General features: G+C 36.6%; 8 protein-coding genes and 1 long non-coding RNA gene across 16 annotated transcripts; 4 read left to right on the top strand and 5 right to left on the bottom strand.

The window, feature by feature from the left end:
* Nucleotides 1–3478: 3478 nt before the first annotated feature.
* slc25a51b (solute carrier family 25 member 51b) lies at nt 3479–10993 on the bottom strand. Its single transcript, XM_051127392.1, has 2 exons — nt 10866–10993; nt 3479–7783 (listed from the first exon to the last, which is right to left on the bottom strand). Exon 2 carries the CDS (start codon nt 7714–7716, stop codon nt 6799–6801), a length of 918 nt encoding a protein of 305 aa, XP_050983349.1. The 5' UTR covers nt 7717–7783; nt 10866–10993; the 3' UTR covers nt 3479–6798.
* A 716-nt stretch (nt 10994–11709) lies between these two features.
* cenpu (centromere protein U) lies at nt 11710–25254 on the top strand. Its single transcript, XM_051127384.1, has 12 exons — nt 11710–11889; nt 20253–20358; nt 20482–20728; nt 20819–20912; nt 21861–21977; nt 22739–22835; nt 23746–23842; nt 23952–24030; nt 24117–24164; nt 24544–24605; nt 24775–24931; nt 25084–25254. The coding sequence occupies exons 1-12, from the start codon at nt 11842–11844 to the stop codon at nt 25204–25206; spliced, it is 1275 nt and encodes a 424-aa protein (XP_050983341.1). The 5' UTR covers nt 11710–11841; the 3' UTR covers nt 25207–25254.
* Nucleotides 25255–29061: 3807 nt separating this feature from the next.
* LOC127175993 (dehydrogenase/reductase SDR family member 13-like) lies at nt 29062–45225 on the bottom strand. 5 transcript variants are annotated; one of them, XM_051127389.1, is made up of 5 exons: nt 42972–45225; nt 31865–31983; nt 31561–31684; nt 30881–31207; nt 29062–29765 (listed from the first exon to the last, which is right to left on the bottom strand). In XM_051127389.1, exons 1-5 carry the CDS (start codon nt 43093–43095, stop codon nt 29503–29505), a joined length of 957 nt encoding a protein of 318 aa, XP_050983346.1. In that variant the 5' UTR covers nt 43096–45225; the 3' UTR covers nt 29062–29502. The 5 variants fall into 5 exon arrangements, with proteins under 5 accessions (XP_050983346.1, XP_050983344.1, XP_050983345.1 ...); XM_051127387.1 differs by lacking the exon at nt 42972–45225 and adding an exon at nt 33185–33354 and having other exon boundaries at nt 29066–29765; XM_051127388.1 differs by lacking the exons at nt 30881–31207; nt 31561–31684; nt 31865–31983 and adding exons at nt 40606–40932; nt 41320–41443; nt 41624–41742 and having other exon boundaries at nt 29075–29765; nt 42972–45214.
* Nucleotides 45226–45809: 584 nt separating this feature from the next.
* On the bottom strand, nt 45810–59191 carry LOC127176374 (retinol dehydrogenase 12-like). The gene is made up of 5 exons (XM_051128018.1): nt 58969–59191; nt 52853–52971; nt 52620–52743; nt 49497–49823; nt 45810–48956 (listed from the first exon to the last, which is right to left on the bottom strand). Exons 1-5 carry the CDS (start codon nt 59177–59179, stop codon nt 48694–48696), a joined length of 1044 nt encoding a protein of 347 aa, XP_050983975.1. The 5' UTR covers nt 59180–59191; the 3' UTR covers nt 45810–48693.
* Nucleotides 59192–61498: 2307 nt separating this feature from the next.
* LOC127176664 (dehydrogenase/reductase SDR family member 13-like) lies at nt 61499–64933 on the bottom strand. The gene is made up of 5 exons (XM_051128455.1): nt 64746–64933; nt 63668–63786; nt 63312–63435; nt 62644–62970; nt 61499–62018 (listed from the first exon to the last, which is right to left on the bottom strand). Exons 1-5 carry the CDS (start codon nt 64867–64869, stop codon nt 61756–61758), a joined length of 957 nt encoding a protein of 318 aa, XP_050984412.1. The 5' UTR covers nt 64870–64933; the 3' UTR covers nt 61499–61755.
* Nucleotides 64934–77043: 12110 nt separating this feature from the next.
* LOC127176488 (caspase-3-like) lies at nt 77044–80162 on the top strand. Of its 2 annotated transcripts, XM_051128191.1 has the most exons (7): nt 77044–77059; nt 77655–78329; nt 78417–78545; nt 78629–78804; nt 79134–79242; nt 79341–79462; nt 79760–80162. In XM_051128191.1, exons 3-7 carry the CDS (start codon nt 78524–78526, stop codon nt 79769–79771), a joined length of 441 nt encoding a protein of 146 aa, XP_050984148.1. In that variant the 5' UTR covers nt 77044–77059; nt 77655–78329; nt 78417–78523; the 3' UTR covers nt 79772–80162. The 2 variants fall into 2 exon arrangements, with proteins under 2 accessions (XP_050984148.1, XP_050984147.1); XM_051128190.1 differs by having other exon boundaries at nt 79341–80162.
* Nucleotides 80163–85373: 5211 nt separating this feature from the next.
* Nucleotides 85374–91243, top strand: casp3b (caspase 3, apoptosis-related cysteine peptidase b). The gene is made up of 7 exons (XM_051128189.1): nt 85374–85662; nt 86552–86597; nt 88336–88472; nt 88565–88693; nt 88777–88952; nt 90454–90568; nt 90657–91243. The coding sequence occupies exons 2-7, from the start codon at nt 86557–86559 to the stop codon at nt 90884–90886; spliced, it is 828 nt and encodes a 275-aa protein (XP_050984146.1). The 5' UTR covers nt 85374–85662; nt 86552–86556; the 3' UTR covers nt 90887–91243.
* A 2916-nt stretch (nt 91244–94159) lies between these two features.
* Nucleotides 94160–117875, top strand: irf2b (interferon regulatory factor 2b). 3 transcript variants are annotated; one of them, XM_051127705.1, is made up of 9 exons: nt 94160–94356; nt 96681–96773; nt 96941–97040; nt 99611–99784; nt 100284–100321; nt 100436–100541; nt 103442–103597; nt 109299–109342; nt 116791–117875. In XM_051127705.1, the coding sequence occupies exons 2-9, from the start codon at nt 96687–96689 to the stop codon at nt 117088–117090; spliced, it is 1005 nt and encodes a 334-aa protein (XP_050983662.1). In that variant the 5' UTR covers nt 94160–94356; nt 96681–96686; the 3' UTR covers nt 117091–117875. The 3 variants fall into 3 exon arrangements, with proteins under 3 accessions (XP_050983662.1, XP_050983660.1, XP_050983659.1); XM_051127703.1 differs by lacking the exon at nt 94160–94356 and adding an exon at nt 94399–94614 and having other exon boundaries at nt 109302–109342; XM_051127702.1 differs by lacking the exon at nt 94160–94356 and adding an exon at nt 94403–94614.
* Nucleotides 117876–139273: 21398 nt separating this feature from the next.
* On the bottom strand, nt 139274–140440 carry LOC127176491 (uncharacterized). The gene is made up of 3 exons (XR_007829106.1): nt 140385–140440; nt 139815–139967; nt 139274–139681 (listed from the first exon to the last, which is right to left on the bottom strand). It is a non-coding gene; the product is annotated as an uncharacterized LOC127176491 (long non-coding RNA).
* Between the last annotated feature and the right edge of the window lie 3739 nt (nt 140441–144179).

Genomic DNA, 144179 nt, shown 5'->3' on the forward strand with positions numbered 1-144179 from the left:
AGTGCTTAACACTCAGTGAAAGTGTGTCATTATTTACTTATTTACTCACCCTCATGCCGTTTGTTAGTAACCAAACAGTTACAGTTCCCATTCACTGCCACTGTGTTTTCTGTCCATATAAAGTCAATGGGCACCATCAACTGTGGATACCAGCATTCTTCACACTTTCTTCCTTTGTGCTGTGCATAAGATAGAAAGTCATACAGGGTTGGAACAACACAAGGGTAAGTTAATAATGACACAACTTTCATTTAAATAAATACAGTTGTAGGGTTATTTAGTAGTTGCAAAGGTGTTGCAATGTGGGTGCAAAAGTAAGTGGTTTTTGCATGCTGTTGCAAGGGTGTTTTGTGCAGTTTTACTATGGTTTATTAATTTTTAACGTCAGTTCATACAGTAGTGATATCACACAGTCAGAGCACTCAGAAGGCAAATATTTAAAGTGCTGTGTGGTGTTTATACAGGACCACTTTTTTGGCAAATGCTTATGACATTTTCATTCTCTTGCATGTTGAGAAGGCAGCAATTGCATTTATTTCCAATCCACGTCCAAGTGTGCTAATTGTTAAGCATGTGGCTTTATACAGTTGCAGATTCTGTGAAAATGTGAATACTTTTAACAAAAGAAGAGATCATGCAAAATGCATGTTATTGTTTATTTAGTTCTGTCCAGAGGTGAGACCTAGTCATTGTTTTGCAAGTCACAAGTAAGTCTTGAGTCTTTGCATTGAAGACTTGAGTCAAGTCCCGAGTCAGACAAATCTGATTTGAATCAGTATGTTATAACGAAAACAATAGCTTACAAATAAAAAGAAGCAGGTTTTTACGATCAGAAATTTCTGAAACCGGTGAACCCCTGTAAACTTTTCAGTCCAAGGATCCAGTAAACGATTGCATTCAAATAGTAGGTTTAAACGGCTATAATGCAGGAAAAACCTGACCGATTTTATCAGAGATTGTGAAGAGCCAGGGAATAAATGAAGCGCATACCCACTTCAGGCACCACTACACCACTGGTTATAATATATACAAATGTTAAATAAAAAATAAAAAAACATCAGTGACCAGCTTCAGTAACCAGCCTACTGATCAGAACCGTTATTTTTATTTATTTATTTTTTAATTAAATATAAGGTAAGCAATAAAGACTTGCCGAGTCACAGGGCTCAAGTCGAAGTCAAGTCTCGAGTCACTGTTGTCAAAGTCTAAGCCGAGTCGCAAGTCTTCCTTTATTATGTCAAGTCAAGTCACAAGTCCTCAAATGTGGGACTCGAGTCCGAGTCAAGTCTCGGTACTGTCCTGAGTAAGATATTTTACTTAAAACATATTTACATACAGTCCACAAGACCAAAAAAAAAAAAAGCTGAAATTATTAAAATAACCTCCTTCAAAAGTTTGAGAACCCTTTGGTTCTTAATACTGTGTGTAGTCACCTGGATGATCTACAACTGTTTTTTTGTTTTGTGATGGTTGTTCATGAGTCTCTTGTTTGCTCTGAACAGTTAAACTGAGCACTGTCCTTCAGAAAAATCCTCCAGATCCTCCAGATTCTTCAGTTTTCCATCATCTTTAGCATATTTTAACCCTTTTCAGCAGTGACTGTTTAAATTTGAGGACAATTGAGGGACAACTATTAAAAAAATTCAAACATTCACTGATGCTGCTGAAGGAAACACGATACATTAAGAGCCAGGGGGTGAAAACTTTTTGAATTGACGATTAAGGTAAATTGTACACATGTCTGTTGCTTGATGATATGAAAAAAATATTTCAACAAAATAAGAAAAATTTGGACATCTTCTTCCTTTTCAAAAGTTTTCACCCCGGCTCTTAAAGCATTGTGTTTTCTTCTGGAGTATCCGTGAATGCTTAAAGATGGATCTGAAAATCATACAGTCACTGCTGGAAAGGGTTCAAATATGCAAAAGATGAAGAACAGTGCTCAGTTTAACTGTTCAGAACAAACGAGGGACTCATGAACAACCATCACAAAATAAAACAACAGAAAAAACAGTCGTAGATCATCCAGCTAACCACACAGAGTATTAAAAACCAAGGTTTTTGAAGGGGGTTGTTTTAATAATTTCAGCTATTTTTTGGCCTTGTGGACTATATGTAAACATCTTTGTAAAATATCTTACTCAGGACAGTACTAAATAAACAATAACATGCATTTTGTATGATCCCTTTTATTTTGTTAAAATTTTTCAAAGATTCTGCAAGGGGTTCCTAGATTTCCGCATGCAACTGTACTTGAAAGGATCCATTTGTATAAAGAAAACATAAAATATGTATTTGTATGAAAGCAGGAGCCACTACAAAATTTAAAGCATTTTATTAAAGTAATTCAAATAAAACATCCGGTCTAGGCCTACTGCCTCCATCAGCCTATAATCGTTTAGGACACTTTGGGATTTACTCACGACCCAGAGAAGAAAAAGCCACCCACATGATGCCCTGAGATCATGTTGCCACACGGCTCTAAAAGCATCTGTCCTCGAATGCCATTTCACCCTGTGTAATGGGATGTTTTCGTGTCTTCCTCTGTCCCCCAGAGGTTAACACTGAGCAGAACAGAGGGAAGTGCACATCTTCAGCTTCACATAATTGAGTCCATTATGTCAGCCGCAGTTAAATACAGGGCTTTAAAGTGTGTGAATGCTGAAAGACTTGAAGAGAAAAATAAACTGCATTCAGAAAAAACAGATGCTAAATTAGGATAGTATGTAGTCCATTGCATTCCAACCCAACAAAATAGTGTACCATGAGATGGGTCATATTCTATCAGGGTCAATATACATATTACAATATAGTCTGTAAAGTGGCTTTCAAATATGTATGTTGTGAAAAGCATTATGCACATACTCCTGCCTTGACAAATAACTCTCCTCATGTCAAGTGCATGGTGTTAGCATGTTGCTAAGCTAAGGACAGATACTCTCACAAGCATATTTATACCCATAATATGCCTAATATTTAGGTATACAAAAGACCAAATATTTGGTAAAAATATGTGTAATTAAAGGCTGGTACCATAAAACTATTCAACATTTTAACGTTTAATATTTTAACTCTAATTAATTACTTAATTAATTAATCTAATTAATCACAAAATAAATCAATTATTTAAAACCATTTTTGTGTTAAATGAGAAAGTATCAAGTAGACATTACAAATTGTAGCTTTAGAAAAAAATATTTTATTTGATTCAACATAGAATTTATTACACATAAACATTTAGGCTGCAATGGCCTAACATAAACTATAGAACATAAAAGATCATTTGAGAAACATCTCAGTATTTTTGGTTCATGACGAAAGTTAACCAAAACAGCTTTGTTACCAACAGTCTTCAAATTACCTTCTTTCATGTTCCACAAAAAAAAAGGTTTGAAACGAGGGTGAGTAAATGATGGCAGAATTAAAAAAATGTTGGTGAACTATCCCTTAAATGTTTTTGTGTTTATTATTATTATTATTATTTTTTTTTTTTTTATGAAATGATACTCTAAATAAGAAACTAAATTCGCCAGCAGGTAGCGGTAAATATCTTTGAGTCATTCATTCATTCAATTTGTTCAAACAGCTGATTCATTCAGGAATGAAGTAAATGGGCTTTTGAATCATTGATTCACACGATTCGTTCAAAACGCAGATTCATTCAGAAACTAAAAACCACTGTGTTGCTCCGAGATGCGCAACAATTCTGCTATGGCTTCAAAGATAATACGTTCTCTGTAAAATTCAGCAAAAACAAATAATATTGTGTTTAAAACATAACAGTATCAACTTCTTATTTACTAAACTGTTGTATAAAATCACATTTAAGCTTGTGATAGATCAGGACAAAATCAGCACTCGTGTCATATTGCTCTTGCTGTCCGTGTGATTTTGTTTGATATGTGATATATATAAATATGAGACAAAATACATACAGGGGCATTTTTGCACCAGTATCTTGAATTTTAGGGCATAACTGCATTTACGGAGTTCTTGCCCTGCATCATATTTGTCAAGAGTCAACTGTATGAAATATAAGATGACATACAGGTCTGGGGGCAGGGCCAGTGTGTTAACTGTGTTAATATATTTTAAATCACATTATTATTATTTCATAACTGATTAATTAAGTTAACGTGGTAAACTGACAGCCCTAATTTTAACTACAGGTGCATCTCAAAAAATTTGAATATCGTGAAAAAGTTCATTTTTTGTTTTTTCATATATTCTAGATTCATTTCATGTAAAATAAAACATTTCTAAAGAGTTTTGTTTTAATTTTGATGATCAGAGCTTACAGCTCATGAAAGTGAAAAATCCAGTATCTCAGAATATTAGAATATTTCCTAAGATCAATTAAAAAAAAAACTTGCAAAAAAGAAAGGAAAGTTCAAGTTCTTTGAAGTATGTTCATTTATGCACTCAATACTTGGTCGGCAGCACAAATTACAGCAAATTACTTGCTCCTGTCACAAATGACAGCATCAGTGAGATGTGGGATGGAAGTGATCAGCCTGTGGCACTGCTGAGGCACTACTGAACCTTCAGATCGTCTGTATATTGTTGGATCGACTGTTTCTCATCTTTCTTTTGAAAATATCCCATAGATTCTCTATGGGGTTCAGGTCAGGTATGTTGGCTGGCCAATCAAGCACAGTAATATCATGGTCAGCAAACCACTTGGAAGTGATTTTTGCACTATGGGCAGGTGCTAAAGTCCTGCTGGAAAGGGAAATCAGCATCTCCACAAAGCCTGCCAGCAGATGGAAGCATAAAGTGCTCCAAAATCCCCTGGTAGATGGCTGCATTGACTTTGGACCTGATAAAACACAATGGACCAACACCAGCAGATGTCACGGCACCCCAAATCATCACTGACTTCAGAAACTTCATACTGGACTTCAAGCAGCTTGGATTCTGTGCCTTTCCAGTCTTCCCCCAGATTCTGGGACCATGATTTCAACATGAAATGCAAAATTTACTTTGATCTAAAAAGAGGACTTTGGACCATCTTCTCCTTAACCCAGGTAAGATTTTGTCTTCTGATGTTGTTTCTGTTTCAGAAGTGGCTTGGTAGCCCTTTTTTCTGAAGACGTCTGAGCGTGTTGACTCTTGATGCGCTGACTCCGGCTTCAGTCTACAGTCTACTCCTTGTGCGAATGAATCGACTTTGCTTGACAGTTTTCTCAAGCTTGTGGTCATCCCTGTTGCTTGTGCACCTTTTCCTGCCCAATTTCTTCTTTCCAGTCAAATATGCATTTAATATGCTTTGATACAGCACTCTGTAAAGAGCCACCCCTTTCAGTAATGACCTTCTGTGACTTACTCTCTTTGTGGAGGGTGTCAATGATTGTCATCTGGACCATTGCCAAGTCAGCAGTCTTCCCCATTATTGTGGTTTTAAGGAACAAGAGATACCTGGAATTTATACTGTAGGGATGGACATTTAGTGAAACTCAAATGTTAATATTCTAATATTTTGAGATACTGGATTTTTGACTTTCATGAGCTGTAAGCTCTAATCATCAAAATTTAAACTTTAGAAATGTTTTACTTTACATGTAATGAATCTACAATATATAAAAGTTTCAGTTTTTGAAATAAGTTACAAACAAAAAATGAACTTTTTCACAATATTCTAATTTTTTGAGATGCACCTGCATTTTAATGTCCATATTACCTTAAAGTCCTACTGCCTTTCTAGTCCTTGAACATAGTAGTTACATTGCTGTCTATGGATGGTCAGAAAGCTCTCAGATTTCATCAAAAATATCTTAATTTGTGTTCCTGAAGATGAAGGAAGGTCTTACAGGTTTGGAACGATATAAGGGTAATTAGAGACAGAATTTTCATTTTTGGGTAAATCACTTTAAAGCATCTTAAATTGTTTAATAATGACACCCAGAATGCAATAAGTGGAATTACTTGTTTACTTTCCACCCACAACGTGAAAATGTCATTCATGTCACAAAACACTCATTACATAAAAATAGCATTTCATGAAAATGATCACACATCTTTGAATACATCTGGATTTTTTTCTGATTGGCAAAAACACTAACATCATGAGTTTGTACAAACATCTCTTTCTTTGTGTGGTCCACACCCATTTACGAACCCTCTGTCAACCTGCCCATAACACTTATGATGACACATGGCTTGTAATGCTCCAGACCAGAGTTTGTGCATCAGGTTTTTTAACAAAACAACAGAAATAAGTAGAAATGTTCTGTCAGTAGTGCAACACTGTGCTCTCTCCATCCATGTCCCATTGACCCCAAAAAGTGAGTAAAAGAGCCACTACAAAACTGATATGAGAGCCACATGTGGCGATACATTTCACAACACTTATAGTAGCCGAGTAATAAGGGTGGACTTTATATGTAGTTATCGGCACATGAATGGTGTCCATCCATAATTAAACAAATCATCAAGTGTGGATGCTAAAGGGATAGTTCACCCAAACAATCATGTCATTCCAAACCTGCATAACTCGCAAAAGAAGACATTCTGAAGAACAAGCAGTTTTGGTTCCCATTGACTTCCATTGTATTTTTCGTGTATGCTATGGCAGTCAATAGGACATGAAACCATTTGAATACCAAGATCTTTAAAATATCAGGTTTGAAATGGCATGAAGATGTATAAATGATGTCAGAATGTCATTTTTGGGTGAACTATCCCTTTAAGTGCAGATGTTAAGGGAAGCTGGCAGTGTCCAGACCTCTTTTCAAGAGGTAAAAAACCCTCAATTTGGCTTGCGTTGGAAAAAGTGCTCTCTGTTGTCCAACCCGTTCTTCAGAAAACTTTTAGGAGAAGCTCATAAGTTGCATTGATGATCCCCCACGACAGAAGAGATCGGTGGTAGTTGAGCGTCGCCCCGCGGAAGAGCAGCACGATGCTGCCGCCTCGTTCCCGCCACACGGTCATCAGCACTTGGTGGCAAGGAACGAACTCGCCCCCGACTCGAGCCTGAGCTCGAGATTTGACCACATTCAGGGGGTAGAACATGATACCCAGCGCCGCTCCCAGCAGCCCGCCACATACAAAGTCATTGGCCATGTGACCCACACGGGTTCGGGCATCAGGCAGCCGCTGCTTAATTGGCCCACGCAAGCCAAAGAACAGAACGTTACTAGGCCCGTTGCGCAACAAAACCGGGACCAGCCCGCGGTAGCACTCCCTCACGCCATAGTCCCGCAGGAGAGTCCGGAAAGTGTGGGCGGTGTTATTGAACCGCCCATTGTGCCTGTGATCCTGAAGCAGCGTTTGCACCCGTTCGAATGGCGTAAGGGCGGCCTCGGCTGTCCCGGCCAGCGCGGCAGCGACGCTCCGCGTAACAAGCTCAGGCGCGCCACTTCTATGAGCGTGACGCAAAAGCAAACGGGAAAAATCCTCATACAGGCCAAACATGATGGCCACGGTAGTGGTTTTCTGCAATAGTGGAGGCAGAAGCCCTCGGTAGAGATGTCTCAACCCTTCTCTTTGTAACTGATGGACGGCTTCGTTCACTCGAACCCCATGTAACTGCTGGCGGAACAACACTTTCTGAATGGGAAAGGTCACGATGATGTTGGTGAACGCAGCAAGTGAGCCACACACATAGTGCTTTCCACGAGCACCAAGATTGGCCCCTATTAGCGCGTGGCCACCTTTACCCAACTTGCCCTGCGGTTGCCGGGCCGAATCCGGGTCCATAGTAGTAACCACCCCCATAGGAAACTAAGCATTGGACTGGTCAGCAGAAGCGATCCAGGTAAACACCCATCAATTGCATTTTAAGCTGTAGGAAAAAGAAAATAAAGCATAAGAAGAGTCAACAAATGTACCTTGGAGAGTTTTATGAGATACACTCCAAATGTGTTTTATTGGCCAGTGGATGCAGGTAAGAGTCTAATCTTTTGAAAGCGTTTTGCGTCATTAACTGCTGAGATAAGACACGTTACCTAACCACAGATCAAGTGACCCAGACAGAAAGAGGGCAGGAGGACATAAGGCTACTGCTTTTCTGGATTAACCTTACTCCAACCTTACTCCAAACGTTTTATATCCATCTACACTACCAGTCAAAAGTTTTTGAACAGTAATGTTTTTGATGTTTTTTAAATGAGTCTCTTCTGCTCGCCAAGCCTGCATTTATTTGATCCAAAGTACAAAAACAGTAAAATTATGAAATATTTTTACTCTTTAAAAAAAAAAAACGTTTTCGATTTAAATATATTTTAAAATGTAATTTATTCCTGTGATTTCAAAGCTGAATTGTTAGCATCATTACTTCAGTCACATGATCCCTCAGAAATCATTCTAATATTCTGACTTGCTGCTTATTATTATTATTATTAATATTATTATGTTGTAAACAGCTGAGTAGAATTTTTTCAGGTTTCTTTGATGAATAGAAAGTTCAGAAGAACAGCATTTATCTGAAAAAGAAATAATTTGTGGCATTATAAATGTATTTATCATCTTTTGATCAATTTAAAGCATCCTTGCTTAATAAAGATATTAATTTCTATAATTTCTTTCCCAAAAAAAAAACACAAAAAAAATTATACTGACTCCAAGCTTTTGAATGTTATAGTGTATAATGTTACAAAACATTTTTTATTTCAGATAAATGCTGATCTTTGGACCATTCTATTCACCAAATAAGCCTGAAAAATGTACTCAGCTGTTTTAAATATTGATAATACTAATATTAATAATAAATGTTTCTTGCAAATCAGCATTACAATGATTTCTGAAGGATCATGTGACACTGAAGACTGGAGTAATGATGTTAAATTTTTTTAAATATATTAAAATATAAAACATATTTAAATAGTACAAATATTTTACAATATTACTGGTATTGCTGTATTTTGGATCAAATAAATGCAGGCTTGGTGAGCAGAAGAGACTTCTTTAAAAAACATTGATAAAAAGAAAAATCCCAAATCCTCTCTGTAAAAACCTTCAACTCCCAAATATATACAAATTTCAAATTTAAAAAAGAAATTTGAGCCTGGCTTTATCCAATGTTCAGATTTCTGTTTGGAAATGTATGCAAATGAGTGCATATTTAAGTACATAATGCCTCACTTGCATATTTAAACATAAGATTTCAGAGAACATAAAAAACAGTTGTCTTAAAGGGACAGTTCACCCAAAAATGAAAATTCTGTTATTAATTACTTACCTTCATGTCGTTCCAAACCATAAGACCTTCATTCATCTTTAGAACACAAATTAAGACATTTTTGATAAAATCCGAGAGCTTCCGATAGGGGTCGGATTTCATCAAAAATATCTTAATATACGTTTTGAAGATGAACAAAAGTCTTACAGGTTTGAAACGACACGAGAATGAGTAATTAATGACAAAATTTTCTCTTTTTGGGTGAACTATCCCTTATTATACCAAAAATGTATCCATTTACTGACCGTCATGTCAATCCAAATCTGTGTGACTTCATGTGTGACACAAAATGAGACGTTTTGAATAATTTTCATGCTAATCTTTTCTATTCAATGCAAGCATATATTTAACATGGATATATTGTGCTTTTAGTTTAATGTCAAATGTGTCAATTAATTGCTTATATTTAAAAATGCAGCAGAGCAAGATTTGAGAGTATGTTCAATGACATATAACTACTTCATGAGACTTGAAATACAGCACACATAAGGTGTTTTATTGTGCTTTTTGGACACATCCGGTGCTTTTGTTGTCACCTTGTGACTTTACTAAACATCTCGTGCTGTGTTCCAGGAAGAAAGAAAGTCATATGGATCTGAAATGACATGAGGGTGAATAATAACAGTTCACATCATGACACTGACTCTTTAACATTGTTAATCCATGAGAATTAATGCACAGTAATCCAGTAGTAGAGTGAATGTAACTACAAACCATGTGCAAGACTTCTCTAAAAATAAAACGGCACATGTGTTGGTCAGGGAAGACACTATAGGGACTTTTGAAGGTCATATAGAGGTTTGGGTTATGAAATAACCTGCTGCCATCAAAACAAGCCAGATTCATAAGACTCAAACTCTTGAACGTCATATGTCAGACTGAAACGCTGCAGGATCATGACCCAGCAGTGATGACAGGTCAGTGTTTGCCAGCTGGACAGTCGCCCCAACTCATTAAACACTTACATTTGTAACTTTTAAGAATGGCACACAACTTAGAATGGACTTTAAGCATGTGTGGCTGAACTGCTTTGATCAGCAGTGAAATGTCCTTGATATGATCTGACTTTATGTTAATCATCTCTTTGCATAGTACTGCTGAAAGGCAAATCCATCTGAATACGTACAAATGACATTTTGATGTGTGCTAAATGCACATTGTTTAAAATCTCACGTCATATGTGCAGATTACAGTCTTATTTGCATTAAATTACATTATTAATCGTAACATGTGCTGGATACAGCTAGCAAGCTACTGCTAGCACTACAGTGCCAAAAACAGTGGACAGACGAAAACAAACACTAGTGTCACGAATATATAAGTGCAAACTCCTGTGGCACCAATATAAGAGTAAATATTTACAATATGCTTCATATTTTGTTTATTTAAACTACATTAGGTTGCTCTTTTTGACAACAGCATGTCCTAACAGTAAAATTAAGTGTCAAAAACTTTCAGATATCATTTAAATAAACATAAATTACCTGTATGCTATGATTTAAAGGCTTCTGTGTGTTTCATGTCACTTATTAGCGCTCCAAGAACACACACCTACGCGAAGCTAATGCTAATACTGTGACAGCACAAGTTTAGATGTTTACATCGCGAATTTGTTTACTAAAAGTGATTATGTTTGCGATTATATAAATCTGAGCATTTCACAGAGCTAAATGTATGTAATTACTACCTTCTGGTTGTGATCCGGGGAACCTGACGGCTCTGCTGGGCTGGTTGGGTCAGTGAGGCGGTACCGATTCTGAGCTTCTTTAGTTTCCAGTGTTTCCACTTCGGACTGAAAGAGTGATAGACCGGAAGTGGTTACGAAAGAATCGCTTCTAGCGTTTCCACTCGCGTGGCGCTTAGGGTGAACAAGGAGGGTCACCGTAGTGAATTGACACTGGAGGGCGCCAGAGACCATAATACACCTCATGAGAAAGATTTATTTATTTATTTGTTTTTATTTATTTATTTTTTATTTATTTAAAAGAATAGAATATATCGAATTTCCGATTCAGATTCATTCATCGGATTCAAAATGTTGATGACTGTAAATCATAGATTACTATAAATATATTTTGCTTATACATAATTGGGCAAAATTATGCTTTAAACGAACAGAGAACATATTTTTTGTAGTAATAATTAGCTTTAATGAAACGAGTACATTTCTTATTTATTAATAATTTAAAAGATGTAATCACGTCTGTGGACACAATAACGCGTTGTAAAGCACCAATACAGCAGAGGGCAGTCGGGAAGAAAATAACGCGTTGCTTCGCTCTGTGTGCTTTCCACGAAGCAAGAAAGGAATCTTCCTTATACGATTTTAGGGGTAATCTAAATATATTTAAATCTTTAAAAAATGATTGTGTGAAAAATAAACAATTTATCTTTTTTTTTTTTTACTTTATAAAAGTGTATGTACAGAATAAATTGTAAAATCTTCTTTCTACTTGTGTATGAACAAAATGTACACCATAAGATATTTCAATATCCCCCCGTTTCTGAGATGGTACAGTATAAGCGTTCAAACATTCGCGGTAAAAATACTACCACTGTCAGACTCCGGAGATTTTTTTTTACTGTGTGATTATTGTTTTTGTTTATACATATTGTTAGCGAGTGTTTTATCTATCATTACATATAATTAAATTAATGCAAAGATGAGTAGGATGAAGAAAACACTGAAAGCCGTTCAGCGAGAGCTGCAGGTGGGTGTTTAGTTTTTGTCAACTGTTTAATGTTTTGAATCCTCATTACGTTATATTTTGACAAGTAATTCCTGAAACATAATATTAATACCACAAACATTTATATTATGTAATAGCATCTATTTGATTGTGGTTGTTCATGAGATATAATATAGTGTCTAATATTGTTAATATTCATTATGTAATATTGTTCATGTTTTATATATTTATATATATATATATATATATATATATATATACTACTCACAGTAAGTTAGGGAAATTGTTATTTACATGAGTGCTTTTCCTATTTGCTCTGAATTTTAGTGAAATAAGTAAAAGTTCCCTTTGATATTACTAATAATGTATGAGAAGAAACACCATTTTCATTAGTTTAGTATTTATTACCCCCCAAATTTAGACAATAACAAGGATAGCCCCAAATAACAAAAATTGACAATGTCAGTAGCGGGTGTTTCCACCATTTGCCGCAATGACAGCTTGACAGCGACGTCTCATGCTCCTCACTAGCCTCATGATGTTGTTCTGAGGCAATGCGTTCCACTCTTCCACAAGTGCTACACGCAGTTCTGCCAGGTCACGTGGGGGTGGGGTACGATCATCCAGTCTCTGCTTCAACTGGTCCCAGACGTGCTCTATGGGGTTCAGGTCAGGGGACATTGATGGCCATACCATATGAGGCACTCCAACTTCCTGAAGTCGAGCTGTGACAATTCTGCCACGATGTGGTGGAGCATTATCATCCATGAACAGAAAGTTGGGGGTGTGCTGGCGGAATTGGGGGATGATGATGGGTTCTATGATGTCTCTGAGGTAAGAACGTGCAGTGACTGAGCCATGTACAATAACCAAATCTGTTTTGCGCTGACTGGTGATGCCTGCCCAGACTGTTGCACCTCCTCCACCAAAGCAAACCCTGGGGACCATGTTGACCTCAGCGTATCGCTCACCTCGCCTTCTCCAGCACTTCTGTGCAAGGTGACCCGACACTCATCAGTGAGCAGGTCGGTAGACCACTGCTGCATTGTCCAGGTCACATGGTCTTGTGCCCACTGCAAACGTTCACGGCGGTGTCTTGGTGTCAGTGGAGTCACCTGCAATGGTCGTCTGGCATTCAAGCCAAAGCGGTGGAGTCGGTTGCGAATGGTTTGTCTGGAAACCCTAGTACCCCTCACATCTCGTAAACGGGCCTGCAGCTGTGTGGCAGTTGCATAACGATGTCTGAGTGCATAGGTCCTTAGGTACTGGTCATCGTTGCGGTCTGTCACTCGTGGGGCTCCACTCCTGGGTCTGTCATGAACTCTGCCAGTAGTTCTGTGTCTTGATGCAAGTCTGCTGATGACACTTTGAGACACACCAAGTTCACTAGCAACATCTGACTGCCTGCCACCGACCCATGGCTGTTTGAATGATGAACTTGGAATGACTTACTGACAATACCAGCTTTTTATACCGACAGAATGCTGAAATTGATGCCACATTGAAAAGGGTTGTCTTTTGGTATTGGCCCCAATATAAGGCACACCTGTACACAATGAGACCATTACATGGAAAACACAAAATGAGGTGTGTCTATCACCCCAATACAATTGCCTCCCTATCCCAAAAATGTCTGAAGTGAAACAAACACCGTATGTATGACATCCACTGAGTCTCTCACAATATCCCTAACTTATTGTGAGTAGTGTATATATATAATATATATATATATATATATATATATATATATATATGTGTGTGTGTATGTATATACACTACCGTTCAAAAGTTTGGGGTCAGTAAGACTTGTAATAGTCTTTAAAGAAGTCTCTTATGCTCATCAAGACTGCATTTATTTGATTAAAAATATAGAAAAAAAACAGTAATATTGCAAAGTGTTTTTACAATATAAAATAATGTTTTTTATTTTAACATACTTTAAAATAGAATTTATTCCTGTGATGAAAAGCTGAATTTTTATCAGCTGTTACTCCAGTCTTAAGTGTCACATGATCCTTCAGAAATCATTCTAATATGCGGATTTATTATTAGAATGATATTCTATTATATATTATATAATATATTCTAACTATTATTAGAATGATATGTATATGTATATGTATGTATATATAAACACATACATATATATATGTATATATATATATATATGTATGTGTTAGAATTTAATATCTAACTTGATTAACTGCCGAGATTAGATTTTAGTTGAGCGATGGAGCACAGAGTCAGGATCCTGGACCATTGAGACAACCACACACAGAAAAGGTGTAATTCACTCAAAGGCATTTTATTAAAGAAAAGACACTAATATTTATATGGTAAAATAGGGAAGTGAAAGATCCACATCACTCCCTTCAGGAAAGTTCTCTAGGCTAGACTTATGTCATGTCTGCTTTTCAGGTTAGTATGAGAGGGGCACAGGAGGTCAGGATTGTTACAATCTCACAATTGCCACTTTAAGACAGAATGTCTTACTTAACACTCCTGTGCCTCGTATAAAACAATCGTATTAGTATTAATATCAGTAATGGTATTAATGTCAAATCAATATAAAACAAAATAATCATATTAGTATTACTGTTAAATCAAGATACACATGAATGAGACTAATATCATTTGCAGTTGAGTACATGTAATCATCTGGAATCATCTTTCTGATTATAATGATATAAAAATACTGTAATCATTTTTATGATTATATCAGTAATCAAGCAAAAATCAAACTCTGTTATCATTCATTTAAACTGCACTTTCCGCATTCCAGTTATACCCTTCAGGCTCTAACTGATACACACGCGCATAACTATTGTAATCATCTTCATCTTGTTCAATGTTAGGCCTTGGATCTGGAGCTGGTGGACGAGCCCCTTCTCGTTGCGCACTTAGCATAACTTGATAAGTCCCTCTCGTTGTAAGCGAAGTAATAGTACGCATAATGGAATTGTTGATACACTGAATTATACATGGAGCGATCAACAACATAATCAACAGCAAAACAATAATCGGTATTACAGTGGTGAGAATCCAGGTTCCCCATCCACCCCAGAGGCTGTCCAGCCAGCTAAACCAGGAGTCATCTTTTCTTGGCTCCGGGATGGATTCCCTCATGTGAGTTAGGATGTCTGTGATGTTATCTGAATTATCTGGAATATAGAAACAACAAGATACCCCCAACATTTTACAAACTCCCCCTTTCTCAGAGGTCAACAGATCAAGGACCAATCTATTTTGGATAACTGCTTCTCTCATTTTCTTTAGCTCGTCAGTGATTAGCCCTAATGCATGAGCGGTATCATTCTCCAATGACAAAACCTGCCATGCTAACCCATTGATTTTATTTAAGGCTACTGTTGTCCCTACTCCAGTAAAGAATCCCGCTAAGGACCATCCTATATTTTCCCCTGGAGTTGTCCATGGATCCACTGTCTTATACCCATTATATCTATTAGGCATGCTATTTACATCTCGTTTCTCTCTGCTCTGTTGTGCAGCATTGCCCATGATAGTCTCACTACCTCTTTTTACCAATACTGTGGTTCCTGTGGAGAGTAGAGCAGGATAACAACATCCACGCCAATCTCCTTCATCTAAGTGATAATAAGCCATTCCTCCACAGGTCCAAATCATCCCTGGTGCACTATCAAGATGTGAGAATGGACACCCAAAACGCTCTATTGTCCCATTTTGATACCTAACAGTGCAATTACTCTTACCCTGAACTGTGTTATTCACTGTTATGGTGGTTCTGCAATCTGACATCCCCACATAATGTTTTCCCTTAGTTGCACAAATACATAAATCTGCGAGGTGTGACTGCACCTGAAATGCTGGTCCTTTAAAAGGTAGGCCTGGATATGAACAATTATAATCTTTGAGCGCAAACCTCAGTGCCCTATTTGCTCTTATGTTATCTGCCATCTGCATTATCACAGTCATCTGCTTTGGCATATCACACTTGTTTTTCTCAGGGTGTAACATTTCTGAGGTTATTTGTTGTGTTTTCCACACTGACTGTAACTGCATACAAATCCAACAATCTCCTCCTACCTCATTCTTCAAAACACTTCTTTGCAGTAGTGCCAATGCACATGCATAATTTCCTTCACACTTAGCTTTTGCTGCCCTAACTTCCTTCATACCAGCATTCATACCTGAATTCATAATAAATTCTATATCAGTTGGTGAAACATCACGTGGCGTATTAACTGGATTTGGAAAAAGTCCCTTCATTACCTCTCGTATTTTCAGGTCGGGTTCTGGATGGATTACATTAATCTGTACTTCTTGATAAGCATCCCTATTCTCTCTAGCCCATGCACAATAATATAACCCAGCATCAGTGAACTTAACATTGTATATAGTAACGTTTAACAAGCACATATGTTGTATCTTCTTGTCGTCCCAAACAATCTCATCTACTATGCTCACTCGAAATCGTCGATCTGTACCCTCTAAGACCTCTTTTGTCAACTGAACAATAAGTTTGTCAAATGCAAGAAGAGCTTCTACAATTGAACACCGCGTGAAACTCTCTAGTGGCGGATAATCCATCAATTTGGCCCTTAATGCGTACAGGGTTATGTAAGGAGTTAGCACTGTTTGGCTCAATGGGCCACCTATCTTCTAGCCTCGGATAACCCCCACCTCACTATAAGAGGTAGTTCCCTCCTCAGCTTATTCAGTGTTTTTCCTCCTATCTGTTAAGCATTAAGGTGAATCCCATTTTCAGAATTCAATTTTAAATTGGAGCTTTCCTGCTCTCCTGTAGAATACTGCTTTACTCTTGAGGCGTGTATCCACTGTGGCTGGTAGTCCGTCAGAACTCCCGTCCTGGTTACTGCAATCACAGTGGCTGGTCCGAGGTACTTCGGCTCTCCTATCCTCGTCGGCCTCAGACTCTTGATCAGCACACTTTGGCCTGGAACAAAAGGATGAGTAGGCTTTTCTGAGGGGAGAGGAAGACACAAAGAAACATCAGCACATATAGAGTTAAGTTTTTCTATTAAGGAAGTCACGTAGTCCTCCTGTATCACCTCCAGGTCTCCTAAGGAAGCAATGCCTGCGCGGCCTTTGACCCATGGGGTCGGGAAAGGCCTACCCATTAGTATTTCAAATGGTGATAGTTTAGTGGTGGAAGATGGAGTCATTCTTATTTCTGTTAACACTGCTGGTAGCAAATCTACCCATTTTTTCCCCGTTTCCAGGACGGCTTTTGTCAGTCGTCCCTTAATGGTTTTGTTTAAACGTTCCACGTTTGAACATGATTGCGGATGGTACGGTATGGAGAAATGCCAATCGATGGACAATGATTTGGCCAAAAACTGCGTAACCCTGGACGCAAATGGCGTCCCATTGTCACTCTCAATGGTAGTAGGTATACCAAATCTGGGAATTATCTCTTTAGTTAGAATTTTAACCACGGTCTTAGCGTCCTCTTTTGCACATGGGAACGCTTCTGGCCACTTTGAAAATCGGTCTACTATAACCAGAAGGTACTTTAAATTACCTATTGGTGGCATATGCGTAAAATCGACCTGTACATGCTGAAAAGGTGCTTCTGGGTGCAGTAATGCTTCATGTTTAATTGGTCTGTGCGGATTTACCTTAGCACATGTAAGACACGAGTCTAGAATGAGCTTGGCTGTTTTATGTACATCTGCGATGCAGTACAAACGATTTATTACTTGTACTACTTTTGCACAACTCGTATGCGACAAACCATGGTAATGCCTAATGAGGATTACCAATCCTAACTTTGGGAGTGCTATTCTTCCCTTTTCATCCCTCACAATACCATCTTTATCTGGTGCACACCCGTGTTTACTCCAATGTTCTAAGTCAGTTTGTGTCGGTTGACTTTGCAGAATCTTAATGTCAATTTCAGGTACATTAGTTATGTGCACAGACATAGTTACCTGACTTTTGTTACCCATATCAAATGGAGGTTTAATCTGGGCTTTTGCCGCTTGCTTTGCAGCCTCATCTGCTTTTCTATTTCCTACAGCTTGTTCATCATCTCCTGCTGCGTGACCTTTCACTTTTACAATGGCCACTTCGGCAGGTAGCTGTACTGCTTCAGTTAACTGTCCTATTAGGTTTGAGTGCGCTATTGGTTTACCATCTGCTGTCTTAAAATCCCTAGCTTCCCATGTTTTGGCAAAGTGATGCACTACCCCCCATGCATACTTTGAATCAGTATAAATTGTTACCCGTTTTCCCTCCATCAGCTTACATGCTCTTATTAACGCTACCAATTCTGCAGCTTGTGCTGAATTATAGTCTAAGGCATAAGCCTCTATTGTTTCCCCAGTTTCTGACACCACAGCATACCCACAAAGGTAGACACCATCAAAAGGTTTTGAACATGATCCATCAACATATATGTGCTCCCCCCCATCCAGGGGCGAATCCAAGAGATCGGCCCTGGAAGAACATGAGGAAGTTAATTCAATGATACAATCATGACTTTCATTATCATCTATCATGTCAGCCATTCCAAGAACCCCTAATAAAGCAGGATTAATTGATGATGTTGGCTGAATGGTGAGGTTTTTTGTGGCCAGCAGGATTGCCTCGTAGCCTGAGCGTCGTTGCGCTGTCATGTGTTGCGTCTGCATGTTGTGTAGGATTGCTCCTACCTGATGTGAAGTATATACAATCATTGGATGCGACAGAACAATCTTCTCAGCCATCTGCACCACTATAGCAGCCGCTGACACAGCACGAAGACATGCTGGCATGCCTGCAGCTACATTATCCAATTTTTTAGACAGGTAAGCTACAGGTCTGTAGGTGGAACCATGCTGTTGCAACAGGACACCCATGGCCACCCCCTCCGTCTCCCGGACATGCAAATGGAACTCTCTTTCGAAACTGGGGAGTCCCAGGCTAGGGGCCGTGGTGATGGCCTTCTTCAATGCCGCGAAGTGCATTTCTGCCTCATCAGTCCAGTTCAACGGCATTTTAGGTGGAGCTTTGCGGTCGATTAGACTTCTCAGATACTTGGCGCTGTATTTCCTTTAAGAAATATCAAAAACACTTACCCCCTTTATCGTAGGCTCCTTGTCCGATCCCCGGCGCGTCTTTCCCAGTCGATCTCGAGACAGTGTTCCCGGTTCGTAGGGAGATTAGGGAAATAATTCCCCCCCTTTCGCGGACGAGCCCCCAACTGTTAGAATTTAATATCTAACTTGATTAACTGCCGAGATTCGATTTTAGTTGAGCGATGGAGCACAGAGTCAGGATCCTGGACCATTGAGACAACCATACACAGAAAAGGTGTAATTCACTCAAAGGCATTTTATTAAAGAAAAGACACTAATATTTATATGGTAAAATAGGGAAGTGAAAGATCCACATCACTCCCTTCAGGAAACACACCAGTACATCATGTTTTATGATTCTCTAGGCTAGACTTATGTCATGTCTGCTGTTCAGGTTAGTATGAGAGGGGCACAGGAGGTCAGGATTGTTACAATCTCACTATATATATATATATATATATATATATATATATATATATATATATATATACAGTAGTCAACATTTGAAGTGGATCAAAACTTTTCATCAAAGTTGTCCTAAAACTAAAACAGTACCCGTTCTTGTTATAGGACAACTTTGATGAACTTTTTTGATCCACTTCAAATGTTGACTACTGTATATATACATACATACATACACACACACACACACACACACACACACACATACATACATATATATATGTATGTTTGGACTTGTAACTGAAACGCAATGTATATATACATATATGCATGTCCTGATGCATGTCATGTGTATATATATATATATATATATATATATATATATATATACATGCATACATACACACACATATATATATACATACATACATACATACATACACACATATATATATATATATATATGTATATGTGTATGTATGTTTGGACTTGTAACTGAAACGTAATATTACCAATATTAATGTCATGTAGTGACAACTATTCTCTTTTTATTGTTTTTTTAATATTAATTATAGTACTTAATGTAACTTATTTATATGACATATGTCATATTTGTATATGTGTATTATATAATGCAATTTATATTTTGACTTGTGATTCCTGATGCATGTTATTTTAAAAACACCAATATTTATATTATGTGATAAATATTTTATTATTGTTGTTTTATAATATTAATATTAGTAGTATTAAGCACTTACAACAAATTATATATGTGTTTTTATGCATAAACATATAATATTGACTTGGGATGGAAATAACGTTCATATTACATGTGTTGTAATGCGTATATATTAGACTGTACATGCAGTTATTATACATGCACTTAAGATTTTGTTTTTAATTTCTATCTTTTCTTAGAGTGCACAACAGAACAGTGATGGTGTGGTGGAGTCTCCACAGCCCCTGGATATTTCGTCCATAGAGAAAGCCAGTTTCTTTCAAGGAGATCAGTATTCTCCTCATGGTATGACAGTCCTGTAATAACTATACTGTAGTTTAGGGGAAAAAGCAAAATGTAAAGTCTGAAAGTAACGGTTCTCTATACATCGCAAAAGTGTCTTTATGCAATATTTGTTGTCATTTGCAGGGAACCCCCTTCACAGCACAGCTTTGGAAGAAGATCTCAGTCCTGGGCCAGAACAGAACCAAAAGTCTGCTCCAGAGAAGTCGGGTCGATCGCGAACTAAGAACCCTGTTCTTGTTGAAACGGACTCTGATAAGATGGCAGTTACTCGGGCTAAGAAAATAGGCAAAGGTGTTTCTGAGGCATTGAATAAGAAAGCTTCATCCAAAGAGAACCAGGAACCACCTCAGCCAACAAATAAAGGAGCACAGTCAGTAGTAATGTAGAGATCCTGTGAGACCCCAGGGGTATGTGGGTATGCATCAGTATAATAATGTAAAGGCTTTCTGTGTCATTACAGAAAAGGTAAAGGCAGACCTTTGCCAACCATATCAGAGGGCAGAGAGGATGCAGGCAAGAAAAGAACATCAATCCCCAAAAACAATACAGCCAAGGTGAGAAATTAAGGGAGTAGTTCACCCAAAAATGCAAGTTTGTTGACAGTGTACTCACCCTTCCATCCAAAATGTAGATGAGTTTGTTTCTTCATCAGAACAGATTTGTAGAAATTTAGCCTTTCATCACTTGCTTAACAAGTGAATGGGTGCCATCAGAATAAGATTCCAGCAGCAGATAAAACAGCTGATAAAAACCTCTCAGTAATCCACCAGTTAACATCTTGTGAAGTGAAAAGCTATGTGTTCATAAGAAAAAAAATCCATTGAGTTGTTGTAACTTCAAGCTGTTGCTCCCTGCTAAAATATGAACTCATAATCCACAATAACGCTTCCTCCAATGAAAAAGTCCATCCCCTGCTGTCCTTTCATATCAAAATCCACCAACATATTTGTCAGTCAACTTTTTAAAAAACGTTTTCAGTTGTAAACAGTGAATATTTGTCTCATGATTTCAGTGCATATTTCTATCCTGATTCAGATGAGATGACTTTTTCCACTGGAGAAAGCAATATTATGAATAAAGTACTCATATTTTAGCCAGGAGCAATGAATTGAATTTTGATTACTTGCGGATTATTGTGTTGTTTTTATCATCTGTTTGGACTCTCTTTCTGACGGCACCCATTCACTGCAGAGGATCCATTGGTGAGCAAATGATGTAATGCTACATTTCTCCAAATCTGTTCTGTTGAGGAAACAAACTCATCCACATCTTGGATGGCCTGAGACTGAATGAATTTTCAGCAAATTACCATTTTGGGGTGAACTGTTCCTTTAATGACTTGATTTTCAACATTGTTTGCATTTTTTCCTGACATTTGTTAAACTCTTTTTAGCTGTCTAGACCTTTTAAACTGTTGTAAATTCACTGCATATATGAAAAGGAATTTTATTCGAAATACATGTTTGTTTGTTTGTTTTTTTTTTTTGTTTTGTTTGGTTCAGGAAGCAGTCAAAGGTCAGAGGTCAGCAAAAGAAAAATCTTCGACTTTAGGAGCGGCTCAGAGACAGCAGAGGTCACCGCCATCCTCAGAGGATCTGACAGACGAGGATGAAAGTTTTGTATGTCATACATCTTCATTTATCAGTATCTACTAGGGGTAACGGTACACAAATATGACGGTTCGGTACATACCTTGGTTTTATTCTCATGGTTCGATATGATTTTCGTACAGCTAAACTTTTTTTTTTTATTATTTAATTAAATAAAATTTCTATTTGATAAAATATATTCAATTACACAATGGCTGTTAAAACATGTTTCATAACGGATTAATTTAAATACATTAAATAAGTAAGACTAACAGGTAAAGTAAAATATAATGAGTAGCCTATATAGTGTAATATTTCGTTCAGTGCTCTTTTATAGACTTCATTTTTCTAGTGAACTAACAAACTGTAGACACATGATGACTTGCCTGAGGTAAATGAAATTTTACGTGACATTTTGTTTACAAGCTGTTTTGTTGACGTCTTTCAGCGGTTGAAACACTGATTGAGCAATTACATGAGGCATGAGATGTTCATTCATGATTATTCACGTTAAAACTAGCACTAAAGACGAAGGACTGATCGCATTTGCTCGTGCTCCACTGCCGTTTGAAAGGACTCCAAACAAAGAGCAAGTCTGCAACGTGTTATGATGCAGAAACCGGAGCTGATCCAGCCACTCTTATTAAATGATTGCATTTATACTGGGGGAATGCTGTATTTGTTCAGTACACGGTTTTTCGTATTTTTCAAATATGTGTACCGTTACACCTCTAGTATCTACATATATGATATGTGAAATAGGGCCCTTTATTTTAGTTTTTCCGTTTCAGCACCCAAGCATGGAGAAGTCTAAGGGGGCAAAAAGGAGATCATCCAGTCAACGGCAGAGCGGCCACAAAGAGAAAAGGAAATCTTCATCTTCATCAGGTACTAAACAAGACACGTGTAAGAATAATTGTTATTTTAAATGTGTGGTGCTTTTAATGTACATGCATCAAATGCTTTAATAGTATGCAATGAAGCTTGTCTTGGTTCTAGCAGAACTTTTCCCCATTCATTTTCTTTAAAGGCACAATATATATAACACTGTTATATATTTTGCTGACTTGTGTACTTACATTATCCCAAATGTTTCCAAGACTGTTTAAATCCAGAGAAATAAGCAATTTTAACTAGTGGCCTGTCCTTTGTCATTGTTTTGCCTGCCAATGATGTCATACACCCTCGATTTCCGGTTTTATTTTGTAGAAAGCATGGAAGAACCAAATACACTTTAATGTGTTATGCATTTTATTAGACAGTTGATGATGCACATAGTAGCATTATAACATTATAACAGAGCTTTCAGCACCCTCAAATTTAAGTATTAGATAAAACAGTGCTGCTTTACCCCACATACGCATGACTGAAAAGAGCAAAAGCAGTCGACTGTGGCATAATAAAAGCTCTTGTGAGCTCTGTGTAAAGGTAGTCTCTCAGTAGCAATTGCTCCAGTGGCCTCATTTTACTTCCACGGCTTTCAGCCCCACCCTGCTTCCTACTACAGTGATGTTAAAAAAATCATTAATGCATTAGCTCATCCGTGAACATGATTTCTGCCTTTGTTTCTTTGTTTGTTTTGAATATGTGCCCTCTAGTGGTGAAATTACAGTAATATAGGTTGCATAAAACTAAACAGCACAGAGATTAATCACAACAGAGCAAAACTTTTGATTGAAAAATGTATTGGAAATGCATGATCTGGTAAAATATTTACTGTGAATGTAATGCAAATTATTTTGAATTAAAAAAAAAAAAACATTGGCCACATGCATAAATGTAAATTGTCTTTCTCCAGACAAAGCTGGCCCATCTAAAAAACCCAGGGATTCGAGAAGTCCAACTGATCTTGACGTAGTGCTCGATACTTTCCAGGAGTTTGTCACTCAGTATAAGTAAGTGTGAATAATATTAAGCCACTGGACTTAATATTATAAGTAATTAAGTCCAGCGGCTTAATTAACAGAAGTTAAACGCTTAAATATTTGACTCTGGTTTCTGCAGGCAGACCATAAACTCTGACGCAGTCAAACGCTCCATTGATGCTGTCAGTCGTTCATTTGAGGAGCAGCTTTCAGAGATAGTGAGTTTGTTTTTCAGATGTTATATAACATAAATGGAGATGGTGCTTATGTGATTAATTGTAAAAATTGTGTTTTTTATTCATAGATCACAGCAACAAAGGAACTCAAGAGTGTGAAAAGAGAAAATAACAAGGTGATGCTTCATTACATTGCTCACCTGGGCAATATACACTAAACATCAAAAGTTTGGAATAATTATGAAGTAATATAAGTTTAAAAGCATATTAGAATGATTGAAAGATCATGTGACACTGAAGAGTAGAGTAATGATACTGAAAATTCAGCTTTGCATCACAGAAATAAACTACATTTTAAAATATATTCAGATAGGAAACCGCCTTTTCAAATTGTAATAATATTTCACAATATTACTGTTTGTATTTTTAATCAAATAAATGCAGCCTTGGTGAGCAGAAAAGACTTCTTTCAAAAACATTCTAAGCTTTTGACTTGACATTATTTGAAAAGAAGTGTTACTTTGCAGACATGAACTGTATTGTTCTCTCTTTCAGATCAATAGTGCTATTAATAAGAAGAGAAGCAGACTTGTGGAAGCCAATAATGAGCTCATTAAGTAAGCACTGACAAGTAAACATTGATGTTACATTTTAGATCTGTTTAAAGTGACCCTATCAGGAAAACTGGACTTTCCTTGCTCTCTTATACCATTATATAAAAATTGCTTGTTCAGTTCATATGAATGAATTTCTAACTATAAAATTAAAATGAGTTTCTGGTCTCAGGGGAAAGACAAATCTGAGGAACCTTCAGAAAGATCATGATGAGATGGAACAGAGACTGAAAGCTCTGAGAGAAGGATCCTCTTTGCTTAAAAACCTGCAGGAGCTCAATAGGAACTACCTGAAGCACCGCATGGCTCATCCGGATGAGGTAGAAACGGTGAGGAAGTCTGAAATTAGTTGGTTTAGTGTTGGGCTTTCTGTGCATAAACATACCATACAAGCAAACCATCTTGTGATATTTTATTGGATTTGTGGGGTTTATTGTTCTGTGGTCTTTTTCTAATTTCATGTCTGTTTTTTGTCTGACAGTATGGCCCGTCCTGTATGCCTGCTATGTTGATGGAAGCCAGGTGCATCATGGGAACAGAGCACCAGCTAAAGACTATCAACGACCATCTACAGCAGGTCTTAGATGAAACAGAAAATGAATAACTAACACACTGTACAGCTCAACAAATAAAGCTTTTAATGTAATGGTAAGCTTTGTCACAATGTTTATTAGTTTTGGGAATTTTTTCTAATTGAATTATTGTATAAATCAGGGATAGGCAACGTCGGTTCTGGAGTGCCGCTGTGCTGCAGAGTTTAGCTCCAGCCCTCATCAAACACACCTGAACAAGCTAATCAGGGTCTTCAGAATTACTAACAGGCAGGTAAGTTTTTTTTCAAGGTTTAAGCTAAACTTTGCAGGACATCAGCACTCCAGAACCGACGTTGCCTATCCTTGTTATATATACCTAAACTCTTCAATACTGTTATTTAAGTCTTCTTTCATTAAAACACATTTAACATCACATTTAAAAAAAATGTCTCTTCACAGAAGAGCTTCTGATGCATATGCATTAAAAATACTTTCTTTTTTATTATTCGTCATACATTAGTATTTAAGGTAAAAATGGTGCTTAGTCATTTAGACCCATTGTCCTATAATGCCACACCTAAGCTTGTCTGATAAGAGGGTCATATAGACATTGTGCATTAGGGTAGAAATGGTCTCTGTGGTGTTTCAGGGGCTGTTTTTGTGTATTTGGGCCCCGTGTGTTATCACAAAAATTGTGACGTGCACATTTTGAGTGAATGAATGTGCAAAAATCTGGATAGATATGATAAATAAGAGTAGGTCCACATGCTTAAAATAAGTTTATGTGATAAGCAGGGCAGCATTTGTAATTTTCAGTAAAACTGAGATCAAAATGAATTAAAAAAAAAGATATAGTCTTATTAATCAAAAAACACCCCTGATTTGGTATTAAAAGTTCATGTTTATAGGTCATTCTATAGAAATGTCCACTTGGTATGGGAAGATGTCTTAAAATGTATTTATTTTTCTAAAATTTAAACGTAGACCACATTTTTAGATTACCTTTTGATTTCATGAATACACATAAATGGCAGCTTAATGATTTTTCTTTTTTATCTTTTTTGTACATTTATTTACTCTTAAGGAAGGTGACATCAGTGACAAATTTTATGAAAAATGCATTTTCATAAAAATGCAAAATGGCTGCTGCATGGTATTAAACCACATGTTGTCCATCATGGTATACTCACAAAATGAAGTAGTTTAATCTATTTATGTTCTAGTTATGTTGGCTTGGCAAAGCCAACATATTGTTATTGTTATTTTTCTGAGACCAAATTTTCCAACTCTAACTCCTTCTAGGCCTTTAATGCCATAAGCCCCAAACTCGGCAGATACTTGGGCCCTGATGTCGAGAAGTGTGATATATCTTTTTAGACTGACCAGGCTTACAGTTTTTTACTATTAATTGATAAATATGAAAAAACATTGGCTGAGAAAAAATGCAGTTCCACTCCACTCGTGGGAGAAGCCGTTAACTCCTCTCACTTAGTTTCACTTTGAAATCGGTTAAAAAAATAAATACATAAATTTCATTCACACTGACAAACTAAACCAACATATCTAATCACTACCAGGTCGTGGCTCATTAATGATGACTGTCTGGCCAGAGAACAGTGTGAAAGATGAGAGAACTCTCACCGCTGCCTTCAGCGTGTACACAAGCACACTCCATACGTGCTCACAAAACTACAGCATTTGCAAGTGTTTTAAAGTCTTTTAAATAAAAATATTTCAAAACGATAATTTTGACCCATACAATGTATTTTTGCCTACTGCTACAAATATACCTGTGCTACTTAAGACTGGTTTTGTGGTCCAGGGTTACATTTGGACACACTTTTTCTCCAGGGTGTGATATGTGCATGGATGACTGATGGATGTAGGGTGTGTATGTTTTCCGTCAACCTAAGTTCGTTGAGAATCCAGAAAAACTGCCATGTCACTGCTGACACTTGATCTGATTGTCGTGAGTGGGCATTCAGATCAGTTTAGTCGTTTTATATATCTAACAAGTTAGTTGGAATAATTCAGACCTGTCATAATGTCTGTCTGTCTGTCATAATTATGTGATGACTTTATGAACCTTTATAACCAGGTTATCATAGTAAGCAGTCTGTAAGTTGATCTATTTCATGTTTGTAGGTTGGGTTTTTATTCATTTGGAGCCAGAGGTCTTGGGAACTAGTAGACTAAACCAGTTTTTGTTGCTGCAGGTTTTATCTTACACATATTATCTTGTTCTCTGCACCTTGCCAGTCAAGATTAAAAAACAAAACAAAAAGTGTACTTAGTACTTGTTCATGAGCTTGTACAATAGCACAGTCTAGTATTGCCTTTTGTGCTTGGTATGAATTTGTACTAAATCCCAACATGACATAATACATTTTTTTTTTTTTTTTTTTTTTTTTTTTTGGAAGCAGTATTTAAGATGCACTTGCCCAAACCATTTGAGGGCTGTCTGAAAGGCACTTCTTTCTGTACATATTGCAAGTTTAATACACTGATAAATGGCTTTATTTATTTATTTCTTTATTTATTTTACCAAACACAGTACAAATAACATCAGTTTACATAGTCTGGTGTTTGTTATTGAGTGCAAAAGTCAAGTTTTGGAAGTAAAAACTTCCAGTTAATTGATAATTGACTGATTAATTTTGTTCATGGAGAAATGGAATTTTTAATAGTATATTCTTCTGTTAAAACATTCAGATGTGCTAAAAAACTACATTACCCATAATGCTGTAAAGAAAATTCCACCACCACTTAGTTGGAATAATTCAGACCTGTCATAATGTCTGTCAGTCTGTCATAATTATGTGATGACTTTATGAACCTTTATAACCAGGTTATCATAGTAAGCAGTCTGTAAGTTGATCTATTTCATGTTTGTAGGTTGGGTTTTTATTCATTTGGAGCCAGAGGTCTTGGGAACTAGTAGACTAAACCAGTTTTTGTTGCTGCAGGTTTTATCTTACACATATTATCTTGTTCTCTGCAACTTGCCAGTCAAGATTAAAAAACAAAACAAAAAGTGTACTTAGTACTTGTTCATGAGCTTGTACAATAGCACAGTCTAGTATTGCCTTTTGTGCTTGGTATGAATTTGTACTAAATCCCGACATGACATAATACATTTTTTTTTTTTTTTTTTTTTTTAGTAAAAAGTTTGTAGGTTGGGTTTTTATTCATTTGGAGCCAAAGGTCTTGGGAGCTGGTAGACTAAACCACTTTTTGATGCTGCAGGTTTCATCTTGCATGTTTGATCTTGTTCTCTGCATCTTGCCAGTCAAGATTTTTTTTTAAAAAAGTGTACTTAGTACTTGTTCATGAGCTTGTACAATGGCACAGTCTAGTATTCCTTTTGTGTTTGGCACGAATTTGTACTAAATGACATAAACTTTTTTTTTTTGGAAGCAGTTTTTAAGATGCACTTGCCTAAACCAGTTGAGGGGTGTCTGAAAGGCACTTCTTTCTCAACATATTGTAAGTTTAATACACTGACAAATGGCTTTATTTATTTTTATTTTTATTTATTTATTTATTTTACCAAATACAGTACCATCAGATTACATAGTTTAATGCTGCCTTCAAGTGACACTGGGTGAATCCATTCCCCTGAGTCTGGTGTTTGTTATTGAGTGCAAAAGACAAGTTAATTGATAATTGACTGATTCATTTTGTTCGTTTGTTTGCTCATGGACAAATGGAATTTTTAATAGTATATTTTTCTGTTAAAACATTCAGATGTGCTAAAAAACTACATTACCCATAATGCTGTAAAGAAAATTTCACCAATCACAGAGACATGGCAGCCAAATCGAATTATGTAATTGTAATTGGGTCTCAATGTGTGCCTGTGTGTATGTGTGTGTGTGTGTGTATGTGTGTGTATGTGTATATATATATATATATATATATATATATATATATATATATATATATATATATATAATGCATAGCTTTATATTTTTCCATATTTTTTTATTTATGCTAAAAATGTATTGCAAAAAATGTATACATGGGATTGCAACTAAATATGAAGTTATGAAGCTGAGTGATTAACATCACTGGTTACAGACTTGCTTTCCATTCAATGATCTGTATATATATATAGAGAGATAGAGAGAGAGAGAGAGAGAGAGAGAGATTATACATATATTAGCTATCTACTATATATTATAGTATTTCCAGCACATTTCAAATGGACAAATCCAAATTACAATTCTGCAAGTTGTATCATCTAGAATTTCAAGTTTTCCTTGTTTGCTCTGAACTCATAACATTTCTGACTCCATAATATCTATAAAATACCAAAATCAACATAACACAGTACTTTTCTCACAGGAGTGTGTGTGTCTGTGTATTCAAGCCATGCCACAAAACTTCTCACTAATGTCCCACAATTTTTTGGCAATTCCATCATCTCTGGCTTCGGGCTTGACTTGCACCAGCTGACAGTCAGAAAAGTATCGTCCGCTGAGGTGCTCAATATTTTCTTGTAGTGCACAGTACAGCGTCGTCTGAGCACCGGACACTGGGTCGGTCGCCCCGAACGTGCTAAGAATGCTCTTAAGAATGCGTGTGCGCCATTCATTGAGGTCACGGCCAATCTCTGATCTTACTGAACCTGAAACAGATCAAACCGAAAACAAAAGGTTTTCTGGATCCCTGCTGTACATCTCTTAAAAAGTCTTAAAAAGTTTTAATTTGCCCTTCCACGAATTAAGTTAGAAGTTCACTTCCAGAACAAAAATTTACAGATAATTTACTCACCCCCTTGTCATCCAAGATGTTCATGTCTTTCTTTCTTCAGTCGTAAAGAAATTATGTTTCTTGAGGAAAACATTTCAGAATTTCTCCATATAGTGGACTTCTATGGTGGCTGCGAGATGCAGTGTAAATGCAGCTTCAAATGGCTCTAAACGATCCCAGCTGAGGAAGAAGGGTCTTATCTAGCGAAACAATCAGTTATTTTCATAAAAACTAATACAATTGATATACTTTATAATGTCAAATGCTCGTCTTGTCTTACTCTGCCTGAACAGTTTTTTCAAAAATGTCGAAAAACTCCCATCTCATATTCTCGGTACTTCTGCAGCGATGTAGGATGATTTTTAAATAAATTTTGAAGTTGACGGAGAAAATACGATTGGAGTGTTTCGACATACCCATAACTGTCTTGAACCAGAATCCAGAGTTAAGGGAGAGCAAGACACAATGAGCATTGGAGGTTTTTTTTAATGAAATAACCAATCGTTTCGCTAGATAAGACCCTTCTTCCTCAGCTGTGATTGTTTACAACTGCATTCTTTGGAGCCGCATTTAAACTGCATTTTGGATGTTCAAACTCGGGGCACCATATCAGTCCATTATATAAAGAAAAATCCTGAAATGTTTTCCTCAAAAAACATAATTTCTTTACAACTGAAGAACAAAAGACACAAATATCTTGGATGACAAGGAGGCAAGTTATTATCTGTAAATGATTGTTCTGGAAGTGGACTCCTCCTTTAAATTTTCTTCAATTGGTCTTGAAAAGGAATTAAATTTGCTTCATAAAACTTGCAGAAAGCTTGTTTTGTAGCAACTTTTGTGGTAATAATCTCATAACTAATGTTATGAGAAACACTGAAGAACTGTTGTTGTACTGATCTATTAATCATTATATGTTTGTTTTTTAAATTCATGAATAGTTTTTGTCAAATAATACTCACATAATGCAAACTCTCATTGATCACTAACCTGGATGGAGACTGTAACATGTGACGTTGGTTCCCTCCAGTCTCTTGGCCAGTTCATGGGTGAAGAGCACATTACAGAGCTTGCTGTGGGTGTAGCCCCTGAATAAATCGGCGTCGGATGATCCCAGATTGAGCGTCTTGTGTGTGTTGATGCAGTCGAAATCAATAGTACCCAGATCATGACCACAAGATGACACATTGATCACCCTGCTTGGTGCACACTCCTTAAGACGCTCCAACAGAAGATTGGTCAAAAGGAATGGACCAATGTGATTGACACCGAGGATCATCCCGAGACCATCTTCAGTGCGACCTGGAGCCGCCAATCCTGAGCAACATAACAAAAAAATGTAATTATTTCCTGGGTTACAAAGCTGAACTTTCAGCAGCTTTTTTCAGCATACTTTGTGAATACTAACATGTGACTGAAAACTGGAGTAATGATGCTGAAAATTCAGCTTTGTATCATAATAAATAAATTACATTTTAAAATACATTCACATAGACTTATTTTAAATTGTAATAATATTACTGTTTGACTGCAATTTTGATTAAATATATGCAGCCTTGGGTGAGCATATGTGACTTTAAAAACATTAAAAATCTTAATTATTTCCAGCTTTTGACAGGTAGTGCACATATGTTGAAGTTTTAACCTTAAGTTTGCTTTTTTAGTTTTACCAGCATTATTGATGAGCAGGTCCAGTCTGGGCTCTGCCTTCAGGAAGGTTTCAGCAAAAGATCGGATGGATTTCTGACTTGAAAGATCCAGTTGCATGAAGAACACAGCGTCATTCCCAGTTTCCTGTACGGAAAATATCAGTTTTATCAGTTACAATGTTTGTACAATAGATAAAGCATGAAATTGTAGCTTAATAATTAATGAAATGGGACGAAGGTATTTTTCATGCTTTGTAGTTTACAAATATAATCACAGATATTAACTGTGACAACTAGCCCTGGTCTTCCCAGAGCTGTCACTCACCATCCTGATTTCTCGAGCTGCTTCTTCTCCTCTTTGTTTGCTGCGGCAGGCCAGAATCACTCTGGCTCCTCTTATGGCCAGCTGTGCAGCAGTCGCCTTTCCAATGCCAGTGTTGGCACCTGTCAGACACAACAGATTAAATGTTCTTTGTTGCTTCAACATAGACAGGTACAGAGTCAGAGCTTCGTGTTAAGTATTTGCCCTTGCTGAACTTTATTTACAATAAATATTGTATATTGATTATAAAACATGACGTGTGATACAATGACTGTATGATTTTGAGATCCATCTTTTCACACTGAGGACAACTGAGGGACTCATATGCAACTGTTACAGAAGGTTCAAACGCTCACTGATGCTCCAGAAGGAAAAACCATGCATTAAGAGCCAGGGGTGTAAAGTTTTGAATTTGATAAATTTAACTTATTTTGTCTTATTAAACATGTAAGTAGCTTCTTAAGGGCAGTACTAAATTTAAAAAATATATATGATATTTAGACAAAATTAGAGAAAAGTACATACAGTATCTCCATTCTGCTCAAATGTTTTCACCCCCGGCTCTTAATGCATTGTTTTTCCTTCTGGAGCATCAGTGAGTGTTTGAACCTTCTGTAATAGTTGCATATGAGTCCCTCAGTTGTCCCCAGTGTGAAAAGATGGATCTCAGAATCATACAGTCAATGCTGGAAAAGGTTTAAGTACACAGAAATGCTAATGGATTTTTTCTGAAGAACAGCGGGCAGTTTAACTGTTTATGACAAACAAGGGACTCATGAACAACTAAAACGAAACAAGAAAAAATAAAAAATGCAGCCGTGGATCATTCAGGTAACAACACTGTTAAGAATCAAGCGTATGTAAACTTTTGAAGGGGGTCATTTTTATCAATTCAGCTATTATATTCTCTTGTGGACTTGTGAACATCTTTTATGTTAAATATCTTATTCAAGTCAGTACTAAATTAAAAGTAACATATTTTGTATGATCCCTCTTATCCCTGCAGATTCTGCAAGGTGTTTGTAAACTTTTGACATCTTTAATATCACAAAAATGTTAAATTAAATTTACAGCAGTTTAATAAGCTTTTGTTGTCTCCTGCTGCTCAGATTTGTAACCTAGAAAAAAGACTCCACTAATCTTACGGAGGAGATCTCAACAGTGTTTCTTCAAAACTGTTTCTCGTCATATTTGCCGTATTGCTTGTCATATTCTATTTTCATTTCTTCTAAGGAATTTGAGGAGAAACATCTAAGAAGTTGAGCTCTGAAAAAACAACCTCTGAAAAACCTTGCACAGTACTTTTAAACAAAAGTCACTTACCTGTTACAATGACCGTTTTCCCATGTAGTTTGGCAGTGCCGGTGAAGGTCTTCCTATGAACAAAAATCCTATGCACAACAAAATATGCAAACAACAAAATCACAATAAATAAAAATAACATCATCTTTGCAGTTGTGTGTGCAGCAGTCAGAAGCCTTCGTCTGATCCATGTTGAGTCTCGACTCTTTATATTCAGATACAGCAATCACTTCCTGATAGTCTGGAATGTGGGTGTTGTATAGCAACATCCCAATGATGAAGTACGTTTATTTTCTGCCTTTACAACACAGTGAGGCGCTTTTGTTGGGTTAGAGAGCTAAAGTCACTGATGCATGACAAAGTGAAATGTTCTTGTGTTTCATGTGTAATGATCATGTTCCTTAGGACATTACTCACCTTTCTTCCAGTCCGTTTCTTACGTTCAGAACATGGTGGGACCGACTTAAAGATTGCTGCTTTAGATATTTGATTGTAAAGTTGGGAAATATCTTATCTCTTTGTATTGTTAGTGCAGTTTGCTAATGCAAAAGCCTATAAACTTGTTTTACTGTTTACTGCACGTTGTTATTCTTCTCGTTATTTCCATATAGCTAATAAACCTGAAGTCTCACCCATAGGCTTACTTCCATGTTAAAGGTGGATTATATAGTACTATTATTCACTTTTTTTTTTTTAAAGAAGTTTCTTGTGTTCAAAAAGGCTGCATTTATTTGATCAAAAATACAATAAAAGCAGTAATATTGTAAAAAGACACTGTCAGGCCAAAAAAAAAAGAAAAAAAAGTTAGGATTAAAAAGAATTGTTGCCAAACATACAATATGACAGAAATATAGTCTCAGCGATGAGTAGAATGAAGCCCATTGCCACTTTCCCAGAAGGAGGCAGTGCAGCTGAATCCTTATCCGCAGACAGATCAGGCTCACCCTCCGATGTAGCGACCGGTCATTGGGGGGGGAAGTCGTCTTGTGCTCTGGGAAGGTCCAGAATGTTCCCTAGGCATGTCCACTGGTTGTGGAGTGCAAGAGGAGTGAGAGTCCCTAGGAGGTTGGTTCCTTGTAGAGGAAGTCCTCACTGTCACCCTCAGACCACCCAGGCGACTACCTGAAGTAGTCCTCCCCTGGCTTTTAACAGGAAGAGAGCTAAATCAGGGGTGTCCAATCCTGCTCCTGGAGGGCCACTGTCCTGCAGAGTTTTAGCTCCAGCCCCAATGTATCACACCTGAACCAGCTAATTACAAGGATAGTTCACCAGAAAATGAAAATTTTATGTTTATCTGCTTACCCCCAGGGCATCCAAGATGTAGGTGACTTTGTTTCTTCAGTAGAACAGAAACAAAGATTTTTAACTCAAACCGTTGCAGTCTGTCAGTCATATAATGCCAGTCAATGGCTACCAAATCTTCTGAGAGTAAAAAAAACATACACAATCAAAACCAAATTAAACCCTGCGACTTGTGACGATGCACTGATGCCGTAAGACACGAAATGATCTGTGTGAGGAACTGAACAGTATTTATATCATTTTTTACCTCTGATTCACCACCACGTCCTACTGTCCTGAGCACTTGCACAGCATCTGGTACATGACGTATACGCACTCTGGCGTAGTATACGCAAGCAGCAGAAGCGATCTGCGCTTTTACATCAGTCATTGTTTACACTTTGCACAGAGATTGCAAAAAAAGTATACTTAGTGCTTGTTCATGAGCTTGTACAATGGCACGGTCTAGTATTTTTCTTTTTGTGTTTGGCACGAATTTGTACTAAATCCCAACATAATACTTTTTTTTTTTTTTGGAAGCAGTATTTAAGATGCACTTGCCTAAACCAGTTGAGGGGTGTCTGAAAGGCACTTCTTTCTCAACATATTGCAAGTTTAATACACTGACAAATGGCTTTATTTATTTTTATTTTTATTTATTTATTTATTTTACCAAATACAGTACAAATAACTACATTACCCATAATGCTGTACAGAAAATTCCACCAATCACAGAGACATGGCAATCAAATCGAATTATGTAATTGTAATTAGGTCTCAGTGTGTGCCTGTGTGTATGTGTGTATAAATATATATATATGGATAGCTTTATATTTTTCCATAATTTTTTATTTATGCTAAAAATGTATTAAAAAATGTATACATGGGATTGCAACTAAATATAAAGTTATGAAGCTGAGTGATTAACATCACTGGTTACAGACTTGCTTTCCGTTTAATGATCTATATAAATAGATTATAGATATATTAGCTATCTACTATATATTATGGTATTTCCAGCACATTTCAAATGGACAAATCCAAATTACAATTCTGCAAGTTGTATCATCTAGAATTTCAAGTTTTCCACTTGTAAATATGACTTTGTTTGCTCTGAACTCATAACATTTCTGACTCCATAATATCTATAAAATACTAAAATCAACATAACACAGTACTTTTCTCACAGGAGTGTGTGTGTCTGTGTATTCAAGCCATGCCACAAAACTTCTCACTAATGTCCCACAATTTTTTGGCAATTCCATCATCTCTGGCTTCGGGCTTGACTTGCACCAGCTGACAGTCAGAAAAGTATCGTCCGCTGAGGTGCTCAATATTTTCTTGTAGTGCACAGTACAGCGTCGTCTGAGCACCGGACACTGGGTCGGTCGCCCAGAACTTGCTAATAATGCTCTTTATAATGCGTGTGCGCCATTCATTGATGTCACGGCCAAGCTCTGATCTTACTGAACCTGAAACAGATCAAACAGAAGACAAAAGGTTTTTTGGATCCCTGCTGTACATCTCTTAAAAGGTCTTAACGTTTTAATTTGCCCTTCCACGAATTAAGTTAGAAGTTCACTTCCAGAACAAAAATTTACAGATAATTTACTCACCCCCTTGTCATCCAAGATGTTTATGTCTTTCTTTCTTCAGTCGTAAAGAAATTATGTTTCTTGAGGAAAACATTTCAGAATTTCTCCATATAGTGGACTTCTATGGTGCCTGCGAGATGCAGTGTAAATGCAGCTTCAAATGGCTCTAAACGATCCCAGCTGAGGAAGAAGGGTCTTATCTAGCGAAACGAGTGGTTATTTTCTGATAAAAAGGAACAATTTATATACTTTTAACCTAAGATGCTCTTCTTGTCTAGCTTTGTGATGCGCATGCGACCTCTGTGTAATCCGGGTCAATACAGTTAGGGTATATCGAAAAACTCCCATCTTATTTTTTCCTCCAACTTCAAAATCATCCTACATCGCTGCAGAGGTACCAACCCAGTGTTTACAAAGTGAATGCAAAGGAGGGTCAAACACCCTTAAAAAAAAAAAACAGCAATGTAGGATGATTTTGAAGTTGGAGGAGAAAATGAGATGGGAGTTTTTCTACATACCCTAACTGTCTTGAACTGGAATGCAGAGTTTGCATGCACATCGCAGAGCTAGACTAGACGAGCATTTAAAAAGTTAAAAAGTGTATGAATTGTATTTATTTATTTATTTATTTATTTATTTATTTATTTATAGGAAATAACAGATCGCTTTGCTAAATAAGACCCTTCTTCCTTGGCTGGGATCATTTAGAGTTCTTTGAAGCTGCATTTAAATGATGTTTGATAACAAAGTTCGGGAGGAGACCCGTAACGTTACACGAGATCCCCTGTCGCAACTGCCGTCGAGCATTACACTTCATCGCGACCGTCGTTCCGCTCGATTAGCCACACGCTCACCACAACGCCGAGGCTTAACATCGCTTCCACCAGTGAGACTTCCAGTTTCTTCCCCGGCATCCTCATATCATTTGACCATGCCAATATATCCTCCGCACGGAAAGTGGACAGTATACCCTGTTTAATCTTGACGAACCATTCTCGCAGAGGACAAACAAAGCGGACCTGTACAGAATATTTTTTCACCCTGCAGATTAGCCAACCTCACTCTTAAATCCACTCCAGCCACCAAGACGGCCAACAGATCGAGCAAAGCCCCGAACTCTCCTCGTTTGACACCACCATAGTCCCGCACAAGACCCGGCTCTCGAGCGTTGGGTCGCAGCGGCAGGCATCAATGAGCCCAGGTCGCGTCCCAGTTCTCACCGCAGCAAAACCTCACTAGCTCCCCGCTTCTGCTCAATTTTTCACCGCGGCTCTTCGGGCCGCAGCGCCGCATGCAGTCAGGCCTCCAGCTCTCGCAGCAGTCGCTAGCACGATGCAGGCTGTGTTGCAAATGATTTTTGTGTCTGTTTGTAGGTGAATTCGTGAAACGAAATTATGCAAATGTTCTGTATTAATTTTTACTAGCATTTAGCTGGGTTTTAAATTAAGCTAGGGTTTTTAAATTAGCATTTAGCTAGGGTGGTCTGAGAAGTTGTTAAATCTAGCAACAAATTTGCTGGGTTGGCAACACTGCAGACCACTCAAGCATTTTAGCATTTACTGCAGAACGTCACAAACCACTCCCAGCAGCTGAAACAAGCCTGAAGTTGCTTCCGGTTACTTTTAATCCTTTTCTTTTTTCAGCTGCCTCCAGCTCCAACAGCATACGGTAGCATGAGGCTCCCTTCACTGGCTCCACAGGCTCTTCTGGATGTCTCAAACCCCACTCCCTTCCCGTGACCTACAGCAGCTGAAGAAAGCGGGAGGCTGTCTCTGCTTGCAACTCAGGCCCACACATCTCAGGCTTTTCCTCCTGTTACTAATAACTCTTTTTCTTTTCCGTGGCCTTCAGCTCCCATAGCAGACACTAACCCAGAGGCCGATTTAAGAGTGATACTGCCTTCGCCAACGATTGCGCCCTAAGCTCCCCTTCCTCACAGCTCTCGACTTCATTCAAAATAACGTTGTTTTCTTCCAGATCAAGTTTCAGCTCTCCTCGATTGTCGAGTCTAGCAAGCCATTAGCAAGCCTGGGCTGTGCCCCAGACTTAGCCGCTCCTCACACTGCACGCTGACACGACTTTCCTACCTCCTATCCTTCCCACCCCTTCCCTTCTACCTCTGGTAGCAGACGCTAGTGTGAGTCTGCCTTCGCTAGCCACTCAAGATCTGCCACCTTACTCTTACCCTCCTGCTGCTCCTTTTCCCTATCAATGGCCAGGAGCTAATCCACGCGTGAGGCTGCCTCCACAAACGGTTATGGCCCTTCCTTATCTTCCTTCTTACCCTTCTTTTCAATTTAAAATTTCAGGCTCCCTTTTCCTACTTACAACTCAGGAACGCTCAATCTAAATCCTTTCTTGACCCTCTTTGCATCAATAACTCTAACCAACGTGCAACATGTTTCTGGTTTGAAGACATCTAAAGCTGATTCTTGCTCAAACGGGCTTACCCACGGAAAAAAATTCTTCCAGCCACTCATTTTGCATCGGAGCAGCAACTACAGCAGCTCAAAAAAAAAAAAAAAAAAAAAAAAATCTCTCACAGCATCAGATACAAGCGGTCGGTCAGTGGTCATCAGATGCTTTCAGAAGCTACATCTGGTCCAATCACCACCACCTTGATCAGAAATAAACAAATAAATAAACAAATAAATTCCCTGCTTTTAATCACGTCGCTTACTTGAGCAGTCAAGGCTCTCCTTTCTGATGCAGCTAGACAAAGCCCCTTTTTGGTCGCCCTTCAGCCCTTCAGCCATCGTTTCAAATCTCATTTGCACATCCAGCAACGGACGGGGCTCTCCCTTCCGGTGCAGCAGGGCCACGGCTCCCTTCGGTCGCAGTGTGAGCCCTCTGTCCGTCGTCTTGAGTTACGCTGCATACTCTGCGTCGGACGGGGCTCTCCCACCCGGTGCAGCAGAGCCGCAGGCCCCCTTCGGTTGCAGTGAGAGTCCTCCATCCGAGGCATCAAACCACGCTTCGTATTTAGCCGCAAGGGGGACTCTCCCTTCCGGTGGAGCAGAGCCGCAGCTCCCTTCGAATGCAGTGAGAGTCCCTCCATCACTCGCTTTGAATTTCTTTACTTATTCAACATTGGACGGGGCTCCCCCTACCGGTGCAGCAGAGCCACGGCTCCCTTCGGTCGCAGCATGAGTCCCCTGTCTGTTGGAGTTACGCTGCGTACTCCTGGCAGATGGGACTCTCCTTCCCAGTACAGCAAAGCCATGGCTCCCTTCGGTCGCAGCGGGAGCCCTCTAGTGGATACATTGTCGCAAGAGGAACTCTCCCTTCCGGTGCAGCAGAGCCGCAGCTCCCTTCGGAAGCAGCAAGAGTCCCTCCACCAATCGTCTCAAATCTTCTCACCTATTCAGCATTTAACGGGGGCTTCCCCTTCCTGGTGCAGCAGAGCCGTGGCTCCCTTCGGTCGCAGTGTGGGCCCTCTGTCCATCATTTGAGTTGCGCTGCGTGCTCAGTGGCGGACGGGGCTCTCCCTCCTGGTGCAGCAAAGCCACGGCTCCCTTCGGTCCCAGTGGGGGCCCCACGCCCGATACATCGTCGCAAGGGGGACTCTCTCTTCTGGTGCAGGAGAGCCGAAGCTCCCTTCGGTCTCAGTGAGAGTTCCTCCACCACTCGTTCCGAATCTTTTTGGCTTATCCAGCATCGGACTGGGCTCCCCCTTCCGGTGCAGCAGGGCCGCGGTTCCCTTCGGTTGTAGAGTGAGCCCTCCGTCTGCCGTCTGAAGTTACGCTGTGTACTCAAGCCCCTCATTTGATATCTGCCATCATGCTCCTCCTTTAGCGACATGTAGGGCTCGCCAGTCTGACACCTCGAGCCGCAGCTCCCGTCGAGCAGTGCACGGGCTCTCCAAGTTGCTCTGCCCGCCCCTCAAATTTCTACTCAGCATGCATATTTTGGGGGGCAACTAATAAGTCTGGCTGCTGTCTTAGGCCTTTAAGCTTCTTTTAGGGGAGTTCTCTGGGTTCGGGCCATATTCCGGGAGCCCTCCCCCCAGACGAGCATTTGAGTTTAAAAAGTATTTAAATTGCATTTTTTTAATGAAATAACCGTTTGTTTTGCTAGATAAGACCCTTCTTCCTCGGCTGGGATTGTTTACAACCGCATTTGGGATTGTTTGAAGCCGCATTTAAACTGCATTTTGGAAGTTCAAATTGGGGGCACCATATCAGTCCATTATATGGAGAAAAATGCTGAAATGTTTTCCTCAAAAAACATAATTTCTTTAGGACTGAAGAAAGAAAGACATGAACATCTTGGGCGACAAGGGGGTGAGTACATTATCTGTAAATGATTGTTCTGGAAGTGGACTTCTCCTTTAAATTTTCTTTAATTGGTCTTGAAAAGGACTTAAATTTTCTTCATAAAACTTGCAGAAAGCTTGTTTTGTAGAAACTTTTGTGGTAATAATCTCATAACTAATGTTTCTGCAAAGAAACACTGAAGAACTGTTGTTGCACTGATCCATTAATCATTATATGTTTGTTTTTTAAATTCATGAATAGTTTTTGTCAAATAATACTCACATAATGCAAACTCTCATTGATCACTAACCTGGATGGAGACTGTAACATGTGACGTTGGTTCCCTCCAGTCTCTTGGCCAGTTCATGGGTGAAGAGCACATTACAGAGCTTGCTGTGGGTGTAGGCCCTGAATAAATCGGCGTCGGATGATCCCAGAGTCAGCTTCTTGTGTGTGTTGATGCAGTCGAAATCAATAGTACCCAGATCATGACCACAAGATGACACATTGATCACCCTGCTTGGTGCACACTCCTTGAGACGCTCCAACAGAAGATTGGTCAAAAGGAATGGACCAATGTGATTGACACCGAGGATCATCCCGAGACCATCTTCAGTACGACCTGGAGCCGCCAATGCTGACCAACATAACAAAAAGATGTAATTATTTCCTGGGTTACAAAACTGAACTTTCAGCAGCTTTTTTCAGCATACTTCGTGAATACTAACAAATCAGCATATTAGAATGGGGGAACATGTGACTGAAAACTGGAGTAATGATGCTGAAAATTCAGCTTTGTATCATAATAAATGAATTACATTTTAAAATACATTCACATAGACTTATTTTAAATTGTAATAATATTTCACAATATTACTGTTTTACTGAAATTTTGATCAAATATATGCAGCCTTGGGTGAGCATGTGACTTTAAAAACATTAAAAATCTTAATTATTTCCAGCTTTTGACAGGTAGTGCACATACGTTGACGTTTTAACCTTAAGTTTGCTTTTTTAGTTTTACCAGCATTATTGATGAGCAGGTCCAGTCTGGGCTCTGCCTTCAGGAAGGTTTCAGCAAAAGATCGGATGGATTTCTGACTTGAAAGATCCAGTTGCATGAAGAACACAGCGTCACTCCCAGTTTCCTGTAAGGAAAATATCAGTTTTATCAGTTACAATGTTTGTACAATAGATAAAGCATGAAGTTGTAACTTAATAATTAATGAACTGGGACAAAGGTATTTTTCATGTCTTGTAGTTTACAAATATAATCACAGATATTAACTGTGACAACTAGCCCTGGTCTTCCCAGAGCTGTCACTCACCATCCTGATTTCTCGAGCTGCTTCTTCTCCTCTTTGTTTGCTGCGGCAGGCCAGAATCACTCTGGCTCCTCTTATGGCCAGCTGTGCAGCAGTCGCCTTTCCAATGCCAGTGTTGCCACCTGTCAGACACAACAGATTAAATGTTCTTTGTTGCTTCAACATAGACAGGTACAGAGTCTGAGCTTCGTGTTAAGTATTTGCACTTGCTGAACTTTATTTACAATAAATATTGTATATTGATTATAAAAATGCACATGACATTTTACGATTTAATTAATATACACAATTTTTAAGGATCTAAAAATTGCACTTTAATCTAATTAAATGTACAAGTTTCCTGAGGGATCTTAGATCCTTTTCAACAATGACTGTATGATTTTGAGATCCATCTTTTCACACTGAGGACAACTGAGGGACTCATATGCAACTATTACAGAAGGTTCAAATGCTCACTGATGCTCAAGAAGGAAAAACCATGCATTAAGAGCCAGGGGTGTAAAGTTCTGAATTTGATAAATTTAACTTTTTTTGTCTTCTGGGAAACATGTAAGTATCTTCTGTAGCTTCTGAAGGGCAGTACTAAATTAAATATATATATATATATATATATATATATATATATGATATTTAGAGAAAATTAGAAAAAAGTACATATCTTCATTCTGTTCAAAGGTTTTCACCCCCAGCTCTTAATGCATGGATTTTCCTTCTGGAGCATCAGTGAGTGTTAAAACCTTCTGTAATAGTTGCATATGAGTCCCTCAGTGTGAAAAGATGGATCTCAAAATCATACAGTCATTGTTGGAAAGAGGTTAAATACACAGAAATGCTGATGGATTTTTCTAAAGAACAGCAGATATTTTAACAGTTTATGACAAACAAGGGACTCATGAACAACTAAAACTAAACAAAAAAATGCAGCTGTGGATCATTCAGGTAACAACACTTAAGAATCAAGTGTATGTAATCTTTTGAAGGGGGTCATTTTTATCAAATCCAGCTATTATTTTCTCTTGTGGACTATACGTAAACGTCTTTTATGTGAAATATCTTATTCAGGTCAGTACTAAATAAAAAGTAACATGCTTTTTGTATGATCCCTCTTATTTTGGTAAAATAATTAACATTTAGCAGATTCTGCAAGGTGTTTGTAAACTTTTGACATCTTTAATATCACAAAAATGTTAAATTAAATTAAATTAAATTGACAGCAGTTTAATAAGCTTAAGTCTTCTGCTGCTGATTTTAACCTAGAAAAAAAAAAAGAAAAGACGTAAGTGTTTCTTCAAAACTGTAAAAACAACCTCTGAGAAATCTTGCACAGTACTTTTGAACAAAAGTCACTTACCTGTTACAATGACCGTTTTCCCATGTAGTTTGGCAGTGCCGGTGAAGGTCTTCCTATGAACAAAAATCCTATGAACAACAAAATATGCAAACAACAAAATCACAATAAATAAAAAGAACATCATCTTTGCGATTGTGTGCGCAGCAGTCAGAAGTCTTCGTCTGATCTACGTTGAGTCTCGGCTCTTTTTATATTCCGATACAAAAGCTGAATGAACAGTGAAGATCTCAAGCCACACCCATTTGTAATCGCTTCCTGATAGTCTGGAATGTGGGTGTTGTATAACAACGTCCGAATGATAAAGTGCGTTTACTCGTGGCCTTTACAACACAGTGAGGAGCTTTTGTTGGGTTAGAGCTAAGAGTGCATGACAAAGTAAAATGTTCTTGTGATTAATGTGTAATGATCATGTGCCTCAGGACGTTCCTCACCTTTCTTCCAGTCAGTTTCTCACGTTCAGAACATGGTGGGACTGACTTAAAGATTACTGCTTTAGATAGTGCAGTTTGCTAATGCAAAAGCCTATAAACTTGTTTTTATGTGTACAGCTACTTTTACAAAAAGGTTCAAATTTGTTAAACAATATGAATAGCTATGTCAGTGAACAGAAAGAAAGCCTGTTTCAGTGTTTATTTTTGCTATACAGCTCTAACAGCCCTTTTCAATTCTAATAATGAATTTGCACTTTTTCTGTGTCAGAGGTTTCCTGCAATTGTGTGCAAATGCTCCAGACAACCTACATAAATCAAAGAGTCATGAGTTCACTTTGTTGTTTGGCCACTCTATTGTCCACCTCATTTTTCCCATAAGAGTGGGTGAGGTAATTTGTAAATTTTGTGGGTTCTGGTTTCATCTTTAGCTGTAAAAAAACAACTTGTTTTACTGCTTGATATTGAACATTGGTGTGTCTCACCATATTGTTTTAATGTATTATCTTAATTATGAACACACTGGTTTGTAGTGCAAACAGTTTTACCGTTTACTGCATTTTGTTATTCTTCTCATTATTTCTATATAGCTAATAAACCTGAAGTCTCACCCATAGGCTTACTTCCATGTTGAAGGTGGATTGTATAGTACTATTATTGACTTTTACTTTTTTTGAAAGAAGTCTCTTGTGGGGAGGGATCGGAAGGGGGCGTAAATAATGGATCGCGGAACCGGGGGGGCCGCCCGGGCCTGGGCCCGGGTAACTTTTGAGGCCTGGTGCAAATTATGACATATAAAGATGCATAGGCTACACACTATTATTCATTAAAAGGTCGCGATCTCGATTTAAACACGCAATCTTATTGCTATGATGATGATTTCGCCATGCATATAAAACCTTTGAAATCGCAATCACATCGGAATATTTAAACCTGCTTTCGCGCAACCGCTGATCCAGAGAGAGCTTTGGTCATGTAAGTTAAGCTTTGTTTGAACAAGCTTCACGACCAGGATACACGGTATAGGTTACATTTCTGTGTTGCAAACATTGAATAATAATTAAAGTATTCGTATAAATGTTCATTAGAGCCAGTGGCGATTTCTTTAAGACTGCAAGGGAAGCTCAGCTTCCCCTATAATGTCACAAAATTAATGGTCAAATTATGTACTATTGTATTAACATTTTATTGACTAAAAATGCGTTAGAAAACGTTTATCTCAAAGACGAGTTCGTTCAGAATCAGTTAGATATAGCAGGTCGGCTGACTTGATTTTCTTCTCATACATTCCCGTAGCATCACAGTGCATTTCCCCGTTGAAGCCCAGCGTCCATTGACTTCAATGGGGCTGTTTTGAACGTTTTTTTTCAGTGCTTTGAAACTAGACGGTCATTGGATAAACGCTGCGATTATGTCCCGCCCACGGACGCTCAGCGTCTCTGGGGGTGAATGAGGAGCAAATGAGGAGTGGGTTGGCCTGGACTCCGAGCTTCTGCGTGATGATTGGAGGGTCTGTCGAAAGATTGCATCTCCTTTTGACTGACAGCGATTTTGTACTATAAGGAATCGCTGAAGCTATTCGCGCTCAGTCCCATCGTGGATTTCTCAAGTTCAGTCGAAATAAAAACTGCTGCAACCTATTTCTTTATATTTGCTTGGCGAAATTGCTTGATTTTCATCATACATTTCACACAATTATACACCACATTCCTTGTTTCACTTTTACAGAGTTTAATATTTTTTTTAGATCGTTCATTCATTCATTCATTCATGTTAATATTTAATGTAGTAATCAATATATATATATAGATTACTACATTAAATATTAACATGGAGGATGACTATAAATTAATATATATATATATATATATATATATATATATATATATATAGTAATCTTGAAAAATTTTAACATAACATAATGAAACCTTATATTTCTATTAAAATACTTTATAAATAAATAAATAAATCTCCATAATAACCTTATTTAAATTGCAAAATATTTATACTATATAGTAGCATCTGACTAAAAGAAAAACATCATATTTTGCATAATAAAACTAAAGCTTTTTTTTTTACGATTGTTTGCATTGTAAAATTTGCATTGACTTACTTATGACAATAAGGCACATTCTTGTGAATAAATAAATAGACAATTTTATGATGTAGGCCGAAAATGAGCTTCCCCTATTTGACAGACCAGTAGCCGCCACTGATTAGAGCCCATGCACGGGCCTCATATATATTTCCTAGCCCGGCCCTTGTCCGACAGCTTCTCAGAATTACCGGCCCGAGCCCGTCTTTTTCCCCCCTTCTCCCAAAACAGCTTATACTACTGTTTCATCTATTGAAATAGTTCAGTTTTGTGTGTAATGGCAAAGTGATTTTACTTCGTTTCATTCTTTTGTTAAATTAATTTAGAAAAACGTTTGGAGCATTTTTGTTCATTAAATATAGCCTAAAGTTTTTGTTTTTTAAAGTAAGGACTGTTTGATCAATTTTGCCTTCTCAAATCATCACGACTTGCTTAAAATAAAATCTATAGATATAGGGCCAAAAGAGTTCAAGTATAAAACAATGTTAGTTGCAACGTTAAACTTGTGCGCTATTAGACGCATACCCAAATTTGTAAGCTACAGGCGCATTGCAGGACATTGAGGCGCCAGCGCGATTACTTGCATTTTTTTTTCAGTGTAAACAATTTTAAATATTCCGTCATTTTTGCTCATAATACATCTTTCGCAACTGTTAAGGGTCAACTTTTATTTGTGTGCACTCACAACATCAACAAAACGTTGCAAAAGGTGCTTTTATTAAATAAAGAAAACAAACATGGTGTGCTTTCTGTTGCCTCAACAGGAGCGCTTCACAAAAATGAACCGAAACTCAGCAAATACATACCTCACAGACATGATACATATATCTATAGAAAGCTTGAAATTATTAATTAACGAAATAAAACAAATACTCTGTCACAAAAACTCTTTCAGTATGTAATCTGTAAAGATGTATTTCTCTAAAGGCGCGTCCAGAGAGGAGATGGTGAGTCAGGATCGGCAACTTCATCCTTGCGACACTGAAAACACTGGTTTATTAATAAATAATTCAAATATCTCATTATTTCCCCCGACACATTTATTGTAATTACGTTTGCTGGTGCTTTGTGGCATTTTCAGCCTATTGCGTGCGCTTGAACGCGGATCTCTTCCAGCTGCGCTGATTTGCTGCTGCTGGCGGAGACACTAAACGCTTTCCGAGTCTCGAAAGTGAAAGCAAAAGTGAAGTCTCGTGGTGTTTCCACCAGCGCGCGGAAATTTGTTTTCATCACCATAATTGGTGTATGTATAAAATATCAAAATAAGGAGAAGCCTAAAACAGACCCAAGGCCCGGCCTGTGTCTGAACTATAACTTAAACTTATCTGTGCGAGGCCGGGTTTTCAACATTGACGGCTTTGAAAACCAAGTACCGAAATCGGCTCCAGGTGGAAGATGACCTGAGGCTTGCGCTGTCCAACACTGAACCGCGAAATGTGCTTCTTTGTAAAAAGAAGCAAGCGCAGGTGTCCCACTGATTGATTTAACGGTGCCATGGCTGAGACGCAGACACGCCCGCGTCCAACTTCGTATAACATCCGCCCTAAATAGTACTGAATATTATTTAGGGCGGATAGTATGCGAATGCTTGAAGAATGCAAAGAACGAATGAAATGCAACATGCCTTACACGTAAAATAATACTTACACGTTATTTAGCGTTTACACGTTACAACTTATAGGCTACTTTAAGTTCTTATGTTCAAAATCTATCATCTATCTACCTATCTATCCTTTTATATAGTTTTATAAAACTCATAATAGTTATTTTAAAAATCATAAGTTATGAAATGTATAACAAAGTACAAAAATACAAAAAAGGTTAAAAAAAGAAAACCCTAGGATCTAGGATATATATTGGTGGGCGTTGGAGGGGGTGGGGGGGCATGCCACATGATAGGGGAGGTTTGGGGGGGCTTTAGTTCCAAAAGGTTGAGAACCTCTGTCTTATGGCCTATGTCTACTTTTGTGCAGCCGAGAACTGTTGGGCAAAACTCTCAAACGTGTTGCTAAAAAAAGGCCAGTCTGGAACACGGGAGAATTCAATAACCAGGTCTTGTCGGCATCCCTCATATCAGCCAGACACAGCCAGAGATGGCGTTCCTGGACTGCATATGTGGACATCACACGACCCAGCGAACACACAGTGACCTTTGTCGTCCAAAGCGCAAGGTCAGTTGCCCTCTGTAGCTCTTTCAGAACCGCTGGGTTGTGACCACCCTCGTGATCAGTACTTGATGAACCTGCAGCAATGCTATAGCGAGTAGGGCAGTAAGCGCTTCCAGTTAGACAAGACAAGTATTTACAAGGCTGGAAAAGTGGACATGGTTTTCCCCTGCCAGGTGGCCATAATTGGACATAATTGCATCGCAATGGACCGCTCCACCAGGGGGATCTCCGTGTACTCCCTGGGACAATTGGCAATTGTGTCCAAATACCATTGCCACCTGGCAGGGGAAAACCATGTCCCCTTGTCACCCTGGTGCCATTCGTCCAAATGCCAGTCCAGTCGTCCAAATGCTCTGGACACAGTGGAGGTTTTCACTCTATTTTCTTGCTTTCTTTCCTTCTTTTTAACTCCTTTCCATCTCTTTCTTACTTTCTCTTATTTCTTCTAGTCTCCTCTGCCTCTGGTCTTTCACGACCTCCATGGAGTTTACAGACAGAGAGAGATCATCACAGGACCACATGGGCCAACAATTCTGCAGACTAGGAATAAACTGGATAAGACATTGCACATACTTTGCAACAACAGTGAGTGGGTCACTTTCAACAATATCCAACCCCCCAGGGCTTAGATGCAGCCGGGTCATGCAACAATGATTTGGAAGGTCTTATACAGCACAAAATCATTTAAACCAGTCAACAGCCATTCAACAACTTTAAATATTTTATTTTAATTATAAAAAAAAAAAAAAATCATTCACAACTAAATATAAATCTAGATTTTAGATCAGTATTTCCAACACATAAACAAGACAAATCCAAATCACCATTCTGCAAGTCGTTTGATCTAGAATTTTCCTGCTTGTAAATAAGAAGAAGAAGTTTCCTGCTTGTAAATAAGACTTTGTGCACTCAGAACTTGTAATTATGATATTTCTCACTCTGCCTGAAGGACACATAATATACTGAAAGAAAAATGACCAAAATCAACATAATACAGCACTTTTCTCACAGCACTGTCTGTTTCTGTGTATTCAAGCAATGCCACATAACTTCTCACTAACATCCCACAGTTTTTTGGCGATTCCATCATCTCTGGCCTCGGGCTTGACTTGCATCACCTGAGAGTCAGAAAAGTATTTTCCGCTCAGGTGCTCGATGTTCTCTTGCAGTGCGCAGTACAGCGTCGTCTGAGCCCCGGACACTGCGTCGGTCACCAAGAAGGTGCCAATAATGAACTTGAGAATGCACGTAAACCATTCATTGATGTCACGGTTGAGCTCTGTTTTTACAGACCCTAAAACAGATCAAACACGGTTTGATCAAAACACAAACACAAACCATAAGACGATTAGAAATGGATGAAACAGGCTAGATGCTTCTGACGTAATCTAAACTTCTAATCTTCTGACAAGTAACATCCTTAAATCAAGATCCATTTACTTGAGAATGCAAACTGAAGATAGGCAGTCTTGTTTTCTGAAAAACTGAAGTTGATTTTTCTGTATCTGTTGGATTTGATATTTTCCTTCCTGTTCTCCCTTAGAGAACATACTGGCGTTTAGTATACAATTTAATTTATTCCTTATATTTTTTCAATTGGTCTTAAAAAAGGACTTTAAAAGTCTTACATTTGCCTTCATAAAACTGGCAGAAACCTTGTGTTTTGTGGCAACTTTTGTAGTAGTAATACCATTATCATAGTTTCTAGAAACACTGAAGACTTTGACGCACTTTGTTGCACTGATCTATTAAGCATTATGTTTGTTTTAGATTTATGAATGGATTTTGGTTAAAAAAAAATTATAAATATTGCAAACTCTCATTAATCACTAACCTGGATAGACACTGTAACATGTGACGTTGGTTCCCTCCAGTCTCTTGGCCAGTTCGTGGGTGAAGAGCACATTACAGAGCTTGCTGCTGGAGTAGTCCCAGAATACATCATAGTCTGATGATCCCAGATTGAGCGTCTTGTGCGTATTGATGCAGTCAAAATCAATAGTACCCACATGATGAACCAAAGACGACACGTTGATCACCCTGCTGGGCGCACACTCCTTCAGACGCTCCAACAGAAGATTGGTCAACAGGAATGGACCAATATGATTGACAGCAAGGATCATCCCGAGGCCATCTTCATTGCGTCCTGTAGTGGCTAATCCTGAGCAACACAACAAACAGTTATCGTTCATGCTATTGTCATAAACAAATTTGGAATAAGATTTTTTAAATGTTTTTGAAATATGTCTCCTATGCTGAAAAATACAGTAATATTGTGAAATATTATTACAGTTAAAAAAATTCTTTGTAATGTATTGTAAATTGCACTTAATTCTTGTGAGAATTATGCATATATATACATACATATATATCAGGTTTGGGGAACATTGGTCCTGGAGAGCCACAGTCATACAGAGTTTTTTCTTCAACCCTAATCAAACACATCTGTTTTTTTAAGGTTTGGAGCTTAACTCTGCTGGACTGTGGCTCTCCAGGACCGGAGTTTACCAACCCGATCAGAGGTTGCACTAGACCAGGGGTGGCGAACTCTGGTCCTGGAGAGCCACAGCCATACAGAGTTCAGCTCCAACCCTAATTAAAACTCACCTGCCGGTTGCTTTCTAGTAACCATTCAGACATTGATTAGCTTGTTCAGGTGCGTTTGATTAGGGTTGAAGCAAAACTATGCAGGGCTGTGGCTCTCCAGGACCAACATTTGCCACCCCTGTGCTAGACTAACATTGTCCGTCATTTTGATATACGCTGGGTAAAAAAATAAAATAAATAAATAATAATAATAGATTCTCATTTTAATGAACCAATATTGATTCTTAAATCACAATAAATCTTTTGGTCTATGCCATTTTCAGCTGATGAATGAACTAGTGCGTCTTTCTTCCAGTAAACAGCAATAGGCTAGGCTTTGTGTTACTTTTGATACGAAACAAAGTCTCAGATTTCAAATTCTGTCCATTTAATTAGGAAATTCAAGCAATAAGTACCGTTTTGGCACTCTTTAAAGGAGAACTCCACTTCCAGAACAACAATTTACAAATAATTTACTATCCCCTTGTCATCCACGATGTTCATGTCTTTATTTCTTCAGTCAAAAAATTATGTTTTCTGAGGAAAACATTTCTGCATTTTTCCCCATATAATGGAATGATGAGGTGCCCCGATTTTGAACTTCCAAAATGCAGTTTAAATGCAGCTTCAAACGATCCCAAATGCGGTTGTAAACGATCCAAGCCAAGAAAGAAGGGTCTTATCTAGCGTAACGATCGGTTACAATTTACATTCTTTTTAATGTCAAACACTCGTCTTGTCTTACTCTGCCTGAACTGTTTTTGTTCTGGTTCATGACAGTTAGGGTATGTTGAAAAACTCCCATCTCATGTTCTCCCTCAATTTCAAAATCATCCTGTATCGCTGTTTTACCTTTTTTGTTAAGGGTGTTTGATCTTCTTTGCATGTCCACTTTGCTAAGACTGGGTCGGTACTTCTGCAGTGATGTAGGATGATTTTGAAATGATTTTTGAAGTTGAGGGAGAAAATACGATTGGAGCTTTTCAACATACCCTAACTGTCTTGAGCCAGAATACACCGAGTTCAAGGAGAGAAAGGCAAGAAGAGCATTTGAGATTAAAAAGTATTTAAATTGTATTTTTTTTAATGAAAATAACTGATCGTTACACTATAAGACTCTTTTTCCTCGGCTGGGATCCTTTACAACTGCATCTGGGATCGTTTGAAGCCGCATTTAAACTGCATTTTGGAAGTTCAAAATCGGGGCACCATATCAGTCCACTATATGGAGAAAAAAATGCAGAAATGTTTTCCTCAAAAAACATAATTTCCTTACGACTGCAGAAAGAAAGACATAAACATCTTGGATGACAAGAGGCTGAGTACATTATATGTGAATCTTTGTTTTGGAAGTGGACTTCTCCATAGATCGTTGCAGCTTGTGTGTACTCGCCAGTGCGTAATCAAACGCAAAGGAAAACATTTGTGACAGTCTTGTTTTTGTTCTGGATCCAGTGCTCTGCTGCCAAACTGGAGTGCACTCACCACCAACTGGACAGGGGTGGGATTGCAGGTACAATTTACAATAGATCACCCTCAGTGCAATCTGTCAAAATGACGGAGGGCCTTCAGATTTTTCCGTCACTGCTAAAAAAATTCTGTCAATGACGGAGAATTTTCGGTTAACGCAACCTCTGACCCTGATATATATCGGGGTGGTGAACTCCAGTCCTTGAAGTGCCTTTTTTTATTATTTTGTACTGTTTTCTGAGGTCCACTTATAATGTTATCGAAATGTTTACATAAAAATAAATAAATAAATAAAACAAAACATAATTAAGAAGTAATAGGATATTTTTCTGTCCTGTTTAATCCCCCTCATCAGAACGGTCTGTTTGATTAGGCATGGTGGATTGTAGACTCGGAAGTAAATGCCCACTGCTATGATTGGCTAATAGTTGTGTATTGTGTTGTGACGCTACTGTTTTAGGTTAAAAATGCATAAATCATTAGTACATATCAAACACTTATTATCTGAAATAATAGACAAAGCACTAGTAACCACATATGTGTGATGTATAATATGATGTATAAGCAAGTGTTGATCTTCTTCTGTAGGGGCGGTGTTTAGCCACACTATTACATCATAGAGTTATACATTCTACAACCTGTCGTTTTGGCAGATTGGACTGAATATAAGCTGCTTTTAGACTAACAAGAATGTTTTGAGTTCTGAAACTTGCAGGATTTTTTTATACTACCATGACCTCTTATATGTCAAAAGATTAAAGGATTTATAGTTTCTTAGTTCATTAGCGCTTTAAAAACTTTTTTTTTTTTTTTAAATATTTCAAGTTTTTGACAGGTAGTATATGTATGCTGAAGTTTCAACCTTAGATTTAGGAGCATCTTTTTGGCCTTATAGTTTTACCCGCGTTATTGACGAGTAGGTCTAGTCTTGGCTCGGTCTTCAGGAAGGTTTCGGCAAAAGATCGGATGGATTTCTGACTTGCAAGATCCAGGTGCATGAAGATCACAGCATCGTTCTCAGTTTCCTATCAGGAAAATATCAGCATGAAGCTGTAGCTTAATACTTAATTAACTGCACTGTGGCAACTAGCCCCGGTCTTCCCAGATCAGTGTAAAACCAGAGTTTTCACTCACCTTCCTGATTGCTTGAGCTGCCGCTTCTCCTCTCTGTTTGTTGCGGCAGGCCAGAATCACTCTGGCTCCTCTCAGGGCCAGCTGTGCAGCAGTCGCCCTCCCAATGCCACTGTTGGCACCTGTCAGACACAACAGATGGAATATCATAGCTTCATGTTAAGTATTTGCACTTGCTAAAATTTATTTAGAACAGTGAATACGTTTACATGCCCACAAATAATGTGATTATTTCCAATAATCAGAATAAGGACTTAATCGCATTATGATGACGTTTACATCATCTCCAGTTTACATTCAAATTTCATTCTTCGTATTGCTCGCTAGGAATTGTGGTTATTTTTTAATGCCATTATTTACATACCCTACTGCAAATGATGGACGCAGAAAGAGTAGGTGTGTTACTGGCCAATATTTTAATTTATTTACATCCAATGCAAAACACTTTTGTATGATTGTATTCCATGCAGGGTTTCCACACCTTGGTAAACTTCAAATTCAAGGACTTTCAAAGACTTTCGAGGTCCAATATCCTCAAAGGACTTAATGTGGGGAAATATTTCAACTGAAAGCAAGGTAAGATACATTGCTACAGTTTTTATGTGTCAAATAAAACTATGCTAAAAAAAATTTTTTTTTGCATTTATTTTTGGTCATATAACAGAGATCAGATATTCTATTTGTTGTATTTCTGTTTTGCATAAAACTAAAGAATATTCGGATTTGTATCTGGCCAAGTGATGATCCTTTGGGTCTCTGGCAAGCCATTCTTTGTAATCTTAATTATTATAATAAAAAAAAAACACGCAAAGTAGCGCAATGACCATATTCCACATCAAAACTCAAAATATTTCATTTCCATACCTAAAATGTATATTTTACAGTCAACCTTGTGCAGATTAATCATAAGCATAGCTAGAAGGCTTCCTACCAGTGGTCATCACAAAACTTAAGATCTTGCAGTTTTATCATACAACCATTTCGTTCAAAGGTAATTTCTGCAATATTTCAAACATTTAACCTGCGGGAGAAAAATCAACCCTTCGCAATAGTTTAAAAATCAGCCTAATTCTGTGCAAAAAAAAAAAAAGAAAATGTGGATTTGGCAACCCTGCATCCAACACAAGATGCAGGAATCAGATTTAACTAATCGTGGGTCAAGACAAGAGTAAGAACAGATGAGGATTTAATGTGCTTATATCTGATCTTGTAAGATGTGCTCCCTTTATACAGAGTGTGTGTGATTGTGAAATTGAAAATAAATAGCTGCTCATAGTCCACATATGATAGCGGCTCCCTAATGCGTAAAAATTACATTCGATATTAGAATGATTGCGCATGCAGGCAGTTATGGCCCTAAATTCAACAGGAGCGGGATCAAGAGAACAGTCCCAAGTATGGCTTTAATACAAAAAGCAAAAAGCGATAGAAATCCTGGTGGACACATTTTTTTAGGTCCAAAAAGAGGACATGTCAAGGGAGGTAGTATGCATAGACCATGAAATGTTGGCAAAATAACACATTAGCGGCCCGGATGGAATAACATGGAATTTTTTTTTTTCAGAAAACTTCTTGCACAAAATAAATTCAAGCACTTTCAATGACCTGTATCTAAGTAGGTTAATTTTCAAAAACTTTCCAGGGCCTTGACTTTTTTTTTTTTTTTTCAGATTCACAAACTTTCAAGGATTTCAAGACCCCGTGGGAATGCTGTCCATGCTTTTTCGGTGCCATAAAAATGTGTTGGCAATTTGTTGTGACGCCTGGAAATTTGCCTGTTTCTGTGTTTTCACCCATCAATGTACTGCATGCTTTCTTCCCTGCCATTGTTTCTAATCTCCATATTACTGTAGGTGTGTGTCACGTCATTCATCACAAGCACATGCACACTTTGGTCAGAGTGGCAATAATGCAATTAAGGTTTTTACATGCCTGTATATTTCGATTCAAATCAGCGAATGCCACCTATATAAATATGATTATGCCTGCTGTGATTATGAGCTTAATCATATTATTTACATTGAAGTATTGCATTTACATGAGGTAAAGTTTAATCGCAATTATCGGCAAAATCTCATAATCGCATTAAGAGAGTGCATATAAACACAGTCATTCTTAACATTTTGACTCCAAAGTCCCCATGGTCCACATCAGTATTCAAAGCATAACTAAAAAAATGTACATTCATTATAAAAATGCTCATAGGATTTTAAGAGACTTCTGTTTTTTGGCCCAGACTACATTTCTATTTTTTGTTTAGTGTAATTTTTCATTTAATATTTATATTTTATTTTATTTTAGCTATATTTAATTAACAGGTCTTTTAAAATTATTTTAAGCTATTATGTTAATAACCCTGATTCATTTAGTTCTATGACTTTATAGGACAGAAAAATGATATATGACATCTTTAATATCACCAGTGTTGGGCAAGTTACTTCCAAGACATAATACATGATATATTACTAGTTACGGTCAGTTACATTACAATATTACTGTCTCTGAATTGTAATGCGTTACACTACTTTTTAGTTACTTTCACCAAAATTTTAAAATCGCAGTGTTAAAATCCTCGTGTTAAGGACTTTCAGAGTAAAGATTTAAACTTCTGGGGCCGGTTGCACCAGCTGGGCGTACACCTGGTTGTAAGACTAGGCTGGACGTAAAATGCGTTTTAAGTCGTGCGTAGAATTTATACCCGTTGCACCATCTCGGCGTAGTGCTACGTCTGAGACTAAATCCTACGCCTAGTCAAAGGTAGGAGTAAAGTGAAAAGTCACGATTTGCTCGGATATGATTCGGATGTGGCCTGTAAACAATTATTATGGGGAGGGGTCAAGCAACACATGCAAGCAACGCGCAAACTTTGCGCAAGAATTATAAAAGTGAAAGTAAAAAAGAAACTACGGCTAACACTGTATTAACGGCACAAATTCTCTCAGAGACAATGAGAGACGAATCTATTTTACCATGCTGATAACGGTATATAACTGTCTTGAAGTATTTCCTTAATATTTCTATTCGACATCTTGCTGGGACAGTATAAATGCTTGGAAATACTTAACATCTTTAATTCTTCTCATCATTTGCAGCGTTCCTGCCATCCAATAATCGCAGTAAGTTTTGTGCTTACTTTTTAATCAGAAATAAAGTATCAGCTTTCAAATTCTGTCAATTCTATCACAAACTCTACAATTTATAAATGTGGTTTTTCAGACACAGGAAGATGTCAAGAGGCTAAAATGCACAATTGTCACATAAATTCACATTTACCTCAGGAAAGACATTAATTGTACATAAACTCCATAGCAAGAAAAAAAAATAACTCCAGAGAGAAGCACTGTATAACATTCATTTTGTTTTACTTAACCTGTCGCCTTTATTTTTAGTGTTAGTCTGAAGAAATATGTCATGGGAATGTGCAAGGAAACCTCAGATACAAAAACGCAGACACTAGAACATATTTAGTTAATGAAATTATTTCGCGGTGGCTTCACTTGTTATGATGTCTTGAGCAATTCAGTTTTATATTAGTAGTTGTAGGCATTGCTGCGTGGGTGTCGTCTCAGCTATCACTGCGGGAGAATGTGTTTGCGTGGACGCGCATCGTCTACGCCGGGCGTAGTTGCGCCTGGTCGTAGTTTTAGCTGGTGCAACAGGTGTAAATATTTATCGTAAAGTTGGACATTGCAAAGCTTTTTTTTACGACTAGCTGGTGCAACCGGCCCCCTGGTGTTGAATTTTAGAGGATTAACACAAGCTACTGTAAACAGCGCCCTCTGGCCGGTGTAAATACGGCCTAATATTCTTATCAGTCACATCCGGGACATTTGCTCGTATGCGCGCCTCACCCATTTGAAATATTTTTCACAGACGCCATTTTCTTTCCACGCGATGCGGAGAATAAGAGGACGGGAGACAACGAAATAAAGCGTTTAATCTTACGCACAAAATGTGTTTTGTAATATCATATCGTTTTATAACGATATTAATGTGCTGTATGCCGCTAAACATTTTTTCTACATTTTTGCGAAACAGACCAGAGTGCTGTGTAACGTTACTCCTAAACTTTTTCTCAGAGTGATAACGTTATTTCCTTTCATTTGCGATGCGGAGCAGACAGGGAAGTTGGTTTTATCAAGGAGACACCGAAAGTAAGTGTTTTACCTCAATTGCGATGTGTGTGTTTTATGTGTAATATAGGCAAATTTAAAGCGAAAATGAAAGCAAAGGCATTGTTCTCACGCAGCCTACCTCTCTCATTCGACATGAATCCAATTAAATGTGTGCATATTCGCGATGTATTTGAATGTTAAACTGTTATGTATTATTAAACCAGGGTTTATGTGTTATTTATATGTTTTTATTTAAATTAAATGCAGTATGCACTGTTTTAATTAATCAGTGTATATGTTTGGTTGACTGTATTTTATCCAGGCCCGGCTCCAGAAATGAGATGAAGGGTGGGCCAAGTGATATTCGAGGTGGGCCCAGTGGGGTGGTAGGGTTTGTAGTGGTAAATACATACATTATTTTAATACATAGATAGTGTGTTAAAGCACATTTTAGTTTATAGGGCCTATTAATAGTACTTTTTTCACCTGGGGCAGTTGGTGTTACGCCATGTATGCTCATACACTGATTACATTACTTGACCACCACCTTCACTGAGGTTTAGCATTTTGATAGAAATAAAAATCATTTAGTTTAATTGAAAAACATACGCTACAATTCTAAACTGAGAGCATCTGTACCAGCGTGATCTCATGATAATTCGTATGTATGTTATTTGGATGTTAAACAAGACTGCACCTTAAAATAAATAACATTTCTGCAATCGTTTAACCATTCATGTAATATTTACTTTGTTTGCCGTGGTGGGACACAAAAGGCGTTTTCTCCGACATGTTGTGACTAACAATAGAACCATACATACACCGAGTGCAACATAATTACAAAATCAAGCGATTTTATTTGTGCACTGAACTCCAGATCTTCAGAATCCATACGACTGCGAGGAACAGACCCAAAATCAAGCCTTTATCTCGCGATCTTCATCTCCATCCCGAGCAGTGAATCCAGCGACCGCAACAGCAAAAACCCACGCTTAAGTGCATTTTACAAACTCAAATATTGCAGCATCAAGAAACCAGAAGTTTTACGGCAACGCTCATTGGCTCTGCATTCGATTTCAGTACCTTGCGTATTGATAGCACAAAAACTATATACAATGTTAAAATGTATCGGGGTGCAAGTGGCAAAAACAAAAAAACGACAAAATTAAAATCTAGCTCAACTGAATATTGCTCCAATTTTGTGATTGTCTGTTAGGCTATATAATGTGGGGCCAGGGTGGGCCAATAAGCTTCTGATTGGGTGGGCCCAGGCCCACCCTGGCACCCATGGAGCTGGGCCTGTTTTATTTTGATAATGAACAGGCTGCAACGTTTGCAATGCTGTATGTGTGTGCGTGAGGCATCGGCATGATTGAACATCGGAAACAAACAACAAAAACAAATACTTAGTCATTTTTGGTCATACAGATCATTCGAAACTGCAGTGTGTTTACTTTTATTTCTGTCATCTCGTTTCTCTTTCCCTGAACTTTCGTAGAGCACCACGCCACACAAACATGAACCAAAATCAGCAGCATATGTCACTCAGTCTTTTCTTTTTGTTTTGTTAATCTGTTAATTAGGCTGTTTAAGTTAAATATATTTCATGTATTCATTCATTTTATATATAGACTATAATTTGATGAAAACAGATTTTGTTATTTTTAGTTTAACTTATTTTTTGTTGCTTGTTTATGCTCGATCTAGCAGCTCTCTCTCTCGCCAACGAGTAATATTATTACCCAAATTTGATTAGTAATGCGTTATATTGCTGCATTACAGCAAAAAGTAATATGCTACTGTAATATTTATTACTTTTGTAATGAGTTACTTCCAACACTGAATATCACAGTAATTTAATAAGCCTCCTGCTGCTTAAATTTTTAACCTAGAAAGAAAAGACTCCAGTAATCTTACAGAAGAGATATTCTGTAACATCTAAGAAATTGATCTCTAAAAGAACAATATCTAAGAAATCTTGCACAGTGAGCAAAATTCACCTACCCGTTACAATGACTGTTTTCCCATACAGTTTGGCAGTGCCAGTGAAAGCCTTCCTATGAACAAAAATCCTACGAAAAACGCAATATGCAACCAATAAAAAAGCATTTACTGAAAAGAAAATCATCTTTGCAGTCATGTGTGCAGCAGTCAGAAGTCTTCGCCTGATCTGTGCTGAGTCTCGACACTTTATATCCGGATACAGAAGCTGCATGAACAGTAGGAAATCAAGCCACGCCCACTTGTAATCGCTGCATGATTGTCTGGAATGTGGGTGTTATATAACAATGATAAAGATGATAAAGTATGTTTACTCACGCCATTTATGAAACAGTGAGATGCTTTTTTTGTAATATAGAGCAAAAGTTACTATTGCATGATAAAGCTAAATGATCATGTGCTTCAGGTTATTCATCACCTTTCCTCCAGTCCGTTTCTCGCATGTTCAGAACAGGGCGGGTCTGACTACCATTAAAGATTATAGCTTTATATTTTTAATTGTATATTTTTTACATTTTAATTGAAATGTGATATATGGCATATCTGAACATATATATAAAAAGAAAGTTAATATATGTGAACATATATGTACATATTTGTAATAACACTGTTTGAATGAGCCATATATGATAAAGAACATGTACAAACATGTGGATGACTTTTTTTTTTTATGTGGTTATGCAACTTTTTTTTTTTTTACTTTTTACAGTAATGAAACTATTTGATCATATGGATAGTCACGAAAGCAGTTAAGAAAAAAGCCTCAATTTTTATTGTCATACAATACACTCAGCTCATTGTTAATGTTGTTTTTTTGTTTGTTTGGTTTTTTTTTTTTTAATTCTTCTTGAAGATATACTGACCATGCTGTGAAAAACATTTTTGTAATACTGAATTTAAAAAGACAATATAGCTCATAGGTAGAATGTACCAAAATGTACAAATCTGATGAAATTACATGCCCATAGTTCTCACCATAGTTTTGAAAAATGCTGCAAAAGTGGGCATGGTGCACTGCGGAAAACAGATTGTTTTGCTAGATAAGACTCTTCTTCCTTGGCTGGGATCGTTTAGAGCCTTTTGAAGCTCCATTTAAACTACATTTTGGAAGTTCAACATCAGGGGGCACAACTGAAGTCCATTATATGAAGAAAAATCCTGAAATGTTTTCCTCAAAAACCATAATTTTATTTCTTTATTTGTAAATTGTTCTGGAGGTGGACTTTTCCTTTAAAAGTTTTTGAAACATTACCCTTATGTTTTTGCCATTTGTATTAGTTTTTAGTTCACATATTTGTAACTTATATTTAACATTTAAATTATATATATTTTTATATATTTATTTTATAAATACAAAGCTAAACATTGCTGCCCATATATGAACATGTATTATATAGACATATATGTTCCATATATGTGTGTATTTGGGAAAATATTACTCACATATTTTAAAGCACCCATTTTGTAATATTTTGAAATATATGTTGCATAAATGTACAAGCATCTGACATATATTTTGTATATCTGTGTAATCCATATATAGACATATATATTATATATGTTTTACATACATTGCCATATATCAGATTTTCGTATTTTAATTTCGTAATTCCCATTTTATATACACATTTATAGGAAAACTTATCTGCACGAACAAATGGCGCTTCAACCCACCAAAAGGGGAGGAGCCAACTACTACTGTCATCACTGAACATCACTGAAGCACAAACTCTGCTTGCAAAAGGAGCCATGAAAACAGTTCCTCTAGTGAACGCAGAGTCAGGTGTACTTCCTTGTTTTCAAAAAAAGTGACAGACTCAGGCTTCTCATTTTAGGGATAAGTCCAAATGGCTTAGAATCTTGTCTGCTTAAATTCACCTACTCTCCTGTTTGAGTGGAAAAGGTTTTGCTATGTAGTCCCCAACAGGCTAGCTTGGGGCTCATTCTTTGCTCATGCTTCTTAGGAGACCTCCAGATGACCTCTTTTATTATCTGTGGCATTAATGACTCTATGAGTATGTAATAATTCAGTATGTATTGCTTTTATTATCGGAGATGGTTCATGCCACCACACTGTGGGCAAGTGAAGTGGGTGGCCTGATTGCAATCAGCTCCATGGCGCTGTTTGTCAGGAGGCTACTTTTGTGTGGGAGTGGGGGTGGACGCAGCAGACCGCCCATGGTGCCTGATAGACTGAGGCACTATTTATACTTGTGCTGCAAAGCGTGGCAGTCAGTTGGATGAAAATATCACATACAAATGTGCATTGGCTTGTTTAGTTTAACTCTAAGTATATTCCCGGTTTTGTCAGTCAAAAATCTTACTGATCCCAAACCTTTGAACAGCAGTGCATAGGCCTATATTTTAATATAAATATATATATATATATATAAATTTAATATTAAATATATTTAAAATATATTTAATATAAATAAATATATATATTATATCAGCATTTCATATATCATATTAGTATATAAGCATATATTGCAATAAACTTAAAATACATATTTTATTGCACTCTGTTTATTTATACATATAATCAACAACTTTAAATAAACAGTTTTATATTTCTTCATAATTTTTTATTTGATTATACAAGACAAGTTCAAATCACAATTCTGCAAGTCGTTTTCCATCTAGAATATTAAGTTTCGCCCTTGTAAATATGCACTCAGAAATTAAGATATTTCTCACTCTGCCTGAAGGACATATAATATACCAAAAGAAAAATGAACAAAATCAACATAACACAGTACTTTTCTCACAGCGGTGTGTGTGTTTGTGTATTCACGCAATGCCACATAACTTCTCGCTAACTTCCCACAGTTTTTTGGCAATTCCATCATCTCTGCCCTCGGCCTTGGCTTGCGCCAGCTGAGAGTCTGAAAAGTATCGTCCGCTCAGGTGCTCGATGTTCTCTTGCAGTGCACAGTACAGCGTCGTCTGAGACCCGGACACTGGGTCGGTCGCCCAGAAGTATCTAATAATTAACAAGAGAAGGCGCGCGTGCCATTCATGAAGGTTACGGGCAAGCTCTGATCTTACTGACCCTGAAACATATCAAACACAGAAAACAAAGCATGAGAAATTATATTCTCCAAAATGGCTCTACGGTGACACAGCTGAGATGAATTGTTGAATAAAGTTGTTATTTTTATTTTCTTTGCAAACAAAAAGTATTCTTGTTGCTTCGTAGAAATTCAGATTGAACCACTGATGGCAGATGGACTATATTGACGATGCCTTTCATACTTTTCTGGGTCTTGACAGTGGTATTTACCAGGCAGTCAATGGGACAGTCTCAAGCCTCCCGGTTTTCGTCCAAAATATCTTAAATTGTGTTCTGAAGATGAACGAAGCTTTTACGGGTTTGGAACGACATAACTGATAAAGTGATAACTGACACAATTTTCATTTGGGGTAGAGTAACCCTTTAAAGTCATGCCATTAAATTGTGCACTGCAAAAAATAAATTTTTGTCCTGTTTTCCAATACAAGTATCTAAGTCAAGATCCATTTACTTGAGATGCAAACTGAAGATATGCAGTCTTGTTTTTGAGAAATTTAACACAGTTAATTTAACACTGTTTTTTTTTATATATATATTAATAGTTTTTGGTAAGTAGTAGTAAGTAAGTAATACTCACATGTTGAAAACTCTCATTAATCACTAACCTGGATGGAGACTGTAGCATGTGACATTGGTTCCCTCCAGTCTCTTGGCCAGTTCATGGGTAAAGAGCACATTACAGAGCTTGGTGCTGGCATAAGCCTTGAATATATCTAAGTCTGATGATCCCAGATTGAGCGTCTTGTGTGTGTTGATGCAGTCAAAATCAATAGTGCCAAAATTATGACCACAAGATGACACATTGATCACCCTGCTGGGCCCACACTCCTTCAGACGCTCCAACAGAAGATTGGTCAACAGGAAGTGACCGATATGATTGACAGCGAGGACTATCCCGATGCCATCTTCAGAGCGTCCTGGAGCGCCCATTGCTGAGGAACACAACAAACCGGTATTGTTTATGTTGGTGTCATAAACCACAGCTTACACTACCAGTCAAAATTTGGAATAAGATTTTTTTTTTATGTTTTTGGAATCTCTTATGCTGAAAAATACAGTAATGATGTGAAATATTATAATTTTTAAAAAATCTGTTGCAATATATTGCAAAATGTCATTCATTCTAAAGTTCATGACCCCTTTAAAAACAACAAAAAATCTGAATTATTTCAAGTTTTTGACAGGTAGTGTACGTATGTTGAAGTTTTAACCTTAGGTTTAGTAGCTTGTTATGTTTGCGTTTTATAGACATTTTTTGATCTTATAGTTTTACCCGCATTATTGATGAGCAGGTCTAGTCTGGGCTCGGTCTTCAGGAAGTTTTCGACAAAAGATCGGACGGATTTCTGACTTGCAAGATCCAGGTGCATGAAGATCACAGCTTCATTCCCAGTTTCCTATCAGGAAAATATCAGAAACAGCATGAGGTTGTAGCTTAATAATTAATGTACTGGGACAAATATATTTTTAATTTCTTTAATGTTTAATAGTTTTTTTTTTGTTTGTTTGTTTGTTTTTTTTTGTAGTCAAATCTTCTTTCAGTACTAACACTCAGAACTCTAGAAATATTCAATGTGGCAACTAGCTCCATGCTTCCCAGATCAGTGTAAAAGCAGAGTTTTCACTCACCTTCCTGATTTCTTGAGCTGCTGCTTCTCCTCTCTGTTTGTTCTGGCAGGCCAGAATCACTCTGGCTCCTCTTATGGCCAGCTGTGCGGCAGTCGCCTTCCCAATGCCAGTGTTGGCACCTGTCGGACACAACAGATGGAATATGTATTCTTGGTTGTTCCAGGTGTAGTGCACAGCACATTCCAGGGCCCAGATTACGGCGGGTGGCCCTCTCTAACCACAATAGTGTACAAAGGTTTGCTACATTTTGATTGGATCTTGGTGGACTAACATAAGCAAACTTTCCAATGCCATCAGATAAGGATGCCAGGACACCTCTTAGATGGCAAGAACACCTATGGTACCAACTCAATGAAGGCCAGGACTTCTCATTGGTCAAAATGCAGTTTCTTCCCTTCACCCATCAAAAGATTGAACTCTAAGGTTTTTGCTTGTGACTACCATAAAAATTCCTTAGAACTTTAGCAGCAGTGGGTGAAACAAAGAGAGAGATCACAAAGATCCATCCAAATCCATTCATAAATATGTTTTTAACCAGTATTCTGGTTGTGGTTTGGTAGGAGAATAATGCACCGGTAAAACTTAAGTGACACTTTTTAACTTTGTGTTTAGACTACACAAATAAGTTCTACAGGAAAAAAGGGTGGGCCACACTGTGTCCACTGCTCTGATGAAAATCACAGCATGAAAATGGAAAAGTGCCAAAGTGCAGTCTCCTCCTCATCGGAAAGGGAAAAAGGTACCCTCCCAAAAGACACAACCCGCTCTGAGTCTCAGTAACGTAATCTCTGGGTGGGTACACCTTCTTAAGCGAAAGCAAATTAGCCAAACAGCATAGACAGGCACAGAGTCAGAGCTTTGTGCTAAGTTTGTGCACTTGAAGTAAAAAAAAAAAAAAAGACTCCAGTAATCTTACAGAAGAGATCTTCTGTACTGATTCTTATAATATTTGTCATATTATCATATTCTATTTGCATTTCTTTTAAGGAATTTTAGGAGAAACATCTAAGAAATTGCACTCTAATAAAAAAAATATCTGAGAAATCTTGCACAGTGCAAACTTTTGAACAAAACCTACCCGTTACAATGACCGTTTTCCCATGTAGTTTGGCAGTGCCGGTGAAGCGCTTTCTGTGAACAAAAATCCTATGACCTATAAAATATGCAACCAAAAAAATCACAAAAAATATAAACAAAACCATCTTTGCAGTTGCGTGCGCAGCAGTCAGAAGTCTTCGCCTGATCTATGAGTCTCAACTCTTTATATCCGGATACAGAAGCTGCATGAACAGTAGGATATCAAGCCACGCCCACCTGTAATCGTTGCCTGACTGTCTGGAATGTGGATGTTATATAATGATGATAAAGTATGTTTACTCATGTCATTTACAACAGAGTGAGATGCTTTTGTTATAATATAGAGCAAAAGTTACAGTTGCATAAGGAATTAAAATGTTCATGTGTTTGTGTATGATCATGTGCCTTCACCTTTCCTCTAGTCCATTTCTCACATGTTCAGAACAGGATAGGTCTGACAACCATTAAAGATTACAGCTTTAGATATTTGATTGCAATGTGGTGAAATATCTTGTCCCCTTTCGCGCTGTATCTCCTGTTGCGTATACATGCTTATGGGAGAACTTTTGTTTAGTCTGTTACTGAAGCCTGGTTTGTTCACGGTCGTGTGCCTGCACAAACAAATGGCATTCAACCAGCCAAAATGGGAGAAGCCTACTACTATATGTCGGTTTAGAGTGCCATTCATCAGAATTTTTCTCCTTCAGCGATGAAGACCATCCTCGCTGGACTCTAAAGCAAAAAGCTGAAGCAAGAAACAGCCTGCTGCTCACTGTAGTAGAGCCCTGGCACAAGCCTTCCCCTGCAGCTGCAGACTTCAAAATGGCAGGGGCTCGAGCCACCCCAATAAATTATCATGGTCTGGCACAAAGAGCAAACTGATTCGCACCCTCACTACACTGTAAAAAATAAAAAAACCACAATTTGTTGAGTCAACTTAAAATAATTTGTTACCCCACTGCCTTAAAATTTTAAGTTCAGTCAACTAAAATAAGTTTATTAAACTTGAAATGTTAAGTTGTACTAAGTAACAACTTAGATATTTGTGTTTGCTAAACTTAACAGATGGGTAAGTAACCCAGCTGCCTTAAAATTTTAAGTTGATTCAACTCAAATATCGAAGTTGTCACTTAGTATAATTTAACATTTCAACTTTAACAAACTTTTTTTGAATTGACTGAACTTAAAATTTCAAGGCAGCCAGGTTACAAATTATTTTAAGTTGACTCAACAAATTGTTTTTTACAGTGTAGGCTGTTGAGAATCTTGGCTTAAATTGGTCAGCTGCAGAGGAGCCTGCCCACAGCCGCTTGAACAACAAAATGCTTGCTGGGCTGTCGTCATTGGACCTCCTGCCTGAGACCAGCACCATTTTTTCATAAGTTCACAAGGAACTTACCAAGGCATGGCGCACACCTACTCAGTGTGCATCCAGTCTTCTAAGTCTCCTGCCCTTGCCTCTGTTGACAACACTGTAGAAAGGGTATGGCAAGCTCCCCCTCGGAAAGAGGTGGTCACCGTGCACTTCTGCTGCCATTTGCCTGGCGGCTTTGCAAACGTGTGACAAGTCAGCTGCCTCCCCCCTACTTATCATAATCCTGTCCCTTAATCGCCGCCCTTCACCAGGCTCCCAACGGGAGTGGGCGTGCAAGAGAGGAGGGGCGCAGAAACAGCCAGGTCTGGCGGCATGTGATGAGGCACACCTGACGTCAATGAAGCCTCATCACCACCGCTGTTGAAAGGCTGAGCGCGCCTCCCCTCGGGAGACAGGTCTCTTCCCCGTGCATGCACGCTGGTGTCCTCATGGGTCCAGGAAGGGAGCATTGACGGAACGAGCGCCGCCGAAGTGACGAGCTGCCGGACCCGTGGTCCGGATGAGTACCACACCCATGAGATGGCTGACAGGCCAAGATGCCGGGCCGTTGACTCCCCCGGGAAGTGCCATGGGCCAAGGAGGATAAGGCCGCTGGATGAAGCTGCCACCCCTAGAGCCGTGGACCTGAGAGGGCAGTGTGTGCAGCCCGCCGGACTTCAGCCCTTACCTGGACACATTTCCTTTTCAAACACTGCCCCTCCTTCACGAAACCCCCAGCATGACGAGGACACCAGAACCCCTGTTTATTTTGGACACTTAAACTTTACATAGTTTATTTTATGTTTAATAAAAGCCTCTCTGAGGCCTGACGTCATGCCCTCTGTGTCTGTCGTTTTGCCCTTTTTGCCCTTTACTGCTTAAGTTCTCCAGCTATATGGAACGAGGTTTCTCGCTCCAGTTTGCTCGCAGGCCATCTCGCTTCAGAGGTATTATTCAAACTTTGGTTCAGGACAACAAAATTCATGTTCTCACCAGAAGTATCAAGTACGAACCCTGCTTGCACATCCATATGGTCCTTTTTCATGGACCTTTCTTGAGATTCATGTTTAAGGGTGTGGCTTAGCAATATACAGTCCTTCAAACTGTCCTGACCCTGTGTACTTTGTGTACTGTGTACTGTGTACCTCTAGGGTTGAAGACTGCAGTGCGGTTTGTCACATTTTTCTTGATGACCATGAAAAAAATGAAAAATACTCAGTCATTTTTGTTTGTACAGATAAGAGTAAGGCATCATTTGAAAGCTTGAAAATGGCTACATTTAAATGATGAAAGTCACGTCAAAAACAACTGTTCTCTGATAAAGTAATCCATATGAAACCAATGAGAGGTACAGTTTTTCCCATCTGAGCTCATTATCTGTAATGTGTCATGTCCACGAGCAGCCACGTTGTTCAGACGATAATCATTCACGTATGATGCACAAACATGTAAACGCCCACATCACCTCTGTAAACAAAGCGTGAAGATTCATCAAGTTCATCTCAGCTACTTTTTGTTGATGGAAGAAGACACACTGAGAGGAATAATCCAGAATTTACCTCAGAAGAAGAACATGATGCAACATGTGGCTTGATCCAGTGGAAGATATCATTCTGATGAGTAAGATTACTTGCATTAGTTGTTTTTATGTTATTGTGACACAACTTGTATACATTTTACTGTTAGAATTTTCCCAAACTCTAAGTCCTGACTTCATGTATGAAATCAAGTGAAACATTTTGAAATAGGTGTAATTTAACATATGAGTGTTTACACTGTAACACTACGAAGTTAGAGTATAAGAATGTTTGGCACAAAGATGTATGACTTTTGAAGTCTATGTGTGCTCAATAATGTGTCTTTGACCTTTACTCTATATTTTGATTATACTGTGTTGTAGGTCAAATACAAATAATCAAAACCCCGATCATTACAATCTCCTGACGTTCTTTCTTATCTTCTGCCTCACAGTCACATTGGTGGCCCAGTCAGGGAGGACCCTTTTTCTCTCAGGTGTGAACCACTAAATGTTCATGGCCATTGTCACTTTCTTGCATATGACTTTTCTAACACAAAACATGTCTTACAAAAGTTAAATCAACACTTTAGAATACTGTTCCATTATTAATGAATAACTACACAGGAACAAATGACTAATGCACTATTAACATATTAGTAACTACAATTAACGAACAAGAAACTCTGATTAACAAATTATTAAGTAAGAGTGCTCAGTTGAAAGTGGTAGTTCACTATTAGCTAATCAGTAACTACTATTTTTTCATATCTCCCAGAGAACTGATTTATTGCACCATTAATGGATGGACACTTGTGGAAAGCTCATGACTCTCTGTAGTGTATAAACATGTAATATGTACGTGTGCTTGTGAAACAATGGATGGGGCAAAATATTAAAATTCAAAGTGAGTTTCCATCTTATTAATGATATGAGCAAATAAAGTCTTCATTATCATTTGAAGGGGTCTTAAATTTGGGGACAGAATAACAAGAATTGTCATATCAATGTGACGAGTGAACTTTGATTTCTCTGATTCTTTCTGCTTCTTGTACTGCCCTTACCGGGGAAATCGCTGCATTTATGCTGTTCCAAAAGCGGCACCTATTTATGTTAGTAAATTACTATATTGATTGATAATTGTTTAAATTAATATAAAAATCTAAATTAATATAATACTATACTTTTGACTCATCTCTTTTTTTTTGCTTTTTACAGTCATTATACATTTAAATATGTTACGATAGACATTTATTAGACATTTTTTTTTTACCTGTGCAGGTCTTAAAAATGTCTTCCCTGTTAAAAAAAACCCAGCATATGCTGGTAGGTATGTTTTGATGCTGGGATGCTGGTCATGTTGCTGGTCCTTGACCAGCATAAACCAGCACAGGACCAGCATAAACCAGCTAAGGTCAAGCATAAACCAGCAAAGGACCAGTTTAAAAACCTACTTAACCAGCATCCCAGCATCAAAACCTACCTACCAGCATATGCTGGTTTTTCAACAGAGTTGTCTTTCTTTGTTAAAATTTGGTTTTAAAACCTCTGTAGACACCCTGTTTTGTTGACTTTTGTTCACAGCTTAGCACAAAGAATTTGAAGTTTGGGTTATGAATATGGGAACATGGTCATGTCATGATGTTGTCAAACCGAATACTACTTTGAGCTGTTTCCATTATAGATATGCTATTGATATGTAATCATGTCTGCCCTCTTGGAACGGTAAACATGATGCTTTTCATTGCTCACACTGATAACTAATTGAATTTTTGGCAATCTACCCATGTAGTTTTTCTTGTAACAAATTACTCTTCATATGTTTGCAGATTTGTGCAGAATTTGAGAGAATTACAACCCATTGGTGCCAAAAAATGGACACACACTGCAAAACTTATGAAAATGTTTGCAAACCAAAGAAGAGTCCTTGGACAAAGAATTAAAAACCTCTTTGTGCGCACTACACAGGTATGAACAACTGCATTCAATGAAACCTTGTATTAAAACATTCTCTCACTGGCCCCTGAATTTTAGGGTTATTATCATGAGCATTTACCAAAAATATAGATGTAATATGATTAGGTTTATTAACATCCGAAATACAATAAATGCAAAATACTAGTATCACTATAAATTGACAGATATTTGTCACAGTCGTGTGAAAGGAAGGTGCAATACAACGACAATTCTTTAATATAATCCACAATAGGTAAATCCAGACATGAAGGGCAGGAAAACACACACACGTACATAACCTTGTGATCGGACAACGAACACTGAACTGAAACCAACTAATAAAGGAATGCTAATGATACAAGGACAGGTGTGGGTGATTAATAAAGACTTAATGAGGACAGGAACAGGAAAACCATATATGGGCACAGAAGGGAAAAACCAACACAACAGTCCAATGGGGGTGTGACATTACTCCCCCCTTCCGGAAGGCGCGACCTCGTGCCGTAGAAGAAAATAAAAACAAAGGAGTGGACGTGGGATGGCAACAGAAAGTCCAGGGTGGTGACGATGGAGGGAGGTGCCAAGGAGGAGACAGAAGGGACCCGGAGCAGGACGAGTCAGGTGAGACCCCGGCTGCAGCCATGATGGCGGCCCACGGCCGAGCCGACGGAGGGAGGAGCCATGGTGGAGGAAGGGCTGACGACTCCAGGGGGGTGACCGATGGCGGTGGTGGAGCCAGAGGCGGAGACAGAGAGCCTATGAGCCAGGATGACACCAAGGATCCGGAGGGCCAAGGCGGAGCCCAGGGCTCTGGCTACTGAGGCGGAGATCCGGAGGTCTGCGGCAGAGCCGGAGCGACAGAGGACTGAGGAGCAGCCGGAGGGACAAGGGAGCCCGGTGGAGCTGGTGGGCTGACGGGCGACGAACACTGAACTGAAACCAACTAATAAAGGAATGCTAATGATACAAGGACAGGTGTGGGTGATTAACTAATAAGGACTTAACAAGGACAGGAACAGGAAAACCATATATGGGCACAGAAGGGAAAAACCAACACAAACAGTCTAATCGAGGTGTGACAATATTACAAATGCATTAACTTCCAATAAAATATTTTGATGCAAGAAATGCATGTTTGAACTTGCTCAATGTTGTGTAAAGTTTAGCTCCAATATCTGGAAGTTCTAGTAAGACATTGTTCTTGTTTAAAAATTCCTAAAAAATCTTGATTAGCTGGTTCAGGTGTGTGTCAGCCCGTACCACTAAGATTTCATTTTCCATGAGGGAACTCTTTAGTGTGTAATACAAATAAGTCAGTTGTTTTTATTTTCCCTGGCGTCAAAATCAGACACATATAAGTGTTAGAAAACATGGTTCCTGGCTGCATCAATATCCACTGACCACTGGATATTTTTGTTGTTAGGAACATTATATCAAGTTCAGCAACCTTTAGTTTAAACTGATTATCGTTTTACTTGCGTTTTTGCATCTTCCCTATTAAATCCATTCACGCTGAAGGCTCTTCTGCCATCTTCTGTCCTGGCAGGAAAGTGACATCAATGCATACCCTCTATATACAACAGGGACTGGCAACGTCGATCCTGGAATGACCGACTCTAATCAAACACACCTGAACAAGCTAATCAAGCTGTAATGGAGAGGGAGACGAGAGGCGAGGGGATCCATTTGCGAGCTTTTATTCAAGGGACGAGACAGATACATGGTCAAACAGGCAGGGTCAAAACAACAGCAAACAGGTATGTTAGGGCGAGGCACAATAGAAGTCCGTGAAGCAGGCGTAGGTCGATCCGTGGCGAACGTAATCCGTAAAGGGAAGAGACGAGGGAATAATCCATGAAACGAGCTAGAGTCCAGTAGGCAGGCGGTGAGACAGTCAAGACAAGATGGCCAGGCGAGAAAGCTATACACGGGAACCAGGTAACTAGGGAACTAGGGAACAAAGGAACTGGGAACTAGGAACTAGGAACTAGGAACACTAACAATGATAATCACAACAACAATACTCCGTAGCTTGCATGGCGAAAGACCGGGGCTTTTATAGCGCCGCTGATTGGTCACAGGTGCTGACCCAATCAGCGCCCTGAATGACGGGGAATGTAGTCCGGGGTGTAGTGCAACAGTCTGAGTGTTATGACAAGGTGAGAGCGACATCTGGTGGTGAGCGGACCGCAGGTCACCGACCAGATTCGTGACACAAGGATTAGTAGGGCTACAAGCACGTTTTTTTTTTTTTTTTTCAGGGTTGGAACTAAACTCTGCAAGACATCGGCACTCCAGGACCGACACTGCCTATCCCTGATATACAGGTTATGATTATATTACAGGTTATCATTTTGAACCTGTTAATAGTAGGGGTGCGCAGGGCACGAACTAACGCAGGGTTAATTGTAACACACGTGGTTTAAATATTTCCACACACGCAAGCATAACCAAATTTACAGTATTTACTAGTTGCCATGGCAACATTATACAGAGAAAAAAGTGCACCAAAATTCAAAAGCCTTTTGAAGATAGTAAAAGTAAATTTCTGGCTGAAGTAAATTTTTCGTCTCAGTTTTTGGTATTCATTTAGACAAATCTGATATTATTTTAATCGCTAATTTGTTATTTATTAGTGTAGATAGTTTAGATACTTTAGAAAGATAGTTTAGACACTAACCAGTTTTAAATTCCAGCTGTGCTGATGAGGAAATTTGTAACACTGCTTACAATCTGCACCGCTATTATTAAACTATGCTTTTATATGACATTAGCGATGTAATTTTCACTGTGTACTTTTATGGATTTTAATAAGAAACCACAAGAAACAGCTGAATAAAGACTGACGAAAATGATTGACAAAAATTGTATTGACAAAATATTCTAGTTTTTTGTGTATATTTTTTTCATTCGATCAGATAACATTTTAAGCTGTCATATGGTCATGTTATCATGTAATGTCATGTTGTCACATTTCATTTCCTTTCTTTTGAGGTACATAACGAAAAAAATATTGTAACGTAGTGAGGGAGACGTGAAGCGAGCGGATCCATCTGCATACTTTTATTGAATCGTGACTGAGACATGGTCATAAACACAGGCGGGGTCGAACAGGGGCAAACAGGTATACAAGGACAGAGCAAGGGAGTAATCCAAACAGGCGAGGGTCGATCGACGGTGACTGTAATCCAAAGGGCAAGGCAAAAGGGGTAATCCGATAACACAGGCTAGCGTTACAAAAGGCAGGCAGTGATACAGACAAAAATGAGGAAACCAGGCGTAAATACAAAACTTAAGAGAACAAGACAAGCATACAGCAAACTTAGTCAAGGCTTTGTATGAATGCTAACACAATCCAATACTCTGCGACTACTGAGAGGAAGTCCGTGGTTTAAATAGAGTCTCTGATTGGACTCAGGTGATCAGTGCAATGGACAAGTGTGAAATTAACCTGGATAAAAAAACATACTCTGAACCCCATGTGGATTTACACAAACTGAGAAGTTCAAAAAGTGTTAGGTTGTGCCACGTGCTCCCCTAGGTCTTAGTAGTTCTCCGGGAGATATGGGGAAAAAAAATAGTAGTTACTGATTAGCTAATAGTGAACTACCACTCTGAACTGAGTGCTATTACTTACTGATTCATTGATCAGAGTTTCTTTGTAGTTAATAGTAGTTACTAGAATGTTAATAGTGCATTAGTCATTTGTCCCTGTGTAGTTATTCATTAATGATGGAACAGTATTCTAAAGTGTTACCATATATTGTTTCATGTGAATGAGTGAGCAAGATGATTTTCACATTATTTGGAGGCAAAAATGCTCATCTAGAGTCTCTAGTTCACATACAGTTCTTAGAAGTCTTGTGAATAAATGTTCTGTTTCTGTTTTATGGGTTTATTTCAGTGACTTAAAACTTTTAGTTTTTCATTAAACACACATAAACATTGTTTTCTCAAAAATACAAACTTGTACAGTGCACAGCATAAAAAAGTACACCCTCTCTGAATAAATATAAAAGATGTATTATCTTAATGATCACTAATATAATTTGTGGAAAAATGGCAAAATTGAAATGTATTAAACATATACTTAATAAAAACAACAAAATATATGCCAATATTTTCTGTAAAATAAGTAAATTACCCAATTTTGTTTAAATCAAGGATTGCAGAAATTATGTCCTTTCCTTTTCTTTTTATAAATCACAGAGGCGGTCTCAGGTCATGCTCCCTTTACAGGATGGTGTGACGCCTTCTTTTAAGTGCACATCTCTATCTCCTCTTACTATGAGCAGTTCATGTGCCGGGCAGACTGAACCAAGGACTTGACATGCTGTCCAGGGGCAATGTAGCACCAGGCAAATGCAGACTACATCTCCAGTCGGTTCAAATGATCTGGTCTGTGTTCGCTAAGGCAGAGGTAGATCTCTTCACCCAAGAACTTTCACAGCCTAATTTACTTTTTGAGCATTCCGGGGCTGGGTTCGCAGAGTGACATAGCTCTGAGTTTACTTATAGAACGTGCTATTGGATGTGTTCCCCTTAAGTGTGTATACGCAATGGTAGAGACAGCGTTAAAAGAGAATGTTCTGGTTACTAACAAAACCTTGGTTCAATGAGAAAGGGAACAAGTGTTGAGTAATGTGCCATGCTATACAGGAGTCACGAGTCTATGACTGTTACTGACAGTCTAAAGATTATTACATAGTAGTCGGCTCCTCCCTTTTAGGTGAGTTGAAGCGCCATTTGTACACAAACGTGATCAGACTAAACAGGAGTTTCCACATAAGCGTGTATATGCAACGCTCATTCCCTTATCTCAGGGAACCGAGGTTACATAAGTAACTGGAGCGTTTACTATTTGTATTATTAGTGCAGTTTGCTAATGCAAATGCCTACAAGTTATATTTTTAAAGGACTGCGAAACTGTACTCTCACAGTAGTTGTTATGTGTGCAGCTACTTTTATAAAAAGGCTCAAATTTGTTAAACACATGAATAAAATTCATCTCTGACCCTTTGTCAGTGAACTTTATTTTTGCTATACATCTCTAATAGTCCCCTTTTCCATTCTAATAATGATGTTGCACTTTTTCTGTGTCAGAGGTTTCCTGCAATTGTGTGCAACATGCTTCAGCTGACCTCCATAAATCAAAGAGTCATTAATGACTCGTTGAGTCATTAATTCAGTATGTACTGCTTTTATTATAAGAGATGGTCCATACCGCCACATGTGGCCAAGTGAATGTGTTTCAAGTAGATGTGTTCAAATGGATGTGCTTGTCACTGCGTCGTATGCGGGGAATGAGGAGTAGGGACGAGGAGATCTGGAACATGCACATTTATTAAATAAGCCAGACAAGGAACAGGAACGGACAGACCAAATAAGGGCATACATAGGGAAAACCACAAAAACAGTCCACAGGGGTGTGACATTACCCCCCCCTCCCATAAGGCGCGACTCGCGCCGTAACAAAAACACTGGGGAGGGAGGGTGGGTGCCCTGGAGGCTCGTGCAGGGCAGACACAGGAGGGAGAGGAGGCACGCCTCCAGGGCAGATCAGGGAGCCATGGCGAAGCATACAGTCCGGTATGCCATCGCGGGTCAGGGAGCTTGGGGAGCCACGGCGGAACATACAGTACGGGGTGCCATGGCGGGTCAGGGAGCTCGGGAAGCCACGGCGGAGCATACAGTCCGGGGTGCCATGGAGGATCAGGGAGCACAGGGAGCCATGGCCAAGTACACAGTCCATGTGGCCATGGTGGGTCAGGGACCTTGGGGAGCCATGGTCGAGTACACAGTCCATGTGGCCATGGCGGGTCAGGGAGCTCGGGGAGCTATGGCCGAGTACACAGTCCATGTGGCCATGGCGGGTCAGGGGGGTAGCCCCCCCACCCAAAATTTTCTTGGGGGAACTTAGGGTATTATCAGCCCGGGAGAGTACAGGAAGACCGGGCTCAGGAGGCGCAGGCACCGGAGGGCGCTCGGGAGGCGCCGGCTCTGGAGGGCGCTCAGGCGGCGCCGGCTCTGGATCAAACAGTGATGTAATAATTGAAGACGGAACAGGAAAGACCAAATAAGGGCATACATAGGGAAAACCACAAAAACAGTCCACAGGGGTGTGACAGTGCTATGGCAGTCACAAACTTGGAAAAATTAAGATTTTTTTATGTTTTTGAAAGAAGTCTCAAAAAGGCTGCATTTATTTTATCAAAATACACAGATGCTGTCTGGCAAAAAGAAAAAAAAAAGGGTTAAAAAGAGTTGTTAAACAATCACTACATCAATGATCTATAGACTCTTCACTAATTGCATATTTAAATCCAGACACAAATATTATTATTATTATTATTATTAATAAGCTATTATTATTGTTGTTATTGTTATGTTAATATATCTTAAAATGTAATTTGTGACCCTGGATCACAAAACCAGTCATAAGGGTCATTTTTTTTTAAATTGAGATTTATACATCATATGAAAGCGGAATAAATAAGCTTTCCATTGATGTATGGTTTGTTAGGATAGGACAATATTTGGGACTATAATAATAACTATAATATAATATACAACTATTTAAAATCAGGAATCTGAGGGTGCAAAAAAATCTAAATATTGAGATAATTGCCTTTAAAATTCTTCAAATAGTGTTCTTAACAATGTACATGACTAATCAAAAATTAAGTTTTCATACATTTACAGTAGGAATTTTACAAAATATCTTCATGGAACATGATCTTTACATAATTTCCTAATGATTTTTGCCATAAAAGAAAAATCAATCATTTTGACCCATAAAATGTATTTTTGGCTATTGCTACAAATAAACCCCTGCGACTTAAGACTGGTTTTGTGGTCCAGGGTCACATTTATGCCTTTGAAGCTGAATTTTCAGCATCATTCTAGTTTTTAGTGTCACATAATCCTGCAGATATATGCAGATAATATGCTGATTTGCTGCTCAAGAAACATTTCTTGTTATTATCAGAGTTGAAAACATATTTTTGTGGAAACTCTAATTAGTTTTAAAAGTTTAGAGTGAGTCAAATATTTCACAATTTTACCGTTTTTACTGTATTTTAAAACACATAAATGCAATCTTGATGAGCATAAAAGACTCCTTAAAAAATAAAGAAAAAAAAGAAAACATTAAATATTCTAATTATTCCAAATTTGTGACTGCTAAATCATTTATTATTTTTGTGTAATGCAGTATCAGCATAGTATTCTTCATGCTTATGTAGATTTGGGTTTGTATGGCATGTGGGTGGAGCCATTTTAAATGTTTACAATTGAATGCTTAGTTCTAAATATTCATAAGCCTTAATTACTGGAAGATATTTAATATTTATGAGTAGACTTTTACTATTGGAAGGATATTACTTCATTAATATTCACAACCTAAAACTTGTACCACAAGTATTTAAACAGCCTTCCAGATCATCAGAACCATTTTCATTTCTCTTTCTGAAGGAAACATCTGACAACTGTAAGTTATTTTGTTTATTCACATTACTGATCACCTTAATTGCATTTTTACCTTTGCCTTTTTACTGATAAGAAAGAAATATGCATTTTTAAAATAAATGAATAAATGAATGAATGTGCTTTCAATAACAATGAGGTGTTTTCAAAATCAAATGGGTTTAGATAATGTGTTAAATGTAAATGTGTTTAAATGCTACAGAAGAGAATCAAGGACTTTGTGATATTTTGAATTGAATATCTTGAATTTTGTTTTGTTTTTTTAAGCTGGCTGAGATAGTCATTAGAGTCAAACTTGTAGAGAAGAGTAACATAAAAGTAAAGAGAAACTGACCTGCTTTTTGGGATTCAGTTATCAAGCTGTTAGATGTTTGTTAAATTCAGATGTGTATGATCATTATGGCTTTTAAACATCAAAGAAGTACACAACTTATCTGTTGGCATTTTGAAGGAACTTGTTACACCTGTTGTTTTAAAGGAAGAGTAAGCATATGCTGTACTTCTGTGTAAATTCATAACACAAATTGTGTGTGACTCATTATGTGTAAGTAAAAGAATGATTTCTCAGTAGATCCTTTGTGTGTGTGTGTGTCTCTTAGTGACCATGTCAGACAGGGGTGAAGACTGTGTGGACGCCAGAAATGTGAACACGAAAGAGTATGTGTGATTTTGATGAAAATTGATTAATATGATTAAAATGAGCATTTACTGAAAATGTACTCATCCTCGGGCCATCCGAGATTAGTTTGTTTGGAGAAATTCCACAATTTGATCACCAATGGATCCTCTGCAGTGAATGGGTGCCGTCAGAATGAGAGTCCAAACAGGTGATAAAAACATCACAATAATTCACAAGTACTCCACATGACTCAAGTCCATTAATTATATCTTCTGTAGCGAAAACAAATCCATGAAACTGTTGTTTCCTCTGTCCATAATATTGCTTTTTTTTACTTGTGTCTGACAGCCCCCTTTCACTGCAGAGGGTCCAGGAAATAAACAAAAATTGTCAGCATTGATTTTTCTGATCACTTCCTCTGCTAACTAAACACTTTTTAATTACTGCTTCCTGAAGTGACTGTAAAACATTTTCACATTAATTATGAAAGAATCATAAAAGTGTCTCTTTGTTTGCCGGGAGTTTGCATCTCACTGATCACAGTCGATCAGACGGATGCCAAACCACATTCAGATGTTTTTCAATACAACATGAACTACCCCAGTCTGGGACAATGTGTCATCATCAACAACAAGAACTTTCACAAAAAAAACAGGTAAGAGCTGGGAATAACACTGATGAGTTTGACAATTTAGTAATAATGCTCTCATATTTTTTGTTGGTTTAATCCTTCTTTTAACAGGATTGGAAGTTCGTAACAGGACAGAACAAGATGCAAAGAATCTGACAGACACCTTCTCAAAGCTGGGCTTCAAAATCAAAATTAGCAAAGATCAGACTGTCTCACAGATGAGAGATCTGTTAACTGAAGGTATTGCGAGAAGCTGACTGAGCCTGAATAGTTATTGGTTACAATAAATGAATTAATCAACTCATGAATTTTTCATTCCTCAGTGTCTCGGGAAGATCACAGTCATTCGGCCATGTTTGTGTGTGTGTTGCTGAGTCATGGAGTAGAGAAAATGATATTTGGCACAGACAGCTGTATCGAGCTAAAAGAACTCTTTGCACTCTTCAGAGGAGACCGCTGCAAATCACTGGTGGGGAAACCCAAGCTTTTCTTTATTCAGGTGAGTTAAATTCATTTTGGAAAAAAAAATGTAAAAGTTTTAGTAATTTTGGGGGGTTGGGGGGGTGGGGTTGGCCATTTTCAGTATTTGTAATAAGTATTTGTCTCTATATTTTTTTATTAATTTTTATTTCAGTTTTAGTTTTTTTTTTTTTTTTTACTAAACTAAATGAATATGAGAAAAGTTACTTTGGCAACTAACTACCTGCATTATTATGTAATAATAATATTTATTTTTTATATGAGTTCCCATTTATTTTGTTACATTTAACATTTTTTATTGTTTAATTTCACAAGTTGTTTGTGTGTGTTTCTTCTCTGTGTCTCCAGGCTTGCCAAGGCTCAGGTCTGGATACTGGCATTGAGTGTGACAGTGAAGGAGGACAACGAAGGATTCCTGTTGAGGCAGATTTTTTGTATGCCTACTCCACACCGCAAGGTAACTAACATCCAGTTCTGAGAAATGTTCTTGAGAACCAAATTAGAAAACATGCTGATAAACTTGCTTTAATTATATTGTTTTCTGTCTGTCCTTAGGTTATTACTCCTGGAGAAATGTTAATAATGGTTCCTGGTTCATCTCCTCGCTGTGTGAGATGCTGTCAGAATATGGCAAGCAACTGGAGATCATGCAGATCATGACACGTGTCAACCACAAGGTGGCGCTGGACTTTCAATCCTTTTCCAATTGGCCAGGGTTAAATAGCAAGAAACAGACACCGAGTATTGTGTCTATGCTTACCAAAGACCTCTATTTCCCTAAATAATTAATGTGTTAATTTTACTGATTAGGTTGCAGTGGGATACAAATACTTTTAAATCATTAAAAATAATATTATGTAGCCATTTGACTGCAGCCAAAACAGGAACAAGGGATATAAAGGGAATTTATAGGTCTATATAATCATGAATACTTGAAATTACCTGCATTTTTCCATCCCTGTGTGTGTTTACAGAGCTGGATTTGACAAATACTATATGAAGAGTTCAGATGCAAAACCAGAGATCACCATCAAAAATGAGATAATGATACTGAGTGAATGCTCCTGACACATAGTATACATCCATCAAATACTTTTGCTTCAAACTCGCTAAATTCCAGCCTCAGACCAATCAGAAATGCCAGTACTTACATACAAACCTATACAAAGTAGCCAGAAAGAAATGCTCATTTTAAAGAAAAACGTCTCTTCATATCTCGAACTCTTCATATCTCTTTTAGGATCTTTTTGTGCACATTTAGGCTGTCATTACATTATGTGCAGAAAACTGATTTTGAAGTTTACAGTTTTCAGGTTTATCATCAGCATGCATTCAAGATAATTTTCATAAGGGTTTGACAAGAGGACGTTCCAAACATAAACACTAGCACAATTTTGTATTATGATGAATAAACATTTTACTGTGCTATTAAGTTTGTGTACATTGTGTAATTTGATGAGCAAAGACTGAAGACAAGAACTGAGAGATGTAAAAACAAGAAATGCATCCAGGGCTACTGGAAAAACAACAACAATAACAACCACAACAACATTCATTCCTTCATCAATTAGCATTAATTCTTGAACACCAAATTAGATTTCTGAAGGATCACATGACATGAGCACCGAATCAGCCAGAATGGCCTGTTCTGTAATGAGACTTGACAAAAGGATTGAAAAATTGTAGTATTCTTTAGACAGCTAGGCTACTTCTATACCCTTTAACTTGTTTGATAAAGACTCAAGTTTAAACAATATGCATATTTTCTTATATGTGACCCTGGACCACAAAACCAGTCATAAGTAGCACAGGTATATTTGTAGCAATAGCCAACAATATATTGTATGGGTCAAAATGATCGATTTTTCTTTTATGCCACAAATCATTAGGATATTAGGTAAAGATTATATTCCATTAAGATATTTTGTAAATTTCCTATAAATATATCAAAACTTAATTTTTGATTAGTATTATAATTGCTAAGAACTGGTGACTGGTTTTGTGATCCAGGTTCACATGAAATTTTAGTCAGAGAACTCAGTGACCATGCTTTGTCCACCCTTACCAAAAACTACTTCAAGTTTATATTAAGTATACTTAAGTGAAGTTAAAGTATATTTTTTAGTAGAATTCATGTAGTAACCCTTATGAAAAAGAAGCGTGCTATACTTCTTTGAAACTAAAAATAGGAAAGTATACTTTGTCTACTTTTTATGTACTTTTTATGTACTTATGTTTTTATGTGCTTTGTGTACTTCTTAGAAATATACTTAAAATGACATTTAAGTATACTTGACTTATACTTAAAAGTTTTAGGTCACATTGTCTTTATACTAAAAATAGGCAAGTATACATTTAGTCTACTTTTTATGTACTTCTCAAAAATGTGCTTTTATGTACATCTCAGAAATATACTTAAAATTATATTTAAGTATAATTGACTTAGAAAACGTATATTTGAGCAATACTGTATTGTTCTCTGAGAATCCATGTTTTCATTGATATAGGGTAGGGGGCGCTATTATCTTCAGTACAGAATTTCCAAAACACAAGCGAATAAGAAACCAAACCAACAGGTGCTTCCACACATTTATGGAATAACCTGTGACCCAAGAAGAGGCAATAATGACTGTGTTGATCGACTCCATTTATGTTTTGATTATCACTCTGAATCAAGTTCATAGTTTTTTGTTTTTTTTTTAATCTTTTTGTTCAAAATATTATTTATTTCATTTTTATTATTATTTATGAAACTTTCAAGTGTTTATAAAAATAGAATGCATAAAGCTAGTATAAAATGTTTTTGTTTACAAGCAGATACCCTGAATTCTTTGTTTTAATATTTTGTATGTTCAGATATTCATATAACAAAATATTTACAAATTTATTCCTAATAAGAACATAGTAGCATAAAGTATGATGTAAAGTTCACTTACGAGTATACTTGCAGTATAAAACTACTAAACTAGTAGTTTACAGAGACTATACTTCAAAGTGTACTTTTAAGTATTTAATAAGTAAACTATCAGTATACCTATAAGTTTTATACCTTATAACTTTTAGTATAGCTGCAGTACAAACTAAAACATAGATAAAAACTAGTTGTGTATACAAAGTTAATTTATTAATTAAATTGATTAATTTATGTAACATTCAGCACAGATATGTCTTCTAAAAATACCAATGTCAGTGTACAATCATTAATTGAATATTGTGAAACCAAGGAAGGTGGCTTTATGATGCATATTTCATGATTTAAAGGGGAGGGCGCAAGCCATACTGTACGTGTATGTGCAACACTTCAGAGTCTGACCACATTATGTTATTACAAAACTACAAGAAAACAATACAAAAGGCATTTCATATTAAAGAGCACGTCAATTAGCCAAAGATTAAAATGTTAATTATGAATAAAGACAGTTTCGAATGATTAAATGTTCAGTGGGAAACCTATATTACAATAATGCTCACATTTTCATGTACTTACTTTACAATGCAATCCTCAGTAGTTACATCAAATTAAAGTTGTTTAAATAAACAAATATTTTCAAAATGGTCTCTTAGTTTGGTTCACTAGGCTGCATAATCATGGGGAAGACTGCTGATCTGACAGTTGTCCAGGAGACAATCATTGACACCCTTCACAAGGAGTTTAGCCACAAACATTCATTGCCAAAGAAGCTGTCTGTTCACAGAGTGCTGTATCCAAGCATGTTATCAGAAAGGAAAAACGTGGAAGACAATATGCAGCCCCTACCAAGTATTGAGTACACATACTGTAAATGAACATACTTTCCAGAAGGCCAACAATTCACTAAAAATGTTTTGTTTTTTTTTTTTTTTTTTTTTTTTTTTTATTGATCTTATGAAGTATTCTAATTTGTTGAGATAGTGAATTGGTGGGTTTTTGTTAAATGTGAAGCAAAATCATCACAATTAAAAGAACTTAAACTACTTCAGTTTGTGTGCACAGAATTTATTTAATACACAAGTTTCACAATTTGAGTTGAATTACTAAAATAAATGAATTTTTCCACAACATTCTAATTTATTGAGATGCACCTATATACTTAAGTACATTTCAAGTATTTTATTAAGTATACCTTAGTAAGTTTACAAATGTAAGTGTACTATTTCAATACTCCTTGGGACTAAATTGGCCCACTTTCTAGTATATAAAAGTATACATTTAAGTATACTTTAAGTATAACAGTAGTAAGCTTTGAGTACAAAACTAGTTTTTTATCTATGTTTTTTCTATACTAAAAGTGAACTTATAGTTTACTAATGAAATACGTGTAGCATATTTAGTACACTTTTAAGTATAGTCTCAGTAATCTGCTAGTTTAGTAGTTCTATACTGCAAGTATACTCGTAAGTTTTCTTTAAGTGATCTTTACATCATACTTTAAGTATACTACTATGTCCCTGTTAGGTATTAATTTGTATATATTTTGTTCTATGAATATATGAACATACAAAACATCAAAAGAAAGAACAGGGTATCTGCTTGTAAACAAAAACATTTTATTCTAGCTTCATGCAGTCTTTTTTTATAAACACTTGAATGTTGGTAAGTTTCATAAATAATAATGGAAAAAATAAAAATAAACAACATTTTGAACAAAAAGATGAAAAAAAGACTATGAATTTGATTCAGAGTGATAATCAAAACCTAGATAGAGTCAATCAACACCCCAAATCTTGACCGTCATTATTACCTCTTCATAAGGTCATGTTTTATTCCATAACCTTGCAGTTTTGATGCTGTTTTATGACTGATAATAGTGTTAAAAACATGTGAAAGCATCTGTTCAATTTCTTCTTTGCTTGTGTTTTGGAAATTCTGTACAGAAGATGTATAATAGCGCCCCCTATGTAACAATGCACAATATTGCTCTAGACCTTTTCTAAGTATGTCAAGTATACTTAATTGTCATTTGAAGTATATTTCTGAGAAGTACATAAAAAGTAGACTAAAAGTATACTTTCCTATTTTAAGTTTAGAATTATACTAATAGCTCACCTGAATAAAAGGGGTGTCATATCCTCTGTGACTGAGTGCGTTTATTGAATAGCATTACACTTTATACAAAAACGGGATGTAAATCATAATAAATACTGCAAGAATCTCATGACGGGCAACAGTGGCAGTGCTGACAATCGCGTCGATCAGATAAAGTTACACATTAAAATGAAGGATGACATACATAGTAGGGTGTCAGTAAGGGCGTCTGTTCCTTGACAATAATACAGGCGAAAATTCCTTTACTATTCGGAGCCAGATGTGACGACACGCGTACTGTGATAAAGGTTTATTGACAGTGTTGGGAAGGTCACTTTGGAAATGTAATAGGTTACAGATTACAAGTTACTTGATTTAAAATGTAATAAGTAGTGTAACTTTTCAATTACTTTATTAAAGTAATGTAACTTATTACTTTTAATTACTTTTTGATTACTTTTCTAAATTTCTAATTTTTTCAACTGTTTATCATTTTGAAACATTTAAACCAGGCAGAGTTAACCTTACAGTAGTACTCAACACTGATTACTGTCAGACTTTCAAAATCCTTTATCACTTGAATTAAGATTATAATAAGTAAGGGATAATATACATCTTTATTTCGCGATAACAATTGTCTGAATGTACATTATCCCACTTATTACACAGCCGCGTGATAGATTATTAGATGTTTCGTGTCAAAATTATTAGACACGAAACACTGATCTGAGTTGAAATATTTGAACGCAAAGCTTCCATGAAGAAATCAGTTGCTAGCAAATGGCAAGTTCAAACTAGACATTTTAGGGATACAGTGCAGTCATACCGGTTTTCTTACTCAACATTTCACCACATAAATAATTAAGCGCAGTTGGGCTATATGTCATAACAAGATCATAATATAAATAACATCATAACAAGAAATAGCTATGATACTGGGTTTGAAATCAAATGTTTGCATAGTTATGACAGAAAACACTAGAATCTAACAATGCCTTGGAAAAAACAATCTTAAAAAATAAAGTTTATGCATAAACCCAAATAGTAAAATAAAACAGTTATCAAATAAGCATGTGTCCTGTTCTGTGTCCTAAACTCCTGAAACATTGGTGTCTCATTTTAGAGCAGCCAATACAGTTTATAAAAGAAGTCAGTTAAGTCAAGTGGGGGTGGGTGTGTGAAAAAATTCAGATGTAACCCCCTTTGTAATCACTGGCATTTTTCAAAAGTAACTGTAATTTAATTACACATTTTTTTTTCTCAGTAACCGTAACTAATTACAATCACATTTATTTTGTAATTAAATTACGTTACATGTAACTAGTTACTCCCCAACACTGTTTATTGAAATAGTACACTTACAAGTATACTAACTTACTAGTACCATGACATTTGTATACCTACTACATAAAGTATACTTAATAATATACTTGAACTTTACTTAATAAACTTGAAGTATACTTGAAGAGACAACCGACTGTTAACAAGTTTTTCATAACTTCTCACCATAATCGGAGCGTCACTAATGTGTTTACTGCGCATGCGTAAACCAAAATTCGTGTTTTTCTTGTCAGGTGGGTGGACCCACAATTTCACGGAACTCTTTGTTAAACGTTTGCTTCTAAATATTCATAAGCCTACGTCTCTAGAAGATGAAATAGCAACGTGTGTCTAATTAATATTTATGAGGAGGCGTTCGCTATTAGAAGGACATTAAAAACATTGGTTCTAAATCTAAAACTTTTCATAGTACGTTTCCTAATTCCGCCACTCCCTGCTAAAGACAAACTTACTTTGGGTTTACACTACGAGTAGTTAAACAACCTTCCGGATCATCAAAACTACTTGTTTGTAACATTTGACAACACAACTGTAAGTTATTTACTTTATTCACATTTCTGATCCATAATTGCTTTTTTATCAGAAAGAAATGTGCTTTTAAAAAAACATATTTAGTTTTGAATGCGAGTGAGATGGTTTCAGATAACAACAAGTCAGGTGACTCTGTAAATGCCACTAAACAGAAGATTGATAAGAGTGTGTGTTGTTTTGGAAATTACTTGGAAAGTCAAAAATAGGGTTAGTCTCATTTTAAGATCTCTGTCATAGTCTAAGACATAGTCTAAAATTCATAATCTAAAGGAAGTTAAGATACCATAACTCTTCACAAGTCTTCTTTCATAATGTGCTGTCACGGGCTTGTCCCAGAAAGCCTGACCTATTTTCTAGGATACTACGATCTTCAAGCAGCTGACTCATGAGTGGCCTAGTGTTCAGCTATCAAGATGTTTGTAAATCCAGATATTTGTGATTATTATGACTGTTAAACATTTAGATTAAGAAAGAAGCCAACAAGTTATCTTTGGTGCCTTATATGAACATGATATATCTGTTGTTTTACACTAGGACGAGCTTTAGGGGAAGTGTCTTTGAAAACACACACTGTATTTCTGGGTAATTTCCTAACAGGTATACACTAGTCATCCTGAAGTACTGTATGAGTCATTTTCATGAATAGTTGTAGTCACATCAGCATGTGTTTGTGAGGCTGTGAGTGTATTTTCATATGACAAAAATCAGGGAAGAGGGAAATAACAATTACAATAAGTCATGCTTCAAATAAAATATTTTTTATTCATGTTATATTTATTGGAATTAATAGAGAATGTGTTGATCTGACATACAGTCTGTAACTTTTATGAGGATTGCTGGAAATGTCGAGCATTGTTTACCAGTATCTGTTTCTTTTGTGTTCTTTTAGTGACCATGTCGGACTGTGTGGATGCCAGACAAGTGAAAGAAAAAGAGTATGTGTGATTTTGATGATGATTTATTCATTACAGAAATGTAATAACAAGCAACAGATATATGAAAGGAATAGTTCAGCCAAAATTGAAACTTTGCTGAAAAACAGATAAGTTCGTTTCTTCATCAGAACAGATTTGGTGAAATTTAACATTAAATCACTTGCTCACCAATGGATCCTCTGCAGTGAATGGGTGCCGTCAAAATGAGAGTCCAAACAGCTGATAAAAACATCACAATAATCCACAAATATCAACATGACTCCAGTCCATCAATTAACTTCTAACTATCTTGTGAAGCGAAAATCTGTGTGTTTGTACAAAAAAAAAATCCATGAAACCAGTGCTACCGGCTAAAATATGACTTTTTTATCCATAATATTGCATTCTCCAGTAAAAACGTCTTCTTGTCTGAATTAGGATAGAAATTTGCTAAATCATAATTAATTAAATTCTACATAAATATGTCGGCCGATTTTGTTGTGAGAGGACAACACTGGAGGAAGTGATATTATAAGTTATGGATGTTCATAATGTTTCATCAGCTGGATTCTCATTCTGACGGCACCCATTCACTACAGAGGATAAATTGGTAAGCAAGTGATGTAATGCTAAATTTCTTCAAATGTACATCTACATCTTGGATGGTGAATTATTCTATTAAGTCGAAATTAGAGTGACTCGTTGTTAAAGGAGAAGTCCACTTCCAAAACAAAGGTTCACATATAATGTACTCACCCCCTTGTCATCCAAGATGTTCATGTCTTTATTTCTTCAGTCGTACAGAAATTATGTTTTTTGAGGAAAACATTTCAGCATTTTTCTCCATATAATGGACTGATATGGTGCCCTGATTTTGAACTTGCAAAATGCAGTTTAAATGCGGCTTCAAAGGATCCCAGCTGAGGAAGAAGGGACTTATCTAGTGAAATGATTGGTTATTTACATTAAAAAATACAATTTAAATACTTTTTATTCTCAAATGCTCATCTTGCCTTGCTCTTCCTGAACTCTGTGTATTCTGGCTCAAGACAGTGTATGTTGAAAAACTCTGACCGTATTTTCTAACTCAACTTCAAAAATCATTTCAAAATCATCCTACATCGCTGCAGAAGTACCGACCCAGTCTTTGCAAAGTGAACATGTAAAGAAGCTCAAACACCCTTAACAAAAAAGGTAAAACAGCGATACAGGACGATTTTGAAGTTGAGGGTGAACATGAGATGGGAGTTTTTCGACATACCCTAACTGTCATGAACCGGTAAACAAAAACAGTCCAGGCAGAGTGAGACAAGACGAGCGTTTGGCATTAAAAAGTATATAAATTGTATTATTTTTATTAAAATAACCGATCATTTCACTAGATAAGACCCTTCTTCCTCGACTGGGATCGTTTACAACTGCATTTGGGATTGTTTAAAGCTGCTTTTAAACTGCATTTTGGAAGTTCAAAATCGGGCACCATATCACTCCATTATATGGAGAAAAATGCTGAAATGTTTTCCTCAAAAAAACAATTTCTTTACGACTGAAGAAAAAAAGACATGAACATCTTGGATGACAAGGGGGTGAGTAAATCATCTGTAAACTGTTGTTCTTGAAGTGGACTTCTCCTTAGAAGGAATCGCTGACTAAATCAAACAAACAAACCACTTTGTAGGAATAAATTACCACTTAAGTGACTGTACATCATTTCCACATTAATTATGAATGTGTCATAAAAATCTCTTTGTTTGTACAGGAGTTCGTGTTTTACAGATGCCGGAGTCGATCAGACGGATGCCAAACCACGTTCAGATGTTTTTCAATACAACATGAACTACCCCATTATAGGACAATGTGTCATCATCAACAACAAGAACTTTGACAGAAGAACAGGTAAGAGCTCGGATTAACACTGATCAGTTAATCAAGTTAGTACTAATATTTTCTTTTTTTTGTTGGATTAATCCAAATTTTTTTTTGAACAGGAATGGGAGTTCGTAATGGGACAGACCAAGATGCCAAGAATGTGATAGAGACCTTCTCAAAGCTGGGCTTCAAAATCAAAATTAGCAAAGATCAGACTGTCTCACAGATGGGAGATCTGTTAACTAAAGGTATTGCAAGATGCTGACTGAGCCTGAATAGTGATTGGTTACAATAAATGAATCAGTCAACTCATTAATTTTTCAATCCTCAGTGTCTCGGGAAGATCACAGTCATTCGGCCATGTTTGTGTGTGTGTTGCTGAGTCATGGAGAAGATGAAATGATATTTGGCACAGATGACTGTATCAAGATGAAAGAACTCTTTGCACTCTTCAAAGGAGACTGCTGCAGATCACTGGTGGGGAAGCCCAAGCTTTTTTTCATCCAGGTAAGCTGAATAATAATATAGAATAGTGAAATTGATATCTTGCTCAAAAAGCTGTTATTTTAGTACAGTTGATATACTAATATAGTCTTTGTTAATATTTTAAATTAGTTTTTTTTAATACATTTTTTTATTGTAACTTCAGGTTAATTATTTTTTATAATTTTTTGTGTGCTTTTTTCATTTTTGATACTATTATTATTATCTTCATTATTTTTTATTTATTAGTGTCAATTTATTTCATTTTAGTTAATTTAGTACTTTAAGTTAAGTTAATTCAAAATTAGAAATATTGCCTTGGCAGCTAGCTGAAATAAAATAAAAATAAAAATAAAATAAATTTTATTTTATTATTTTATTTTATATTTCTGTTTTTATTTTAACTGTGCTTTTGTCATTTTCATGATTATTATAATGTATAATATAAATTATATTATATGTATTATAATGTATATATGTTTTTTTTTTTTTTTTTTTTAATACTTTTATTCACCAAGTTTTTTAATTAATTTTTATTTATTAGTTGTTAATAAATAATTTCATTTTATTTAATTTTTAGTACTTTTAAACTTGTTAATTCTGTATAAAAAAAAAAAAATTCCAAAAAATATTTGCCTTGATATTATCCAACATTGATCATTCTAATAGTAAAATCCGCATAAAAATGAAATTTTATTTTATTAAAAATTTATTTTATATTTCTGTTTTGTATTTAAAAAACATTATTTTTTTGTCATTTTCATGATTATTAAAATCAAATAAATAGTCTTGAAATTATATTATAAGACTATTTAAATCTTATGACCCCAAATGTATATTATATGTTTTTTCATTATTTTTTATTTATTAGTGTTAATTTATTTCATTTTAGTTAATTTAGTACTTTAAGTAAAATTAATTCAAAATTAGAAATATTACCTTGTTGGCTAGCTGAAATTTTATTTTAAAAATAAATTTTATTGTATTTATTATTTCACTTGATGTTTATTTTTTATGTTTCAAATAACTGATTTTAATGATTTTAGTTTCAGATTTAGCTTGACAAGTTAATAAAAACTGATTTTTTGGATATATATTATAATGCTAGTAATGTATATTATATGGGTTTTTCATTATTTTTTATTTATTAGTGTTAATTAAATTTCATTTTCAGCCTAATTTAGTATTTTAAGAAAAATTTTAATGTGAAATTAAGAAAAACTAATAATTCCAAAAACAGGGGTGTGTTGAAGGGCTCTTTCTTTTTTTTTTTTTTTTTTTTTTTTTTTTTTTTGAAGTATCTAAGTAGACTTTTGTTTACTAACATGCAGAGATTCAAATTATATGACATAAATAGCTTCCACTATTTGAGATGAATTGCTTTTATGTGAACCATAAGCTGTACTGGACTTAACACTCACTCTAGTGATGATGCAAAAACCTTGATAATGAGGCCAATTTTGATTTCACATAGTTTGATTTCATTATAGTTTTAGTTGTGCGTGTTTGTCCTGTTTGTCTCCAGGCTTGCAGAGGCTCAGAGCTAGATGCTGGAATTGAGGCTGACAGTGTAAGTGAACAGGAAACACAGAGGATTCCTGTTGAGGCAGATTTTTTGTATGCCTACTCCACTGCACCAGGTAACTAATGTTGTTTTGTAAGAAATTTAAATAAGAAAAATGCACAGATGCAAATGCCCTAACTATCTTGTCTGCTGTCTATCCTCAGGTTATTACTCCTGGAGGAATGTTGCTAATGGTTCCTGGTTCATCTCGTCATTGTGTGAGATGCTGTCAAAATATGGCAAGCAACTGGAGATCATGCAGATCATGACACGTGTCAACCACAAGGTGGCGCTGGACTTTCAATCCTCCTCCAATCTGCCAGGATTTGATGGCATGAAACAGATACCCTGTATTGTGTCTATGCTGACCAAAGACCTCTATTTCTCTAAATAATGCATGTGTATTTTACTGATTAAGTAGCAGTGGGATAAATGCACTTGGGATCATTTTTTAATACTATTATGTAGCCATTTAAGGCACTGCAGACTGCAGCCAATACAGGAAGAAGGGATATTCTAAGGGAAACACTGGATTTTAGTGTATTATTATCTCTGTTTACAGTGCTGGATTTGATACAGACAACTTTCTTGTGATCTTTTTTTTTTTTTTTTTGCACGCATAGACTGCTTTGTCACTTCTCAGGTTTATCATTAGTATGCATTAAAGATTCTACAAGAGGAAATTTTGAATATAAACACTATCAAAAATGTTTACTGTGACAAATAAATGTTTATATACTTTGGTATTTAGTTTGTGTGCTTTTTGTCATTTGCATTGGGATTCTAAAGTTGAGCTAAATGCAGAAAAGCAGAAAACATTATTGCATATACACCACCAGTCAAAAGTTTTTGAACAGTAAGATTTTTAATATTTTTAAAGAAGTCTCTTCTGCTCACCAAGCTGGCATTTATTTGATCCAAAGTACAGCAAAAACAGCACATTTCTGAAGTATTTTTACTATTTAAAATAACTGCTTTCTATTTGTATATATATTTTAAAATGTAATTTATTCCTGTGATCAAAGCTGAATTTTCAGCATCATTACTCCAGTTTTCAGTGTCACATGATCCTTCAGAAATCTTTCCAATCCTTCTTATGTACTGTTCAAGAAACTTTTTATTATTATTTTTTTAAAAACAGGTGAGTACATTTTTGAGGATTGTTTGATGAATAGAAAGATCCAAAGATCAGCATTTATCTAAAATAAAAAGCTTTTTTAACATTATTACAAAATAATTATTATACACTATAACATTCAAAGCTTGGAATCAGTATAAGAAATTATAGAAATTAAAACTTTTATTTAGCAAGGATGCTTTAAATTGATCAAAAGAGATGATAAAGACATTTATAATGTCACAAAAGATTTCTATTTCAGATGAATGCTTGAAAAAAATGTACTCAGCTATTTTCAACATAATAATAATAGTAATAAATGTTTTTGAGCAGCAAATTAGTATATTAGAAGGATTTCTAAAGGATCATGTGACTGGAGTAATGATGCTAAAAATTCAGCTTTAAAACCACAGGAATAAATTACATTTTAAAATACATTCAAATAGAAAACAGTTATTTTTAAATAGTAAAAATATTTCAAAATTATTGTTTCTGCTATACTTTGAATCAAATAAAAGCAGGCTTGATGAGCAGAAGAGACTTCTTAAAAAAACATTTAAAAATCACACACTAATTGTTCAAAAGTTTTTTTTATTAATAATTTCATTAATAATAATTTAATTGCATTAAATTGATTAAATGTAACAGTAAAGACATTTATAATGTGTAAAAACTGCATCATGATTTCCACAAAAAAATAAACAATGACAATATTAACATTCATAATAAGAATGTTTCTTGCACACCAAATCAGCAAGTTATTTAAAAGAAATGAAGTGATATAAAATATGAAATGAATTATTTTTTAAAAGAAATACATTTACAGCATTTTTCAAGAGTCTGAAACTATCTTGATGCAATTCCTCTGCTTGAAAGCAGTGTTATTTTGGTATTATTGAGATACACTATTATATTTTTAATTAATAGTTTGAATGAGTCCTTTTTTGTTTTCCATTTTCACTTAACGTCTGTATATGTCTTCTATCTATCTATCTATCTATCTATCTATCTATCTAAAGGAATGAACATTTTTTAGTTTTAGTAAATTATAATCCTCTTTCATACCAGTCTTAACCACTAGGTGGTGTTCTGTTCTTAGATCCCATCCGAGTGCTTAAAAACAAGGTGTGTTCCTGAGAAATGCAACAGAAAGCAGAACAGCTCCCTGAAACTTTACCTTATTTCTGTTTCAGTCTTGTTTCTCAACCATCCGTCAAGCTGTTTCCTTTTCGTGTTTGTTTAATTCAAAAATAGGCTATATAGGGGTGGAAACATGGGTGATTTAATAAAAGAAGATTGATTTTAGAAATGCTTTAGGGTTGTTTTGCAATTATGGCACTCTTGCAAAGAATATCTAAGTCCAGTGTATTATTTAAATGGTGTTTGTGTTGTTAGAGTCGGTGTGTTGCATCATGCGCTGGGAGTTGCAGGGCTTGGCAGTATAGATAAGATATGAGACTCTCTCTCTCTCTCTCTCTGTGTGTGTGTGTGTGTGTGTGGAAAGACACAATGAAGATAGGATTGCATAGCTATAATGCTTTTAGCAACTTGTACTGCTACTCATCTCTACAGCTCAAGATCTTTCTGGAAATGTTATTCCGACTACAGCCACGGACAGGACTATTATGTGCACGTCTGTAGTGCATACAATAAAAAACATACAAAACATTAATGCAATGTTACGGCAAATGCATACAGCAATACACAACATCTGCATATAAGCGTATGTGAAATATCACAGTTGAAGTCTCAGAAACATGAAACTTTTAGCAGTTTTCTATCCAAACACAACCAGAACTAAAGTGCGGTATCATATTTGCATGTTGCAGCTTAAGTTTCTTTTCTGTCTGCTTCGCCTTTAAGAAGCAATAACGAAACAACGAGGAAGTGAAAATGAAATCGACTTTCGCATTTCAGACTGCAGCCAATGAGCAGACCAGCGCAAAAACTACTATGGCAAAGGCGTAGCTCATGAATATTTAGTAGGTCAAGAGACGTTGCTCGGGTTGAACTCTAGCGTCCGGTAAATGTGGATTTTTAAGTGTTTTATTGTATATAAATAAGCAATACACACAATCAAACCTGTGAGAGGGAAAATGATCAAATACGGCTATATAAAATGCAAATAATAAAATATACAATAAAATATCAATATGTTTTTTTGTAATTTAACGAACAATATCATATAGTCATATTTTTCTGGTGTGATAATACAGATGGATTTGTGTTATTTGCATACGTTTTTATTTGGGAAAAGAAAACATTCTTAATACTATTAAAAAATAGAAATAGTTTGTTGACTGCCACCCATATCTCTGGTTGTCAGCCAATCAGAGTGCGAGCGTCTCGATACGTAATTAATATTCATGAGCTAAGCCTTCCCCTCGACGGCGTTCTTTCATTGACAACCTCCCACTTTTATGAATATGTTCACGCCCCCTTACGAAGCTGTCTGTATGCCAGCCAATCAGCTCGCGAACGCCTCGCTACGTCGGTAATAATAATGAGCCAAACCTTGGCCGTAGTAGGATTTGTAAACACGAAGTAAGCGCACAACACACACTCACACACGCGCACACTGGGGATTTCCACCCAAGCGCTTGTTTCCTTCACTTGTTTTGCTTTCGATCTGAAGAGCGAAATCAAACCCATTTGACTTTTCGTTTTGTTATCGAGAACTACAAATTGTCAAGACTCTTCGGGCACTCTTTGCTTTTAATTCCCGGAGTGTTTTCCACGCGTCGCAGGTAATAAATCGCATTTCCGCATGTATTTATGGGGCTCATATGTATATAAGTGGATGTTTACGCTGTAGGCCACGTAGAGTTGCTGGGGTGATTGTTAAATCGAAAGTCATGGGGTGTTTGGATCCAATGGGAATCAAGGAATGTTTATTTTCACTTTTGAGTTGACTTGACAACACTATCACACTTATTTAGGGAGGTTGAAGTCATCTCATTTAGTGTGCTGTAAGAATGATTGGGACACCGCAATGCAACTCCACCGTGAGTACCGAGCAGAACTCATGAATAACGTGGTTTTAATGTCAAATTATGTTGCTGAGAAGTTTGCACAGACGTGTGGATGATATTTTTGCTGTTATTGACTTACATGGACATGTACTGGGTGTAACATGGGCACTGTAATGGAAAGTGTCTGTCATAAACTAGTGCACCAATATCTGAATCCAAATTATGCGTGATAAGCTGATTAACTATAGCTTGCTATTCTTTTAATATGAATCTGTTAATGAAACGCACTGAAAATTAAAATTATCATTATATATCTTTTGTCAGTTTCAAATCATAATGTTTGATTAAATTTAGGCATTACAGTTTTATAATGTACAGTATGAAATACTGTCTTACTGAGATATAGTTGATATAAATAGTTTAGATGAGAAGTTTCTATATAGTGCTCATTTATTTCTGTAATCTAATAATATTCATTTATGTTTGGCAAAAACAGTTTATCGTTTAAAAATAGACAGAAACTAAGTCCACACTTAAATATCTTTTATAATATTATATATTCAGTCCAATATATGAACTAAAAAACACTAACATCAGTTATATGAGACTAATATATCATGCATTCTTGCTTATTACACTACCAGTCAAAAGTTTTTGAACTGTAATATTTGTAATGTGTTTTTTTTAAAGAAGTCTCCTCTGCTCACCAAGCCTGCATTTATGTGATCCAAAATACAGCAAAATCAGTAATATTGTGAAATATTTTTACTTTTTAAAATAACTGCTTTCTATTCGAGTATATTTTAAAATGTAATTTATTCCTGTGATCAAAACTGGATTTTCAGCATCATTACTAGTGTCACATGATCCTTCAGAGATCATTCTAATATGCTGATTTGCTGTTCAAGAATTTTTTTTTAGCAATATTTAAAACGTGAGATCCAAAGATCAGCATTTATGTGAAATAAAAAGCTTTTGTTACATTGTACAATATACCATTCAAAATAAATTAATACTTTTATTTAGCAAGGATGCTTTAAATGGTCAAAAGTGATGATAAAGACATTTATAATGTTACAGAGAATTTCTATATCATGTAAATGCTGTTCTTCTGAATTTTCTATTCATCAGAGAAACCTGGAAAACAGTCTACTCGGCTGTTTTCAACATAAACATGAAATTTCAACATGAAATCACAATAAATTACATTTTAAAATATATTTAAATAGAAAACAGTTTTTTTTAAATAGTAAAAATATTTTAAAATATTACTGTTTTTGCTGCACTTCTGCACTAATAAATTGCAGGCTTGGTGAACAGAAGAAACTTCTTTAAAAAACATTAAAAACCTTACAGTTCAAAAACTTTTGACTGGTAGTGTACGTTATGGTTTTGTTTGGTTTTAGGTATTTATTTCAAAATACAGCTGTTTTTACTTATTTTTTGGGGTTCATAATTGTTGGGTTCAAATAACTGTCTGTGGTTATGTTAGTATGTAGTATGCAGTGCAATGCCTGTGCTGTTGGTCTGTTGTGACTGCCTTTGTTCGCTCTCATTTCCTAATGGACCATAAAAGCTCAAAGGTCTAAGTGACAAACGGATGATTTTAAACCGTGAGTTTTCATTCTGATTAACTATAAACCTTTTTATGAGCTTGAATTGGTTAATAGGTAACTTGTAATTTGTGCTTTGAGAAACGAAAATGGATTAAGAAACAAAGTACTTCTCATGTCTGTCATCTTGCATGATTGATGTTACAGGTCTGACCACATGTGCTCTTTCTTAGATAAACTCTCTCTCTCACACACAAACACTCCAACATCCTCTATTTGTGTTGTCCTGACTCACGGTCCTGACTCTTGCTTTCAAGAAAGCCCAAATACGAATCATATCTCACAATCGTTTAGTTTGCAGCGACTTTCAGTAAATCGTGATTCAGATGCTCTTCGCTGGAGGGTTTTTTTTTTAGAAATAGGGTTAAAGTTTGTCATCGTGCTTCCTGGATAGTCATGGAGGAATGTACAACCTGTTGAAGGAGGAAAAGTTGCTGTCAAACTTTGACACATTCCAGATCTCTTTGTCTCTCTCTTTTTCTCTAGACCAGCATGCCGGTGGAGAGAATGCGTATGAGACCATGGTTGGAAGAGCAGATAAACTCTTGTAAAATACCGGGACTCAAATGGGTCAACAAGGTACTGTGACTGTGGTTGTTTAAACTTGTCTTTTTGCAGCTTGCCATGAGGCAAGATGTTATTATTTGTGAAGCCTTCTGCAATGTAAATGTGGCTGTGTGTACAAACGCAGTGCATTTTGGGTGTGTCTTGGCTTGTGACAAGTTTTGCATGTTCTTTGCCTGCAGGAGAAGAGAATATTCCAGATTCCATGGATGCATGCTGCGCGACACGGCTGGGACGTGGAGAAAGATGCTCCGCTCTTCCGAAACTGGGCCATTCATACAGGTGCAGTGAGCATGCAAGCTGTCATACCTGTACTTAAATGCGTACTGTACAAACAGAACGTTCTTGAAATGTCGGAATGTGTGACTATTCAAACTAGATCTACATCGGACTAGATCTGGTTACTTATTGATTGCTAGGGTGTCCTGGGTGGTTGCTATGATTTCTAGATGGATTTTACGTTGTTCTTGGTGGTTGCTAGGGTTTTGCTTTTTGGTTGCTTGTGTATTCTGAGTTAGGGTGGTTACTTGGTTGCTAGGGTGTTCTGGGTGGTCGCTAGGGTATCTAGATGGATTTTAGGGTGTTCTTGGTGGTCACTAGGCCTTTGCTTGTTGGTTGCTTTGGTATTCGGGGTAAGGTGGTTGCTTGGGTGGTTACTAGTTTGGTTGCTAGGTTGTTCTGGGTGGTTGCTAGGGTTTATAGATGGATTTTATAGTGTTCCGGTTGGTCACTAGGGCTTTGCTTGTTGTTTGCAAGGGTATTCTGGATTGCCTGGTTATTTGTTGGTTGCTAAGGGGTCCTGGGTGGTTACTAGGATGTTCTGCTTGGTTGCTAGGGTTTTGCTTGTTGATGTTTAGGGTATAATTGGTTGTGGGGTTTTAGGGTTTTACTAGTTGGTTACTAGGGTGTTCTTGGTGTTTTGCGTGTTAGTTGCTTGGGTATTCTGGGTTGGGTGGTTGCTTGTTGGTTGCTAGGGTGTCCTAGGTAGTCGCTAGGGTGTCCTAGGTAGTCACTAGGGTGTTCTGGGTAGTTGCTGGTGGTTTTGCTTTTTGATTTTAGAGTATTCTTGGTTAGGTGGTTGCTATGGTTTTGTTTGTTGGTTTCTAGAGTATTGTGAGTAGGTTGGTTGCTAGGGTGTTCTGGTTGGTTGCTAGGGTTTTGCTTGTTAGTTTAGGGTTAGTTGGTTTCTAGGGTATTCTGGGTTGGTTGCTAGGGTGTCCTGGATAGTTGCTAGGGTGTTCTTGGTAGTTGCTAGGGTTTTACTTGTTGGTTACTAGGGTATTCTGGGTTGAGTGGTTGCTTGTTGGTTGCTAGGGTGTTCTAGGTAGTCACTAGGGTGTTCTGGGTGGTTGCTGGTGGTTTTGCTTGTTTTTAGAGTATACTTAGTTAGGTGGTTGCTAGGGTTTTATTAGTTGGTTGTTAGGGTGTTCTGGGTGGTTGTTATGGTTTTGTTTGTTGGCATCTAGGGTATTCTGGGTTGGGGGGCTGCTTGGGTGATTAACTTTTGGTTTCTAGGGTGTCCTGGGTGATCGCTAGGGTGTTCTGGGTGGTTTCTAGGTTGTCCTGGATAGTTGCTAGGGTGTTCTTGGTAGTTGCTGGGGTTTTACTTGTTGGTTGCTAGGGTTTATAGATGGATTTTATAGTATTTTTGTTGGTCGCTAGGACTTTGCTTGTTGATTGTTAGGGTATTCTGGATTGGCTGGTTACTTGTTGGTTGCTAAGGGGTCCTGGGTGGTTACTAGGATGTTCTGCTTGGTTGCTAGGGTTTTGCTTGTTGGTGTTTAGGGTATGGTTGGTTGTGGGGTTGTTAGGGTTTTACTAGTTGGTTACTAGGGTGTTCTTGGTGTTTGCTATGGTTTTGCTTGTTAGTTGCTTGGGTATTCTGGGTTGGGTGGTTGCTAGGTTTTTACTAGCTGGTTACTAGAGTGTTCAGGTGGTTGCTATGGTTTTGTTTGTTGGTTTCTAGAGTATTTTAAGTAGGTTGGTTGCTAGGGTGTTCTGGTTGGTTGCTGGGGTTTTGCTTGTTAGTTTAGGGTAAGGGTTAGTTGGTTACTAGGGTATTCTGGGTTGGTAGGCTGCTTGGGTGGTTACCTTTTGGTTTCTAGGGTGTTCTGAGTGGTTCTAGGGTGTCCTGGATAGTTGCTAGGGTGTTCTTGGTGGTTGCTAGGGTTTTACTTGTTGGTTACTAGGGTATTCTGGGTTGGGTGGTTGCTTGTTGGTTGCTAGGGTGTTCTAGGTAGTCACTAGGGTGTTCTGGGTGGTTGCTGGTGGTTTTGCTTCTTGTTTTTAGAGTATTCTTGGTTAGGTGGTTGCTAGGGTTTTATTAGTTGGCTTCTAGAGTGTTCAGGTGGTTGTTATGGTTTTGTTTGTTGGCATCTAGGGTATTCTGGGTTGGGGGCTGCTTGGATGGTTACCTTTTGGTTTCTACGGTGTCCTGGGTGGTTCTGGGTTGTCCTGGATAGTTGCTAGGGTGTTCTTGGTAGTTGCTAGGGTTTTACTTGTTGGTTACTAGGGTTTCCTGGGTAGTTGCTGGGGTGTTCTGGGTGGTTGCTAGGGTTTTGCTTGTTGTGTGATTACTAAGGTGTTCTGGGTGGATGGTAAAGTGGTAGTTGGTTGTTAGGGCCCCCTGGGTGGTAGCTGGGATTTCGTTAGTTGGTTGCTAGAGTATTCTGGGTGATTGTTTCTGGTATAAGTCAAAAAAGTCTCCATGATATTTCTGTTCTTATCTATAGTTTGAGTTTCATCAAATGTTTACAACTAATTATGTCAATGCAAATATAAAGAGCTGACATAATAGTGAAATGTCATACTGCATTATAAGTGTGTCCGGTTTTCGACTGTCATTCTTTTAGGAAAATATCAACCAGGTGACAAACCGGACCCCAAAACATGGAAGGCGAACTTCCGCTGTGCGATGAACTCGTTGCCTGACATAGAGGAGGTGAAAGACAAAAGTATCAAAAAGGGAACAAACGCCTTCAGGGTGTACAAGATGCTGTCGGCGTCTGAGAGACTTTCAAAGAGAGGTCAGTTGATCACACATCAGTACTGACACTCACTGCAGCCTTTCATTCTGACACACCTGGACATAATGACAGGCAGTTTAAAGACATTTCTGTCATGTTTGTTTAATCACACCCAAGAATGCTGTGATCCCACTTACTCTGCTTGAATCTCACAAAAGCTGACAAGAAAATATGTTTGCCATATTTCACCTACAAAAATATTAGAAAGAAATAAGAAATAATTTAATTATTTATTATATTATTTCAGATTTTTATTATTTATTATAATACAACTAGTATATAATATTATATTGCTAGTATATAAAAGTATAATATAACATTGTAATGACCCTAAAAATTAAAGATAAAATACATTTTTCTATTTCTTGTTTTGTTTTGGGGGTGAAATAGGACATTTTAGTCTTCTTCACAAGTTTTGTGACATCTGCTGTTTTGATACTTTCTGAAGTGTTTTTTATTTGCATGCACTGATCTAGATTTGTGTGTCTGTTTCTTAAAGGAAAAAAGAGATCAACTGAAAAAGAAGAAAAGATAAAGGTATGGGCTTTCACTCTTGTGTATATTTTGTTGCTGTTGAAAATGCTGTAATCAAAAAACATCATCAGATTAATTGACACAGATGTGAATTTAATATGTTTGTGTTAACTGCAGGCGACGCGGCCGTGCCCTATGCCTTTGAGTTGGGAAAACAGTAATGGCTCTTCAACTTGTAAAACCCCAGTCACAATCAAGCAGGAGGCAGATTACTCTGGTACAGGTACGTAGAGAACTTCCTGCTCCGCCCTGTACACCTGTGCTCAGGCCATGTGAGCATATTCAGGTGTAACCTGTTCTCTACAGTTTAGGAAGAAAGGAGGTACGACCTGAAACACTATCTGCTCTGTGGAGTAGTTCTTATCTGTACAGTCTCTCTGTCGCACGTTTTGTTTCTCTGCTCACCCAAACAGATAATTATGAGACATCTATTAGCAGAACAGTCCAGGTATAATTTAGCTACGTTCTTAGACTAAAGATGTTTCACAGATCTGTTTACTCAACTTTTACGCAACAGCTATTCAAGGGAGTATTCAAATGTGAGCCTTTTTTTAAATAGAAAATTAAAATAACACTGAAACCCAAACACGTTTGAATGAATTGAATAGTGTACTTATTATTATTATTTTATTTTATTATAATAGTCATAAAAAAACAAAATATTTGAAATTTTTTTCTACAAAAATAGAAATAATTACAAATAATAATAATAATTATTATTATTATTATAAATACACTGATGTGATAGGTATTATTAGCTATTGTACATGCTAGGTTTCATGTATTTTTTTTATTTTTTTTATTTGTAAAAAAAATTATGAATTTTATTAATATAGTATTTTTTCAAATAAATATATTACTCTTTAAAATTCTGTCCAACTAGAGCACAAGTCATGCTTTTTTTAAAGAGAAACTTAAAACAGCACTAAAACATAACACTTTTAAATAGCTTGTTGTGTATTTATTATAATAATAATAATAATTTATGCATGTAACACATATAATCAATACATATATTTTTTCACGTTGTTATTATTATTGTAAATATTTGTTATAAATATATAATTATTTTAAATTATTGTTATTAATAATAATAATAATAATATATGTATGTAGCACATACGATCAATGTTTTATTCAAATATATATATTATTGTTATTACATATATTTTAAATATTCGTTATAAATATATTATCTGTTTAAATTCCCTCCAAACACTTTTGAATGGCTTGCTGCGTTTATTATTTTTAATTATTACTATCATTAATAATAATGATATTTGTATGTAGCACATATAATCAACAAATGTTTTATTGAAATGTATAGTTTATTTGCAAAAGCAGATAAGTTTTAATTTTCAAAAATCATGTTTTTTATTATGCTATCCTGTGTTTTATTGTTAGTTAGCTGTATTTTTTGTTATTTTTACTTAATCATAATTAATCATAACCCAACTTCAGTTTGATTTAGATAAATTGGAATGCACAATAAAAAAACATGATTTTTGAAAATTGTTAAAAACAATTAAAAATTTTTATTAATAATAATAAAATATTATTAATAATAATATTTTATGTATATAACACATAAAATAAATATTTTATTCAAATATGCATTTTATTACAATATTATTACAATATTTACAATATTACAATATTTATTATAATATTTTAAATATTTGTTATAAATATATTACCAGTTAAAATTCAAGTAATGCTTTTTAAGGAAAAACTTATAATAGCCCTTAAAAACAAAACTGTTTTGTATCTCAAATATGAGTTCTTTTTTTTTTGTTTTTTTCAGTTATTACACATTAAGGTAGTTGTTAAAATATGTCATCTCTCAAGTTTATTTTAGGATCCTCTTAAAAAAGCATGACTTGTGGTTTCAGCAAATTTGAAAGGGTCCTTGAAACACAACAGCATTTTGTTCTGTTCCTCAGCCACTTTTTGCAAATACTCAGAATGCTTCAGGCTTCTCTCACAACAGCCTGAGTTTATTTTGATGTGCCTCTCCTACTTTCACAGCTGCTTGACTTTCACATTTCTCTACCCTCACAAATCTCCAGAATCAGAAAATTTATAGACTTATGATACTGAATTTGACCTACGGAGTAAGTTTTATTCCTCCTGCCAGCAACTGTGTTCATAGCACCTACACATGCAATTCCAATGTTTCACAATTGGTTTGTGTTAGTAAAGAGCCTTTTGATTATTTACCCACTATTGAAATAGCTTGAATGGCTGGCGTTAAATGAACAGGTAGTGACATAATGAAGGGAAGGTTTTATAAAAGGTTATGTCATTGGAGATTGTCAAATCGTGGGTCATATTTCACCCCACTATCAAAAAAAAATAAATAAATAATAAAAATGTACAAAATTAAATAAATTAAAGGACATTATATTTGCTTAAATAAAAGAAAAAGAAAACATACATATTATGGCCATTATCTTCATGCTACTATTCCCCACCAAATTCCTATACTATAATAATAAATAATTGTATTTTTATTATTTAAATTCAGTACAACATGCTACTACAACATACAAATCTATATAAAATTTATGCAAAGCATATATATATATATATTTTTTTTTTTTTTTGAGATGAAAGACAACTCCAGCATGTTCTTGACAGATTCAGATTCATCGTTTACATTTGGGATGGGATATGATCACACTACACCTATCATTATCTCATGGACCTGTTTATCCAGATCTCCTTGTCACTGTGTTTGTTTATTCACGTCCACTGTTCTCTTTTTTCCCCCTTCAATCTCACTAACGCACTCGATCGGGGTAAAAGTTGAGCATAGCGTGTGTTTGTTTTGTTAGTCATGTGCGGTTCGTGATACACATGGATTTGGCAAAGCAAAATCTACTGCAACGTAATTGATTTACAAAAAGCCTTTCAGCTGGTTAATTTGTTTTTAACTTTGTTTCCACTGCTTCATTTCATGACGGAGTCATGGGAAATAGAGTTCAGCTATGTCGACCGGAGGCATTGCGTCCAGAGTGAAAAATGACACAGATCTGGCTCACGCCTCCCTTAAGAAACACGTTCACTTCCCACTTCACTGTTCTCCATATTCACTCTCTCTTCCCTGTTCTCCTTCCTCAGAGGCTGGTGGGCGGAGCCCTGGAGACGACCACCTGATCATCAACGATCTGCCTGATGTGTGTCAGACCATCGAGGTGGTGACGGAAAACGAGGAGCAGGCCGTGAGCTCCAGCGACCTGTACCCCTTACAGATCTCCCCCGTCTCCTCATATGGAGGTTGGCTGGACAAATATACTCTCAATATTTATTTGAGATTTTTATTGGTTTTTGAATTTTGATGGTTTTGCACAGTGATACCAGTTGCACCCGATTGAGGTTTTGGACTATCGTCTCCATTGCAGTTAAACGCTCACTTGACATCGCTGTGCTATGTGGTCACGAAAACGTATTACAAATGCTTAAAAATGATTTTAAGCTGTTGAAATGCTATCAGAAGCTCATTTCACTATATGTGCGCGCTGTCTAAGAGACTTTCCACTTTATAGGCTTTGAACAGGTAAATACTCTTTGCAAGCATCTTCGTAAACACAGTAATTTAGGTCTTAAGTGAAAGCAAACAGCTGAGAAAGAAAACACGTGTAACAGTATATTGGATCCAGGTAGCTCTTAAAGTGACAGCAGTCTGATATTCCTGCTGTCTGTCATTTATGTTAATCAAACAACAAAAGAGAGAAAATCTCTCATTGTGGGAGACTAAATCACTTTTGTAATTAAGACAAAATATATATATTTAACTTAATATTTAACACTATGAAAAATACAATTGATTATTTTATACAGCGTATGTAGCATTTATTATTTATTTGTTCTACTTTTTTTGTCCTATTGCTTGTAATTAGTTTCTTATAATTTTTTTAATTGCTGTTTACTTGTCTTCAGTAAGCTTTTTTTTTTTTTTTTTTTTTTTTTTTTTTTTTATTTATTTAGGCTAGTATTAGTTTTTTTGTGGTATTGACACTGAAAAAATTGTAAAAATTTGATATCATAAAAACCTTAAGACCCTACAAATACACACATATACTAGTTTCTTATAGTTTTTTAATCGCTAACTGTTTAATTGTCTTCAGTTAGCTTGTTTTTGTTTTGTTTTTTTATTTAGGCTAGTATTAATTTTTTGACACTGATAGCAAAATGATACACATTTCTATGGTATCAAAAATTTGGATATCAAAAAGACCTTATTTAAAGCAAAAATAACTATACTGTAATATATTGATATATATGTTAGTTTCTTATACTTTTTTTAAAATTGCTGACTGTTTACTTCAGGTAGCTTGAGTTTTTTTTTTTTTTTTTTTAGGCTAGTATTATGTTTTTGTGATATAAATTTAAAAAAAAAAATTCTATCAAAAAATTAATATCATAAAGACCTTGTTTACAGCAAAAATAACTATACTGTGATTTATGTCGTTACTGTGAAATAAAACAACTCGTATTGTAATTAGTGTTGTCAAACGATTAATCGTGATTAATCATATCCGTTGTTTACATACTGTATGTGTGTGTACTGTGTATATTTATTATGTATATAAATACACGCACATACAGTTTTTTTTTTTTCCTATTGCTTGTAATTAGTTTCTTTTCTCTTAGAAATAAGTTTATACCCCTTACCCCTTTTCTTGACTTTCATTTTGATGATTTTTTAGGAAAACAAAACTTGGGCCCAGTTCACAAGCAGAGCTTAGCTTAATCCAGGATTAGGCCTTAGTTAAATTTGGAATTTAAGCAGCTTTTATAAAAATGAGAAAAGAAAACATTACAGGTGTGCATCTTGACATATTTTAAGATATGTCAGAGCAAGATATTTTCATTTGAGACGGCTCAAACATGCATTTTAGTCTGAGACTGGCCTTAAGCCTTGTCTGTGAAACCGAGGGTTAATAAGTAATTTTGTTTCTCAAAGTATCTTGATTTAAAAATGTTTAGATGTTTGTACTGGAAAATGACAAATATACAGAGTACAAAAATCATTTTTTGCAGTGTATCTGTTGTCCTTGTTTGAGAAGAAAGTGTTCATTTTAAATCAGATGAAAAGCGTTTAATTTTTGGCTTCAGACATGCTTTGAGGCATTGAGATCCGTGTAGGTCGTGCATGTCTGTTGTGTTGTTCTGTGTGCATTAAAGTTGAGCCTCAAGGACATGCTGTCTGCGTCACGTCGGCTGTACTTCTGTACTGCAACTCAGCTCTGGCCAGATGGAGTTAATATGTAACGGTGAGGTGCGAACACAGTTCACTCTCTCACCTGCATTTGCTCATCCTCATAAAGTTAAAGTGTGCCTTCCATATGTTAGAAAGGCCTGGCACAGTTATCTACTTATAATGCTATAATGGACGTTTTGCACTGAGTTATTCAACTTTGATAGCAAGATTTGACATTTTACGAGAGGTATTTCACCATGCAAAACTGCAGCTGCTTTAAGTGGTATTCTAAGTCGTTGTTAACACATTGCTTTGTGGTTACTGATTGGCTGCTAGGTAGTTATTTCAGAGATTGTGTTATTATTGGGAGATACAAGGGTCTGTATTACTTCCCATTGGAGAAAGCAGAATGGTCTATTTGGATCACATGTGTCTTGATAACCAATCATATTACAGCCTTAACGTCACTGAATTTCAGTTGTAACAGTAAGTGGAGTGTTTACTGATACTATAGAAATTCATGAGAAGTGCTGTAAATCAAATCCTACCTGTTGCAAAAAGTCTGTGACTTTTTATAAAACAGCTTTTTTTTCCCGTGTAAACTGTAAAAATAGTTAAATCCAAAACCACTGTTTTGTGTAAAACATGTTAAAGATTAGCCAACAGGGTGTTGATTCATTAAATCATAAGCTGTTTCCTCAAAAAAGCTGTTTATTCATTTAAAAAAGGCCTCTGGTCTCCTTTCCTGCGTACGAAGTGGAAGCGTAAGCATTAGCCGTTATGATTTTTTGGCTAAATGTTGCAAACTTGCCTTCCAGTTGCTTTGGTTACACACTGCTCTGAAAATATATCATCAAATTATATTGCCAATACAACTCTTACTACTTTTTGATGCTAGCGCCTTCTGGGTTTTTGCCGGGATCAATTGTTTTTTAGTATAATTTCTAGATTTAGTAATATTTTGAATGGAAGTTTTTCTTTTTAATTTAGGTTTTAGTCTTTTGTTCTTTTGTTTTTTTTTTTTTTTTTTTTTTTTTTAATTTGCATGTAATTTCTGCAGAGCCCTGACGCGTGACGTACTGGAATAATATTGTTCCCAACAATTTATTAATCTGTCTCATCGTTTTGGGAAATTGTGGCAACGTTATTAAATTAGCTCCTTTGTTTTAGTTAAGTTGTACTAATTTATTTTTAAAATGAAAATAAATTAGTAGAATGTATCCACAATTTGATAAAACGAAGAAATGAATTAGTACAATGAACTACTACTTATTAAAACCAGGAAACAAATTTGTACATGGCCATGATTTACTAAAACAAGGAAACGAATTTGTACAACGTGGCCAAGATTTAGCAAAACAAGGGAACGAGTTAGTGCAAGATGGCCATGATTTACTAAAACAAGGGAATAAATTTGTAGAACATGGCCATGATTTAAGAAAATGAGGCAACGAATTTGCACAATGTGGCCACAATTAACTAAAATGAGGGAACAAATTTCTACAACGTGGTCACGATTTACTAAAAAAAGGGAACAAATTTGTACAACATTGCCACGATTTACCAAAACAAGAGAACGAGTTAGTGCAAGGTGGCCATGATTTACTAAAACAAGGGAATGAATTTGTACAACGTGGCCACGATTTACTAAAACGAGGGAACAAATTTGTACGTGGCCAAAAATGAGGGAATGAATTTGTACAACATAGCAATAATTTGCTAAAACGAGGCAACAAAATAGTACAATTTGGCCACAATTTATTAAAATGAGGCAAAGAATTTGTACAACGTGGCCACGATTTGCTAATTCAAGAGAACAAGTTAGTGCAATGTGGCCATGATTTGTTAAAATGAAGCAAAGAATTAGTACAACATGGCCATGATTTACTAAAATGAGGGAACAAATTAGTATGTGCCCATAATTTACTAAAACAATGGAACAAATTAGTACAACATGCCACGATTTACTAATATCCACATATGACATGCAGACAAACTATATTTATTGTACTGTTTTGTGCATTTCTGTATAGTTTTAATTTATTTTTATTTAATTTATTTTATTTTCATTTATTTATTTAATCTTTGTATTTTATTTTATTTGAACTTCATTTCCATTGCCAAAAGCAGTTTTAATAGGTAGTTTTAGTTAACAATAACAACACAGGCCAGGATGTTATGTGGTTTGTAAGAAAAAATGCTGAGGATGTTGAAGATCTCAAAGAAGAAGTAAGTGTATTGCAGCGTAGAATTGACAAACTACATGGTTTGGTTCTTCGGAGTCAGAAAGAGCCCTGAACATCCTAAACTCACCCCTAATGTAAATGAAGTTGCTCCTGTTGTAACTGCTATGGTCTGTATGTTAACGACGTTCAAACAACCCATTGTCTGAGATCTCAGTGTCCTCCATTTGTTCTCATTCTGTAATTGATGGCCCTTTGTCACCAAGTGGTGCAGACACAACATAACTGTTGACTTTGTTCTTCTCTATGATAATTAAGCCATTTTGGAAAACGAGCTTGTTCTGATACAGTCTTGGAGTAGAATCTGGCTTGAGAAAGTCTGGAATTTTTTAGTTTGTTGTAATGTTCTTTAGTTTTAAGTGTGCTGCTATGCAGTTACTTTCTGTAATATTGTACTTATTGTAAATCTATGAGAATTTTTCATGCATTTTATTGGCTTCTAAGCAAAAATCTTAAGTCTAATTGCATGAATCATTAATTGGTGGTTGCAGCAAGTCGCATGCTAAAGTGAAAACTCTAGGTTGGAAGTTTATTTAAATCGCTAACTGTAAAAACAAGTAATAGAGTGAATTCAGTCAACTGGGACATTTTTTTACCAAGTCATCTCAGTGGCAAAAAGTGTTATATCTTAGCAAGCACTACTAATTAATTGTTGCAGACTATGGCAGAGACCCCTCTGAAACACTACTTCTGATAAGAAGCCATCCGGCTCGTTGCTAAAAGCGCGAACCCTGCTAGATCCAAGATTACAGCTAGAGCGTTTCCGTCTATAAGTGTTGCTGTTTTATTCAGTTCCCTATGGGAGCTAGTTACGAGCAAGGAATGCAAATGACTTCCCAGAGTAGAAGAAAAATACTCAATTATATCCTTTATCTGCTGTGTTGTCTGCATTTTAATGTAGCTACTTGATTGTCTACTCATTGACTACAAGTGGAGTACTGAGATAACCTTTTGGCATTGTTGGAATTGTGGGGCTTGGCTTATGAAAACTTGTTTTAGTGGCGTGAAATTTACCGTACAGTACCACTTGTCAGTGCGTTTGTACACAGACGGGAATGTTGACTCATGTCCTGTTGTTCCGTGTTTTCCAATCAACTATCCTTTTTTTCTCAGAAGTCCCTGGGGCTGAAAGCGTGTGGTTTTACAGCATGAAATGTCTTGCTCAAGTATTGAGTTATTCATAGTAAACACAAACACAACGCCACAATGCCAAAGCAAACTATGTGTTTTTAAACTGGTATTTATGATGTAGCTCTCAGTGCATCTGAAATTATTTCCTCATCTAAAATTTTAGAAATGACTGGCCCTGAGGATATCTTTCAGTCATTAATTACTGTAATCAGTTAAAACTTCTACACCTGTAAGGGTTAAATATACAAGACGTACAGACAAGCCATCGGTTGAACTTTTTTTTTTTTTTTTTAATCCGGTGAACCTTTGCATTGTTTCATCCACCCATACATAATAACTTGTCTGTCAGGAAATCCCTGATGAATCAGTCTGACCACTTTGCTTTTTCTCCATCTTCCAGCAGAGAGCGATACAGACAGCGCCAGTGAGGAAGACTCCAAAGAGGTATGTACAAAACCCATCCAAACTATTTCCCTTTACAAAACTGGACAGGTTTAAACACGTTATATTGTTATTGTGTTTGCATATGAAATTATTGCATACTAGAGTTCCTGATTGATAGTGGCCAAAAGGAATAACCAGAAAGAAGAGTGCTTTTGGTGTGTCTAAACAATACCCAGAATCCTATTGTGTGCATCTATCGCAACGGTTTTAGGGGTGTGAGGAGCTGGATTGTGCTTCTCATGTAGACACAAAGGGCAAAATATGCTCTTTGGCACTATTCAAAAACAATTTTTCTTTCATTTCACAATTTTAGGATATTTCAAGAATTAAATGAAAATTCATGGCCATTCAAGATGAGTCTCTTTCATCATCAGAACAGGTTTGGAGAAATTGAGCATTACATTACTTGCTCACCAATGGATTCTCTGCAGTGAATGGCTGCCGTCCAAACAGTTGAACGAGGAAACGAATTAGTGCAATGTGGCCATGATTTACTAAAACGAGGGAATGAATTAGTGCAACGTGGCCATGCTAAATTCACGATTAGTGCAACGTGGCCATGATTAGAACGAGGGAACGAAATAGGGCAACGTGGCCATGATTTACTAAAACGCAATGTGGCCATGAGGATTCACTAGAACGAGGGAACGAAATAGTGCAACGTGGCCATGATTTACTAAAACGAGGATTCACTAGAACGAGGGAATGAAATAGGGCAACGTGGCCATGATTTACTAAAACCAGGGAATGAATTAGTGCAATGTGGCCATGATTTACTAAAACGAGGATTCACCAGAACGAGGGAACGAAATAGTGCAACGTGGCCATGATTTACTAAAACGAGGATTCACTAGAACGAGGGAACGAAACAGGGCAACGTGGCCATGATTTACTAAAACTAGGGAATGAATTAGTGCAACGTGGCCATGATTTACTAGAACGAGGCAACAAATTAGTGCAACGTGGCCATGATTTACTAAAACGAGGGAACGATTTACTAAAACCAGGGAATGTATTAGGGCAACGTGGCCATGATTTACTAAAACGAGGGAACGAATTAGGGCAACGTGGCCATGATTTACTAAAAACGAGGGAACGAATTAGTGCAACGTGGCCACGATTCCCTAAAACGAGGAAACAGATTAGTGCAACGTGGCCATGATTCGCTAGAAGGAGGGAATGAATTAGTGCAACTTTGCCATGATTCACTGGAACGTTTGATAGTGCAATATGGCCATGAGTTACATTAAGGCAACATATATATATTCCATTAGTTTTTTGTATCTAATATTCAGTCTTTGTACTTCATTTTGTTAAAAAGTTGCGCGTTTGTAAGAAACAAATCCATATCGAGACGTTTTTAACCTCAAACCGTTGCTTTTATCAAAGTCCTCTATCTATAATATTGCTTTCTCCTGTGAAAAGGTAGTCTGAAACATGCACAGATCAAGCATTTTTGATAGCGGTCCAAAAGAGTTTAAAATAAATATGTCAGTGGATTTTGATGTGAGAGGACAAAAGGACATGGACTTTTTTTACTGGAGGAAGCATTATTATTAATTATGCACTCGAATTATGGAAGCGATGGGTTAAAGGCGTTTAAAAACACCTTAATAATGGATTTGTTTCTTACAAACACAGCTTTTCACTTCACAAGTTGTTAATTGGACTTGAGTTGTTTGGATTACTTGTGTATTATTATGATGGTTTTATCAGCTGTTTGGACTATCATTCTGACGGCACCCATTCGCTGCAGAGGATCCATTGGTGAGCAAGTGATGTAATGGTGAATTCTCCAAATCTGTTCTGTTGAAAAACTCATCTATATCTCGGCCGGCCTGAGGGCGTGTGTGTTGCATTCTCAGCCACAAGAGGCACTATCACCATAAACTGCTTGCACCTGTGCTGACTTTCAGGTCAAATGCAACAGTTTGAGGAGAATCTTGTTGGGCGAGTTACTGTTTATATGTTTATGCCAGCTGCCTGAATAGCAACATTCAATTTAGTGGCTCAGAGATTTAAAGGAAGCTGTCTTGTACTTGTTTGTTTGTTACAGACATAAAACAAATATGCAGGTTAATATACACCACATGCTCACAGTGCCAAAAATGTGCGTTTACATGCATGCACACAGTACGTTTTTGGCCTGATATGGGTGAAGAGACCTGAACCAGAGCCTGTTAAGGGCTTTTTGGATTTTGCAGAGCAAGTTTTCACAAGCTGTCTTCTCACTCTGCCACTCTGAGAGCCAAATTTCTACAACGCTGACAGTGCTTGTGCAAATGTTTTCACAGGCCATCACAGTAGAGAGATTACAGACTCAAATTTGCCAGATAATCTAACTATCCAAAGTACTTGCTCACTGTGGCTTTTTGCATGATCAGTCCGGCCTGTGATTGTCTCTAGTGATGTCACAGCTGTTTTTGAGTAAACTAGTCGTGGGGCCCATTTCCTGAGTTTAAAGATTTGCATGTTAGTCTTGTATAAGCATGCCAGATTCATATAAATCAACTGTAGCTTATTACACAAACTAATACAAACAGAATACAAACATTTTTACTTTACAACCTTCTGAAATGCACTGTTTAGGACTGGATAGAAAGAAAATATTGCCAAAAAAATAATAATTGTAAAGGTGCATTTTAAGCATAACTCATTTGAACATGTTTGGCTACTTGTTAGACAAATAATGGTGTAAATAGAGGGTTTGCACTTACGTCACGGTTTGGTCCGTTACCCGGATACGGGGCCAAATTGGAGAAAAAAGCAGCATGGATTGCACAGTTATTGTACTACTGAATATGTTTTGCTAATTTATGGTGTCTAAACCATGGAAAAAAACATGTGGAAGCTGCTAAATCATATAGAAAAGGACTAAGTAAGCAGGAAAGGGCACAATATTTTGACAAACTGAAGTTAATAGGTGGTAAAGATACGCACAAGCAGTATTAATTAAGATATTAGCTTAATACTTCACCTATCTGACCTGAAATGATAAGAACAAACATGAATGTTGTCAAGATTCTTGCTCTGGAAATCCTGGTTCAGTTTGGTCAACCACAAACGCCTTTAGTTCCTCAGACTTTTTTTTTTTTCTCCTTGATTTGTAGTTGTTTGGCAGTCTGTAGTACTCCAAATGGTTTTCCTGGTCTGACCAATTAATACAGCCCAAAACATGACAATAATTGACCATTTTCAGCAGCAATAATCAGTGAAATTTGTTAGTACGGTTCATATTGTTTACATTCAGTGCCGTCAATATTGCCGATTGATGATGCGCCGTGAAAACACTACGTTATCAAATAGGGCTGTTACAATTCCTTGATTCAATTAGATTGCTCCATTTTAAAAAAATTCTCGATTGCATTTTGCCCATGTTGAGTAACTGGCAAAATACGGGAAGTGCAGGAAGTGGCCACAGACGAGAATCCATGAAACATATTAGTAGACCGCATTATATATTAAACGCATTTAAAAATCCTAATAAAGCATAATGCTATTGTGAATTCACAAAGCTAAAATTCAATTAAACAAATTTATGCGATGAAGGTTTAAAAATATGCGCTTTAATTATATACATGCGTCGTGTAGGTTACGTACGTGCATCGTAGAGCAGCTGTGTTCATAGTAAATGCTGTTCCACATGAACTGTTATCATTTACATGTGTGGAGCGTCTCTACCTTCATCTCTGCATATTGTTGTGAGTTTGAGTTTATTATAACCTTAATCTGGGAATGCAACCTGCACCCAGATTTGTAAGGAAAATAATTTATAAACCTACACAAACACATGAGAATATCTGCAGTCATTTGTAATGGGTAATGTACGTTAGTTTTATTGTGTATAATACATCATGTCTTTTAACAGTTTTGTTCAGTAGAACCATGATTACTTGCTTTTGATACTTTATTTGAGCTAATTATTATTGCCTCATTGCTATATGTATTTCTAAAGGCTATTGTTCACTAAGGTCTAGTTTTATTACTACAAACATTTAATTATAATTATCAGATTACTCAACCGATTACTCGATTACCAAAATAATCATTGGTGACAGGCTTATTATCTTCCTAGAGCACATTTAATTGGACAAAAGTTTGTGTATGATAAGTCATCAGTATTTTGCTACATTTTATTTTTCTGCAAAAGGAAGACTGTACATCTTAAATGGCTTTATCTGTTAAAATTTAAAGCTACAGACGTGAACTAAAAGCTGCAAAACTCGTTTTGATTTTAAAATGCCATGTCTTGTGATTTATTGTTTTTTGCCTGAAAGATTGTGGCTTTTCCTAGTTCCCGTTTACTAACGCACAGTATCTATCCACACATGTAAGTTCCAGCATGCATCTGGGTAAATCTTACTTGGTAGACATTGTCAACCCCCTGTTTTCGGTTCCTGTACCTCAGAACTCTGATGCAAAACAAGACGGGGGAACAAAAAGAGAAAGAACAAGCAGTGACGTGAGGCGTCTCGCCGATTCCGGCAAATGTGCTGCGACTTGTTAGAAAACTATTGAAATAGAAAGACCGAGTCTCTGATTCACCCATAGAATTACTGTAGCCCTGTAGACCGCTGTCAGCTCTGACGGCTGATGAAAATGTCATTTAAGCTTTGAAGGGAGGGAGGGGAATTTTCACCTGCAAAAAAACAAACTTCATGGCAGGATATTAAAACCCTGAAAAGTTTCTTGTGATTTTGCAATTCTAAAGGCTTAACCATAGCATCGAATAAGTTAATACCATGGCCTTTTTTTAGGCACTTACTATCTAAGACTTTAATGCTAGAGAAAAAGTTGCCCTCAGTTTTTTTTGTCTTTTTAGTTTTTGTGATGAATTTGCCCTCACATGGTGTCAGGAAGCCTGCAGATCCTGCAGTCTGATGATAGCCAGTGTGTCGCCATAATTCTGTCAGTAAAAACAATAGAAGCTATAAATAATCTTTAATTTTAAGTGCTGTTAGACAGACTGTTTTATGTGCTAGTTATCAGTTTAAACACAGTATAGATGTATGAAGTAAATGTCTTGCAGGCAGCACTGCAGTTTCTAGAGAGAACAATCAAAGGCATGAAGTTGAGTGTCAGAGAGGAAATGCAACTGATGGTGGTGAGCTGTATGCTGAGTGTGGTGGGGCCCCTGGCGATGTGTGGGCGATAACGCTTACATGCAATTCGGGATTATCATAATTTGAACACAAGGAAGTGTGGGGTTTTATGACATGGCCTCAGGTTGTAATTCATGAAAATATACTGAGAGTTCCTAGGTAGAAAATTGACATACCGTGAGTGTGAACTATCACCTTTGTGCTTTTGATGAAAACACTTAACCTCAGCAAACATTACCAGACTTGTTGATATTTTTTGTAATTTTCTTTTGTTGGTTAAAGATGACATTTGAGTAAATCTTTTTTTTTTTTTGGAAAGTGTTTTATTTTTATTAGTTTTTAACTTTTATTATATATTTTATATATAATATTATATTTGTATATTTTATTTTAGGAGTACACTAAATTTTGATCAAATTAGGATAAAAGTATCTGTAACATCTAAAGTTTTTGAACTGGGGTTTGAAAGAGAATTTAGAGAAAATAATACTAATTTAGAGAAAAGAATATTATAATATGAAAAGTTAGTTTCAAATAAAAGTGAAGTAAAATATAATCATAATACATTAAAATGAATAAATAACATTTCATTGTAATAAAAGTTTAAATAAATAAAAGATTAAAATAAGCAAAATTTCTTAATACATAATTAGTAAATAAAAACATTTGTTTATAATAAAAGTTAGATTAAGACAAGCAAAAATAATTAAAATAAATATATTAATAATAGATAAAAATAAATTATATATTATATTAAAAATAAAAGACATTGATTAAATTTGTTTATCAGTTTAAAATAAAAAAATTAATTAATTAAAAATTAATTCGAAATATTTATTGATTTAAAAATTATTTATTCAATTTAAAATTATTAAAAAGTATTTATTTGAATTAAAAAAAATGTTATTTAAATGAATAAATCAAACATTTGATTATAATAAATAAACGTTTGATTAAAATAACCAAAATGAATTACAGTAAACATATTTATAATAAATTAAAATACATCATTCATCCATATATATATGTGTATATATATATATATATATATAGATAGATAGATAGATAGATAGATAGATAGATAGATATAGATATATAGATATAGATATATAAAATAAAAAATAAGAAATTAGTTTAAAATAAACAAAAATTAATTCAAATATAATCACAACACATTAAAATTACATTTAAATATAATCATAACACATTTAAAATTAATAAAAACATTTAATTATAATAAATAAAAGTTAGATTAAAATAAACAATATAAGAAATTGATTATTAATTCAATTTGATTGAAATAAAATCAGTTTAAAATAAACAAAAATGAATTAAAATCTAATCATAATACATTAAAATGAATAAATACAAAACTATATAATAAACAAAAATAAAAAATACAAAAATAAAATAAAAAGTTAAATTAAAATAAGCAAATTAAAATAAATATATTTACAGTAGATTAAAATAATTATAATAATATATATATATATATATATATATATACACTACTGTTCAAAAGTTTGGGGTCAGTAAGACTTGTAATAGTCTTTAAAGAAGTCTCTTATGCTCATCAAGACTGCATTTATTTGATTAAAAATATAGAAAAAAAACAGTAATATTGCAAAATGTTTTTACAATATAAAATAATGTTTTTTTTATTTTAACATACTTTAAAATAGAATTTATTCCTGTGATGAAAAGCTGAATTTTTATCAGCTGTTACTCCAGTCTTAAGTGTCACATGATTCTTCAGAAATCATTCTAATATGCGGATTTATTATTAGAATGATCAATGTTGGATACCTTTTTTGGAACCAAATATTTTTTGGAACCTGTTTTTTTTTTTTTTTTTTCAGGATTCTTTCATGAATAACAAGTTTAAAAAGTACATTTATTTGTAATTTTTAATATATATATATATAAGTACACAGTATTTTTTTTATAAATTGTAATATTTAGTATTAAATAATATTCAAAATATGATTTTTTATTAAATAAGACATTGCTAAAAAATATATATATTTTTTATTATATATATATATATATATATATATATATATATATATTAGTACTGTACTGTATTGAATGAAATGGAATAGAATAGAAAGTAAATAATCTTCCAAATTATAGTTACATATATTTATAATATACAGTTTTCACACTATAAATTTGGTATTTATAAATGGAAATATATAGCTGCCTTTTTTAAATTGTAGGATAGGGTCCCTTGCATGAGGATTATTATATTTGGGCATCTAAAACACTACAAATTACTATTTAATATTAGTATTTGTCATATCTTTTAATGTCCTAATCACTGATGTGGCTTTGTTTTTCGTGCAGCGTGTTCACGCATCACTATTTGGACAAGAAGAGAAGAAGGTCAAGATGGCCCTGCCTGGTATGTCCACTTTCATTTCTCCCGACAAGCCCAACTTCAAGATAACCACTGTCCGAGACACCGCACCTTCGCCGTTGCACTCCACCTTCACCGGTGGAACAAACTGGAGCCTATTAAACACCCCTTTCCCCCCATCCCCCCACACCCCCGGACCTTCCGGCCAGCCATCGGCCCATGAAAAACGCGCCAGCGTCATCATGAAAACCTCAGACGTGTCCAAATCATCTGTCAAGACTTGCTGATGAAACTGCACGCGACGTCCAGCCGGACGCGTCGAGAACACTATCATCGCCTTCGATAAAGGACCTACGAGCTCACAGGACAGCGATGGACCATCCTACGGGAGGTTTACCCAGTGCTCCCAGACAGGAAGTGTGACGTGAGCTTAAATTCAGGGAGTTTTTGAGCGCAGTGACGTGTATCCGTAAGCTGCCGTAGTGATCCGCAAGCCATTATGAATGTGTACATAGAGGGATCATTGCCTAATTGCCTTTAGTCGCCCGAGCACCTTATGGATGAGCACTGGCTGCCGTAATCAGTGACTTTTGTAGCTCGAAATCAAGGATAGACATTGTACGAGCCTATTTCGGATAAAACATATGCACATAAATGGCATAATCTTAACTTAAGACTTTCATTGTGAGTGAAAAAAATTTTATACGTTAGGGATCTTTATGCAATGGATAGTACATGCCATTTTACATTATGGGCCCTGTGATGTAAAAAATCCTGTGTGAATTTGTGTTTGTGGTTTTTATGACAAAAAGCACTTGTTTTATGATTTTTTTTTTTAAGGAAAGTGTAGAACCTTTTAATGTGTCTCTTTCTACTGTATATGTGAACGTAAAGATGTAAAGTATATGTCCTGCTTGTCTTGTGTCTACAGCTGTGTATTCAAGTCCCAGATAATGTGTGTGCCTATCAGATCTTTATACACAAACAAGGGCTTCTTTAATGATTTCCAAAAGATTCTGGTGTATAAAAATCATGTGATCATAAGAATAAACGACAGACACTGTTTGGGTCAGATCCGAGTTGGTGTGTTATCTCTACTGTCAAAACTAAACAACTACACTGTATTTTCATAATTGAGTGCGTCACGGTGAGTCATTTTCCATGGCTGTTTTAAGCCAAAATCTGCTTTTGTTTAGTTTAGATGCTGGAAAGCGGCTTTTTTTTTTTTCCTGTCTCAAGTTTCAATTCTACCTCTTATTTTCCAGCCTACGGATACATCTACCCGCCTTATTTTTAAGGTAAGAGCGGCGCGGCCATTTGTAACGCACATACGCGAGACTTCCGGTGTCATACGCTTCCTGTTATTTTACCTGTACATCATACGACGCTGTTTGATCCATATTGTTTTAATTCATTATCACATACATGAACACACTGGTTTGTGGCGCAGATCATTTTAAAGTTTACTGCACTTTGTCACTGTCTTTATTTACATATAACGGCTTTAACCGAACGTCTGGCACATCTAAAATAAATACACTTCCGTGTTACGCAAATAAGGTGAATATGGGCCTACTGACTTGGCTAATAAATCGAATTCACCCTCTCTCTCCCACTCACTTCCTGGCCTATCTCCACTGTCTTATCGAGAAAATTGCAAAAATGTCCCAAAAAAAAAACTTGGCCAATAAATCAGACCATATTGCGATTGTCTGGGAATGTGATAAACAGAAACATTAGCTCCCCCTCGTGTCACATCTACCATTGTCAAGTTCTGTCAAACAACTTACAACCAGCCATTGTTAAGCAAATCATCCTGCCACATAAATAACGTTTTACACTGCAAATGGATTCTTAACATGATTGAAATGTTAACATCAACGAAAACATGAATTCTGGAATCTGTCAACAAACTCAGTGCTAAACATATTGCTTCAGATGTTAATTTTACTGGCTGACATTAACAGAATTACGTCACATACGAAAATCGACTGCTTTAACTCATGAGTCATGATCAGAATGTGCCATTAAAGGAGTAGTTCACTTCCAAAACTAAAATTTACAGATAACGTACTCACCCTCTTGTCATCCAAGATGTCTTTATTCAGTCGTATTATGTTTTTTGAGAATCAGAAAGAGCTTTATTGCCAAGTGTGTTTACAAGGAATTTGTTTTGGTGACAGTAGCTTCCAGTGCACAGACAGGATCACAATGTGACAAGACACAAATAACAAAAATAAACTAGATGAGCAAAGTTTGAGAACAAACTTTAAGTTGGCTTGAGAAAGTCTAGCCTGAAAGTTTGAAGCAGTTGTAAAAGTATGAAAGCAGCTAGCATGATTTAACACATTGCTTACATGATTTAACATGTTGTTAACATGTTTTAGCATGATTAGCTTGTTGCTTGTATTTTTATAGGCTGATTACAATGTTGTTAGCATGATTAACATGTTGTTAGCATAATTATCAAATTACTAGAATGTTGTTAGCATGATTAGCAAGTTACTAGCATGTTTCTAGCCTGATTAGCATGTTGATAGCATGTTTTGCGCATGATTAGCATTTTACTAGCATGTTTCTAACATGGCTAACATGTTACTAGCTTGTTGTTAACATGTTTCTAGCATGATTAGCATATTACTAGCATGTTGTTAACATGATTGGCATGTTGCTAGCATGTTGCTAGCATGATTAGCATGTTTCTAGTATGATTAGCATGCAACTAGCATGTTGCTAGCTTGATTCCCAAGTTACTAGCATGTTGTTAGCATGTTTCTAACATGGTTACCATTCTGCTAGCATGATTAGCAAGTTACTAGCATGTTGCTAGCATGCTTGCAGTATGATTAGCATGTTGCTAGCATTATTACCAAGTTACTAGCATGTTGTTAGCATGATTAGCATGTTACTAGCACGTTGCTAGCATGATTAACAAGTTACTAGCATGTTGCTAACATGATTAGCATGTTGTTAGCATGTTTCTAACATGATTAACATGATACTAGCATGTTGCTAACACGATTAGCATGTTACTAACATGTTTCTAACATGATTAGCATGTTACTAGCATGTTGCTAGCATGATTTAGATAGCTAGATAGATTAGAAATATTAGAAATATTAGAGTGGAAGCTTAAATGAGTCTAAATTGATTAGAAATAGTACATAGAAGGGAAGCTTGATTGAGCCTCAAGGGATTAGCCTTTTTCACACTTCGTGTTTCTGGCTTCCGGATTGGCGCTTGCAGGGTAAACGTTTTTCCGGTGACAGCAGCGGCCGTACTGAACAAGAGTAAGTTCGGGAATCAAAGTCTATTTTTACAAAATAGATACTATGATACTATGATATATACCGGTGTTTTACTCTAAAAATAGCAAACATTTATTCAAAAACTTTGTGTCAGAGTCTGGTCATCACAAATACTATGTTTATTTAATTATGAATGTTAGCACTTATAATACAGTACAGTTTTAAGTTTTGCCGTACTGTCTATTTGGTGCTGGCTGTGCATTATGACTCTTCACATCATTTTTTTTCGCGATTAATATTGTTATTATTATTATTATTATGAAAGTAATATTGTATTTTCTACTTGCTCTCCTTTGCATTATTAACTTTAGGGTGTAAATGTACGTTGCATAATGTGCCCAGGGATATACATAATAAAATAATATAATACTAAATAAGACATGACTCCGATTAATGGCTTTATTCCTTTTGGATCTGGATTACGTTGTTGTATTGAGTTTATGCATCATCCGGACTCAGAATTGTTTCATTTATTCTTGGGGAAATGTGCATTTGGATATAAACGCTGTCATAATTTACCATGATGTAGTGATTCGAGGGAAATGACTGAGTAAATTGAGAAAATACGCTTAAATATACCGGAGATGGAGAACAGAAACTATAGCTGGCGCTATGTTGCGCATATATTATATTGACGAGTGCCGGTCTGAGTGCCCATATAAATTACAAACAAGTAAAATGTTGTTTCTTTGTTGATTATATAACAACTTGGAAAGCAGACAAAAAAGAAAAGGTAAAAGGCATTATTTGAGACAAGGCATTATTTGAGACAAGTTGGCTCATTTGAACAGTCCGTCAATGTAAGTCTATGGGATTTTTGGTGGTTTTGATAGTCTGGTTTACGAAAACTGTAAGTCGGCTTTCTCAAGACAACTTAACAAGTGATTAGAATAAATATGAAAACACACAGACAATAGACAATGAGCAAGTGATTAGAATAAATATTGAAAGGCAATACACAATAGACAGTATAATGTAAGTATAGATGTCCTATATACAAATTATGAAAGGGAATTTTGAGGAAAACATTTCAGGATTTCTCTACATATATGCACGGAGCCTTCTTTAGAACTTCCGCATAATGATAAGCCAGCTCGTAAACTTCCGGTGAATCTCATTTTATATGTACTGTAAGTGGAGACTCTTAGGCCGTTTCTCAATACCAAGTACGCAAAGTTCGGACTTGCGTCCTTCGTAGTTCGGACTTAGTAGTTTGACTTGGGAGTACGAACTCTCGAGGACGGGAGGACGCAAGTCCTGTAATTCTGCAAATGGAACAGCAGCGTACTTGATAAGGTCAGTCAGCTCGCCTTATCTACTCCGGTTATCTTCACTGTACGTATTTACAATAAGACGAAATATGATATCAACCACCTCTGCCTCTTTTCGTTTTCATTTAAACATATTAATAGCTCCAAAAATGTAGTCCAGGGAATGTACAACATTGCAGTGAAACGAAATATTATATCAAACAGCATTGCCTCTTTTCGGTTTCATTTAAACATATTAATAGCGACAAAAATGTGGTTCATGCAACGCGTACACGCATTACAATAAAACGAAGTATTATCACTGCCTTTGTTTTCTTCAAAACATAAACCACAACCCTCTTTTCGTACTCATTAAAAAAAAAAAAAAATTACATATATATATATATATGTATATATATATATATTCATGTGATTTAGGCAATATGTGCACTGTGTATAATACATCTTTATGTATAATAAAATTAAACATGACAAGCACAGCTGCCTTTTTTGTTAAATGTCAGTTTTAATGAACAATATTAGCTATTATAAAAGTGTAAGTATAAAGTATAAGAGACGTATGTAATCGGAAATGAAGACAAAAGCAAAAAATTCAGTCAAATGCATGCTAAAATGTCAGCATTGAATTACGATTGATAAATAATTTATGAAGCATAACTTTGTCCTCAGGCAAAACGATATACCCTGGAATAAATAATAGATTCACGAGACCGAAAATTAGATGTTAGATTTACCCACAACGAATTATACCTCTTGATTAACCACTACAGCGACGTCAGGATCAGCGGCAAACATCAGAAGGACTAGCCGTGGTGAGCCTCTCTCTGCGGGATACACGACCACTGAGCACCCGGTGTTCGCCTGGAACTCACATCTCCGAAATTGGCGAAACAAATTTTTAAATAGGCGCGGTCTTTGTAAATAAACCGCAGATTTGAGTTTTAAACAACTACATTCTCGCCTGAAATACTCTTTAAACTACATTTCATGACAAAATAACAGTAATATTTTGAAAATCATGCAGGTTTTCGCCTCCGCCATTAAGGCTCGCTAATTGGTGCGAAATGCATTCTGGGATACATGGCTGCCTCAAGTTCGCACAAGTCAGAGCCGTATAGAGAGAGAGTTGCGACAACTCCATTGACTCCAATGGACCAGTTTTTTACAGCAATGGCGGATCGTGGAGGCGCGCAATAGTTCCCGGAAGTTAGCGCTAATACTATCAGCGCCATAGAGATGCAGCAGAAGAGACCGCTGTGATCCACTTTTATAAGGTAAGACATTTATAGAACAAAACTATATATTATCAGAGCAGCTAATTAAATTACCTTATGCATTAAAACAGATTATTATTAGATTATTCCTCACTAAATTAGTAGATTTAGGGGGTATTATTCGTTCTATTAAAGCAGTTTAATTTATCGTTGTGTAATTGAGGCTTTTAAACGTGATTTTTGCTGGTGGAAAGTTAAATATTAGAATTAAATTTATTGCAAAGGATGCTGATGGACCTAAGTGAGAATGAAATAGAGGCAGGCAACTTTCATTTGAGAATCATACCAGGCTAAATTACCAGAAATATATTAAATACCACTACTGTATACAGTTGAAGTCAAAAGCTTACATACACCTTGCAGATACTGCAAAATGTTAATTAAAATAATTTATATTACCAAAATAAATACGTTTAAACATTGTTTATTTAGTACTGACCTGAATAAGATATTTCACATAAAAGATGTTGTTTACATATCGTCCATAAGAGAAAATAATAGTTACATTTATAAAAATGACCCAGTTCAAAAGTTTACATACAGTTCATTCTTAATACTGTGTTAATATTGGTAAATTAATTCAAATTTTGCAGATTCTGGAAGCTGTATGTAAACTTTTGACTTCAACTTTAATAAATGTTATCACAGTAAACCTGTACTTTATTACTGTGTTTTATATTTACTGTACTTTTGTACTTCTTATCTACTATAGAAACACTGTGTGGAGGAGCAGCGATGCCACAGGACTGATATGTGATAGAGCATCACTTTACCATTGCTCCCATGTTTTTCTCCTTCTCTATTTTGCTCTCAGAACAAGAACCACCTGAAGAGTCCCTGTAATGAGAACAACTTTGAAGACATGACGCCAAGCCTTGAGAGGACTTCAGATGATAATAATAAACACACAAAACTACCACATTTTCTTTGTATTATAATCAACATGATCAAATCATGTGATCATTGCTTTAATGTATTAATTGTTTCTGCTGAATACATGATGTTAACTAACTGCATGATTTGTATAGCCTAATTTTAGAACACTTCTGCCAGATGAACATTACTTTAACAGTTACACCTGTTAACAGAACTCTTATTTGTAATGTAGAAACATTAATTTTCCTGTAAAGCTGCTTTGAAACACTGTATAATAAAAAGTGCTATACAAATAAATGTGAATAAAATAAAACTTGATGCATCTTTTTTTCTCCTCTCCATGTCAGTAGGAAAACCATACATTCATTCTGCTTTCTGTGAGTGACTCTGGAGCATTCCCATTTAGCACAGGAAACTACAAGGACAACATGCTTTTCCGTTTATTATAAATGAATAAATCAGTTGCATACGTAAAATATATGATTAACTGTGTAAAAACAATGTTTTAAGTTGAATATACTATGAAAATATTTATATATTAATAATTATGGGGTGATCAAGAATCAAAAACATTAAACAAGATGAATTTTCCTTAATTTAATTTTATAATTCACTTGTTTGGTATTAAGACAACATACCAACAAGACAATACCATTTCAAAACAGCAAATGCAGTCTTTAACCAAAGTTACTTTAGCCTAAAATATGTTAACAAGGCAAGTAGCGATAGTTTACCACATTAATCCTCAAATATTAGCCTATTTTATATTTTAAATACAACACTGATATAACTACATATACATACTACATATGCATATCGATGTATTTTATAAATGATGTAAATACACTCTTTTATTTTCTACTAATTAACCAAAATCGCAGTTCTGCCTCTCCAACTCCATGTATTCCAATTGCCCGCTATGAACTTCCTGGAACTATTTGAAGTCTACACGAATCACGTGACGATCGAGCGTTTTGAACTTCCGTTGTCGCAACTCTCTCTCTATACGGCTCTGGCACAAGTCTCCTCTTGATGCATCCTTTATAAAAGGGGCGGAGCAAGAACACATCCGGGGATTTGAACTGTACTTGGCTACATGTGGACAGTACTTGGGCGACGACTGATGATGTTTCACAAGTAAACAAGAACACAAGTACAGACAAGAACGCATATTGAGAAACGGCTTTAGACTCCTCTCCTGCTTCGTTCTTATCAGAAGGAAGATAATAAACTGCAACATCGTAAATAATGATAGCGGCATGAACGTTCAGTTTCATGTTATTTAACAACATATAAAGAGCCTGGAAATCCCAGAAGAGTACCTGGACACATAGTTGTACATTTAAATGCTGACAGCTAGACACAACTGTTTAGGCTAATATTAGTAACTAACGATGCTTCTCTTCAACGACATCTTAATACTATTAATAGTACATTTTTAGTACTTTTACAGCAAGTGCAGAAAGTCAATAAAATAATAAATAAATAAGCTCAGACACAAACAGACTATAAGGGTGAATTATTTAAATACTTATATATATAGTTCACTAGAAATTAAACAAGTTAAATATTAATAGTATAAGAATTAAGTAATGCATTCAATATGAATCAATAAATTTGAAATATTTAAATTTAATTTAATAACTACATCTTTTAACTACATCTCTTACAAGTTTTATCTTGAACTGTAAACGCTATTAAATAGCCTAAATTTAACCAGCACAAACATGTTTTGTATGAATTTAGTCTGAATCATTTAATGCACAGCTCTGTTTTTGACATCGGCGTGTCAGATGTTTAATTCGGTTATTACTGTCAATAATAGCAATGACTTGTGCAAATTTAGAGGATTTACTCGCATAGTTTTTTACACTCGCGTTTGTCATTCTTGAAACGGTATACACTGACGTTTGGTCCTCTTAGACAAACAAAACTTTTCTTGGAATTGTGAATGGATTAATCATAATTATGCGAGTAAATCCGCTAAATATGTGCGAGTCATTGCTATGATTGATAGTAATAACCGAATGAAACATCTAGAGAAAACGAGCAAAGGACACTCCTATTACGGCACAGTACAGTTTAGGTGACTGAGCTGTCTAAAGCAAGGAAGTAGTCCGTGCATAGGGTCAATTAATATTTATGGTGCCCCCGAGTTCTAACTTCCAAAATGTAGTTTAAATGCAGCTTCAAAGGGCTCTAAACGATCCCAGCCGAGAAAGAAGGGTCTTGTCTAGCGAAACGATCGGTTATTTTAAAAAAAAAAATAAAAAATAAATAAATAAATAAATTACTATATATATATTTTTTTTAACCGCAAACGCTCCTCTTTGTGTAGTTCTGCGTGAACTGTGTGTGTTCCTGTTTATGACAGTTAGGGTATGTCGAAAAATTCCTCATTTTCTCCTCCCACTAAATCATACTACATCGCTGCAGAAGTGACCCAGTAGTGTTTACAAAGTGAACATGCAAAGAAGATCAAACGCCCTTTACAAAACAAACAAACAAACAAAAAAAAACAAAAAAAAAAAAAATTTCAAAACGATTTTGAAATTGGAGGAGAAAATGAGATGGGAGTTTTTCGACATACCCTAAATGTCAGGCAGCGCTAGACCGTCAAGATAAGCGTTTGCGGTTAAAAAGTAGGCCTGTATAAGAGCCCTCTGAAGCTGTATTTAAACTGCATTTTTTAAGTTCAAACAAGCGGGCACCATACATATCTGGGGAGAAATCCTGAAATGGTTTTCTTAAAAAAACATAATTTCTTTATGAATGAAGAAAGAAAGACATGGACATCTTGGATGACAATGGGGTGAGTACATTATCTGTAAATTTTTGTTTTGGAAGTGTACTCCTTTAACAACTGCAAATATATGAAAAAGGCTGCTAAACCTCACTTTAAGATTCACTAAAGCATTTGATGCATAATTAATTCCCTAGGCGCGGGAAGTGGGGGTGCTGAGGGTGCTGCAGCACCCCCTGTTTTTTTTCTGTGGGCATAGCTTATCAGAAATCTCGGAGTCGAAAACAGAGTCAAACTGAAAACAAAAACGCTTTCATTATGTATAATCCATAAAGATGCATTTATTTCTAAAGGCTTGTCCAATGAGGAGATGGCAAGGATCGCTGACTTCATCCTTAAAACACTGACTCAGAAAACGCTAGTTTATTAATAAATAATTCAAAAAATATTCTTACTATTTCCCCGACACATTCATGTCAATTACTTTTGCCGGTGCTTTGTGGCAAGCTTTAGCCTGTTGCATGCACTTGACGGAAATTGGCCCGAAGCCCGGCCCCAGGTGCGTAAATAACTCGGGGCCCGTACAGCACCTCAACCTAAAATATCTTCCCGCGCCCCTGTTCCCTATACACATTGCATACAGTTTTTAACTTAAACATGTTTAACTACGATTGTTTTACACCAAGCAAAATTCATGAGTGTGAGATTAGAGTAACAGCACAATAAATTATGATTGAGGAAACAAGCCATTCCGTTCATGATCCATATTTGTTTTAGCACAAAATAGCACTGTAACTGATGAGTGAATGTTTAGCAGGTTTTAACACACTTATGATCATGTAAAATGATCTGGCCTATGTGTGATGTGCTTGTATGAAGGAGTGATCTCTCTGTCTTTTGGTTTCAGTTGCTGTTCTTAGTTGCACCTGGGTCACTGTGACAACAACAACATGGAAATATGATCACTCTAGCAAACATATTTCTGAACATTATTGCACAATTTTATTGCTATGGGACAGAGTTCCACCTTTATCTACGGAATCCACGTCCACAGAGTTCAATGTAACTATTAATCTAAATGAACTGCAATAGAGTTTTGTTGGACCATTTATATTTGGGTTGGCTTCTCATATTGCTTTTTTTTTGTGTAAAATGTCTGAGGGTTCAATGAGGGCCTAAAGTTGAGGTTATTGCACAGCCTAGTGGCAAAAGAAGGACACTTCTGTTTGTTTCTGTAAGGGCTGTTTTTATTAGTTTCCAGACAGCAGAGGTCAGTGCAGATCATGTTGTAATAGTGGGCCAAGAGTTCAACCAACAGCTAGTATTTTTGTTCTGATGCTCTGCTAAACAGTGAACATGAGGTGACAGGTTGTACATATGTCCACAAATATGAATGAAAGTAAGAAAAGTGGAAAAAATATAGGCCTAATGTCAACAGGAAGATCAAGTTATCCAATGTCAATGTTTTGAAAAGGATTTTTAGGTTCTATTTAGGTTCATTTTGAACCATGTCATGTGCTTAAAAACCTTTCAGGGATTTGCATTTTAAATAATCCTTTACTGGAAGTAAAGCAGATTTAACTCATTCATAATGGAGGGGTTAAGTATTCGCAGAACTTAGATTGAGTTAAAATGAATGCTGTCAAATCGATTAATCATATATACAGTTGAGACCAGAAGATTACACACACCTTGCAGAATCTGCAAAATTATATAATTATTTTACCAAAATAAGAGGGATCATACACAATGCATGTTATTTTTTATTTAGTACTGACCTGAATAAGATATTTCACATAAAAGACATTTACGTATACTCCACAAGAGAAAATATATTATTTTTTTGTTTAGTGATAGTTGTTCATGAGTCCCTTGTTTGTCCTAAACAGTTAAACTGCCTGCTGTTCTTTAGAAAAATCCTTCAGGTCCCACAGATTCTTTGGCTTTTCTGCATTTTTGTGTATTGGAACCCATTCTCACTCTGAAGGCCAAAGGTGCCCCTCGGCGTCACTATATCGACGAACTGGGACCTGCACTGATTTCAGTGGGAAACTTTTGGTGTCAGAACACAGACAGAAAGGACATGAGATGATGAAGAAGACTCAAGAAGTCTCATTCAGCACACATTGCGATATTTACCGTCAGTTTACTTGTGCCACAGGTTGGTTGAGTAGTCGTAAATACGCTGTCTTAATGTTTTTTTTTTTAAATGTATCTTGTCTTCTTTATTAATCAGATTAGCGCCTTATGTTTATTCACTTAACTATATCCGAGGCTGTCATGGCATTGCATTTCATTGCATTTAACTGAACAAACACACCTGCTAACTGCGATTAAACTCTATCTGTCACGTGACGTGCCACAGACCTTCCTTCAGTTTTGTATTCATATCAGGTTCAAAAATGTAAGTTGTATTCGTAGTAAAATCATGGTAACCACAACACTTACAACAGCAACTGCAGTTGTACTGTGATATTTGAAGTTAAAACACATTAAACAGGACACTTAACATGTTTTTACCTCAGTAACTGCAGTTTCACTGTGAAAGTTTGTGAAAACAATAAACATGACACTTACCATGTTTTTACCACGGTAACTGCAGTTTTGCTGTGAAATTTGAAGTTAAAACACAGTAAACATGATACTTACCATGTTTTTACCACGGTAACTGCAGTTTTGCTGTGATTTTTGAGGTTAAAACACAGTAATCATGATACTCACCATGTTTTTACCACAGTAACTGCAGTTTCACTGTGAAAGTTTGTGAAAACAATAAACACGACACTTAACATTTTTTTTCCTATGGTAACTGTAGTTTTGCTGTGTTATTTGAAGTTAAAACACAGTACACATGACATTTACCATGTTTTTACCATGGTAACCACAACACTTCTTATGCTTTTACTGCAGCATCTTTAGTTTGACTGTGATATGTATAGTAATAGCACAGTAATCACCAAACTTTCTATGGTTTTACCACTGTAACTATACCGTGCTTGTAATACCTTTTAATGTAAAATCCAAAAAAAGGTATTTTTTAACCTCTTGCAGTTCATTCATATCAGTTTATAACTTAAATATTTTGCTCACAGATCATTATTAACATTTTCTGTATAATTCTATTTTCTTTCCCTTTTTTTTTTTAGCTGAAAAGACCTAAAGGAAGCAGTCAACCCAGTCTTGTTTGTGGAGAGGTATTCATTTAGAAACAGAGAAGACAGAAAGCTGCGGAGGGAGGCATTTGCAGTGGTAGGTCTGTGTTAGTTTTACCCTTTTATCAAACAGTCCTGCTGTTATAATTTGCATACACTGCATACGCAGCATATATAACATAACATGTTGTTTCTTAAACTTTTGCCCTGTCCAAATACCCACACTTGCAAATTTTGGCACTTGACCCCTTGACTACTTACATAGAACTTTTCAGTACCTGATGGGACACACTTATAGTGTGGTAAAAATGCTTACAGTGTTTACAGAAATGTATTTTTAGTTTCAACTATGCATTTTAAAATAAACTTCTAAATGTCTGTTCAATAGTCCCTATAACAGATGGCAATTTAATTTGTGGTGCTTCTAATTAAGTGATAAAAAGCAGTTGCAAATGATGTACAAAATAAATATACTTCTCTTTGCACCAGTAAAACATGCAACACTTTGTTTTACTACCAAATTATTCGTAATATCTAATGATTATAATTTTTTTTTTTTTTTTTTTTCCCCCCCCCATGACCTCTCGCTAGATCTTGGCAAAAAGTCTCATGATTTATTCCAAGACATGATGCATGATGGGATACACTAAGCTTCCAGAGCAGTATTCAAAATGGTGTGGATTTAGTGTGCATTAAGGGCACTGCAATTTGGCATTATTAAGACCCGGGACAGTCTTGCGAACTTACTTCCTGTCACATGCATGTACTATCAAGTGGCCAAGACCGCAAGTGTGGATATTTGGACTGGGTAAAAGTTTTAAAAATACCCCATTAGTACATCAAAGTCTTAATTCAATAATTAAATTGAACACTTGTATGATATTGTACAAGTGTACCTGTAGACAGTCCTGCAGCGTTTACTCTACTGCTGAATGTTAGTCATTGCCTCAGTCCCCTGTACAGTCTCATTACAATATTTGTAAATCAGTTGTGCCCCTTCTTGGAAAACAGTCTGTCACACTCACGCACACACAAGGAGGAGACGAGATGAGTGGCAATACTTTAACAATTTATTAAACAACGTCTTATTTAAAAAAAAGCTTCAAACAGTGAAAGAGGTTCTTAACTGAATGCTTAGGTAGATTGTTGAAGTCCAAAAGTCCAGTGTTAGAGCCACGCCACAACATCGAAGGAAGGAGAGTCAGAACCAGCATGTGAACGGTAGACCAGACAATGAGCAAATGGCTGAGTGTCTATTTATAGGGCGTGGCTCAATGAGGAACAGGTGATGCGAGTTAGAATTCGGGTGACTGTGAACGAGTGGGTGGTGCTACCGGAGGTGTGGCGGATGAGGGTGGCAGTGGTGAATGCCTGACACTACCCCCTCCTCCAGGGGCGGCTCCCGACGCCCTAACACGACGTCGAGGGCGACCTCGACCGCGAGGGGCAGGCTGATCCGGATGGTCTCAATGGAAGTCAGATAACAAGGTGGGGTCTAGTACATCATCCCGTGAGACCCAGGATCGCTCTTCAGGTCCATAACCCTCCCAGTCGACGAGATATTCCAACTGCCCCCTCGACGCCGTGAGCCCAGAATCTCGTGGACAGTGTATATGGACGGTGGTTCCAGGATCTCCGGAGGAGGGGGCTCCACTTCAGCTCCCGGTTGTTTTGTGGCAGAGGGATAACAAGGTTTAAGTAGGGAAACGTGGAAAGTGGGATGAATACGATACCTTGGTGGGAGCTGAAGTTGGAACGTGACTTCGTTGATGCGTCTCAGGATCTTGAACGGACCAATGTAGCGGGGACTCAGCTTGCGGCAGGGTTGATGGAGGCGGAGATCCCGTGTAGACAACCAAACCTGGTCCCCAGGTTGGAATTCGAGGGTAGGTCTCCGTCGGATGTCGGCGAAGCGCTTGTGTTGTCGTACAGCCCGCTGCAGATGGTGATGAGCTGAGTCCCACACTCTCTCGAAACCAGTGGTCTACCACTGGAACATTAGAGGGTCCTCTGTCCAGGGAAACAGCGGAGGCTGGTACCAGAGTACGCACTGAAAAGATGTTAAGCCGGTGGTATCTTGGTGCAGGGAGTTCTGTGCGTACTCGGCCCACGGGAGGAACCTGTTCCAGCAGTGTTGGTCTGCGTGACAGTATGCCCGGAGGTAACGTCTGAGCTCCTGGATCTTCCTCTCTGTCTGGCCGTTTGTCTGTGGATGATATCCAGAAGATAGGTTAACTGTAACACTGAACAATTTGAAGAAAGCTTTCCATACATGAGAGATGAATTGAGGTCTCCGGTCCGACACGATCTCCTCAGGCAAGCCGAAGTAGCGGAATAGGTGTTGGAACAGAATCTCAGCCATCTCCATCGCCGTGGGCAAACCCTTCATGGGAAAAAACTTGCACATTTTAGAGAATCAATCCACCATGACCAGAATGCAAGTGTTACCTTCGGCTGCCGGGAGATCGGTCACAAAGTCTACTCCGATGTGGGACCAGGGCCTCTGTGGGATGGGTAGTGGAACCAGTTTGCCTGTAGGGAGTTGACGAGGAGAAGTAGACATGGCACAGAAAGAGCAGCTCTGGACGTACCTGATGGTATCTCAGCGCATACTGGGCCACCAGTAACGAGATTGTAAGAGCGAGAGGGTCTGTTGGCTGCCAGGGTGTCCAGAGCCCGGAGACCGATGAGCTGTGTCCAGAAGGTCTTGACGTAGGGTGAGAGGAACGAAGATCTTGCCTTCTGGACATTTCGGCGGAGCAGCTTCCTGGAGAGTGGCGCTGCGGATGTCTTCATCCATCTCCCAGACGATGGGGCTGACGATTAGGTTGGAGGGTACAATTGGCTCTGGTTCGACGGGTTGATCTGTGGAATGGAGTCGGGATAGAGAGTCCGCTGAAATGTTCTTAGAGCCAGGTCTATAGGTGATTTTGTAGTTGAATCGTGTGAAGAACAGAGCCTATCTTGCTTGGCGGGGGTTGAGTCTCTTGGCCTCCCGGATGTACTGAAGATTTTTATGGTCAGTAATGATTGTGAATGGATGTTTGGAACCCTCCAACCAATGGCGCCACTCCTCCAGGGCAAGCTTGATGGCGAGGAGCTCTCTATTACCCACGTCGTAATTCTGCTCCGCCGGTGACAGCTTTCGGGAGTAGAAAAGCACAGGGATGGAGGAGTGGAGGCTCACCGACCGCTTGGGACAGTACCGCACCTGCTCCAGTGGTGGATGCGTCGACCTCTACCGTGAAGGGAAGTTCTGGATCTGGATGATGTAGAAGGGGTACGGTACTGAAAATCTTCTTCAGCTGGAGAAAGGCTTCGTGGGCAGGGGGGTTCCAGCAGATGGTCTTTGGTTTACCCCTCAGGAGGGAGGTTAACGGCGCAGTAATGGTACTGTAATCCTTAATGAATCTTCTGTAGAAGTTGGCAAATCCTAGGAAGCGCTGGAGTTCCTTGACTGTGAGTGGTTGAGGCCATTCCTGGATGACTTAAACCTTCCCCTGATCCATTTGCACGCCCTCGGCCGAAATGATGTAACCCAGGAAGTGTACAGATGGACGATGGAACTCATTTCTCCAGCTTGAGATAGAGGGGGTGTTCTCAGAGCTTGTGGAGGACCTGCTGGACGTGGTGGCGATGTTCGGCCATGTTCCGGGAGTAGATCAAGATATCGATGTAGACAATAACGAACCTATGGAGGAACTCCTCGTTCATAAACGTTTGGAAGACGGATGGGCTGATGGAGAGGCCGTACGGCATTACCCGGTATTCATAGTGGCCGGTGGGTGTCACGAATGCCGTCTTCCACTCGTCTCCTGCACGGATACGAACGAGGTTATACGCACTCCGCAGGTCCAGCTTCGTGAAGACTTGGGCTCCACAAAGCTCTTCGAGGGTGGCTGGGACCAGAGGGAGCGGATAGGGTTGTTGGATGACTTGGGAGTTGAGTTGTCGGTAATCAATGCAGGGCCATAACCCCCCATCCTTCTTGCCCACGAAGAAGCTGGAAGCGGCCAGTGAGGTTGATGGTTGAATGAGCTAGGGCCTCCAAGATGTATTCCTCCCTCGCCTGAAAAGCCTCTAATCCAATGCTGTCGTCGTATAAAGCCATCGCAGCTTGGAGGTCAGGACTGAGGCCTTGCCTGTAGGCCCCGAGCAGTGCCTTCTCATTCCAACCACTAGCCGCCGCCAGTGTACAGAAGTGAAGAGTGTAGTGATTCACTGAAGAAGTGCCCTGCTGTAGCCGGAAGAGTTGATCCGAAGTAGCAAGTTCTCCTGTTGTGGTACTGAAAACTTCGGTGAAATGATTAGTAAACTGTTCATATGAATGAATGATCGGATTTTCCGCGTTCCAAATAGCTTTAGCCCACAGCAGGGCCTTACCGGTTAGGAGTGAGATGAGAAATGCCACCTTAGCGTCATCGGAGGTGAACAGTTGTGGTTGCATTTTGATGAAGAGATTTACTTGAAGCAGAAAACCGCTACACTCAGCCGCCTCTCCTGCAAATGTTGCGGGCATGGCCATGGGAGATCCTGAGACGGACGGTGTCGATGGAGGTTGGAACGCCGCCTTCAAGGCATTCACCAGCTCAGAGAAAGGGTTAGTAGCGGCGGGTGTTTCGGTGCTCATGCGGTGTATTTCTTGTCAGCGGTCTGGTCTTCTGTCACACTTACGCACACACAAGGGGATGGAGGAGACGAGAGATGAGTGGCAATACTTTTCAACAATTTATTAAACAACGTCTTATTTACAAGACAAAGCTTCAAACAGTGAAAGAGGTTCTTAACTGAATGCTTAGGTAGATTGTTGAAGTCCAAAAGTCCACTGTTAGAGCCATGCCAAACATCGAAGGAAGGAGAGTCAGAACCAGCATGTGAACGGTAGACCAGACAATGAGCAAATGGCTGAGTGTCTATTTATAGGGCGTGGCTCAACGAGGAACAGGTGATGCGAGTTAGAATTCGGGTGACTGTGAACGAGTGGGTGGTGCTACCGGAGGTGTGTCAGATGAGGGTGGCAGTGGTGAATGCCTGACACAGTCGATGCCCCACACAGTCAGAAACTTTATATTGTCCATTGGCTTCTAAATAAATTACTTCAAATGGGCCCCATCAGTTCATTGTCCAACATTACATGATGTCTCTCTCTTTAATGGGTGGAAATGCTAGTTTGATGTGTCCTGTTAGCATGTAAACATATTTAAAAGAATTAGATATATAGCTTGCTATTAATGATTTACTTTTAATAATGGATGCATTACAATATGCATTGCAAGCGTTACAGTTAAAAATGTACAATGTTGTTCTTGCTTGCCTTTTAGTTTTATTTATTTATTTTAAGAGAAGACAAAATATTTTGTAAAAATATTGTTTTTATATTGTTTTTTTATATGTTTTATATATATATGTAAGGACTTTTGTTATATATTTCTGAGGTACACACCTTAAGTTATATTTTACTATAATTAATTGTATAACTATAATTAAATACATTTTTGTAATTAACTGCTTTTTTATTCTTCATAGTGGCAAAAACAAGCTTGGTGACAGAGGATATAGTGCAGTAGTTTGGGCACTATGTTTGACATATCAGTAAATACTGGGAAATGCTTACAAAACTATGCTTTTCATTATGCTTTATATATTTACTTGTTTATATTTATTAAGTTTTTATTCTTAGAGTTAAAATGGTAGAGAATTACAGAAACACAAAAGTGAATATATTTATAACTTTAAAACACAATGTAATTTACAATGTAAATGTTAGAAGCACATTATTTGATTAGTAAATGCACTTGTCTATGGTCAAAATAAATAAATAAATAAAAGTCATCTATTGAATTTAATTAGATAAATCTATGGGTTAAGGCTGCATGGGAAACAGCATATCAGTATTGCCCAGTTTTTGTCAACAATAATTACTGTAGGTGTAGACGTTAATAAAACACAATCTAATAGGTAGCTAATTTAATTATTGTTAACTGAATCTGTCACTTCAGCCGAAAAACTGAAGAAATTTGTCATAAATGACCATAAATGGACAAGTGTGATGCCTCTGTTCAGCTGGGATGTCAGTGGCTGTGAAGTTCCCTTCTCACCTGCAGGACTTGCTGTGATTGGATTATCTTTTAACCCATATTAAACAGCACATTATGCTACAAAAGTATGTTTTGCTGATGTTATCACGTTAATAATATATTAAGTTAACAATAATGTATTGCTATGTTGAGAGAAATTACTCCTTTAGCGAGATCCTAACCCTAACCCAAAGCATAACTTCAGTGAACTACAAATAACAGCGCCATGTTTTCCCTGTTCCATCGACAGAATTACAGAGGCTTATGGGTAATGTAGTTTAAAACATTTTATTAATTAAATGAAATAAATAATATCTTTAATAGAAAACTGGATATCTATATATGTCAGCTGTGCAAACCTCTATGACATATCTGAGAGGCAGGCTGAAATTTGGTATTTTACTGTGAGCAATATTTAAAATGAGAAAGCCGGAACAGAAAATTTAAAACGTTTGAAAAGTTTATAAAGTTTAAAAAGTTTAAGAAGTTTTAAAAAGTTTTAAAACTTTTAAAACTTTTAAAAAGTTTTAAGTTTGATGGTTTTATTATTAAGAGAGCCAGATATTTCATATTTCGTTATGAAAATATAATTAATTTATATGCATTTGTTATTTAGTCACCTAAATGAAAAGTTTTGAGTTTAGATCTTGAATGATTAGCTATCCTGCGGCTCCCTCGTGTGGACAGAATTAGCATTATGCCCTTAATCTCTGAACCACATTAAGATTAAATTGCCACTATTTTTTTCTATTTGGAAAAAAAAAATAGTATAACAGGGCAGGTTTTCTGTTTTTAGGTGTTTAGATGCAGAATGAGAAGAACAGTATCACAGAGCATGTTTTAGTTTTAGTGTGCACATGCAGAAATGGAAGAAGCCTAAAATAACATTGCATAGTTTTCATTAAATATTAATTCTTGCTAGAGTAATAAATACATACATACATACATACATATAAGAAGCCAAGACAAACAAATGATTTTTTTTATGGATTAACACTGAAATCAGAAAGCAGCTGGTGAATGGGGTCCCTTTAATGCTCACATAATGATCCACCTCCGAATTATTTCTCAACAGTTTATGTTCACATGAGACATAAATGCCTGTTTTCAATTATATTCGCCAAGATATCATATATTTTCATATAATCTCGCCTGTGTTTGTCCGAGAGAAGTGGGGATGAATGCGTTGGGCGCGATCATCCGAGCCGCAACGCTTTGCTGTGCATTTAAACACAGAATATCTCAAAAATAGCCATTTTACCTTTTCAATATGTTCTTCTATTATTATTGTGTTCTATCGCTGGAGTGTTTTCATTGAAAAGCCTCTAAAACAGCTGTAAATAATGTAGATTAGTCAACACGGGCGGAGCGCAGTGAGCCGCGACGCGTTGCATTGCACACACAGAATATCTGACAAGCTCATTTTACCTGTTTAATATGTTCTTCTGCTATTATTGTGTTCTTTCGCTGGAGTGTTTTCATTTAAAAGCCTTTAAAACAGCTGTAAATGATGATTAGTCAGCACGTACGGAGCGCAGCGAGCTGCGACGCCTTGCTGTGCAGTTTAACACAAAGAAATGTCACGGACACTCATAAGCTGTCATTTTAACCTCTTTATTATGGTCTTCTACTATTATTGTGTTGTATCGCTGGAGTAGTTTTATTTACAAGGCTTTAACACGTCCGAATAAAGATGTTTAATGAGGACGCTGCAGAGAGCTCGCCAGCGCCGTAATCCGAATCTAGGCTTTCTGTTTTACATAAAACAGCTCATAAAAACTTAAATTTAGCTCTTGGTGTGTTCTAATGGGTGGATTGCATACATTCGCTGGAGTATTTTCTTTGAAAACGTTTGAAAAGACGTACAAATAATGTATTTTAGTGAGCATGTGCGGATAGCAGTCCCTGATCGAAGCGGTCACAGATCTATGATCTTTTACTTCTCTGGTCAGGCAGTCATCATTAATAAGCCCTGACCTGTTTATGATCAGATATGTTGGTGTAGCTTGTCAGTATTAATAAAATTTACGTATTTATTTGTATTTTCCACCATTTAAAAGTGAAAGTAACTGAAAGGACTCCTCCCTTTCTCAAGTGGTATTGCTCCTCTAGAGGGGGCATTTTTTCTCAGCCAATGTAAGTCTATGGGAATTTTTTCATATTTAAAAATTAATAATAAAAAAACTGTAAGTCTGATCAGTCTAAAAAGATATAGCAACAAACTAGCCATCAGGGCCCAGGTCTCTGCCAAGTTTTGGGCCTGTGGCATGAAAGCCCTAGGACGAGTTATGTTTGGAAAATTTAATCTAAGAAGAATAATAACTAGAAGCTAAAGTTAGTGAACTAGCTTTGATGTTGGCTTGGCAGAGCCGGCCTCGGCCCCTTGGGGCAAAACAGCCAGAGTACTTGTATGTCCGGCATTCTTGAGCTGGCCCGCCTACTAGGCTACGACAACAGCTTCAACCGAGTTGGCTAGCTGGATACGAAATAAGTCATGCCTATTACTGTTTTCCCTGTTTGCTATTTCAAAGTCCTGTCACCGAAGCGCTGTGGGCAACGACACAGAAGGTAACTGAAACAATGCGGTTTAACTCAGGGCGATCATTGGGATCCAAGCACAATAGCTTCTGTAGATGATCTAGCTATTCAATGGACATGTCTGTTTTCAATTAAATTATGAGTCCATATGTGAGTACTATTATATGCACAATATGAAAATAGATGGCTAATATAGTGCCCCTTCTTCACTTGGAAGTACATTCAGTTATGTCTGACAACTTAAGAAATGTATGGTCAATACCATTAAAATTAAGTTTAAAAAAAAAGTAATGGTCTATCAGCATTTTAGAGATTACAGTTTTTGCATACTTACTATACCGGGCTTTAAGGTTATGAAAATATAATTAATTTATATGCATTTGTTATTTAGTCACCTAAATGAAACGTTAACAAAGTTTTGAGTTTAGATCTTGAATGATTAGCTATCCTGTGGCTCCCTCGTGTGGACAGCATTAGCATTATGCCCTTAATCTCTGAACCACATTAAGATTAAATTGCAACTGTTTTTTTCTGTTTGAAAAAAACAAACAAACAAACAAACAAACAAAAAAACAGTATAACAGGGCAGGTTTTATGTTTTTAGATGCAGAAATGGAAGAAACCTAAAATAACATTGCATTTATTATTTTTAATTTTGGGGGGCTTTTTATGCCTTTTATTGTGATAGAACAGTAGAGAGATGACAGGAAAGTTTATGCATAAACCCAAATAGGAAATAAAACAGTTATCGAATAAGCATGTGTCCTAAACTCCTGAAACAATGGTGTCTCATTTGAGAGCAGTCAATGCAATTTATGAAAGAAGTCAACTGAATCTGTAAGTGGGGGTGGGTGTGTGAAAAAAATCAGATGTAATCCCCTTTGTAATCACTGGCATTTTTCAAAAGTACTGCAACTAATTACAATTGCATTTATTTTCTAATTAAATTACGTAATTCTGTTACAAGTAACTAGTTACTCCCCAACACTGCTATTAATCAACAATTTATTACACACAACATTTACAAAACAATGAAATAATATAAATTGTTTGTATAATAGTAACTAAACCACTTTTATAACACTGCTTTTTTCTAAGAAAAAACAGGTGGTGTGGTTTTTAAAAACTTAAGATAAAAAATGTTCCAGTCACACTTACTAACATGCTACTGTCAGGTATCGTGTGCGGGAAGGAGGAGTTGGGACGAGGAAATCATGAACATGTACTTTATTTTAATAATCCAAACCAGGGAACAGGAACAGCAGGGAAACCACACGCTAACACAACGAAAACAACCTTAAATGACACTAAGAACCGACAAAGACCAAGGAACTGAATCAAACTTATATAACCAGGCTAATGAGACAAGGACAGGTGTAAGTGGTTAAACAGTGACTTCATAATAAGAAACAGAACAGGAAAGACCAAATAAGGAGACATACTGCTCCAGTATGCGATACTGCTCCAATGGCCTCTCCGCCTGCTGGATGTTCATAAGGAATTCCTCAGCCCAGAACATATTGTGTTTGGTCGGTTCTTCTGTCAGATGTCGTGTGCGGAAGGAGGAGTTGGGACGAGGCAAGATGGCCATATTCATTCCTCACCCTGAACAAAAGACTTCCTTGGTCTATCTTCTCTTCTGTCAAACAAGAAATTCTCTACTTACTCTATGTGAAATTAATATTGCTGCTTAAAAATATAATTAAGTTAATTTAAAATAAGATTCAGACCAGAGCATTTGATGAGTAAATGTTGATTTTTAAAAAATGTACCTGGGAGGGGCTGATCATGGCAAGATTCATTGAGACTCAGTAATAGCTCTTTTAGTTTTTAGGAAGGTTTGTGAGGGTTGGCTCGTAAAAGAGCTGTTGATTTTGGTATTGTAGAGACCTGGAAAAGAAGGCCGGCACAATCTGTGAGTAATCCTGTAAGACAGAAAAGGAAGAAGATATTATTACAGTACATGCAACTTGTTGGTTTACACATTAATGTGGGTTTTCTTTTTTTTTAGACTGTAAAAACAGCCTCTGTAATTATATGTCAAATTAAATAATTAAATGATATGTTAAATTAAATAATTAAATGGTAAATGCATCCATTATTAATAGTGAGTCATTAATATCAAGCTGTATATCTAATGAATTCTTTTAAAAGTAGTGTAATTGATCTGGTTCTGAAAAATTAATGTAAGATTTGAAAATTTGCATTTTTACCACAATATAAGTGTACCCATCAGGTACTGAAAAGTTCTACACACACTTGTGGTCTTCATGTTCACTTCAACACTTGGGCCAAATACAGGAAATACATCATAAGTAGTCAAGGGGTCTTATAATATATACCTTATAAATACCTCTCCACAAACAAGACTGGGTTGAATGCTTCCTTTAGGTCTTTTCAGCTAAAAAAAGGGAAAGAAAATAGAATTATATAGAGAATCTTAGTAATGATCTGTGAGCAAAATATTTAAGTTATAAACTGATATGAATGAACTGCAAGAGGTTAAAAAATACCTTTTTTTTTTTGGATTTTACATTAAAAGGTATTACAAGCATGGTATAGTAAGTGTAGTGATAACTGTGGTATCTGTCGTAAAAGCACATCAAAACTAGCATTACACTGGTAAACCCATAGAAAGTTTGCTGATTACTGTGCTATTACTATACATATCACAGTCAAACTAAAGATACTGCAGTAAAAGCATAAGAAGTGTTGTGGTTATTGTGCTTTTTTACTGAAACTGCCACAGTAAAACTACAGTTACTGTGCCAAAAACATGGTAAGTGTTGTGTTTACTCTGTTTAATCTTCAAATATTACAGTACAACTGCAGTTACTGAGGTAAAAACATAAGTGTTATGTTTACTGTATTTTAACGTCAAATATCACAGTACAACTACAGTTACTGGAGTAAAAACATGATAAGTGTCATGTTTACTGTATTTTAACTTCAAATATCACAGCAAAACTGCAGTTAATGTGGTAAAAACATGGTAAGTGTCCTGTTTACTGTGTTTTAACTTCAAATATCACAGTACAACTACAGTTACCGTGGTAATAACATGATAAGTGTCATGTTTACAGTATTTTAACTTCAAATATCACAGCAAAACTGCAGTTAATGTGGTAAAAACATGGTAAGTGTCCTGTTTACTGTGTTTTAACTTCAAATATCACATTACAACTACAGTTACCGTGGTAATAACATGATAAGTGTCATGTTTACTGTATTTTAACTTCAAATATCACAGCAAAACTGCAGTTAATGTGGTAAAAACATGGTAAGTGTCCTGTTTAGTGTGTTTTAACTTCAAATATCACAGTACAACTACAGTTACTGGAGTAAAAACATGGTAAGTGTCATGTTTACTGTATTTTAACTTCAAATATCACAGTACAACTACAGTTACCGTGGTAATAACATGATAAGTGTCATGTTTACTGTATTTTAACTTCAAATATCACAGCAAAACTGCAGTTAATGTGGTAAAAACATGGTAAGTGTCCTGTTTACTGTGTTTTAACTTCAAATATCACAGTACAACTACAGTTACCGTGGTAATAACATGATAAGTGTCATGTTTACTGTATTTTAACTTCAAATATCACAGTACAACTACAGTTAATGTGGTAAAAACATGGTAAGTGTCCTGTTTACTGTGTTTTAACTTCAAATATCACAGTACAACTACAGTTACCGTGGTAATAACATGATAAGTGTCATGTTTACTGTATTTTAACTTCAAATATCACAGCAAAACTGCAGTTAATGTGGTAAAAACATGGTAAGTGTCCTGTTTACTGTGTTTTAACTTCAGATATCACTACAACTACACTACAGTTACCGTGGTAATAACATGATAAGTGTCATGTTTACTGTATTTTAACTTCAAATATCACAGCAAAACTGCAGTTAATGTGGTAAAAACATGGTAAGTGTCCTGTTTACTGTGTTTTAACTTCAAATATCACAGTACAACTACAGTTACTGGAGTAAAAACATGGTAAGTGTCATGTTTACAGTATTTTAACTTCAAATATCACAGCAAAACTGCAGTTAATGTGGTAAAAACATGGTAAGTGTCCTGTTTACTGTGTTTTAACTTTAAATATCACAGTACAACTACAGTTACTGGAGTAAAAACATGGTAAGTGTCATGTTTACTGTATTTTAACTTCAAATATCACAGTACAACTACAGTTAATGTGGTAAAAACATGGTAAGTGTCCTGTTTACTGTGTTTTAACTTCAAATATCACAGTACAACTACAGTTACCGTGGTAACAACATGATAAGTGTCATGTTTACTGTATTTTAACTTCAAATATCACAGCAAAACTGCAGTTAATGTGGTAAAAACATGGTAAGTATCCTGTTTACTGTGCTTTAACTTCAAATATCACAGTACAACTACAGTTACTGGAGTAAAAACATGGTAAGTGTCATGTTTACTGTATTTTAACTTCAAATATCACAGTACAACTACAGTTACTGGAGTAAAAACATGGTAAGTGTCATGTTTACTGTATTTTAACTTCAAATATCACAGTACAACTACAGTTACTGGAGTAAAAACATGGTAAGTGTCATGTTTACTGTATTTTAACTTCAAATATCACAGCAAAACTGCAGTTAATGTGGTAAAAACATGGTAAGTATCCTGTTTACTGTGCTTTAACTTCAAATATCACAGTACAACTACAGTTACTGGAGTAAAAACATGGTAAGTGTCATGTTTACTGTATTTTAACTTCAAATATCACAGTACAACTACAGTTACTGGAGTAAAAACATGGTAAGTGTCATGTTTACTGTATTTTAACTTCAAATATCACAGCAAAACTGCAGCTAATGTGGTAAAAAACATGTTAAGTGTCCTGTTTACTGTGTTTTAACTTCAAATATCACAGTACAACTGCAGTTACCGTGGTAACAACATGATAAGTGTCATGTTTACTGTATTTTAACTTCAAATATCACAGCAAAACTGCAGTTAATGTGGTAAAAACATGGTAAGTATCCTGTTTACTGTGCTTTAACTTCAAATATCACAGTACAACTACAGTTACTGGAGTAAAAACATGGTAAGTGTCATGTTTACTGTATTTTAACTTCAAATATCACAGTACAACTACAGTTACTGGAGTAAAAACATGGTAAGTGTCATGTTTACTGTATTTTAACTTCAAATATCACAGTACAACTACAGTTACTGGAGTAAAAACATGGTAAGTGTCATGTTTACTGTGTTTTAACTTCAAATATCACAGTACAACTGCAGTTGCTGTTGTAAGTGTTGTGGTTACCACAATTTTACTATGAATACAACTTACATTTTTGAACCTGATATGAATACAAAACCGAAGGAAGGTCTGTGGCACGTCACGTGACAGATAGAGTTTAATCGCAGTTAGCAGGTGTGTTCCTTTAGTTAAATGCAATGAAATGCAAAGACAGCCTCGGATATAATTAAGCGAATAAACATACGGCGATAATATGATTAATAAAGAAGACAAGATACATTTTAAAACAAACATTAAGACAGCGTATTTACGACTACTCAATCAACCTGTAGCACGCGTAAACTGATGGCAAATATCGCGATGTGTGCTGAATGAGACTTCCTGAGTGTGATTTCATAGCGATCATCATCTCATGTCCTTCGTGCCTGTGTTCTGACGCCAAAAGTTTCCCATTGAAACCAATGTAGGTCCCAGTTCGTCGATATAGTGACGCCGAGGGGCACCTTTTACGTCTTCATAGTGACGCTAAAGGTGCTTGACCATTCTGCAGTTTTTGACGCCAGAAGTGAGAATGGGTTGATTTGAACCCTTTCCAACAATGCTGTGTGATTTTTAGAACAATGTTTTCACACTGAGGACAACTAAGGGACTCATATGCAACTATTCCAGAAGGAAAAACGAACACAAATATATATTATGCGAACTCTTTATTAAATTAAATTAATCGCGATTAATCATTTTGACAGCACTAAAAATCATCGAAGACGTGATGAAATTTATACACCCTGGATTGTGGAATTAAATAAACATCCTTTCATATTGAACATGTATTATTTGTGGAGACATATATAATATAATAGATTTTTTAGACCTATGTTTAAGTGTCCATTATAC

Source organism: Labeo rohita, chromosome 14 (genome assembly GCF_022985175.1).
Source record: "Labeo rohita strain BAU-BD-2019 chromosome 14, IGBB_LRoh.1.0, whole genome shotgun sequence".
NCBI lineage: Eukaryota > Metazoa > Chordata > Actinopteri > Cypriniformes > Cyprinidae > Labeo > Labeo rohita.

Excerpts from the sequence above, each read along its gene's own strand:
- cenpu (XM_051127384.1), top strand. The coding sequence starts at position 11,842 with ATGAGTAGGATGAAGAAAACACTGAAAGCCGTTCAGCGAGAGCTGCAG. Across the intron at positions 20,729-20,818 it reads CCAACAAATAAAGGAGCACA|AAAAGGTAAAGGCAGACCTT; the intron begins GTCAGTAGTAAT and ends GTGTCATTACAG. Across the intron at positions 21,978-22,738 it reads CAGACGAGGATGAAAGTTTT|CACCCAAGCATGGAGAAGTC; the intron begins GTATGTCATACA and ends TTTCCGTTTCAG.
- LOC127176488 (XM_051128190.1), top strand. The coding sequence starts at position 78,524 with ATGAGAGATCTGTTAACTGAAG. Across the intron at positions 78,805-79,133 it reads CCAAGCTTTTCTTTATTCAG|GCTTGCCAAGGCTCAGGTCT; the intron begins GTGAGTTAAATT and ends CTGTGTCTCCAG. Across the intron at positions 79,243-79,340 it reads TGCCTACTCCACACCGCAAG|GTTATTACTCCTGGAGAAAT; the intron begins GTAACTAACATC and ends GTCTGTCCTTAG.
- LOC127175993 (XM_051127389.1), bottom strand. The coding sequence starts at position 43,095 with ATGATGTTCTTTTTATTTATTGTGATTTTGTTGTTTGCATATTTTGTT. Across the intron at positions 31,685-31,864 it reads CAGCTCGAGAAATCAGGATG|GAAACTGGGAATGACGCTGT; the intron begins GTGAGTGACAGC and ends TTTTCCGTACAG. Across the intron at positions 31,208-31,560 it reads CCTGCTCATCAATAATGCTG|GATTGGCGGCTCCAGGTCGC; the intron begins GTAAAACTAAAA and ends TATGTTGCTCAG.
- LOC127176374 (XM_051128018.1), bottom strand. The coding sequence starts at position 59,179 with ATGCAGCTTCTGTATCCGGATATAAAGTGTCGAGACTCAGCACAGATC. Across the intron at positions 52,744-52,852 it reads CAGCTCAAGCAATCAGGAAG|GAAACTGAGAACGATGCTGT; the intron begins GTGAGTGAAAAC and ends TTTTCCTGATAG. Across the intron at positions 49,824-52,619 it reads CCTACTCGTCAATAACGCGG|GATTAGCCACTACAGGACGC; the intron begins GTAAAACTATAA and ends TGTGTTGCTCAG.
- casp3b (XM_051128189.1), top strand. The coding sequence starts at position 86,557 with ATGTCGGACTGTGTGGATGCCAGACAAGTGAAAGAAAAAGA. Across the intron at positions 86,598-88,335 it reads AGACAAGTGAAAGAAAAAGA|GAGTTCGTGTTTTACAGATG; the intron begins GTATGTGTGATT and ends TTGTTTGTACAG. Across the intron at positions 88,694-88,776 it reads GGGAGATCTGTTAACTAAAG|TGTCTCGGGAAGATCACAGT; the intron begins GTATTGCAAGAT and ends TTCAATCCTCAG.
- irf2b (XM_051127702.1), top strand. The coding sequence starts at position 94,585 with ATGATTGGGACACCGCAATGCAACTCCACC. Across the intron at positions 97,041-99,610 it reads AAACTGGGCCATTCATACAG|GAAAATATCAACCAGGTGAC; the intron begins GTGCAGTGAGCA and ends TCATTCTTTTAG. Across the intron at positions 100,542-103,441 it reads GGCAGATTACTCTGGTACAG|AGGCTGGTGGGCGGAGCCCT; the intron begins GTACGTAGAGAA and ends CTCCTTCCTCAG.
- slc25a51b (XM_051127392.1), bottom strand. The coding sequence starts at position 7,716 with ATGGGGGTGGTTACTACTATGGACCCGGATTCGGCCCGGCAACCGCAG.
- LOC127176664 (XM_051128455.1), bottom strand. The coding sequence starts at position 64,869 with ATGGTTTTGTTTATATTTTTTGTGATTTTTTTGGTTGCATATTTTATA. Across the intron at positions 63,436-63,667 it reads CAGCTCAAGAAATCAGGAAG|GAAACTGGGAATGAAGCTGT; the intron begins GTGAGTGAAAAC and ends TTTTCCTGATAG. Across the intron at positions 62,971-63,311 it reads CCTGCTCATCAATAATGCGG|CAATGGGCGCTCCAGGACGC; the intron begins GTAAAACTATAA and ends TGTGTTCCTCAG.